The sequence below is a fragment of the Zootoca vivipara genome, chromosome 12 (genome assembly GCF_965207765.1).
Source record: "Zootoca vivipara chromosome 12, rZooViv2.hap1.1, whole genome shotgun sequence".
In the NCBI taxonomy this organism is placed as follows: Eukaryota; Metazoa; Chordata; class Lepidosauria; order Squamata; family Lacertidae; genus Zootoca; species Zootoca vivipara.
In genome coordinates this window covers 45,754,334-45,895,498 of record NC_142595.1, presented here as the reverse complement: position 1 = coordinate 45,895,498, position 141,165 = coordinate 45,754,334, and the positions used below count along the sequence as shown (strand labels likewise).

The 141,165-nt window shown below is 40.8% G+C and overlaps 19 protein-coding genes and 1 pseudogene across 19 annotated transcripts in view; 16 read left to right on the top strand and 4 right to left on the bottom strand.

Moving 5' to 3' along the window:
- Nucleotides 1-4,603, bottom strand: part of LOC118095672 (vomeronasal type-2 receptor 26-like) — an 11,256-nt gene extending 6,653 nt beyond the window's left edge. Inside the window, exons 1-2 of the mRNA XM_088654839.1 lie at nt 3,803-4,603; nt 3,342-3,569 (exon numbers count right to left, since the gene is read on the bottom strand). Of these exons, the coding sequence (XP_088510965.1) occupies nt 3,342-3,569; nt 3,803-4,603 (1,029 nt within the window). The remainder of the gene's footprint in view (nt 1-3,341; nt 3,570-3,802) is intronic.
- Nucleotides 4,604-13,777: 9,174 nt separating this feature from the next.
- On the bottom strand, nt 13,778-15,719 carry LOC148684099 (vomeronasal type-2 receptor 26-like). Its single transcript, XM_088654838.1, has 2 exons — nt 14,919-15,719; nt 13,778-13,840 (listed from the first exon to the last, which is right to left on the bottom strand). The coding sequence occupies exons 1-2, from the start codon at nt 15,717-15,719 to the stop codon at nt 13,778-13,780; spliced, it is 864 nt and encodes a 287-aa protein (XP_088510964.1).
- A 27,077-nt stretch (nt 15,720-42,796) lies between these two features.
- Nucleotides 42,797-45,758, bottom strand: LOC132592999 (vomeronasal type-2 receptor 26-like). The gene is made up of 3 exons (XM_088654837.1): nt 45,582-45,758; nt 43,800-43,926; nt 42,797-43,698 (listed from the first exon to the last, which is right to left on the bottom strand). Exons 1-3 carry the CDS (start codon nt 45,756-45,758, stop codon nt 42,797-42,799), a joined length of 1,206 nt encoding a protein of 401 aa, XP_088510963.1.
- Nucleotides 45,759-45,971: 213 nt separating this feature from the next.
- LOC148684098 (vomeronasal type-2 receptor 26-like) lies at nt 45,972-46,838 on the bottom strand. Its single transcript, XM_088654836.1, has one exon. The coding sequence runs from the start codon at nt 46,836-46,838 to the stop codon at nt 45,972-45,974; it is 867 nt and encodes a 288-aa protein (XP_088510962.1).
- A 9,383-nt stretch (nt 46,839-56,221) lies between these two features.
- LOC148684097 (vomeronasal type-2 receptor 26-like) lies at nt 56,222-57,130 on the top strand (annotated as a pseudogene).
- A 959-nt stretch (nt 57,131-58,089) lies between these two features.
- Nucleotides 58,090-60,338, top strand: LOC132592998 (vomeronasal type-2 receptor 26-like). The gene is made up of 3 exons (XM_088655018.1): nt 58,090-58,409; nt 59,167-59,293; nt 59,437-60,338. Exons 1-3 carry the CDS (start codon nt 58,236-58,238, stop codon nt 60,336-60,338), a joined length of 1,203 nt encoding a protein of 400 aa, XP_088511144.1. The 5' UTR covers nt 58,090-58,235.
- Nucleotides 60,339-64,227: 3,889 nt separating this feature from the next.
- LOC118095330 (vomeronasal type-2 receptor 26-like) lies at nt 64,228-70,082 on the top strand. Its single transcript, XM_088655958.1, has 4 exons — nt 64,228-64,518; nt 66,993-67,220; nt 67,461-67,587; nt 69,181-70,082. Exons 1-4 carry the CDS (start codon nt 64,228-64,230, stop codon nt 70,080-70,082), a joined length of 1,548 nt encoding a protein of 515 aa, XP_088512084.1.
- On the top strand, nt 65,108-65,926 carry LOC148684096 (vomeronasal type-2 receptor 116-like). Its single transcript, XM_088655707.1, has one exon. The coding sequence runs from the start codon at nt 65,108-65,110 to the stop codon at nt 65,924-65,926; it is 819 nt and encodes a 272-aa protein (XP_088511833.1).
- Nucleotides 70,083-79,165: 9,083 nt separating the features above from the next.
- Nucleotides 79,166-79,981, top strand: LOC148684095 (vomeronasal type-2 receptor 26-like). The gene has a single exon (XM_088655654.1). The coding sequence runs from the start codon at nt 79,166-79,168 to the stop codon at nt 79,979-79,981; it is 816 nt and encodes a 271-aa protein (XP_088511780.1).
- A 357-nt stretch (nt 79,982-80,338) lies between these two features.
- On the top strand, nt 80,339-81,872 carry LOC132592997 (vomeronasal type-2 receptor 26-like). Its single transcript, XM_088655573.1, has 3 exons — nt 80,339-80,512; nt 80,750-80,876; nt 80,971-81,872. The coding sequence occupies exons 1-3, from the start codon at nt 80,339-80,341 to the stop codon at nt 81,870-81,872; spliced, it is 1,203 nt and encodes a 400-aa protein (XP_088511699.1).
- Nucleotides 81,873-88,315: 6,443 nt separating this feature from the next.
- LOC148684094 (vomeronasal type-2 receptor 116-like) lies at nt 88,316-89,548 on the top strand. The gene is made up of 2 exons (XM_088654835.1): nt 88,316-89,188; nt 89,297-89,548. Exons 1-2 carry the CDS (start codon nt 88,316-88,318, stop codon nt 89,546-89,548), a joined length of 1,125 nt encoding a protein of 374 aa, XP_088510961.1.
- Nucleotides 89,549-96,005: 6,457 nt separating this feature from the next.
- LOC118095674 (vomeronasal type-2 receptor 26-like) lies at nt 96,006-103,265 on the top strand. The gene is made up of 5 exons (XM_035136913.3): nt 96,006-96,220; nt 97,285-97,576; nt 100,835-101,062; nt 102,127-102,253; nt 102,364-103,265. Exons 1-5 carry the CDS (start codon nt 96,006-96,008, stop codon nt 103,263-103,265), a joined length of 1,764 nt encoding a protein of 587 aa, XP_034992804.3.
- Nucleotides 99,857-100,690, top strand: LOC148684093 (extracellular calcium-sensing receptor-like). Its single transcript, XM_088655706.1, has one exon. It carries the CDS (start codon nt 99,860-99,862, stop codon nt 100,688-100,690), a length of 831 nt encoding a protein of 276 aa, XP_088511832.1. The 5' UTR covers nt 99,857-99,859.
- A 4,393-nt stretch (nt 103,266-107,658) lies between the features above and the next one.
- Nucleotides 107,659-108,489, top strand: LOC148684092 (vomeronasal type-2 receptor 26-like). The gene has a single exon (XM_088654834.1). The coding sequence runs from the start codon at nt 107,659-107,661 to the stop codon at nt 108,487-108,489; it is 831 nt and encodes a 276-aa protein (XP_088510960.1).
- Nucleotides 108,490-109,512: 1,023 nt separating this feature from the next.
- LOC118095676 (vomeronasal type-2 receptor 26-like) lies at nt 109,513-112,167 on the top strand (the record flags this gene model as incomplete). Its single annotated transcript, XM_035136914.2, has 3 exons — nt 109,513-109,683; nt 111,032-111,158; nt 111,266-112,167. Coding segments are annotated over 3 exons (1,200 nt in total), but the record flags the coding sequence as incomplete, so codon positions are not given.
- A 4,416-nt stretch (nt 112,168-116,583) lies between these two features.
- Nucleotides 116,584-119,729, top strand: LOC118095677 (vomeronasal type-2 receptor 26-like). Its single transcript, XM_035136915.2, has 5 exons — nt 116,584-116,707; nt 117,220-117,314; nt 117,480-117,707; nt 118,589-118,715; nt 118,828-119,729. Exons 1-5 carry the CDS (start codon nt 116,584-116,586, stop codon nt 119,727-119,729), a joined length of 1,476 nt encoding a protein of 491 aa, XP_034992806.2.
- Nucleotides 119,730-123,722: 3,993 nt separating this feature from the next.
- Nucleotides 123,723-124,556, top strand: LOC148684091 (vomeronasal type-2 receptor 26-like). The gene has a single exon (XM_088654833.1). The coding sequence runs from the start codon at nt 123,726-123,728 to the stop codon at nt 124,554-124,556; it is 831 nt and encodes a 276-aa protein (XP_088510959.1). The 5' UTR covers nt 123,723-123,725.
- Nucleotides 124,557-124,701: 145 nt separating this feature from the next.
- LOC118095678 (vomeronasal type-2 receptor 26-like) lies at nt 124,702-126,910 on the top strand (the record flags this gene model as incomplete). The annotated part of the gene is made up of 3 exons (XM_035136916.3): nt 124,702-124,926; nt 125,776-125,902; nt 126,009-126,910. Coding segments are annotated over 3 exons (1,254 nt in total), but the record flags the coding sequence as incomplete, so codon positions are not given.
- A 4,461-nt stretch (nt 126,911-131,371) lies between these two features.
- LOC118095679 (vomeronasal type-2 receptor 26-like) lies at nt 131,372-136,878 on the top strand. Its single transcript, XM_035136918.3, has 4 exons — nt 131,372-131,451; nt 134,100-134,391; nt 134,591-135,457; nt 136,636-136,878. Exons 1-4 carry the CDS (start codon nt 131,372-131,374, stop codon nt 136,876-136,878), a joined length of 1,482 nt encoding a protein of 493 aa, XP_034992809.3.
- A 658-nt stretch (nt 136,879-137,536) lies between these two features.
- Nucleotides 137,537-139,617, top strand: LOC148684090 (vomeronasal type-2 receptor 26-like). Its single transcript, XM_088654832.1, has 2 exons — nt 137,537-137,582; nt 138,716-139,617. The coding sequence occupies exon 2, from the start codon at nt 138,718-138,720 to the stop codon at nt 139,615-139,617; it is 900 nt and encodes a 299-aa protein (XP_088510958.1). The 5' UTR covers nt 137,537-137,582; nt 138,716-138,717.
- The last annotated feature ends 1,548 nt before the right edge of the window (nt 139,618-141,165 follow it).

Sequence of the window (141,165 nt, the reverse complement as noted above, 5' to 3'; positions counted from 1 at the left end):
CTTGGGCAAGGTCCAGTTTAGCGAAGACATTGCCATCATCCAGGGAGTGCAGTAGGTGGTGGAAACCGGATAAGCATGCTGCTGAAGTGCCTTGTTGATCATGCACTTGTAGTCTGTGCATATTCTCACCACTTAACAGGCGTGAGGATGGGGGTTTCCCACTTGGCATGGTCAATCGGCTCCAAAACGCCTTGTGCTATCAGCTTGTCAAGTTGTTTGTCCACCTTAGCCTTGAGAGAGAACGGAACCTGGCGTGGCTTTAGCTTGATGGGGGCAATTTGTGGATCAAGGCTAAAGGATATGGGCGTACCTGTATATTGGCCCAAAGTGCCATCGAAAACCTCAGCAATGTCTTTGATTAGCCATCAACCTCCGTGTTGGAGAGGCAGTTGATGCTGGTGACTTCCAGGCGGAAGGCATCAAAACCAGTCTAGCCCTAGGAGATTAGGCTGCAGGCCTTTAACCACCACCAGTTGGAGCAGGCCCAAAAAATTCTTGAAAGCGATCCGCAACCGGCTGATGCCTACCACAGGGATGTTGTTTCCCTGGTAGTCTCTCAAATGTATGTGGTGTGGGTCAAGTTGTCTCTTGGACAGCTTGGGCACAAGTCTTTTTATGGTGCTCCAGGATATGGAGGACATGGCAGACCCTGTGTCGATCTCCATGTCACACAGAACTCCTTTGATAAGCACAGTGATGTGTAGCTTGCGATGCGTAGGCGAGTCAGTTTGGCCAATCGTGAAGCCGGACAAGCAGTGACAGTTGGTGAGGGTGAAACAGCTTCTGTTGGGTGAAGACTTAGACTTGCGAGACGGTGACTTGCAGATTGGCAAACCTTAGCGATGTGGCCCCTTCCGGAGCATCGGCGACAGATGGCGTCTCTGAATCGACACTTGATACGGGAATGATTGCCTCCACACCCAGCACATTCCGATTTGTCCTTGGGCCTCTGTTTAAACCTCCAATGCTCCCGCTTTGCCTGGTGCACGTGATTGTCTTCGCTGGAGGACGCCTCGATACTGCTGGCCTCCTCGTGGTGCAAAGGAATTGGTTTCTTAGGAGGATGTGGGTTGCTGTCCTTGCGAATCTCCTGGGTGGAAAGTTCAGCAGCTTCTGAGGCCGCTGCCTACTCGATGGTCTTCTGCAGTGTGAGGTCTGGCTTGGCGAGGAGACGCCATTGCAGACGGTTGTCCCGAACCCAGCAGACAAGTCGATACATCAGGGCATCATCTAAGTCTTGGAACTCACAGTGCAGTGCGGCCTTTCGGAGGGCGGCAATGTAGCTGTTTATCGACTCCCTCTTTGCCTGGTCCTGGTGGTAAAACGCATGGCGGACAGCAATTTTGGACGGCTTCGGAGCATAGTAACTTTTTAGCTTCTCTTTTAGCATGTCTCACGGCGCTGCCTGGATTGCTAATGGCAGGACCAAAACCCGGCTGTCTCGAACGCCTCAGGCCCGCAGAGGCTGAGGAATAGGCCCCGCTTACGCTCCTCGGACCCTCCCGTCAGCTCATTTGCTTGGAGGTAGCAGTCAAACTGAGCGAGGTATGAGTCCCATGATTCAGAGGCTGGAGCAAATGGCAGTAGAGGCACGAGTGAAGCTATAATTCCGATGCCAACGTGGTGGGTGATGGGGTTGAACACACTGTTCTAGCCAGTACGGTCAGCTCTGAATTGGGTTCTGTTCAGTGATTTTGCTCAGTGTTTCAGCTCAGTGATTCCACTCAGTGAGTTTCCGAATCTGGCTGTGCTCTGATGTCCATCCATCCCATCCTCATTGCCAGAATTAAGTAGTGAGTGTACATATCAGACACAGTCAGACACAGTCCTTTATAAGTGAGCTGGAACTGAACTCAACAGCTCAGCCAGTCTGCTTTATATAGGCAGCCGACTGTCAACATCGTAACAACAACAGCCCAGGGTTTCCCACCTAAATTAACTGACATGTACCTGAGACATAATTCAAATTGATGCTTTTGAATTATGGTGCTGGAGGAGAATCTTGAGAGTCCCATGGACTGCAAGAAGATCAAACCTATCCATTCTTAAGGAAATCAGCCCTGAGGGCTCACTGGAAGGACAGATCGTGAAGCTGAGGCTCCAATACTTTGGCCACCTCATGAGAAGAGACGAATCCTTGGAAAAGACCCTGATGTTGGGAAAGATTGAGGGCACTATGAGAAGGGGACGACAGAGGATGAGATGGTTGGACAGTGTTCTCGAAGCTACGAACATGAGTTTGACCAAACTGCAGGAGCCAGTGCAAGACAGGAGTGCCTGGCGTGCTATGCTATGGTCCATGGGGTCACGAAGAGTCGGACACGACTAAATGACTAAACAACAACACCTGAGTGAAAACTATATACACAATACCCCTGGTGGCCAGAGTGAGAACTTCAATACATAACAGTATGCTGATTATTTTTGTATGATATCTTTGTAAACCACTTTGAGACTACTGTGGAATATAAATTACATTTTTTTAAAAAACAAAACAAAACAGAAATACCGAAGACATTACAGTGTTGTCAGATAGTAACTCAGACCATTGACACAGTAATATTGAAGCTTTGCGCTGGCAGTTCTCTAGAATGTCAGGCAGGGTTTTTCCTCACTCATTCCTGGAGATGCTAAAGATTGAGCATGGAACCCATTGTATGGAAAACATATGCTCTACAATTGAGCTCCAACTCTTTCACATGTAACATGCAAAGACAATGTAATGAGTCATATATTGTTGAATTGGAAAGGACCCTAAGAGGCCGTGTGGGTCATCTAGTACAATCCAATTTCTGCTGAAGTGATATGGTAGTATAGATTTCATTGTTGAGATGCTGCACTGCAAGAGCAAAGAAATGGGACAAAGGAGGCAGACAGGCAATACAGCTCACTAAGATAATGTTGTCAGGAAGACACAATCTTTGTGTAATGGTGTGTGCCAATCCGAACATTTTCTATGGTTGATTTCAGTAGATCATGACATCCGTGAAGTTGGCATAATGTGATGTACAAAAAGAAACCCTTTATTGATACTGGCATTATTCTTAATGTTAAATGGAGCCCAGAAGTCATGACAACACAATACCCACCCACCCAAGAGTGAAGAAGGGGAAAGAGCATCAGCAGGGTCATAGATCCCTCCCAGCACCTTCCCAAGCTGGGGAAGTGCTTAATGGGCACACTCTACCAAAATACTCTCTGGTTTCTGAATGTAAAAAGGAATCAATGGATTCATTCTAGAGCTTCGTGTGCCGTTGCCATATCAAGTTGTGGAAAAAAGATTACACCATACTTCATAATTCAATACAATTTGTTCTCCAAGATAGACCCAGAATAAATACCTCATTAAAATATCTGTGCCACACAATTTTGTCCTCTGTAATGGTGAATACTTTCCCTTCAGGAGCATAAGGAGCAATGTTTCCAACTTTAATTCTCTGAAAGGAATTGTTGGGGAAGGTGACCAGGTTCATGATGTCAAATCCACCACTCATTTCCCAGTGATCATCAAAGGACATGGTTTCTCCAGCTGAATTGTTAAATGAGATGCCTAGAAGAAACTGGTGGAGCTATTTCAAAAATAAAAGGAAAGAAATCAAAAACAGAATAACAACATGCTGAAGATTTCAGAATGGCAATCCGTTAAAGTTTCAGTTTTAGGAAGGAAATGTAAGCACAATTTTTGAAATGAGAAAGATGTTGAATATCTTCATTATTTATCCAAACAGGACAAAAAATAATGTATTCTCAACCTGTAGCAATCGATCACTGAAATAAGAAGAGTTTGTTGAGTAGAAATTACCTGCCAAGGCTGCAGAGACTGAACTTCAACACTGTTACCAACTGCTTTTGATTTATGTTTGGATCTAGCAAAGTCCATGGCATGCAAAGCATGGGCCAAAGCATAAACAGCATTATAGATACTGTAGCTGTGTCCAGACATATGCATTTCAAAAAGACCTGCAGGGAGACTCTCCAACCTCTCCTCTCCAGTACAAGTGTCATCATCCATCACAGGCATACCTGGATCTGGAAATAAACAATCAAATGCTTGCTCCCAGAAATATTGGAGGAAACCATCTCTTTCAGTCCTGGTAGGGTTTATATTCTGAAGAAATTGCCTAAAACCTGGAACCTCTTTTGTGTGAATTGTAAATACAATGGCACCCTGGAACATCTGAAAATCCCATCCTCTTGTAGCACCGATTAATATAAAATCAGTCTGAGTTGTCAGAATCCATACCTTTCCAAGTAATGTGTTTTCCGTATTTCCGAAATCTTGGGAACGCATAAAGGTTTTCAGCCGTAAAATGGTTAAAGAATCCCCATACATTATAATTGTACCAGCTTTATGATCTTGGAAAGATATTTCAATTGCACTGGAATCATAAAACTGGTTTATGTAATCCTCCATGTGAGCTTCTTGTGGGATTCTTTTTGTGAACGCTGAACAGATTCCATGTCTGGAAAACAATGCCTCCAGTATTTTTAGGAATTGCTCTCCACTGTTATCATCCACAACAAAGAGGCCAACCCAGGTCCACCTAAAATGCTGAAGTAACCATATAATTCCCATATACTGAAGTTTTTCATTTGGGACCATGCGGTAAAAGGGAGAAACTTCCATTATTTTGGTCTCATCTATGGCAAATGAGCCATATGTAAGCTGTAATAAAATGTACAGATACCACAGAAATGATGATGATGATGATGATGATGATGATGATGATATTGATATATTTATACCTCACCCATCTGACTGGGTGGCTCTCACCAAATATTAAACAGAATAAAACTTCAAAAATTTAAAACTTCCTAAACAGGGCTGCCTTCAGATGTCTTTTAAAAGTCAAAGAGTTGTTAATTGCCTTGCCATCTGATGAGAGGGCATTCCACAGGGCGGGTGCCACTACTGAGAAGGCCCTCTGCCTGGTTCCCTATATCCTCGCAGTGAGGAAACTGCCAGAAGGCCCTCGGTGCTGGACCTCAGTGTCTGGGCAGTTACCCCATTCAGGACCAGGGAGTCCTCCACACCCACCCGCCTCCTGTCCCCCCAAAACAGTACTTCTGTCTTGTCAGGATTCAACCTCAATCTGTTGTTAGCTGCCATCTATCCTCCAACTGCCTCCAGGCACTCACACAGAACCTTCACTGGTTCTGATTTTAAAGTAGAGCTGCGTATCATCCACATACTGATGAACACCCAGCCCAAACCCTCTGATGATCTCTTCCAGCAGCTTCATGTAGATGTCAAAAAGCATGGGGGAGAGGACAGAACCCTGAGGCACACAACATTTGAGAGCCCAGGGGTCTGAACACTCATCCCCACCACCACTTTCTGAACACGGCCCAGGAGGAAGGAGAACTTAGGAGAAGCCTTTTTATTTTCTTTAGGAGGCTGTTGTTAGGAACTTCTGCATGACAAAATATATTTTTCAAAACATTTTTGAAGTTGGTGAGAGATAGGATCTTTTTCTGGCTGAACTTTCTCAAGTTATGATTTTTAAAATTATATTTGCAAATACAAATAAATTCTATTTCACCAATTCTTTCTTCTGATCCATAACATTATTCCAGAAAAAATATTCAGAAAAATATGATATTGTCCCCAGGACCAATGCACATATCCTGGGAAACCCAGCCACATGGGCGGGGTATAAATAATAATTTTTTATTACCTGTGGTATCTTAAATCGACCTAAGATGTCCATCAAATGAAAAGAGGTGTCAGAGCCCAGTCCTCCAATGACAGCTAGTAGGTTTTTCTCTGTGGCACATTTGTAGTTTGGGAGAAACCTATGCGAGTTGAAGATCAGATCCAGTGTGGTACGAAAGGTCATCCTTGCATCATAATAGGTGTCAGAGATGTGGAAACCAAGTGTCACATTAGGTAGTATTTTGGGATTCTTGTTGATTTCATTTACGGCAAAGACCAGGGCCAGAGCATGCTGGTAAAACTTGGTAATGACTCTGCCAATAGTATTACTTTCATTAATTCAGAAGAAGAGTATAAAATGCATGAATTATTTATGCTACAAACCTAGTCATACCTGTGCCTAACTGAGTTGAGTTTATTTACAGCAAAAAAACCAATGGAAATAGATGTTGCCAGAACTTGGTCGCCACCCTGACAATAGACAACCCCCCCCCCCTAATTCCAATGATATATCTAAAATGCATGAAGCTGTTAAGATATAATCCCACTAATTTATATGAGCACTTGAATCTCACAGGTCTGGGAATATATTTAACATTTGCTCCTGATTCCCCACAGCCAACAATCACCCTTCTTTCCAGCCAAACCTTTACTGTATCTATAATTTGTTATATATAACAGATGGATTAAAAAAATATGTAATGCACAGTGCCTTGGCATCACCTGAGAAAAATATATTGATATCTTTAATCTCTCTTTTCTCTTTTCCTAGCACTCAAGGAAGACACATAGAGGTTACTTCTTTGAATGTTATATAACGCCCCATAAACAAATATTTACAGCACCCATATTTACTCTAAATCTACAAAATTCATCTGAATTTTGTATCTGAATGGTATCTGAAGAAGTGTGCATGCACACGAAAGCTCATACCAAAATAAAAACTTAGTTGGTCTTTAAGGTGATGCTGGAAGGAATTTTTTTATTTTGTTTCGACTACGTCAGACCAACACGGCCCCCTTCCTGTAACTACAAAATTCATGTGATTTAAACAGTTCAGATATGAGGAACCTTACTGTGGAATGTCAAAGAGTTTCTGAGTAGGATGTTCCTTGAACAAAACTTCATGGAAAAAGTAAAAGAACTGAGAAGTAATTCCACCAATGAGGAGACCCCCTGGCTGGTACCATTTATGTGGTATAGGTAGGGGGTCACCTGTGAGACATTTCATGGGACCTACTTTGGGCACAATGGAAGCCAAAAGAAGAAGCAACAATGTTTTTCCTAACATGCTTTTCTCAAAGCTTCTTTCTACATATAAACTGCCCTGCACCTATCTCCTTACATAGAGCTTATAAAAGGCAATATGGGGGAAAATAGGGGAAAAAATGCTTCTTGCATTTAATCCCAACTTCCCATGGCACAGGTATTCATTTATAATCACTTTTATATAATCACTTTTAAACTTGCTTACTGACAGTTTTCTCCTACTCTTTTGAACATCTCTGGAGCTTTGACCACATGAGCAAATGATAGTGTAGTAGATAATTGCATGTCTATGAAGGGAAATTAACATATTATAACCCTTTTAGATGTGTTTTTAAATGTGCTCCTGGCAGGGGGTGGGGGTTATTGGTTTGTGCTCTCTTTTTCTAATTGTTATTATGTATTATGTATTTTTCTTTTTATATTGTATTTATATATTTATATATTTATATGTTGTGAACTGCCCTGAGACCTATGGATGAAGGGTAGTATACAGATTTAATTAACAACAACAGCAATAGGTTCGTGTGCATGCACACTTAAGCTCATACCAATGACAAACTTAGTTGGTCTCTAAGGTGCTACTGGAAGGAATTTTTTATTTTGATACTGAGTGACACTTTTGGTAGGAAACATTTTGCTTCTTTTCTCCCATTTCTGACCAGAAGACTTCCTCTGCTCCGTAAACAGATGGGATATTGGACCTTGGTTCCAGATATCCATGATGAGTAGTCCACGATGGGAATGTGAGGCCTAACGGGCATTTTCTGCGGTTCCTAAGGTGTGAAATTTCCTCTCCACAGTAGTGTGCCTGGATATGAACCAATTTTGCTGGGTTTTTGACACATTGGTGTGTGTTTTCAAGACCAATCATTTTCCTGTGGCTATAGCTTGCTTTATCTGTATTTAATTCTAAATTCTGTTGTAAGCCAATCTGTGCCCTTGCTGAGGCCTGTGCTTTGCAAAGGAACTCTGAACCAGACTAGCAATGCCTCTTGTGCTGCATTTCTCAAGCTTCAGGACTTTAGACAGATGTGTAGGAAAACTCACCTGTCAATCATATGATGTCATAATGAAAGATCTGAAAAATGCTTCTTAAGTAGCAAAAAAAAAATCCTAATTAAAGTAGCACAGTGAAAGGAACCAGATTTCATACAGAGAAAAGTAGAGATTAAAAAAGCAAAACAAATTCTTTTGCATCAAGTGGACCTAAGAAATGAAAGAGTGTAGGGAAAGGAACAGCAACAGTGTGTGTTGAGAGTGTCTCTGGTGTTTAAAGCAAAACACTGAAAGTCCTAAGTTCTGAATACACAACTTTAACATGAGTTCTTATAAATATAACCTTAATTTTTAGGCTTCATTAAAATGTTGCAATTCCATCACATGATGTGACATTGGAAAATATCATTGCCACTATTTTATAGAGTATATTGCCTTTACTGTTGAAAGAAACCCAGAGCCCTAAGTTCAGAATCCAACACACACACCTTAGCTGCCAAGTATCCCGTTTTTCGCGGGAAACCCCCGGATTTTAATCCGTTTTGCCACTGTTCTCTCAAATGGAGAAAAATCCCGGAAATCCCCCAGATTTCCTACCTACCACGGAGCCTCAATTTTGGGTGCTTCTCTGACCATGTGTGGGCACTGGAAATAGGGCAGAGCAGCACCAGAAGTCACTTCTAGGCATGTCCAGCGGCCACCACCAAGATGGCTGCCGGGCATGCGTAGAAGCGACTTCCGATGCCACTCTGCCCTATTTCTGGTGCCCACACATGGTCAGAGCAGCCCCAGAAGTTGCTTCTACGCAACTTCCGGGGCTGTGCCGCTGCTCATCCCGCATTTTTCAGTGGGAGACTTGGAAGGTATGCACTCACACACACACTAAAAAATTTTATTAGTAATGTGCTGATTTGGCCATCTTTGTTCTTCCCAGTTCTCATTTCCCCATCAGAGTGGTGTTTTGGCCAATCGGGCACATCAGGGTGAACCATGGCCAAAGGGGCCATTGTGTGCATGTCATATTCATATACCCAAGCAGCATGCAGTGTAGGTGGAGGAGTTTCCTTCATGTATGATGACAGCATGCAGTTGGCAGCAGGCTTAGGAGATGGGAGAGTTTAAATCCTGCCATCAATCCACCTCACCACCTTGGCCTCATTGGTTTTGGTTTCTATAGTTGCTATATTTTAATAAATACAACCTGTTGCACATCTTTCTTGTCTGGGGTCTTCTTGGGTGTGTTGACAATGTATATTGCTTCCACATTAGACCATGTCCTTACACACTTTCCAGTGTGGTGTAGCTTAAAAGGGGGTTTGGTGATGCCCCGGGAGATCAGGGGTTTGGCCTCTGCTTAGCCATGAACCCCAACAGTGACCTTGATCTAGTCAGTGTCACAGCCTTACCTAGCTCGCAGCTAGGGGAGAGGAGAACTATGTATACCACTTTAAAGAAGAAAAGGTGGGTTATAAATGAAATAAAAGCCACTTTCTCTGATTTTCTTATTCTCTTCCAGTCTCCAAGAGCAGTAGAGAAAGGGACACCAAAGGCATGAGGAAGCCTTAATTGTTTCTATGCCTCCTAGGCAATTACCTTTCTTTTGCATTTAAAGAATCTTTTCTCTCTTTTTTAAGGGAGCAAGGGTTGTCTGACCTTAAATAGATAATTGCAAGAGATGTTCATGGAGAATCAGCACCCTATGTGGTGTAAAAAGTAAACGTTAAAGGACCCTGGGTGGCTAAGTCCAGTTGAATTCAACTATGGGCACACATCTCTACTTTTAGGCCCAGGGTGCTGGCATTTGTCCACAGACAACTTTCTGAGTCATGTGGCCAGATGACTATACACTTCTGGTGCAACGGAACACTGTGATGGAAGCCAGAGTACATGAAAACGGTGTTTACCTTCCTGCCGTAACGGTACCTATTCATCTGCTGTTGCTGGTAATGCTGGGACAAAGCAACAGGAGCTCACCCCATCGCACTGATTCGAACATGAGTATTGCTGTGGTCTAAACCACAGGCCCCCTTGAGTTTACTGATTGTGAGGTCAGCATATTAGTTATACAACATCAAGAAACTGAAAATAATTGTTCCTGCATTAGAAACAACAAAACATCATCTAGCAACAATTGCATATTTGTTGTCTGATTCCAACAAAATGATGAAATAAATAGTTGCAGTATTTTTAGTGGCAGAACAAAAGCTAATGAATTATTATTATTATTTTAATTGAGGCTAATATGGTAAATTCCAATTTTATTTTTAATAGATATCTAAATTTTATTTTTAATAGATATCTAAATAGATATCTAAATTTAATTTAATTTATTTTAATTTTAATTTAATTTAGATAGATATCTAAATTTAATAGATATCTAAATTTTATCTTTAATAGATATGTGGATGCTTTAACATGTATTCGTTTTCTTACCCCCTTTTATTTTAATATATATTTTGTTTCATTCTTTTCAACCTTTTTATATTAAGTATATTAGTAGTAGTATTTTGGTATATTTCAACATAAATACGTATTTTGGTCAAAACTGTTCTTCAATATTATACCATTTTTTTTATCACTATCATTGATCTTACCATGGTGGCCAAAAAACAGCAAACAACAACAAACATATATTGACATAGGTGTCTATCCTTAATTTCAGGCTATATTAATATGTTAGTCATTATATTTCATGTGAAAACAGAAATGCCATTATCACCTTTTTCTAGAGAATATTGCCTTTAGTGTTCTATAGCCTAAATAATCTAAATTCATTATCATTTTTGCATGGATTTCAGCTAATAAGCACATCTTGTATACAATATCCACTATTGTTCACAATTTGCAAGCAATATTTCTTTCTTAATGTAAAAGGATTCTGTTTGGAGAACTGCAACAAAAATCTATAAAATTTTCAGATAATGGCTGCATTTTATTTCTCGGTGTTTAGTAGAGCTTTAATTAGCTGGGTTCACCTAAATGCAAAAACAAAAACCTTATCTCTCCATCCCTAGCTCCTATAGACAATTTGATATAATTTCAGTGATTCCTCTTAGGTCATGACCAATTTTTCTTACTATTGTTTGGTTGTTAATCCTGTTCTTTTCCATTAATCTTATTTTATCCCTTGCTCACATTGGCTTATTTACAAATGATATTTTTCTGAGATAGGTGAAGGAGTAATTAAACTCCCCCCCCCCTTGTCTATTTAAGCATTCTTGATAGACTTAAAGATAATCAGAAGTAAAAATCAACATTGGCATTTGTGGGTGGGAGAGATATGGCTTGGCAGGATTAAAGTCTCATGCAGCAGGTGATGTGTGGGGAGTTCAATCCTGCTATCTGGAGAGTGTGGGAATAAAATCCAGTTTCTAGCACAATTGGCTACTACACCCAGATAAAAAAAAGTCAGTGTAACAGCTGATATCTAGGGATTCAATTATGCTTCTTGCATGGTTGTGGCCCTACTGGAGATCCATAGCATAGTTGGTGTAAGTAGCAGTGAGCTCCCCAAAAATCAGCTGTTGTGCAATAACTTAAATCCTGCTGTCTGCAGTCAGGTCTCAACCTGCCGCTACCTTGACTTCATATATAAAGAAAGGTGAATGGCTGACAAGAGTAGTTTAGGGGAAACAGCACCACAAGTCACATGGGGAGACCAAGGTTTGTGGCCCCTGTTCTTCTAACTGATTTCTACCTGATATACATGCTCATCACAAAACCAGTATAATTTGAGAACAGAGGGCAAATTCCTCAATGTTGTTTCCTCCTCATTATCTGCTCCCTGCTGTTCAGTTCAGGCCTCAGCAAAATGATGTAGCACTTAGGGAAAAAGATGCATCCCAGAAGCACAGCACTGGACGTCAAGATGGAGAAGATCTCCACAGCCACCATGCCTTTCCCTCTGGTGCTCAGGTAAGTTGGAACAAAGGACAACCAAACACTGCAAAATGCTAACATGCTGAATGTAATGAATTTTGCTTCATTAAAACTGTCAGGTAACTTGCGGGCAAGGAATGCCACAATGAAGCTGCTGATGGCCAGGAGACCCATGTAGCCCAAGACACAATAAAACATGGTGACAGACCCTTCATTACACTGTACAATGATTTCTTCATTCACTGAATGCATGTCTAAATCAGGGAATGGGGGAAAGGTTGAGAGCCACACCGTGCAAAAACCCATTTGAACAAGTGAACAGCAAACAGCAATTGAATATGACACTTTCTTCCCCATCCATTTCTTCACTCTTGATCCTGGTTTTGTGGCCATGAATGCTAGAGAAACAATGGTGGTCTTGGCCAACATGCAAGAAACAGCCACTGAAAAAATGATTCCAAACGCTGGTTGTCGGAGAAGGCAGGTCACTTTCCCAGGTTGGCCAAGGAATAACAATGAAGAGAGGAAGCAGAGCAGGAGGGAGACCAGGAGAATGTAGGTGAGGTCCCGGTTGTTGGCTTTGACAATGGGGGTATCTCTATGCTTAATGAAGGTAGCAAACACCAAGGTTGTGATGAAAGAAAAAGAAGCCGTAGCTGAAGCTAAGCCTTTCCCTAAAGGTTCTTCATAAGACAAAAAATGTTTGATTTTCGGGTGGCATTGACTTCTATTCTTGCTTGGATACCGATCTTCTGGGCATTTGAAACAGTCTTCCATATCTGAAATATGGGGTGGGGTTGGGGAGATTCAACTTACTGACCATTCATTGAATACAGCAAATCATTTTTTACCCTTTGTTATGGCAAGATGACATGACCTACCAGTCTGGTTTGAAATCTTCCCATCTGGACATGGAGCACAATCATAGCAGCAAAACTTCTCACCCTCCTTCCTTTTCTTCTGATGACCAGGGTGGCAAAATGCATTACACACAGAAAGGGGAACCACCTGTCCATATAAATGTTGTTTATTTTATTTTAAAGAATTAGTTATATTTAAAAATATATATTTCTCACTTACTGATGAAGTATCATAACAATGGAGACACCTTTACAGCACATTCCAATGAAACAAAATCATCTATATATAGGTGCAGGATGTTTGTGCCAGTGTAACTTGTTTGATTTACGGTAATAAGTATTCTTTACCCCCTCTTCCAATGATTTATATGAAATTCCAATTATCATGGCAGATCTCATAGAGGTGTCTCTAGGTAAGCTTCCTGAAAATGTTCAGAAGAATACATGCAGGAATGATAAAATGAATATGAACGGAATACCGATTGAAGCTTTTGTTCTTATCATGATTGTCATCAGGGCGACCATAAATGTCAGAGGGTGTTACTATGCTCTGGCAGAACTTGAATAGCCAATAATTCCCTAGAAATCACCCCTCATTCATTCCTGGTCCTGCTTTATTCCATTCTGGCATGACTGAGTGTGCCTTTACTACTAGTAGAATTGCCATCATGTTCCCAATTAAGTTCCAAAACAATGTTGTTCTTGCTTGGTTCTATTGGGCTTGTTAATGTAGTTTGTTTTCATTGTATAAACTGATATTATTATTATTATTTTTATTATATCCTTGTAAACCACTTTGAGACTATTGCAGTTAAGAGGAATATGAATTGTTTTTTAAAGAGCAGAAACACAGAAGACTTTACACGGTTATCAGATAGTAATTCAGACCATTAACACAGTAATGTTGAAACTTAGCGCCGGCAGCTCTCTAGATTTTCAGGCAGGGTTTTTCCTAACTCATTCCTGGAGATGCGAAAGACTGAACATTGTACCCTTTGCATGGAAAACATATGCTCTACAATTGAGCTCCAAGTCTTTCACATGTAACATGCAAAGACAATGTAATGAGTCATATATTGTTGAACTGGAAAGGACCCTAAGAGACCATATGGGTCATCTAGTACATTCCAATTTCTGCTGAAGTGATATATGTATTGGTGTAGATTTCATAGTTGAGATACTGCATTACAAGAGCAAAGAAATGGGACAAAGGAGGAAGACAGGCAAGACAGGTCACTAAGATAATGTTGTCAGGAGGACACAATCTTTGTGTAATGGTGTGTGCCAATCCGAACATTTTCTATGTTTTATTTTAGTAGATCATGATATCCATGAAGTTGGCATAATGTGATGTACAAATAGACACCCTTTATGAAATGTATTGATTCTGGCATTTGTCTTAATGTCAAATGGAGCCCAGAAGACATGACAGCATAATACCCACCCACCAAAGAGTGAAGGAGGGGAAAGAGCATCAACAGGCTCATAGATCCCTCTCAGCTCCTTCCCAAACTGGACAAGTGCTAACTAGGGTTTGAGGAGGACGTTGAAGATTCTATGTCCCTTCCATAATTGGGTAAGTGCTTACTGGGAGCCCTCTCTGCTTTTTGCCCAGTGTGGGAAGAACTGTTTGTGGTTTCTTAAAACCACCTCTGGTTTCTGAATGCGAAAGGAAAAATAGAATTCACTCTAGAGTTTCAGTTGCCATTGCAATATCAAGTAATGGAGAAAATATACTCCTTATTTCATAGTTCAATAATACAAGGGGCTCTCCAAGATAGCACCAGAATAAATACCTCATTAAAATATCCGTGCCACACAATTTTATCCTCACTAATGGTAATTACTTTCCTACCAGGAACATGTGGAGCAACACTTCCGACTTTAATTCTCTGAAAGGAATTGTTGGGGAAGCTGATCAAGTTCATTATGTCAAATCCACCACTCATTTCACATTGATCATTAAAGGACATGGTTTCTCCAGCTGAATTGTTAAATGAGATGCCTTGAAGAAACTGGTGGAGCTATTTTTTTTTAAAAAAAAAGGACGGAAATCAAAACAGAATAACAGCATGCTGAAGATTTCAGAATGGCATTCCTTTCAAGTTTATTCATAGAAAGGAAATGTAAACCTCATTTTTTAAATGAGAATATTTATACAATTGTCATTATTTATCCAAACAAGACAAAAATTAATCTATTCTCACCCTGTCCAAACTGTTCATTGAAATACAAAGCATTTGTTGGGGAAACATTACCTGCCAAGGCTGCAGAGACTGAGGGTTGACACTGTTACCAACTGTCTTTGATTTATGTTTGGATCTAGCCAACTCAATGGCATGCAAAGCATGGGCCAAAGCATAAACAGCATTATAGATACTGTAACTGTGTCCAGTCATGTGCATTTCAAAAAGACCTGCAGGGAGACTCTCCAGCCTCTCCTCTCCAGTGCAAATGTCATCGTCCATCACAAGCACACCTGGATCTGGAAATGAACAATCAAATGCTTGCTCCCAGAAAATTTTAAGGAAACCATCTCTTTCCATCCTGGAAGGGATTATATTATGAAGAAATTCCCTGAAACCTGGAACGTTATTTGTGTGGATAGCAAATGAAATAGCACCTTGGAACATCTGGAAATCCCATCCCCTTGCAGCACCTGTTAATATATAATCTGTTTGGGTTGTCACAATCCACACCTTTCCAAATAATGGGTTTTTCATACTTCCTGAATCTTGTGAATATATAAAAACTCTCAGATGCAAAATTATTAAAGAGCCTCCATACATGACAATTGTATCAGCTTTACGATCTTGGAAAGACAAATTAATTGCACTGGAATCATAAAACTGATGAATGAAATCTTCCATATGAGCTTCTTGTGGAATTCTTTTGGTGAAAGCTGAACAGATTCCATTTCTGGAAAACAATGGCTCCAGTATTTTTAGGAATTGCTCCCCACTATTATCATCCACAACAAAGAGCCCAACCCAGGTCCACCTAAAATGCTGAAGTAACCATATAATTCCCATATACTCAATGTTTCCGTTTGGGACCATGCGGTAAAAGGGAGGAACTTCCATTATTTTGGTATCATCTATGGTAAATGAGCCATATGCAAGCTATAAGGAAACATACAGATACTGCATAAATAAGTTAGGAGTAGTCTATTTTTTCCATTAGGTTTTCTTCTGGTCTTTGAAATTCAAGCAAATTTGATATCACTAGCTCTTTCGTCAGAACCATAACATAATTCCAAGTTGTAAATACAGAAATATATAATATTACCACCAGCATCCAAGCACATATCCTACCTGTGGTATCTTATATAGAGCTAAGACATCCATCAAATGGAAAGAAGTGTCAGAGCCCAGTCCTCCAATGACGGCTAGGAGGTTTTTCTCTGTGGCACATTTGTAGTTTGGGAGAAACCTATGTGACTTGAAGATCAGATCCAGTATGGTGCGATAGGTCATCTTTGCATCATGATAGGTGTCACAGATGTGGAAACCAAGTGTCACATTAGGTAGTATTTTGGGATTCTTGTTGATATCATTTATGGCAAACACCAGAGCCAGAACATGCTGGTAAAATTTGGTAATGACTCTGTCAATAGAATTTCATTAATTCAGAATATGAGTATACAATGCAGGAATAGAATAATTCCTGTATCTAAGTGAATTAAGTTTATTTACAGCAATAGCCAAGGGAAATCCATCCTGCTGGAACTTGGTCACCACACTGAGAATGGAATTATTTTTCTAATTCAGAAGATGTGCCTACAATGTTTGAAGCTGTTGCTCTATAATCCCACTAGTCTACATGAGCAATTGAATCTTACAAGAGTGGAAATATATTTTCCAATTGCTCCTGATCCCCTGCATTGTTATGATTTCCCCAGCCAACCTTTATTTATATTGTGTTTCATATAACATATGGCTTTGCCATCAATCATGCCTAGTTCCTTTAGAAACTCAATATATTATTGGTAATAATATAACAATATACTTCACCTCTATCCCAATGCAGAATGAATATACATAAAGATGTATGTCCCCATTCACAAATCATTACAGCATTATACCCTAGATTGCTTCTGCATTTACAAAACTCATGCAATTTAGCAGATTTGGCTAAAACAATCCTTACTGTGGAATGTCAAAGAGATTCTGAGAAGGCTGTTCCTCGAACAGAATTTCATGGAAGAAGTATATCATCTGAGAAGTAATCCCACCAATGAGGAGACCCCCTGGCTGGTACCATTCATGTGGTATAGGTAGGGGATCACCTGTGTGACATTTCATGGGATCTACTTTGGTCACAGTAGAAGGCAGAAGAAGAAGAAGAAATATTGTTTTTCCTAACATGCTTTCCTCAAAGTTTCTCTCTAAATATAAGCCCTCCTGCACCTATTTCCTTCTAACAAGCTTTGAGAAGGCAATATGAGAAAATTGTCAAAGTTCTCCTTGCTCGCCTCTTGCATTTAATCCCAACTTCCTATGGCACTGGTGTTGATTTATAATCGCTTTCAGACTTACTTACTGACTGTTTCCCCCCCGACCCTTTTGAAAGTCTCTGGAGCTTTGACCACCTGAGCAAATGACAGTGCTGTGGATAACTTTGTGTGTGAGAGGGGAAATTACTTTCTCAGTGTTTTGATACCGAGTGACTCCTATGGTAGGAAACATGTTGGTTCTTGTCTTCCATTTGTGAGCAGAAGTCTTCTCTGGTCCCCAAGCAGATGAGATATGGGACTTTGACTCCAGATTTGCATGATCAAAAATATCATGCCGGACTGAACACATAGTTTTTCATATTAATCGAATAGTGTAATTTATACCTCATGTATGCTTAATTATTACATTTAATGATTTCTACATTCATGCTATTTCTGGATACTGTACTGAAATAAGCAAATATTTGTGTTTTAACTGTTAGTGGATTGATGTTTAATAGTCAATATACAATAAAGTAGTATTTTTTAAAAATAAAAAATGTAATAGGATGCCACGTGATGAATTTATATCTGCAGCACTGATGGGGGAAATTTATTTTTATGTTATATACTGCTAGAGGTTACATTGTATGATTTTACATAAAAATTCATTTTATTCCCTGTTGTCTGTTGTAAAGGCCTTTGGTCTATATACAATAAAAATGATTGATTCATTAAAATGGTGAATGTTGGGGTGGGAGTTAAGTTAATATCCAAGGGAATAAAACTTTGGTTGTAGACATATATGCACAAAATGGAGAGAAATCTATATTTTATGAAGGACTTATGGACAGGTTGCTGGGCTTTTCATATGAAAATGGCTGCCTTATGGGAGACTGGAATGGAGTGGTCTCTCCAATACAGGACAGAGCTTTAGGGGAAAATATTAAAGTTTTCCAGGGTAAACTACCTACAGTAAGGTTTTCCTTGAAATTATGGATAAGGTGGAAATTGTTGACATATAGAGATATAAAAATGGAGCTGCAAAGCGATTTACATATCTCACTGAGAGTCCCAGCTCTTCCTCTCTCTCTCTCTCGTTCTGTGAAATCATTTTTATTTGGTTTTACAAATACAGAGTTATAAAAAATATATATCCATATACAAAGATTTCTCTGAATCACGTGACTTCCCCCCACTTTCTTCATGGGGTCCCATTTGGAACATTTACAACAGCACATTCTTCCATACTCTAACTTTTATATCAATCCCTTTTTTCCATGGTATTTGTTACACTACAAGTGAAATCAAAATCCTGCCATTCTTTCCATCTGATTACAATAGTCTCCTAAATAACTTATAAATTTTCCCCATTCTTTAATAATTTTTTTGTCCTCTTGGTTTTTGAGTTTTCCAGTCCATTTTGCCTTTTCAGCATAGTCCATCAGCTTAGTTTGCCATTCCTCTCTGTTAGGGAACTTCTCTTCTTTCTATTCCTGGGCTAGTAATATCCAGGCAGCTGTTATTCCATACATAAAATGTATTTCCTGCTGCTTTGGAATGTCAGTACCAGTAATTCCAAATAAAAAGGCTTCTGGGTTTTTCTTAACTGAGGTTATTTTAAACTTTTTTTCCATTTCATTACATATCATCTCCCAAGAAGCTTTGATTACCTTACAAGTCCAACACATATCATAAAAGTTACCTTCTTTTTCTGTACATTTCCAGGATATATTTGTATTTGTCCTATACATTTTTGCCTGCTCTTTCTCAATAAGAGATAAGACCTGGTTGACTAAGATGCTAGCTACTGAGATGCATAAAGTAGACAACTTACCAAATCTTTTCTCAGATCACAATTCATAATAATAATAATAATAATTATTATTATTTATACCCCGCCCATCTGGCTGGGCTTCCCCTGCCACTCTGGGTGGCTTCCAACAAACATTAAAATACCTCAAATATCACAGATTAAAAACTTCCCTAAACAGGGCTGCCTTTAGGTATTTTCTAAATGTCAGGTAGTTGTTTATCTCTCTGACCTCTGATGGGAGGGTGTTCCACAGGGCGGGTGCCACTACCGAGAAGGCCCTCTGCCTGGTTCCCCGTAGCTTTGCTTCTCGCAGTGAGGGAACTGCCAGAAGGCCCTCGGCACTGGAACTCATTGTCCGGGCTGAGCAACGCAGGTGGAGACGCTCCTTCAGGTATACTGTGCCGAGGCCATTTAGGGCTTTAAAGGTAAGCACCAACACTTTGAATTGTGCTCAGAAACGTACTGGGAGCCAGTGTAGGTCTTTCAAGACCAGTGTTATGTGGTTCAGTCATTATGACATTCATGAGTTTTATTAGACGGAGGTTTCATGAATTGTTGTTACAACAAGAGAAGGTTGAACAGGAATGCAAACAAAGGTTAAAATAATTCTTTGAAAATAAGTTTAAAAAAGACATAGGGATACACACAGTTTGGGGTGCATGTAAAGCTTACATAAGAAGTTATTCCATAAAAATGAAAGAAAGAGAAAAGAGAAACTACAAAAAGTTTGGTGTGCAATTAGATGAAAAGAAAAAGAACTGGAACAATCTCCAACTAAGAGAAATATAAATTAGCGAATAAATATGTTGCAGAGACAGCTATCTATGCTAACAATGCAGGGGAGAGAAATAAAATTGAATATGCCCCTGTACTTCTAACTGATATGTACGTGAAATACTTGTCCATCGTGCAAATCAGCATAACTGTGGAAATGAAGACAATTTCCTCAATGTTCTTTCCTCCTCATAATCTGCTCCCTGCTGTTCAGTTCAGGCCTCAGCAAAATGATGTAGCACTTAGGGAAAAAGATACATCCCAGAAGCACAGCACTGGATGTCAAGATGGAGAAGATCTCCACAGCCACCATGCTTTTCCCTCTGGTGCTCAGGTAAGTTGGAACAAAGGACAACCAAACACTGCAAAATGCTAACATGCTGAATGTAATGAATTTTGCTTCATTAAAACTGTCTGGTAATTTGCGCGCAAGGAATGCCACAATGAAGCTGCTGATGGCCAGGAGACCCATGTAGCCCAAGACACAATAAAACATGGTGACAGACCCTTCATTACACTGTACAATGATTTCTTCATTCACTGAATGCATGTCTAAATCAGGGAATGGGGGAAAGGTTGAGAGCCACACCGTGCAAAAACCCATTTGAACAAGTGAACAGCAAACAGCAATTGAATATGACACTTTCTTCCCCATCCATTTCTTCACTCCTGATCCTGGTTTTGTGGCCATGAATGCTAGAGAAACAATGGTGGTCTTGGCCAACATGCAAGAAACAGCCACTGAAAAAATGAATCCAAATGCTGGTTGTCGGAGAAGGCAGGTCACTTTCCCAGGTTGGCCAAGGAATAACAATGAAGAGAGGAAGCAGAGCAGGAGGGAGACCAGGAGAATGTAGGTGAGGTCCCGGTTGTTGGCTTTGACAATGGGGGTATCTCTATGCTTAATGAAGGTAGCAAACACCAAGGTTGTGATGAAAGAAAAAGAAGCCGTAGCTGAAGCTAAGCCTTTCCCTAAAGGTTCTTCATAAGACAAAAAACGTATGATTTTGGGGTGGCATTGACTTCTATTCTTGCTTGGATACTCTTTTTCTGGGCATTTGAAACAGTCTTCCATATCTGAAATATGGGGTGGGGTGGGGGAGATTCAACTTACTGACTATTCATTGAATACAGCAAATTATTGTTACCCTTTGTTATGGCAAGATGATATGACCTACCAGTTTGGTTGGAAATTTTCCCATCTGGACATGGAGCACAATCATAGCAGCAAAACTTCTCACCCTCCTTCCTTTTCTTCTGATAACCAGGGTGGCAACATTCATTACACAGAGAAAGGGGAACCACCTGTTCATATACATTTTTGTTTTTTGTTTGTTTAAAGAATTCATTTATTGAAGAAATATATTTCTCACTTACTGATGAAGTACCATAACAATGGAGACAGCCGTACAGCACATTCAAATGAAAAAAAATTATCTATGGTTTGTGCAGGATGTTTCTGCCAGTGTAACTTATTTGAGGTACAGCAATATGTATTCTGTTTCTCTTCTCCCATTGGTTTATGTGAAATTGTAATTCTCATGGCAGATCTCATAGACGTGCCTGTAGGTATGTTGCCTAAAAATAGTCAGAAGAATACATGCAGCAATGACAAAATCATGTTGAACGTAATGCAGATTCAAGCTTTTGTTCTTATCATGATTGTCTTCAAGGTGACCTTAAATGTCAGAGGATGTTACTATGATCTGGCAGAACTTGAATAGACAATATTTCATTTCCCGCTCCCCCCCCCATTTGTTCCTGATTCTACTTTATTCCATCCTGCCATGACTGTTTTTTTTTTACATGTAGCAGAATTCCCATAATGCCCCTTTTGAACTTCCAACACATAAAGTTGTTCTTGTTTGATTCCAGTGGTCTTGCTAATGTGATTTGATTTCATAGTATGCACTGATTATTCTTGTATGATATCTTGGTAAACCACTTAGAAACTATTGCAGTTAAGTGGAATATGAATTGTTTTTTAAAGAGAAGAAACACAGATGACATTACAGTGTTGTCAGATAGTATCTCAGACCATTGACACAATAATGTTGAAACTTAGAGTTCTCAAGAATTTCAGGCAGGGTTTGCCCTCAGTCATTCCTGGAGATGCTAAAGACTGAGCATGGAACCCGTTGCATGGAAAGCAGATTGCGTTCAAATTCAGACACAATGTCCCATGCAAATATCTGAGGGATCTTATAAAGTGTGCTAAGAAAGATGCATTGCCTATGCCAGGTAAGACCCCCAAAACCCCGTGTTTCAGTACACAAAATTCAGACGATAGTGCATGCTGAGAAAAAGAAGCCACAAGAGATTGCAAAAGAGCGCCCCCTAGCAGTGGCTACACGGTTACTGCACCTCTAAAACCTTCCCTCTAAACACCTCAGCTCCCACTTACATACTAGGCTGAAGCCTTTACAGACTAGGCCAAATGGAGGTACAGGGAGAGGGGAATCACAGGGATAAGCCAGGGGTGGGGGTAGGAGGGGGGAATTACAGGGATAAGCCGGGGATGGGGTGGAGGGGGCGGTAAACGTCATGGATTGACACAGGGTGGGGAAAATCACAGGGATAACCCAGGGTAGGGGGAGGAGGGGGCATAATAGGTCATAGGTTGGGACAGATTTGGGGGATTCACAGGGATGAGCCCGGGGGAGGGGGGGTAGAGAACAAAATAGGTCATGGATCAGGATAGTCAGGGGTGAATCACAGGGATAAGCTGGGGATTGGGGGGAGGAGAGGGGGGAAATCACAGGGATAAGCTGGGGGTGGGGGCAGGATACATCATGGATCGGCACAGGGTGGGAGAAATCACACGGATAAGCCATAGCAACGCGTGGCAGGGCCAGCTAGCAGATTATAGAACTGTTGAATTGAAAGGACCCTAAGAGACAATATGGGTCATCTAGTACAAACCAATTTCTGCTGAAGTGATATGGTTGTGTAGATTTCATTGCTGAGATACTGCATTACAAGAGCAAAGAAATGGGACAAAGGAGGAAGACAGGCAAGACAGCTCACTAAGATAATGTTGTCAGGAAGACTCAATCTTTGTGTAATGGTGTGTGCCAATCCGAACATTTTCTATGGTTTATTTTGGTATATCATGACATCCATGAAGTTGACATAATGCAATGTAAAAAAGAAAAGAAAAGAACCTATATAAAATGTATTGATACAGAGTGAAGGAGGGGAAAGAGCATCAACAGGCTCATAGATCCCTTCCCTAGCTGAGCAAGTGCTAACTAGGGTTTGGGGAGGACATTGGAGATTTTGTGACCCTTCCAGAATCTTCCCAGCACCTTCCCATAGCTGGGCAAGTGCTAACTGGGAGCCCTCTGTGCTTTGTGCCCAGTGTGGGAGTAATAATTTTCGCTGTCCTAAAACCATATCTGATTTCTGAATGTGAAAGGAAAAATAGAATTCACTCTAGAGCTTCATGTGCCATTGCCATATCAGGTTGTGGAGAAAAGATTACACCATACTTCATAATTCAATACAATGGGTTCTCCAGGATAGAGCCAGAATAAATACCTCATTAAAATATCCGTGCCACACAATTTTGTCCTCTCTAATGGTGAATACTTTCCCTTCAGGAGCATAAGGAGAAATGTTTCCAACTTTAATTCTCTGAAAGGAATTGTTGGGGAAGGTGACCAGGTTCATGATGTCAAATCCACCACTCATTTCCCAATGATCATTAAAGGACATGGTTTCTCCAGCTGAATTGTTAAATGAGATGGCTTGAAGAAACTGGTGGAGCTATTTGAAAAAAAGGAAGGAAATCAAAACAGAATAAAAGCATGCTGAAGATTTCAGAATGGCCTTCCTTTCAATTTTCATTCATAGAAAGGAAATGTAAACCCCATTTTTAAATTGAGAATATATATACAAGTGTCATTATTGATGCAAACAGGACAAAAATTAATCTATTTTCACCCTGTCCAAACTGTTCATTGAAATACAAAGTATTTGTTGAGGAGACATTACCTGACAAGGCTCCAGAGACTGAAATTTGACACTGTTACCAACTGTCTTTGATTTAGGTTTGGATCTAGCAATGTCCAAAGCGTGGGCCAAAGCATAAACAGCATTATAGATACCGTAACTGTGTCCAGACATGTGCATTTCAAAAAGACCTGCAGGGAGACTCTCCAGCCTCTCCTCTCCAGTACAAATGTCATCGTCCATCACAGGCATACCTGGTTCTGGAAAGGAACAATCAAATGCTTGCTCCCAGAAAATTTTAATGAAACCATCTCTTTCTGACTTGGTAGGGTTTATATTCTGAAGAAATTCCCTGAAACCTGGAACCTCGTTTGTGTGAATAGAAAATAAAATAGCACCTTGGAACATCTGGAAATCCCATATTCTTGTGGCACCTGTTAGTATAAAATCTGTCCGGGTTGTCAAAATCCACACCTTTCCAAATAATGGGTTTTTCATATTTCCTGAATCTTGTGAATAAATAAGAGCTATCAACCGCAAAATTATTAATGATTCTCCATACATTATAATTGCCCCAGTTTTACAATCTTGGAAAGAAAAGTTAATTGCACTGGAATCATAAAACTGGTTTATGTAATCCTCCATACGAATTTTATGTGGGATTCTTTTGGTGATGGCTGAACAGATTCCATTTCTGGAAAACAATGGCTCCAGTATTTTTAGGAATTGCTCTCCACTGTTATCATCTGCAACAAAGAGGCCAACCCAGGTCCACCTAAAATGCTGAAGTAACCATATAATTCCCATATACTGAAGGTTTTCGTGTGGGACCATGCGGTAAAAGGGAGGAACTTCCATTATTTTGGTCTCATCTATGGCAAATGAGTCATATGTAAGCTTTAAGAAAACATAAAGATACTGTGTTATCTTCGAAATGTCTTTTTTTCCCCCCTTTTGGGTCTTTATCTGGTCTTTTATGTTTGCAAAAAGAAGCAAATTCATTGTCACTAGTTCTTTCTTCTGAACATTATTCCAAGTTATAAATACAGAAAGATATGATATTACCACCAGCACCCAAGCACATATCCTACCTGTGGTATCTTATATAGGGCTAAGATATCCATCAAATGGAATGAAGTGTCAGAGCCCAGTCCTCCAATGACGGCTAGGAGGTTTTTCTCTGTGGCACATTTGTAGTTTGGGAGAAACCTATGTGACTTGAAGATCAGATCCAGTGTGGTGCGATAGGTCATCCTCAAATCAAGATAGGTGTCATAGATGTGGAAACCAAATGTCGCATTAGGTAGTAATTTGGGGTTCTTGTTGATGTCATTTATGGCAAACACCAGAGCCAGAACATGCTGGTAAAACTTGATAATGACTCTGCCAATAGTATTACTTTCATTAATTCAGAACATGAGTCTACAATGCAGGAATAGTTTATGCTACAAACCACGTAATTCCTGTATCTAACTCAATTAAGTTTATTTACAGCAAAAGCCAAGGGAAATCCATCCTGCTGGAACTTGGTCACCACACTGAGAATGGAATTATTTTTCTAATTCAGAAGATGTGCCTACAATGTATGAAGCTGTTGCTCTATAATCCCACTAGTCTACATGAGCAATTGAATCTTACAGGAGTGGAAATATCTTCTCCGATTGCTCTTGATTCCCTACAGACAACTGTTCCAAATCTCACCAAACTTTATTCATATTTTGTTACATATAACATATGTGTTTTTTCTATAATGCCTAGTGCCTTTAGAAACACTCTGCTATCTTGAAAATAATATAACAATATGCTTCACCTCTACCTAGTGCATGAAGATGATTTCTTTTACTGTTTTTACATTTCCCCGTTCACAAATCTTTACAGCATTGATACTACCCCATATTTCCTCTACATTTACAAAATATAAGCAACTTAACAGATTTGGCAAAGACGATACTTACTGTGGAATGTCAAAGTGATTCTGGGAAGGCTGTTCCTTGAACAGAATTTCAAGGGAAATGTATATCATCTGAGAAGTAATCCCACCAATGAGGAGACCCCCTGGCTGGTACCATTCATGTGGTATAGGTAGGGGATCACCTGTGTGACATTTCATGGGATCTACTTTGGACAGAGTAGAAGGCAGAAGAAGAAGAAAGATTGTTTTTCCTAACATGCTTTCCTCGAAGCTTCTCTCTAAATATAAGCTGTCTTGCACCTATTTCCTTCTAACTAGCTTTGACAAGGCAAAAGGAGAAAATTGTCAGATATATCCTTGCTTGCCTCTTGCATTTAATCTCAACTTCCCATGGCACAGGTGTTCATTTATCATCACTTTCAGACTTACTGACTGACTGTTTTTTCCAATCCTTTTGAAAGTCTCTGGAGCTTTGACCACCTGAGCAAATGATGGTGCTGTGGATAACTTTGTGTGTGAGAGGGGAAATTACTTTCTCAGTGTTTTGATACTAAGTAAGGTAGGAAACATGTTGGTTCTTGTCTTCCATTTGTGAGCAGAAGTCTTCTCTGGTCACCAAGCAGATGAGATATGGGACCTTGAATCCAGATTTGCATGATCAAAAACATCATACCTGACTGAACACGTAGTTTTTAATATTAATCTAAAAGTGTAATTTCTACCTCATGTATGGTTAATTATTACATTTAATGATTTCTGTATGTGTGCTATTTCTTCATACTGTACTGAAATAAGCATATATTTGTGTTTTAACTGTAAGTGGATTGATGTTCTTTAGGCAATATACAGCAAGAGAGTATTTTCTTAAGATTTTAATTTTTATGGGTTGCCACGTGAGGAATTTATCTCTGCAGGACTGATTGGAGAGGGGGGAGGATTGAGTTTTTTCTTTTTATGCATTCCAACTTTTACTCCAATCTAAGGTAGATATGTAGCTGTGTGAATATACTCCAATCTTAAGTTTTAACTTTGTAAATTTCTTTTTATGTTGTAAACTGCTACAGGATACATTGTATGATTTTACATTATTCCCTGTTGTCTGTTGTAAAGGCCTTTGGTCTATATACAATAAAATTTATTCATTGATTAAAATGGAGAATGTTGGGGTGGGAGTTAATATCCAAGGGAATAAAACTTTGGTTGTAGACATATATGAACCAAATGAAGAGAAATCTATATTTTATGAAGGACTTATGGGCAGGTTGCTGGGCTTTTCATCTAAAAATGGCTACCTTATGGGAGACTGGAATGGAGTGGTCTCTCCAATACAGGACAGAGCTTTAGGGGAAAATATTAAAGTTTTCCAAGGTAAACTACCTACAGTAAGGTTTTCGTTGAAATTATGGATAAGGTGGAAATTGTTGACATATAGAGATATAAAAATGGAGCTGCAAAGCGATTTACATATCTCACTGAGAGTCCCAGCTCTTCCTCTCTCTCTCTCTCTCTTTCTGTGAAATCATTTTTATTTGGTTTCACAAATACAGAGTTATAAAAATCCAAATATATATCCATAAACAGAGATTTCTCTGAATCTCATGTCTTCCCCCCACCTCCTCCATGGGGTCCCATGATGAATATTTACAACTGCACATTCTTCCATACTCTAACTTTTATATCAATCCATATTGTCCATGGTATTTGTTACACTACAAGTGAAATCAAAATCCTGCCATTCTTTCATCTGATTACAATTGTCTCCTAAATAACTTATACTTTCCCCCCATTCTTTAATAATTTTTTTTGTCCTCTTGGTTTTTGAGTTTTCCAGTCCATTTTGCCATTTCAGAATTGTCCATCAGCATGGTTTGCCATTCCTCTCTGGTAGGGAACTTCTCTTCTTTCCATCCCTGGGCTAGTAACATCTGGGCAGCTGCTATTCCATACATAAAAAGTATTTCCTGCTCCTTTGGAATGTCAGTACCAGTAAATCCAAATAAAAAAGCTTCTCTGTTTTTCTTAACTGAGGTTATTTTAAGCAATTTTTTTTCCATTTCATTATATATCGTTTCCCAAGAAGCTTTGATTGCCTTAAAAGTCCAACACATATCATAAAAGTTACCTTCTTTTTCTGTACATTTCCAGGATATATTTTTACTTGTCCTATACATTTTTGCCTGCTCTTTCTCAATAAGAGATATGATCTGGTTGACTAAGATGCTAGCTACTGAGATGCATAAAGGAGACAACTTACCAAATCTTGTCTCAGATCTCAATTCATAATAATAATAATAATATTTATTATTTATACCCTGCCCATCTGGCTGGGCTTCCTCTGCCACTCTGGGTGGCTTCCAACAAACATTAAAATACATCAAACATCACAGATTAAAAACTTCCCTAAACAGGGCTGCCTTTAGGTATTTTCTAAATATCAGGTAGTTGTTTATCTCTCTGACCTCTGATGGGAGGGTGTTCCACAGGGCGGGTGCCACTACCGAGAAGGCCCTCTGCCTGGTTCCCCGTAGCTTTGCTTCTCGCAGTGAGGGAACCGCCAGAAGGCCCTCAGCGCTGGACCTCAGTGTCCGGGCAGAACGATGGGGGTGGAGACGCTCCTTCAGGTATACTGGGCCAAGGCCATTTAGGGCTTTAAAGGTCAGCACCAACACTTTGAATTGTGCTCAGAAATGTACTGGGAGCCAGTGTAGGTCTTTCAAGACCGGTGTTATGTGGTTCAGTCATTTTGACACTCATAAGTTTTATTAGACGGAGGTTTCATGAATTGTTGTTACAACAAGAGAAGGTTCAACAAGAATGCAAACAAAGGTTAAAATAATTCTTTGAAAATAAGTTTAATAAAGACATAGGGATACAGACAGTTTGGGATGCATGTAAAGCTTACATAAGAAGTTATTCCATAAAAAGGAAAGAAAGGGACCAGCGAAAGTACAAAAAGTTTGGTGTGCGATTAGGTGTAAAGTAAAAGAACTGGAACAATCTTCAACTGAGAGAAATATAAATTAGCGAATAAAGATGTTGCAAAAACAGCTATCTATGCTAACAATGCAGGGGAGAGACATAAAATTGAATATGCCCCTGTTATTCTAACTGATATGTACGTGAAATACTTGTCCATCGTGCAAATCAGCATAAATGTGGAAATGAAAACATATTCCTCAATGCTGTCTCCTCATTATCTGCTCCCTGCTGTTCAGTTCAGGCCTCAGCAAAATGATGTAGCACTTAGGGAAAAAGATGCATCCCAGAAGCACAGCACTGGATGTCAAGATGGAGAAGATCTCCACAGCCACCATGCCTTTCCCTCTGGTGCTCAGGTAAGTTGGAACAAAGGACAGCCAAACACTGCAAAATGCTAACATGCTGAATGTAATTAATTTTGCTTCATTAAAACTGTCTGGTAACTTGCGCGCAAGGAATGCCACAATGAAGCTGCTGATGGCCAGGAGACCCATGTAACCCAAGACACAATAAAACATGGTGACAGACCCTTCATTACACTGTACAATGATTTCTTCATTCACTGAATGCAGGTCTAAATCAGGGAATGGGGGAAAGGTTGAGAGCCACACCGTGCAAAAACCCATTTGAAAAAGTGAACAGCAAACAGCAATTGAATATGACACTTTCTTCCCCATCCATTTCTTCACTCCTGATCCTGGTTTTGTGGCCATGAATGCTAGAGAAACAATGGTGGTCTTGGCCAACATGCAAGAAACAGCCACTGAGAAAATGATTCCAAACGTTGGTTGTCGGAGAAGGCAGGTCACTTTCCCAGGTTGGCCAAGGAATAACAATGAAGAGAGGAAGCAGAGCAGGAGGGAGACCAGGAGAATGTAGGTGAGGTCCCGGTTGTTGGCTTTGACAATGGGGGTATCTCTATGCTTAATGAAGGTAGCAAACACCAAGGTTGTGATGAAAGAAAAAGAAGCCGTAGCTGAAGCTAAGCCTTTGCCTAAAGGTTCTTCATAAGACAAAAAATGTATGATTTTGGGGTGGCACTGACTTCTATTCTTGCTTGGATACTCTTTTTCTGGGCATTTGAAACAGTCTTCCATATCTGAAATATGGGTGGGGTGGGGTGGGGTGGGGTGGGGTGGGGGAGATTCAACTTACTGACCATTCATTGAATACAGCAAATTATTGTTAACCTTTGCAAGATGATATCACCTACCAGTTTGGTTGGAAATTTTCCCATCTGGACATGGAGCACAATCATAGCAGCAAAACTTCTCACCCTCCTTCCTTTTCTTCTGATGACCAGGGTGGCAATATTCATTACACAGAGAAAGGGGAACCACCTGTTCATATACATTTTTGGTTTTGGTTTTTGTTTAAAGAATTCATTTATTGGAAAAAAAAAAATTCTCACTTACTGATGAAGTACCATAACAATGGAGACAGCCGTACAGCACATTCAAATGAAAAAAAATTATCTATGGTATGTGCAGGATGTTTCTGCCAGTGTAACTTGATTGAGGTACAGTAAAATGTATTCTCTTTCTCCTCTCCTGTTGGCTCATGTGAAATTGTCATTATCATGGCAGATCTCATAGATGTGCCTGTAGGTATGTTGCCTGAAATTGTACAGGAGAATACATGCAGGAATGACAAAATCATGTTGAACGTAATACAGATTCAAGCTTTTGTTCTTATCATGATTGTCATCAGGGTGACCTTGAATGTCAGAGGATGGTACTATGATCTGGCAGAACTTGAATAGCCAATATTTTATTTCCCGCTCCCCCCCCACATTTATTCCTGATTCTACTTTATTCCATCCTGCCATGACCGAGTGTGTTTTTTACTAGTAGCAGAATTCCCATAATGCCCCTTTTGAACTTCCAACACATAGAGTTGTTCTTGTTTGATTCCAGTGGTCTTGCTAATGTGGTTGATTTTATAGTATGCACTGATTCTTTTTGTATGATATCTTGGTAAACCACTTATAAACTAAATAAAAAAATTCCTTCAGTAGCACCTTAAAGACCAACTAAGTTTTTATTTTGGTATGAGCTTTCGTGTGCATGCACACTTCTTCAGATACACTGGAAACGGAAGTGTCAGACCCTTACATATATACACAGAGGGTGGTGGGGGTGGGTGGGAATGGGTGATGGGCTGATGGGAGTGGTAAACCTGTAGATGGCTGTTAACGACTGCTGGTTACTGCAATTAGTTCTGGGGGGGGAGCAAGGGCTGAGGCGCTAAAGAAAGCTTGATCATGCATAATGAGATAAGAATCCGATGTCTTTATTCATCCCAGGTGCTTCCATGGTTTTAAGCTTGGTAATGATTTCCAATTCAGCAACTTCTCTTTCCAGTCTGTTCCTGAAATTTCTCTGTAAACAGCTGCTTTGAGATCTTGTATAGAATGTTCTGGGAGATTGAAGTGTTCTCCTACTGGTTTCTCTGTCTTATGGTTCCTGATGTCAGATTTATGTTCATTTATCCTTTGGCGTAGGGTCTGGCCTGTTTGTCCAATATTGAGAGCTGAAGGGCACTGTTGGCATTTGATGGCATACACAATGTTGGAAGATGAGCAATTAAATAGTCCTGAGATGGTATGTTGGATGTTGTTGGGGCCAGTAATGATGTTGTCCGGGTGTATGTGGCAGCAAAGTTGGCATCTGGGTTTATTGCAGGCTCTGGTACCAGTGTCCATGTTAAGTCTGGTGGTTGTATTATTGTGGGTGAGGAGTTGTTTAAGATTGGGTGGCTGTCTGCCATCACCCATTCCCACCCACCCCCACCACCCTCTGTATAAGGGTCTGACACTTCTGTTTCAAGTGTATCTGAAGAAGTGTGCATGCACACGAAAGCTCATACCAAAATAAAAACTTAGTTGGTCTTTCGGGTGCTACTGAATGATTTTTTTTTTATTTTGCTTCGACTCAGACCAACACGGCTACCTACCTGACACTTAGAAACTATTACAGTTAAGTGGAATATGATTTGTTATTTAAAGAGCAGAAACACAGATGACATTACAGCGTTGTCAGATAGTATCTCAGACCATTGACACAATAATGTTGAAACTTTGCACCGGCAGTTCTCTAGAATTTCAGGCAGGGTTTTCCCTCAGTCATTCCTGGAGATGCTAAAGACTGAACATGGGACCCTTTGCATGGAAAACATATATTCTACAATTGAGCTCCAACTCTTTCACATCTAAAATGCAAATACACTGTAATGAGTAATATATATATATATATATATATATATATATATATATATATATATATATATATATATGTAAAATGGCATGTGGGTGGGTCTCCACTTTTCTCCAAAACCGCTTGACCGATTGCGTTCAAATTCGGACACAATGTTCCTAGTGAATGTCCCAAGGATCTTATAAAGTTTGCTAAGACAGATGCATCGCCTACGCCAGGTTTGACCCCCAAACCCTGTGTTTCAGAACACACAACTCAGACGAAAGTGCATGCTGGGAAAAGGAAGCCACAAGAGATTGCAAAAGAGGTACACAGGTACTGCACCTATAAAACCTTCCCACTCAACACCTCAGCTCCCACTTACATACTAGGCTGAAGCCTTTACAAACTAGGCCGAATGAAGGTACAGGGAGGGGGGAAGTACAGGGATAAGCGGGGGGGTGGGTGGGGAGGAGGGGGCAGTAAACGTCATGGATTGACACAGGGTGGGGAAAATCACAAGGATAACCCGGGGTAGGGGGAGGAGGGGGCATAATAGTTCATAGGTCGGGAGAGATTTGGGGGAGTCACAGGGATGATCCAGGGGGGAGGTAACAGAATAGGTCATGGATCGGGACAGGGAGGGGAGAATCATAGGCCTAAGCGGGGGGAGGCAGGAGGAGGGGGCACGGCACATTGTGGATCAGCAGAGGGTGGGAGAAATCACACGGATAAGCTACAGCAACGCGTGGCAGGGCCAGCTAGCAGATTATAGAACTGTTGAATTGCAAGGACCCTGTGTGTGTGTGTGTGTGTGTGTGTGTGTGTGTGTGTGTGTGTGTGTAAAAAGAGCATGTGGGTGGGTCTACACTTTTCTCCGAAACTGCTTGACCGATTTCGTTCAAATTCAGACACAATGTCCCAAGCAAATATCTGAGGGATCTTATAAAGTGTGCTAAGACAGATGCATTGCCTATGCCAGGTAAGACCCACGAAACCCCATGTTTCAGTACATACACTCAACACCTCAGCTCCCACTTACATACTAGGCTGAAGCCTTTACAGACTAGGCCAAATGGAGGTACAGGAAGGGGGGAATTACAGCCAGGGGTGGGAGGAGTAGGGGGGAATCACAGGGATAAGCCGGGGGTGGGGAGGAGGGGGCGGTAAACGTCATGGATTGACACAGGGTGGGGAAAATCACAGTGATAACCCGGGGTAGGGGGAGGAGGGGGCATAATAGGTCATAAGTTGGGACAGATTTGGGGGATTCACAGGGATGAGCGGGGGGGGGGGGGTAGAGAACAAAATAGGTCATGGATCAGGACAGGGAGGGGTGAATCACAGGGATAAGAAGAACCTATATAAAATGTATTGATACTGGCATTAGCCATAATGTCAAATGGAGCCCAGAAGACATGACAGCATAATACCCACACACCCAAGAGTGAAGGAGGGGAAAGAGCATCAACAGGCTAAGGAGGGGAAAGAGCATCAACCTTCCCATAGCTGAGCAAGTGCTTACTGGGAGCCCTCTCTGCTTTGTGCCCGGCGTGGGAGTAATAATTTTCGCTGTCCTAAAACCATATCTGATTTCTGAATGTGAAAGGAAAAATAGAATTCACTCTAGAGCTTCATGTGCCGTTGCCATATCAGGTTGTGGAGAAAAGATTACACCATACTTCATAATTCAATACAATGGGTTCTCCAGGATAGAGCCAGAAAAAATACCTCATTAAAATATCTGTGCCACACAATTTTGTCCTCTCTAATGGTGAATACTTTCCCTTCAGGAGCATAAGGAGAAATGTTTCCAACTTTAATTCTCTGAAAGGAATTGTTGGGGAAGGTGACCAGGTTCATGATGTCAAATCCACCACTCATTTCCCATTGATCATTAAAGGACATGGTTTCTCCAGCTGAATTGTTATATGAGATGGCTTGAAGAAACTGGTGGAGCTATTTGGAAGGAAAAAAGGAAGGAAATCAAAACAGAATAACAGCATGCTGAAGATTTCAGAATGGCCTTCCTTTAAATTTTCATTCATAGAAAGGAAATGTAAACCCCATTTTTTAATTGAGAATATATATACAAGTGTCATTATTTATCCAAACAGGACAAAAATTAATCTATTTTCACCCTGTCCAAACTGTTCATTGAAATACAAAGTATTTCTTGAGGAGACATTACCTGCCAAGGCTCCAGAGACTGAAGATTGACACTGTTACCAACTGCCTTTGATTTTGGTTTGGATCTAGCAATGTCCAAAGCATGGGCCAAAGCATAAACAGCATTATAGATACTGTAACTGTGTCCAGTCATGTGCATTTCAAAAAGACCTGCAGGGAGACTCTCCAGCCTCTCCTCTCCAGTGCAAATGTCATCGTCCATCACAGGCATACCTGGTTCTGGAAAGGTACAATCAAATGCTTGCTCCCAGAAAATTTTAATGAAACCATCTCTTTCTGACTTGGTAGGGTTTATATTCTGAAGAAATTCCCTGAAACCTGGAACCTCTTTTGTGTGAATAGAAAATAAAATAGCACCTTGGAACATCTGGAAATCCCATATTCTTGTGGCACCTGTTAGTATAAAATCTGTCCGGGTTGTCAAAATCCACACCTTTTCAAATAATGGGTTTTTCATATTTTCTGAATCTTGTGAAAGTATAAGAGCTATCATCCGCAAAATTAGTAATGATTCTCCATACATTATAATTGTCCCAGTTTTACAATCTTGGAAAGACAAGTTAATTGTACTGGAATCATAAAACTGGTTTATGTAATCCTGCATACGAATTTTTTGTGGGATTCTTTTGATGATGGCTGAACAGATTCCATTTCTGGAAAACAATGGTTCCAGTATTTTTAGGAATTGCTCTCCACTGTTATCATCTACAACAAAGAGCCCAACCCAGGTCCACCTGAAATGCTGAAGTAACCATATAATTCCCATATACTGAAGGTTTTCGTGTGGGACCATGCGGTAAAAGGGAGGAACTTCCATTATTTTGGTCTCATCTATGGCAAATGAGTCGTATGTAAGCTTTAAGAAAACATAAAGATACTGTGTTATCTTTGAAATGTCTTTTTTTGGGGGGGTCTTCATGTGGTCTTTTATGTTTGCAAAAAGAAACAAATTCAATGTCACTAGTTATTTCTTCTGAACAATATTCCAAGTTATAAATACAGAAAGATATGATATTACCACCAGCACCCAAGCACATATCCTACCTGTGGTATCTTATATAGGGCTAAGACATCCATCAAATGGAATGAAGTCTCAGAGCCCAGTCCTCCAATGACGGCTAGGAGGTTTTTCTCTGTGGCACATTTGTAGTTTGGGAGAAAGCTATGTGACTTGAAGATCAGATCCAGTGTGGTGCGATAGTTCATCCTTGCATCATTATAGGTGTCATAGATGTGGAAACCAAGTGTCACATTAGGTAGTAATTTGGGATTCTTGTTGATGTCATTTATGGCAAACACCAGGGCCAGAACATGCTGGTAAAACTTGATAATGACTCTGCCAATAGTATTACTTTCATTAATTCAGAAATGAGTCTACAATGCAGGAATAGTTTATGCTACAAACCACGTAATTCCTGTATCTAACTGAATTAAGTTTATTTACAGCAAAAGCCAAGGGAAATCCATCCTGCTAAAACTTGGTCACCACACTGAGAATGGAATAATATTTCTAATTCATCTTTGCATCATGATATGTGTCACAGATGTGGAAACCAAGTGTCACATTAGGTAGTAATTTGGGATTCTTGTTGATGTCATTTATGGCAAACACCAGAGCCAGAACATGCTGGTAAAACTTGGTAATGACTCTGTCAATAGAATTTCATTAATTCAGAATATGAGTATACAATGCAGGAATAGAATAATTCCTGTATCTAAGTGAATTAAGTTTATTTACAGCAATAGCCAAGGGAAATCCATCCTGCTGGAACTTGGTCACCACACTGAGAATGGAATTATTTTTCTAATTCAGAAGATGTGCCTACAATGTATGAAGCTGTTGCTCTATAATCCCATGAGTCTACATGAGCAATTGAATCTTACAGTAGTGGAAGTTTTTCCCCAATTGCTCCTGATCCCCTGCATTGTCATGATTTCCCCAGCCAACCTTTATTTATATTGTGTTTCATATAACATATGGGGTTGTCATCGATCATGCCTAGTACCTTTAGAAACTCAATATATTATTGAGAATAATATAACCATAATCTTCAGCTCTATCCTAATGCACGGTGAATATACATAAATCATTCACAAATCATTACAGCATTATACCCCATATTTCTTCTACATTAAGTTTATTTACAGCAAAAGCCAAGAGAAATGTATCCTGCTGGAACTCAGTCACCACACTGAGAATAGAATCATTTTTTTTTCTAATTCAGAAGATGTGCCTACAATGTATGAAGCTGTTGCTCTATAATCCCACTAGTCTACATGAGCAATTGAATCTTACAGGAGTGGAAATATCTTCTCTTATTGCTCTTGATTCCCTACCAACAACTGTTCCAATTCTCACCAAACCTTATTTATATTTTGTTACATATAACATATGTTTTTTCATCTATAATGCCTAGTGCCTTTAGAAACACTGTGATATCTTGAAAATAATATAATAATATGCTTCACCTCTACCTAGTGCAGAAGGTATATACATAAAGATTATTTCTTTTACTGTTTTTACATTTCCCCTTTCACATATCTTTACAGTATTGGATACTACCCCATATTTCCTCTACATTTACAAAATATAAGCAACTTAACAGATTTGGCAAAGACGATCCTTACTGTGGAATGTCAAAGTGATTCTGGGAAGGCTGTTCCTTGAACAGAATTTCATGGGAAAAGTACACGATCTGAGAAGTAATCCCACCAATGAGGAGACCCCCTGGCTGGTACCATTCATGTGGTATAGGTAGGGGATCACCTGTGTGACATGTCATGGGATCTACTTTGGACACAGTAGAAGGCAGAAGAAGAAGAAACATTGTTTTTCCTAACATGCTTTCCTCAAAGTTTCTGTCTAAATATAAGCTGTCCTGCACCTATTTCCTTCTAACTAGCTTTGACAAGGCAATAGGAGAAAATTGTCAGAGATGTCCCTGCTTGCCTCTTGCATTTAATCCCAACTTCCCATGGCACTGGTGTTAATTTATCATCACTTTCAGACTTACTTACTTACTGATTGTTTTTTCCTACCCTTTTGTAAGTCTCTGGAGCTTTGACCACCTGAGCAAATGATGGTGCTGTGGATAACTTTGTGTGTGAGAGGGGAAATTAATTTCTCAGTGTTTTGATACCAAGTGACTCTTATGGTAGGAAACATGTTGGTTCTTGTCTTCCATTTGTGAGCAGAAGTCTTCTCTGGTCCCCAAGCAGATGAGATATGGGACCTTGACTCCAGATTTGCACGATCAAAAATATCATGCCTGACTGAACAAGTAGTTTTTCATATTAATCAAAAAGTGTAATTTATACCTCATGTATGGCTAATTATTACATTCAATGATTTCTGTATGTGTGCCATTTCTTCATCCTATACTGAAATAAGCATATATTTGTTTTTTAACTGTAAGTGGATTGATGTTCTTTAGGCAATATACAGCAACAGATTATTTTTTAAGATTTTAATTTTTATGGGTTGCCATGTGAGGAATTTATCTCTGCAGGACTGATTGGAGAGGGGGGAGGATGGAGTTTTTCTATTTATGCATTCCAACTTTTACTCCAAACTAAGGTAGATATGTAGCTGTGTGAATATACTCCAATCTTAAGTTTTAACCTTGTAAATTTCTTTTTATGTTGTAAACTGCTACAGGTTACATTGTATGATTTTACATTATAAAAAAACAACACCTCATTTTATTCCCTTTTGTCTGTTATAAAGGCTTTTGGTCTATATACAATAAAATTGATTGATTCATTAAAATGGTGAATGTTGGGGTGGGAGTTAATATCCCAGGGAATAAAACTTTGGTTGTAGACATATATGCACCACATGGAGAGAAATCTATATTTTATGAAGGACTTATGGTCAGGTTGCTGGGCTTTTCATATGAAAATTGCTGCCTTACGGGAGACTGGAATGGAGTGGTCTCTCCAATACAGGACAGAGCTCTAGGGGAAAATATTAAAGTTTTCCAAGGTAAACTACCTACAGTAAGGTTTTTGTTGAAATTATGGATAATGTGGAAATTGTTGACATATCTTATTTATATAAAAATGTAAAAATCTTGAAATTGTTGGCCGCTATGTTCTCCGTAACCGCTTGACCGATCGTCCTGAAATTTTGACACAACGATCCAGGCCACTCCCCGAGGGTTGCAGGGGACAAGAAAGACCTCAAATCACACACCTCGGCAGGTTTAGACCTGCTTTTCCACCAAGTCAAACAGCGCCCTCAAGTGGAATTCCTCCCACAGTACACCCCCTCGCTTCCTGTGAAATCTAAGCCACACCCACAAACCAAATGACATCATCATCAACCAAGCAACTGAAACACCAAGGTGGGCATTATCAGACCAACCACTAGGCTTTTGTTTTATGTAGGCCCCTGACAGGCCTGGGGGGGAACCCACAGCAACACACTTGGGGGCACGGCAAGGGGTTTTTACTTTACCTTTTAGCACCACTACCCCCACCAAAAAACCCCCACCAAAAAACCAACATTTCCAAGTGGAGGTAGGGGCCTGCCTGGGGGGGTGGTGGTGGTGGTGGCACATAATGCAGCACGGCCTTTGATTTATGTAGGCCCCTGAATGACAAGGGGTTTTTACTTCACCATTTAGCAACACTACCCCCCCCCCAAATCCACAAGATAACAAAAATAAATACCATCCTTCAAAACGTCATGAGATACGCCGGTCATGGAGGGGGGGGGAGGACAAACTGAATAGATCTTGGATCGGGACACGTGGGGGCAGTCACAGGGATTAGGCACAACAACGCGCCACACCCACAAACCATAGCTGCCAAGTTTTCCCTTTTCTCGCGAGGAAGCCTATTCAGCATAAGGGAAAATCCCTTAAAAAAAGGGATAACTTGGCAGCTATGCCACAAACCCCGCCTCTGCCACGAGATCCTGTAAAACAGGAGGCCAAGGCTCCATTTTACAGACTAGGCCTCAGGTCTACAGCCCTTTAAATACTATCCCAAATGGAGCCCTGGGTGGGAGGTGGGGGGAGGAGGAGCCCAAATAGGTCATGGGCTGACGTAGCTTATTTTCAGGGGATGTCTTATTTTTCATTACGCGTCCAGCCTTACCTCTTCCTTGGGGCCCTCCAGAACTGCGCCTATCGCTATGTCTTATTTTCTCCCCCCAGTTTAAGTCCTCAGATATTTGCAGTGGCCACCCCCCCCCCCATTTTCAATCCCCTACCTTCCCCTTGCCACTTCCTGGGTTTTTTATGGAACTGAACAACTTGGGTACTTCAGAACGTGCCTTCTGTTGCCAGGCCCTTACAGGGCCCGGGCCAGGTAGATAATGTGGCCCTGTTTTTAACCCTTTTGTCACTTTTATCATTTTACTGATTGTGAATATGCTGACCGAGGCCCCCTTTAGATTCGGAGGCCAGCGCCAAGTGGCCCATATGACCCCCCTCCTTCTGTCTGGGCCTGTCTGTTGCTACGGGGCTATGGGACTTTGCTATTTGACCCCCCTTCCCGGGTTGGGATTCTTTAAGTAGTTCTCTGGGTCCCAGGGCGCATCATCACTCCCGATCCTTAATCGCAATATATAGAAATGTTCACAATGCGTGCGCAGGGGCCAATGTAGGGAGACACAGGGGGGAGGGGACAACAGAGGGCTCAGACAAAAGTAAATACTGGGAAATGGAACCCAGAACCTAACAGTTCCTTTTCGAAGGGTAGGGGCCAAGGTATGGAGATACAGGGGGGAGGGGCCAACACTCCCCAGGGACAACAGAGGGAAGGGTATCCTACCGAAACACAGGGATGAGCCGGGGTGGAGGGAGGAGGGGCAGGATACGTCATGGATCATGACAGGGTGGGGGGGAGAATCACAGGAAAGAACCACAGCAACGTGTGGCCGGGTCAGCTAGTAGAGATATAGAAATGGAACTGCAAAGCGATTCACATATCTCACTGAGAGACCCAGCTCTCTCTATCTCTCTGTCTCTTTCTGTGAAATCATTTTTATTTGGTTTTACAAATACAGAGTTATAAAAATCCAAATATATATCCATATACAAAGATTTCTCTGAATCACGTGACTTCCCCCCCACCTCCTCCATGGGGTCCCATTTTGAACATTTACAACTGCATATTCTTCCATTCTCTAACTTTTATCTCAATCCATATTGTCCATGGTATTTGTTACACTACAAGTGAAATCAAAATCCTGCCATTCTTTCCATCTGATTACAATGGTCTCCTAAATAACTTATAAATTTTCCCCATTCTTTAATAAAGTTTTTTGTCCTCTTGGTTTTGGAGTTTTCCAGTCAGTTTTGCCATTTCAAAATAGTCCATTAGCTTGGTTTGCCATTCCTCTCGGATAGGGAACTTCTCTTCTTTCCATCCCTGGGATATTAACATCCGGGCAGCTGTTATTCCATACATAAAAAGTATTTCCTGCTCCTTTGGAATGTCAGTACCAGTAATTCCAAATCAAAAAGCTTCTGGGTTTTTCTTAACTGAGGTTATTTTAAACATTTTTTCCCATTTCATTACATATCATCTCCCAAGAAGCTTTGATTACCTTACAAGTCCAACACATATCATAATAGTTACCTTCTTTTTCTGTACATTTCCAGGATATATTTGAATTTGTCCTATACATTTTTGCCTGCTCTTTCTCAATAGGAGATAAGATCTGGTTAACTAAGATGCTAGCTACTGAGATGCATAAAGGAGACAACTTACCAAACCTTTTCTCAGATCACAATAGTAGTAGTAGTAGTAGTAGTAGTAGTAATCATTATTTATACCCCGCCCATCTGGCTGGGCTTCCCCTGCCACTCTGGGTGGCTTACAACAAACATTAAAATACATCAGATATCACAGAGCTGCCTTTAGGTATTTTCTAAATGTCAGGTAGTTGTTTATCTCTCTGACCTCTGATAGGACGGTGTTCCACAGGGCGGGTGCCACTACTGACATAAAGATATAACCATAAAGATACTGGGTTATCTTTGAAATGTCTATTTTTTTTTCTTTTGGTTCTTCATCTGGTCTTTTATGTTTGCAAAAAGAAACAAATTCACTAGTTCTTTCTTCTGAACAATATTCCAAGTTAAAAATACAGAAAGATATGATATTACCACCAGCACCCATGCACATATCCTACCTGTGGTATCTTATATAGGGCTAAGACATCCATCAAATGAAATGAAGTCTCAGAGCCCAGTCCTCCAATGACGGCTAGGAGGTTTTTCTCTGTGGCACATTTGTAGTTTGGGAGAAAGCTATGTGACTTGAAGATCAGATCCAGTGTGGTGCGATAGTTCATCCTTGCATCATTATAGGTGTCACAGATGTGGAAACCAAGTGTCACATTAGGTAGTAATTTGGGATTCTTGTTGAGGATTTCCGCTTGATCGCGGAGCTGGTCGGACGGGAGTTTCCCAGCTGCGGGAACCTCCGGCACTCTGGGGGCAAGGAAACCGCGGCAACGGCGATGCGGGTTTCCATACAAGCCTCATATTGAGCGTTATGAGGACAGGATTCCTTCCTTAGAGGAGTGGAAATATCTTCTCCGATTGCTCTTGATTCCCTACAGACAACTGTCCCAATTCTCACCAAACTTTATTCATATTTTGTTACATATAACATATGTGTTTTTCATCTATAATGCCTAGTGCCTTTAGAAACACCAGTAATTCCAAATAAAAAGGCTTCTGGGTTTTTCTTAACTGATTTTAATTTAAACATTTTTTTCCCATTTCATTATGTATCGTCTCCCAAGAAGGTTTGATTACCTTACAAGTCCAACACATATCATAATAGTTACCTTCTTTTTCTGTACATTTCCAGGATATATTTGAATTTGTCCTATACATTTTTGCCTGCTCTTTCTCAATAGGAGATAAGATCTGGTTGACTAAGATGCTAGCTACTGAGATGCATAAAGGAGACAACTTACCAAACCTTTTCTCAGATCACAATTTATTATTATTATTATTATTATTATTATTATTATTATTATTATTATTAATACCCCACCCATCTGGCTGGGCTTCCCCTGCCACTCTGGGTGGCTTCCAACAAACATTAAAATAGATCAGATATCACAGATTAAAAACTTCCCTAAACAGGGCTGCCTTTAGGTATTTTCTAAATGTCAGGTAGTTGTTTATCTCTCTGACCTCTGATGGGAGGGTGTTCCACAGGGCGGGTGCCACTACCGAGAAGGCCCTCTGCCTGGTTCCCCGTAGCTTTGCTTCTCGCAGTGAGGGAACTGCCAGAAGGCCCTTGGCGCTGGACCTCAGTGTCCGGGCAGAACGATGGGGGTGGAGACGCTCCTTCAGGTATACTGGGCCGAGGCCATTTAGGGCTTTAAAGGTCAGCACCAACACTTTGAATTGTGCTCAGAAACGTACTGGGAGCCAGTGTAGGTCTTTCAAGACCGGTGTTATGTGGTTTAGTCATTATGACACTCATAAGTTTTATTAGACGGAGGTTTCATGAATTGTTGTTACAACAAGAGAAGGTTGAACAGGAATGCAAACAAAGGTTAAAATAATTCTTTGAAAATAAGTTTAATAAAGACATAGGGATACAGACAGTTTGGGATGCAAGTCAAGCTTACATAAGAAGTTATTCCATAAAAAGGAAAGAAAGAGACCAGAGAAACTACAAAAAGTTTGGTGTGTGATTAGGTGAAAAGAAAAAGAACTGGAGCAATCTCCAACTAAGAGAAATATAAATTAGCAAATAAAGATGTTGCAGAGACAGCTATCTATGCTAACAATGCAGGGGAGAGACATAAAATTGAATATGCCCCTGTTTTTCTAACTGATATGTAAGCAAAATACTTGTCCATTGTGCAAATCAGCATAACTGTGGAAATGAAGACAATTTCCTCAATGCTGTCTCCTCATTATCTGCTCCCTGCTGTTCAGTTCAGGCCTCAGCAAAATGATGTAGCACTTAGGGAAAAAGATGCATCCCAGAAGCACAGCACTGGATGTCAAGATGGAGAAGATCTCCACAGCCACCATGCCTTTCCCTCTGGTGCTCAGGTAAGTTGGAACAAAGGACAACCAAACACTGCAAAATGCCAACATGCTGAATGTAATGAATTTTGCTTCATTAAAACTGTCAGGTAACTTGCGGGCAAGGAATGCCACAATGAAGCTGCTGATGGCCAGGAGACCCATGTAGCCCACGACACAATAAAACATGGTGACAGACCCTTCATTACACTGTACAATGATTTCTTCATTCACTGAATGCATGTCTAAATCAGGGAATGGGGGAAAGGTTGAGAGCCACACCATGCAAAAGCCCAATTGAACAAGTGAACAGCAAACAGCAATTGAGTAAGACACTTTCTTCCCCATCCATTTCTTCACTCTTGATCCTGGTTTTGTGGCCATGAATGCTAGAGAAACAATGATGGTTTTGGCCAACACGCAAGAAACAGCCACTGAGAAAATGATTCCAAACGTTGGTTGTCGGAGAAGGCAGGTCACTTTCCCAGGTTGGCCAAGGAATAACAAAGAGGAGAAGAAGCAGAGTAGTAGGGAGACCAAGAGAATGTAGGTGAGGTCCCGATTGTTGGCTTTGACAATGGGGGTATCTTTATGTTTAATGAAGGTAGCAAACACCAAGGTTGTGATGAAAGAAAAAGAAGCCGTAGCTGAAGCTAAGCCTTTCCCTAAAGGTTCTTCATAAGACAAAAAATGTATGATTTTGGGGTGGCATTGACTTCTATTCTTGCTTGGATACTGATCATCTGGGCATTTGAAACAGTCTTCCATATCTGAAAAAAGTGGTGGAGTGGGGGAGATTCAATTTATTGACCATTCATTGGAATACAGCAAATTATTTTACCATTTGTTATGGCAAGATGACATGACCTACCAGTTTGGTTTGAAATTTTCCCATCTGGACATGGAGCACAATAATAGCAGCAAAATTTTTCACCCTCCTTCGTTTCCTTCTGATGACCAGGGTGGCAACATTCATTACACAGAGAAAGGGGAACCACCTGTCCATATACATTTTTTTGTTTTGTTTTTTTAAAGAATTAATTATATTGAAAAAAATATTTCCCACTAATTGATGTAGTATCATAACAATGGAGACAGCCGTGCAGCACATTCAAATGAAATTAAATTATCTATGGTATAGAGGTGCAGGATGTTTCTACTAGTTTAACATGTTTGAGTTACAGCAATAAGTAGTATGTTTCTCCTCTCCCATTGGTTTATGTGAAATTATAATTATCATGGCAGATCTCATAGACGTGCCTGTAGGTAACTTGCCTGAAAATGTTCAGAAGAATACATGCAGGAATGATAAAATCATGATGAACGGAATACAGATTGAAGCTTTTGTTCGTATCATGATTGTCTTCAAGGTGACCTTAAATGCCAGAGGATGTTACTATGATCTGGCAGAACTTGAATAGACAATATTTCCCTAGAAATTACCCCCATTTATTCCTGATTCTACTTTATTCCATCCTAACATGACTGAGTGTGTCTTTACTACTAGTAGAATTGCCATCATGCTCCGAATTAACTCCCAACACATAACATTGTTCTTCTTTGGTCCCATTGGGCTTGTTAACGTGGTTTGTTTTCATAGTAAAAACTGATTATTTTTGTATGATATCCTTGTAAACCACTTAGAGACTATTGCATTTAAGTGGAATATGAATTGTTTTTTAAAGAGCAGAAACACTGAAGACCTTACACTGTTATCAGATAGTAACTCAGACCTTTGACACAGTAATGTTGAAACTTAGCACTGGCAGTTCTCTAGAATTTCAGGCAGCGTTTTTCTCAGTCATTCCTGGAGATGCTAAAGATTGAGCATGGAACCCATTGCATGGAAAACATATGCTCTACAATTGAGCTCCAACTCTTTCACATGTAACATGCAAAGACACTGTAATGAGTCATATATTGTTGAACTGGAAAAGACCCTAAGAGACCATATGGGTCATCTAGTACATTCCAATTTCTGCTGAAGTGATATGGTACTGTAGATTTCATTGTTGAGATACTGCACTGCAAAAACAAAGAAAAGGGACAAAGGAGGAAGACGGGCAAGACAGGTCACTAAGACAATGTTGTCAGAAAGACACAATATTTGTGTAATGGTGTGTGCTAATCCGAACATTTTCTATGGTTTATTTTGGTACATCATGACATCCATGTTGGCATAATATGATGTACAAAGAGACCCCGTGTATGAAATGTATTGATACTGGCATTAGTCTTAATGTCAACTGGAGCCCAGAAAACATGATGACATAATACCCACCCACCCAAGAGTGAAGTAGGGGAAAGAGCATCAACAGGCTCATAGATCGCTCCCAGCTCCTTCCCAAGTTGGACAAGTGATAACTAGGGTTTGGGGAGGACGTTGAAGATTCTATGACCCTTCCAGAGCCCTTACACCTACTACCCATAGCTGGGCAAGGGCTTACTGGGAGCCCTCTCTGCTTTGTGTCCAGTGTGGGAGTAATAATTTGCGCTGTCCTAAAACCATATTTGGTTTCTGAATGTGAAAGGAATCAATGATTTCACTCAAGAGCTTCATGTGCAGTTGCCATATCAGTTTGTGGAGAAAAGATTACACCATACTTCATAATTCAATACAATGGGCTCTCCAAGATAGACCCAGAATAAATACCTCATTAAAATATCTGTGCCACACAATTTTATCTTCACTAATGGTAATTACTTTACTATCAGCAACATGTGGAGCAACACTTCCGACTTTAATTTTCTGAAAGGAATTGTTGGGGAAGGTGACCAGGTTCCTGATGTCAAACCCACCACTCATTTCCCATTGATCATTAAAGGACATAGTTTCTCCAGCTGAATTGTTAAATGAGATGGCTTGAAGAAACTGGTGGAGCTATTTGAAAAGAGGGGAAGAAATAAAACCAGAATAACAGCATATTGAAGATTTCAGAATGGCCTTCCTTTCAAGTTTATTCATAGAAAGGAAATGTAAACCCCATTTTTTAAAATGAGAATATGTATACAACTGTTATTATTTATCCAAACAGGACAAAAATTAATCTATTCTCACCCTGTCCAAACTGTGCATTGAAATATGAAATATTTGTTGACGAGACATTACCTGCCAAGGATGCAGAGACTGAAGTTTGAAACTGTTACCAACTGCCCTTGATTTAGGTTTGGATATAGCCAACTCCATGGCATGCAAAGCATGGGCCAAAGCATAAACAGCATTATAGATACTGTAACTGTGTCCAGTCATGTGCATTTCAAAAAGACCTGCAGGGAGACTCTCCAGCCTCTCCTCTCCAGTGCAAATGTCATCGTCCATCACAGGCATACCTGGATCTGGAAAGGAACAATCAAATGCTTGCTCCCAGAAAATTTTAAAGAAACCATCTCTTTCAGTCCTCATCGGGTTTATATCCTGAAGAAATTCCCTGAAACCGGGAACCTCTTTTGTGTGAATAGAAAATAAAATAGCACCCTGGAACAACTGGAAATCCCATCCTCTTGTGGCACCTGTTGATATAAAATCTGTCTGGGTTGTCACAATCCACACCTTTCCAAGGAATGGATTTTTCATATTTCCTGAATCTTGTGAATGTATAAAAATCGTCAGCCGCAAAATTATTAAAGATTCTCCATACATGACAATTGTCCCAACTTTACGATCTTGGAAAAACAAATTAATTGCACTGGTATCATAAAATATATTCATGAAATCCTCCATATGATTTTCTTGTGGGATTCTTTTGGTGAAAGCTGAACAGATTCCATTTCTGGAAAACAATGGCTCCAGTATTTTTAGGAATTGCTCTCCACTGTTATCATCTATAACAAAGAGCCCAACCCAGGTCCACCTGAAATGCTGAAGTAACCGTATAATTCCCATATACTGAAGGTTTTCGTGTGGGACCATGCGGTAAAAGGGAGGAACTTCCATTATTTTGGTCTCATCTATGGCAAATGAGCCATATGTAAGCTGTAAGAAAACATAAATATTGTGTTATCATTGAAATAGTCTATTCTTTTCTTTTGGGTCTTTATCTGGTCTTTTATTATGTTTGCAAAAGAAGCAAATTCAATGTCACTAGTTCTTTCTTCTGAACATTATTCCAAGTTATAAATACAGAAAGATATGATATTACCACCAGCGCCCATGCACATATCCTACCTGTGGTATCTTATACAGAGCTAAGATATCCATCAAATGGAAAGAAGTCACAGAGCCCAGTCCTCCAATGACGGCTAGGAGTTTCTTCTCTGTGGCACATTTGTAGTTTGGGAGCAACCTATGTAACTTGAAGATCAGATCCAGTGTGGTGCGATAGTTCATCCTTGCATCATAATCGGTGTGAGAGATGTGGAAACCAAGTGTCACATTAGGCAGTATTTTGGGATTCTTGTTGATGTCATTTATGGCAAACACCAGGGCCAGGACATGCTGGTAAAACTTGATAATGACTCTGCCGATAGTATTACTTTCATTAATACAGAAATGAGTCTACAATGCAGGAATTATTGATGCTACAAACCTCATAGTTTCTTTGATCTAACAGAATTAAGTTTATTTACAGCAAAAGCCAAGAGAAATGTATCCTGCTGGAACTTGGTCACCACACTGAGAATAGAATCATTTTTCTAATTCGGAAGATCTACCTACAATGTATGATACTATTACTCTATAATCCCACTAGTCTACATGAGCAATTGAATCTTACAGCAGTGGAAATATCTTCTCCGATTGCTCTTGATTCCCTACAGACAACCAACCAACCAACCAACCAATCAATCAGATTTTATTCGACCGTCATTCAGAAATAAACATTTATCCGTACAAAAATTAAAACATCTAAACATCTAAAGAAAACTTTGAACCGACATTAAGAAGTAGGCTATACATTTATACCCATGTCAATACTGTCAATTTTGACTTTACAACGCTTAAGGGCCAGGAAAAGAAATTTGGCCACCAAGGAGGCCGTTGTTCCAGAAACTTGTTCAGCAGAAACAAAACCTGTCTTTCTCTGCTGACAGTGTTAAGTGGAGCTATGATTTTTTGTCTAAGATCTGCATAGTATGGGCAGATCAAAAGAATATGTTCAGTTGACTCAACCACTCTCAGGGCACAATGACAAAATGGGACATATGGGACTCCCCTGTACCTTCCCAACAATACCTCCGATTCCAGGACATTTAACCTAGCAGCAGTGAGGAGTCTACAGTATTCTACATAGTGGATTTCCGCAAGATAAGGGGCTGGTGTAGTCTGAAATATCCCTACAGACAACTGTTGCAATTCTCACCTAACTTTATTTATATTTTATTACATATAACATATATGTTTTTCATCTATAATGCCTAGTGTTTTTAGAAACACTGTGATATCTTGAAAATAATATAATAATATGCTTCACCTCTATCTCAGTGCAGAAGGTATGTACATAAAGATGATATCTTTTACGGTTTTTACATTTCCCCATTCACAAATCCTTACAGCATTGGATACTACCCCATATTTCCTCTACATTTACAAAATATAAGCAACTTAACAGATTTGGCAAAGACGATCCTTACTGTGGAATGTCAAAGAGATTCTGGGAAGGATGTTCCTTGAACAGAATTTCATGGGAAAGGTAAATGATCTGAGAAGTAATCCCACCAATGAGGAGACCCCCTGGCTGGTACCATTCATGTGGTATAGGTAGGGGATCACCTGTGTGACATTTCATGGGACCTACTTTGGACACAGTAGAAGGCAGAAGAAGAAGAAACATTGTTTTTCCTAACATGCTTTCCTCAAAATTTCTCTCTAAATATAAGTTGTCCTGCACCTATTTCGATCTAACTTGCTTTGACAAGGCAATAGGAGAAAATTGTCAGAGATGTCCTTGCTTGCCTCTTGCATTTAATCCCAACTTCCCATGGCACTGGTGTTAATTTATCATCACTTTCAGACTTACTTACTGATTGTTTTTTCCCCTACCCTTTTGAAAGTCTCTGGAGCTTTGACCACATGAGCAAATGACAGTGCTGTGAATAACTCTCTCTCTGTGTGTGAGAGAGGGGAAATTACTTTCTCGGTGTTTTGATGCTAAGTGACCCTTATGGTAGAAAACATGTTAGTTCTAATCTTCCATTTGTGAGCAGAAGTCTTCTCTGGTCCCCAAGTAGATGAGATATGGGACCTTGACTCCAGATTTGCATGATCAAAAATATCATGCCTCATTGCCAAAAATGTTATTCTTGTTTCAAACATTGCCAATTGAAGACAAGGTGGGATGCTTTAAAGAGTGTCAAAATGCACTTTCAAAGTTTATATGGCAAGGGAAAAAACCCAGAATTAAATATAAATTGCTGACAGATAGTAAGGATAGAGGGGGTTTTCCCCTGCCAGATCTTAGCATTTACTATGAAGCAGCTGCCTTTTGCTGGTTGAAAGAATGGTGTTTATTAAAAAATACAGATGTCTTAGACTTGGAAGGATATAATAATGTATTTGGATGGCATGCCTATCTATGGTATGACAAGGTTAAAAGCTACAAAGGTTTCAAAAATCATATAATTAGGAAATCGCTGATAAACATTTGGAATAAGTATAAAGAGATATTAGAGAGAAGGACACCTCTTTGGATTTCACCGCTAGCTAAGGCTAGAAAAAAGCTAAACATGGAGACCAGATGGCCTATAGAGATATTCTGGTGGAGGAAGGAGACCAGTTAAAGTTAAAGACTTACGAGCAGTTAAGAAGCAATTTAGATGACTGGCTCCAATACCACCAGATAAATGAGTTGTATAAAATTGATAAGAAAAATGGTTTTCTATTAGAAAAATCCAAGCTGGAGACAGAATTGTTATATCCAAAGACAAAGAATCTTTCCAGAATGTATAGTTTATTGTTGCAGTGGCACACGAAAGACGAACAGACAAAAAAAGGTTATGATAGATTGGGCAAAAGATGTGGGAAAAGAACATGAAATTTACTGCATGCACTGTTTTAAGAGAAAATATGATGAAAATGATGTATAGATGGTATTTGACGCCAATGAAACTTGCTAAGATATACCATAACCAGGATAATAAATGTTGGAAATGTAAAAAGGTGGAAGGAACATTCTATCATACGTGGTGGACATGCCCATTAGTCAAGGATTTCTGGGAAAATATTTATAATGAAATGAAAAGAGTGTTGAAGAACACCTTTCTTAAGAAACCAGAATCCTTCCTATTGGGCATAGTAGGAAAAGAATTGCCTAGTATAGATGTGAATTTGTTTTTGTATGCCACAACTGCGGCGAGAGTATTATTAGCAAAGTACTGGAAGACACTGAAGATACCTACAGGCAGATGAAGATGTTGGACTATATGGAACTTGCTGACCTGACCGGAAGGCTACGCGACCGGGGAGAGGAGAAGATGGAAGAGGAGTGGAAGAAGTTTAGAATTTACTCTAAAAATATTGTAGAATTGATATTTGAAGAGGATTATAAGCAACTGTGTAGGTTGTAGGTTAGGAATTAAGGGTGTAAAATTATATAGGTTAGAAATGTAAGTTGGACAGTGGAATTTAAGGAAAAAATGTAATTATTAAAAAAAATAAGAAGAGGAAACTTTGATTAGAACCTGCTAAGTTAGAGATGTAAGGAACCGTTAAAAAGGAATTCTCGTGGAGGTCTATTATGGAATTATGAAATTAGGATATTGGAATGCTGATTTTTATTCTTATTTTCATTGTTAATTATTCTTTTTTTTCTTTTTTTCTTTTTTTCTTAAAGTTGGATGGTTGAAGATGATATATGTTATAGGAGAATATTGTTGCTTTCCCCCCTTTTTTCTTGTTCATATGAAGTATGAAGTATGAATTTTGAAATACGGTTACCTTGGTTCATGTATTGTTTCAGGAAGATTGAATTAGGTGTGTTCTCCTTTAAATCCCAATGAAATTGGCCCTGCGCCACCCCTTCTTGTCGTAGGGGCGGCCCTGCTTCTGCTACAATATGAAACTTTCACAGTTGTGGACTTGGGACCCTGTGCAAGGCCACGTTTTGGCATGCCCCCCCCCATAGCTGCCAAGTTATCCCTTTTTTACAGGGATTTTCCCTTATGCTGAATAGGCTTCCTCGCGAGAAAAGGGGAAACTTGGCAGCTATGCCCCCCCCCCGCCCTCATGCTGCCTTCCCAAAGGTGGGTAATGAGATATCCAGCTTTGGGAAGAAGGAGCATGGGCTCTGGCAGCATACAAGACCCCTCCCATTTTCTTCTTAGAGCCAAGAAAGCAATAAAACTCTTTCTCCAAATCTATTTTCCTTTTGTGCTATGTCATTTTAGATCAGGCATCCCCAAACTTGGCCCTCCTGATGTTTTGGGACTACAACTCCCATTATCCCTAGATAACAGGACCAGTGGTCAGGGATGATGGTAACTGTAGTCCCAAAACATCTGGAGGGCCAAGTTTGGGGATGTCTGTTTTAGATTGTAGACCTGAAGGCGAGTACATTTTGTTTGTTTATAAAGTAAAAGGCTTCTTCACACAGCACAAAGTTGAACTATGGTATCTGAAGAAGTGTGCATGCACACGAAAGCTCATACCAAAATAAAAACTTAGTTGGTCTTTAAGGTGCTACTGAAGGAATTTATCCCGTGAGAGATAGTGATGCTCAGCAACTCTAATGCCTTTAAAAGGTGGTTAGGCAAATGCATAGGGGTTAAGGTGGAGAACACTTGGCTACTGTGGGTGAGGATATGGTTGAACATTGTGAGTTCTGAGTTCTGGGCTACATGAGCCTGATGTTCTGATATTCTTGACCTGGCTCAACAAAACAGCTCACACCAGACTCCAGGAACATTTTTAGTTTACAGCAAGTATCACTGGTCCTCTTGTTGATCCCATGTCAATACTTTCTAGGTTACAATTTTATTGCAAAACTGGAGTTGGACAGTGGGTTTCATTTTAGGATTTAGCACTCATTTGTTTCCTTAGGTAAGATTATGGCTCTGTGTCAGGTTCTGATTTTCTTTTGTTGAAATAATTTTTTATTGATTTTGCATAATAGAAAAAAAACACCATATACATACATAACATATTATCTCCCTTCTTCCAACCCCCCTCCATGAGCCCCTTCCTGCCACGAGAGAATCCCCTGAAGAGTAGGCAGTCGAAGGCAATTCATTTTATAATTGGGTTTGTCCCCACCCCTCCCTCCCTCCCTCCCCCCGGAGCCTCCCCCTGCCACCAAAAGGCTCTAGGATGACAAGGAGAGATGCAGGCGAGTGTCCACCCAACTATCTATCCAAACTTACATTACAAATACAATACACTACAAAAACAGAAAAAGACAAAAAGAAAAAAGAAAAAAAACCAAAAAAATAATAATTCATATCACTATTCATTTTTTCATAAACATTATTTTATAGGCTTCCCCTTTCTGATTTTCATTTTAGAATATCATTTAGCAATTTTCTCATCATTTTCCCCAATCTATTTCCAAACTTTCCAATCTTATGTTGACATACTATCCATATTTTTTATTAATCTCTCTTTTATTATCAATTCGCACCCCCTCCCTCCCCCATCCCCCAGGACTCCCCCTGCCACGAAGAGTCCTTAGAGGAAAAAGGGAGGGAGGAAATGGTTCTTATTCCAATTGAATCCTTCCCCACTCCCCGTCTTCCCCGCCCCAGAAGCCCACCCCCACGGCCACCAAGAGCTCCCAGCACAGAGGCAACCGACAGGAGAGGGGGAACACCCAACCGTCCCACAAATTATTCATCTTACAAAAATTATCTTTCTAGTATTCTCATTTAAATTCTGCATCTTACTTCTAGCATAATTAACATTCCTTTTCTTCCCTTGCCACAATTTCCTTCCTAGAATATCCATATATTTTAAATCCTTTTTACTTTCCCAATTTTTAAATTTCTCTTTTATCTTCAATTTTGCCTCCTCCTCCCCTGATCACGGCTATTCCCTTCCATTCCAGCAAGCTCCAGAGTCAGCAATCCGATTTTCAATCCTTTTTATGCATCCCAATAAACAAAATATCCATTCCTCCTTCATCCCACTCCCTTCCTGGCATGTTTTACAATCCAAACGCCTCTGTCCCCGCCCCCCAAATGTTCCCTTCTTCTTTGCACACTGTTTTTCTTGTGGGTTTTCTGTCCCTCAAACGACTCTTGCTCCCCCCCCCAAAGGGGGGGTATTCCAAATCCAGGGTTGATCTTTTTCCTCTTGCAATTCCTGAAAGACTTTTTCATGTTCTTCAATGATATTAAAGTTCAGTTCATATATCTTGTTGTCTTCTGCCACTATGCCTTTACTTATGTCCTCTTTTTGTGAATCTTGATATATTTCTTCCATTTGCTGCTCAGTCTTATATATTTTGATTTTAATTTCCAACAAGAGTCTCATGACTTTCTCCTGGAACCCAGGTGCAGGTTCAGACTTTCCAAGCGCAGAGTAAAGCTTGAGAAACAGGAAGTGGTTACAAATTGCAACTGTTCCAATTACTGCAAACTGGATGCAATATATCCATTCCAGATCTTGTTACATTAGTTTTTATAGCTATTTCAAACAGGCTGCAACAGTTCTTCATTTTAAACTATCCCATTTTTTAGATTTTCCTCAGCTCAGTCTCTTAAAAAGTCTCTAAAAGTTAATTCCTTTCCTTCCTTTGTGACATCACAATCAGCTCACTGTTCTGTCTGGGTTGCCGATTTCAGGATAGGCAGAGGCTCTTCCGTCTTCAATTAACTCAAATTGCAGGTATTTTTCCAATCTTAAAACAGTTCTCCCCCTCTTCCCTGCCTCTGAGGGGAGAATATTTCATCAATCCTTGGAAGTATTCCAGAAATAAACTTCCTTTCCCCGGCATCGGGCATATTTTCCTTTGATTGCTTCCTACTTCAATCAAAGAGGAGAGATCGGCTTCCGTTCTTTAAATCTCACCCCCGTTCCAAATTTAAAATCCAATGAAAATTTTAAGTCCTTTTACTCACGGTCACCACCTTTTCCAAATCTTTCTTGGGAAGTATCCAGCGCTCTCCACCTCCGGTACGGAGCTTCCCTTCACGAGGGTAACAATGGCGCTCAAAGATGGCCCCCACGACTACAACCCTTCCCGCTCCGGAGCTCTTATTAGAGCCTGCCGAAGGGTCGGGGAGTCAAAAATGGGGCACTGCCGAGCTTTCTTCATCCCCAGAATGCTCAATCTGGGGCTCTTTGGGGCGCAGCGTTGCTCTCGCTGCTCTTCCCCCCCCCTCGCAAAGTCGGGTTGCCTCAGAGCTCGAGACAAACCCCGCCGGATGGCGCTGGCGCTGAACCGGAAGCCAGGTCCTGATTTTCTTGCAGGGCTTTGATCTTCAGGGAAATCAGAAGTTTTCTCTCCTACAAAAACAAGGCAACTTATTTTCAGTTACTTCAGAATCTAAAGTCTGAAGGAGTAATTATCTCCGTCTGCAATTATCCAATTCAAAATAATTGGTTCAGTCACCCAAATATCAAAAGGCTTTCACAAAGACACTAGAAAACAGTATATAAACAGCTTGGAAAAAGTATTAGGGAAATGAAGTTGGGGTGGGGTGAGAAGGCAGTCTGTGATAATGATTACACACAACTCCACTTTTTCACATTGATAACAAGCATTAAACAAAAAAGGAGGATTGTCTATTTTAAAAATATATTCAAACTATGCTTATGCTAAAAGCAAAGGTGATAAGTTTCACCTTATGAAGTGAATTGTGAGAGTGAGGCAACATTTAACATAGTCAAAGTCAGGCAGTTGGTGTATATGAACACCAAGGAATCTGCACCCTAGGAGAAGATTTATTGAAACTATGCAGAGGCTTTTGCTACTGCTTCTGCTACCCATTGTGTGCAAAGACAATACAATGCAGTGCCCTGGAGGTGATCCAATCCCTGTTCCACATGAATGGTACCAGCCAGGTGACCTCCTGATTGGTGGGATTGCTTCTCATATATTTTACCATTCCTCAGAAATTCTATTTAAGGAAGATCCTGCTCATGAGCTACTTGAGGTTCCACAGTAAGTACTTATATTCCCCACTTTTTAATGAAAGATAACTTGTCTTTTACAAGGCTGTATGTTTGTGTGAAGCAGGAGTGGCTAGTGATACCCATCCAGCAGCAACTTCACTCCCACATACCTGTTGCTGTTGTTGTTAATTAAATCTGTATACTACCTTTCATTCAAAGATTACAGGGGAGTTCACGACATAAACATAAAAAAATGAGAAGACAAAATATATTGATGATAGAATTGCATTAGAGGAAATTAAATTGGATCAGGAGAAATTTTCACTATGATGCAGGATTTCAAAAATGAAAACAGCAAGAAATATAAGCCTACTCTAACAAAAATGAATGGGATTGAGGAAAGGTGGTATCAAATGCTTAAGTGTGAATCAAAGTATTAATGTATCGACTCCATTGGCAGTATAGTGACAAAGTTCTATCAGCACATCCTGGCCTTGGTGTTTGCCATTAAGAAGATCAACGATGATCAAAAGATCTTGCCCAATGCTACACTTGGGTTCCGCATCTATGACAGCTATTATGATGCAAGGATGACCTATCGTACCACTTTGGACCTGCTCTTCAAATCACACAGATTTGTCCCCAACTACATATGTGATATCCAGGAAAACCTCATAGCCGTCATTGGGGGACTTACATCTGGCATATCTATCAATATGGCAGAGGTCTTAACCCTCTACAAGGTCCCACAGGTAGGATCTGTGTTTTGGAAAATGAGGGAGAATGCAAATTAAAAGAATCCTTATTTTTTTTAAAAGGGCAGAGTTGGGTGAGCAATCCTGTGGCAAGATCTTCCGGGATGAGTGATTTATGATGCAGAGGAACTCCGGCCTCAGACAGGTTCAGAGAGTGTTAAGTCCCCAATCCTGGATCAGCTGAAGATATGCTACTATAATTTGCTCATCTCATCTCAGCTATGGTTTAGCTACTGAGGCAGGGGCTTTGGCTGGATCCTAAACCTGTTCAGTTTGCTCACATGACCTGAGAACTCAACATGGAACATCTTTATTAATTCTGCCAGGCTTAGGTAAAGCAGAAAAAAAATATGTTGGAAAACGCTTATATTTCTCAAAAATTAAATTAATTGTCATTCTTTTGGAACCCACAAAGTTCTTAAATAAATATTGTGTTATGAAGTCACATACACCTAGCAAAATGGGCACAGAAATAATTATCTTATCTTATTGCTGCAATAAACCTATGTTCTCTTTTAGCTCACCTATGGTTCATTTGCTGCAGAAGAGATTCAAGCATTGCAGAGCTTTTCCTTTTTCTGCATGGTCCCAAATGAAAGCCATCAATATATTGGCATTATCCGTTTACTTCAGTATTTCAGATGGACATGGGTTGGGCTGTTTGTTGTGGATGATAACACGGGGGAACATTTCTTGAAGACCCTGGAGCCACTGTTTTCCAAGCATGGAATCTGTTCAGCCTTCACAAAAAGAATCCCAGAGCAAGTTTCTATGGAAAATGTAGATGAAATACTGGATAAAATTGAAAGAATTTATGTATCTCTCACAGATAACAAGGCCAGAACCCTTATCTGCTATGGAGAATCTTTGACAATTGCCTGGCTGAGAATTGTTAATCTTTTTCATGATCATGGGCATAAGGAAAGTGGTTCATTTGGAAAGGTATGGGTTATGACATCCCAGATAGATTTCACATCTACTGGCCCTCAGAGAAACTGGGATTTCCAGCTTTTCCAAGGTGCACTTTCCTTCACAATTCAGTCAAGAGAGCTTCCAGACTTTTCAGAATTTCTCCAGAGTATCAAGCCTTCCAGGACCCAAGCAGATGGTTTTTTCAAGGGCTTCTGGGAGCAAGCATTTGACTGTTTATTTCCAGATCCAGGGATGTCTATTATGGATGGAGACATGTGTACTGGAGAGGAGAGGCTAGAAAGTCTTCCTGCGGGTATTTTTGAAATGCACGTGACAGGCCATAGCTAGAGTGTATATAATGCTGTCTATGTTTTGGCTCATGCTCTGCATACCTTCTACTCATCCCGATCCAAGCAAAGACCAAGGGCATATGGTAGAAGTATTGAAATTCATTCTCTGCAGCCTTGGCAGGTAATGTCTTCACAACAAAATAATCTCATTGCAAAGTACAGCAATGCTGTTTATCCTTCAGCTTATGCTTTGCATGTGTGACGATGGGTCCCACTCTCTACTACAAAAATGGGGTACAGGAATTCAGAGGGGGAAACACCCACCCTCTTCTCCTGCCACCTCAAAAATAAACCCCTTTTACTTGTGGGTTTCTTAGTAAGGAGAGCCTTCCAGCTTACGTGGCCCGGTACCTTAAGAAACTCTAGGCTGTCCGACGGAATAACCTCTTGCCTACAGTAAAGGGTCTCCCTCAGTTTGATTCCCCACTGTAAAAGTTTGCCCTTTTCACTCTGGCAACTTCTTGGCACCTCAGGTTACCCTACTAAGCCTCCTCCATGTAACTCCAGGACACAAACTGCCACCTCCCTGCCTGAGGTGAGTTTTGCCCTCTCTTGAGCCCCCACGGCTGTGAGTCCTGATACCTCGCTGGAATAATAAAGACGAACCTTTTTTGGCAAAACAGAGATGAAGTTTTATTGTCTTAAAAGCATAAGTGTTTCTTTAACGTTTCATGTGTTTATCCGCTTTGTTTCAGTTGTACAATAAAAAAACTCAGTCAAACATTTAACTTCAAGTTTTCCTAAATCTTAACTAAATTCACAGTCTCCTGACCTCTCCACTTTCTTCCTATATCACACCACACCCTCCTCCCTCTCCCTAACTGACCAAACCGACTCTCCCTTCTTTTTGAACTAGGAACAGTCCCACCCCCATCAGAATTCTATGTCAGTCAGGCTGGAGGTGGATTAACTCTTTGCCAGCCAGGTAGGAATAAACATTTCAAAACTGCGTCAATTCGTCACATAATGCCATTTACACATCTAGATCCATACAAAGAGCAATATTGTTGAGTAATGTTGATGACCTTCAGTCACTGCATCCATGGCAGTTAATGTCTTTACATAAAAAACAACCATTTCAATTCACATTTTATTATTATTTTAAATTATCATATGTGAGAAACAGCTGAAACAGGTGACTATTCTAATGAATCTTATACATTCAAAGAGCTTCATGGGGCTTACAGGACATTTCATTATGCCATTGGAAGACATACTTAAGTTCAGTCTGAAAACTTTTCTCTCTCTCTTTATACTAGGTTGGCTTATTTCTGCAAGCTGTTGCATTTAACAACTCTGCTGGGGTGATGGTGTCCTTCAATGATAAAGGGGAATTGAGTGGTGGATATGACATTACGAACCTGGTCACATTCCACAACAACTCTTTCCAGAGAGTGAAAGTTGGGAGAGTGGATCCCAGTGAAGAAGAAGTCTTCACCATTAATGAAGATCTAATTGTCTGGCATAAAACATTTAATCAGGTAGAGATAGTGGGGATTTCTTGGGCAAATAGGCAATGAGGATGTGCGAAGGTACTACCGTAGTTCTACCTAATGTAACCCTGTAAATAACCCCACAAATACGACTAGGCTGCAGAACGAAAGACTATAGAACTACATTCATATTCAGGGCCAGCCCTAAGGTAAGGCTGGGTGGCGCAATGCGGCAGGGCTCTGGGCCATCAGGGGGCGCAGCCGTGTGGTGGAGACCGGACGTGGCACCTCCCCGCATCAGCTTGCTGCCCTCGCCCGCCTCCGCCATACCGAGCGGCGCCCGGAGCCTCTGTCCCATCAGAGTGCTGCCTGCCCGGAGCGGCCCTCAGGGCATGGCGGCAGGAGCTGCTGAAGCGCCAAGGCCCACCACAATGTACACACGCTTCGCCAAACCCTTGCAACGCGGGAGGGCTGCCAGGAGGCAGCCGGCCGCTGAGGGTGAGCCCCGGAGACTCCGCCTCTTTCCCCACTATAAAAAGGTGACATGGGGTGTGTGTGTCTCTGTGTTTGTGTGCCGGAGGGGTCTTTGAATGTGGGGGGCGGGGCACCGGAGGGATTTTTGAACCACGGTGCCAGGGCGCCAGATATCCTTGAGACGGCCCTGTTCATATTCATATTTTATCTCCATAGATGATAAAACTATGAACTCAAGCATAGCTAATCATGTGGCTTTGGAATGATTCATATAAAAGTTATCTACAATCTCCCACCCCAAATCTCAAAGCCCTCCCATGTTTGTGCGTAGGTGCTTCCACTTTCTTTGTGTAATGAACACTGCCACACTGGTCATCATCATAAGAAGAAGGAAGAGAAAAAGTTCTGCTGCTATGATTGTGCTCCATGTCCAGAAGGGAAGATTTCAGACCAGAAAGGTAGGTTCCTAAAATTATGTCAGCGTGCATGATGTGGCAAATGAATTGCCACTATAATGTCTCTTTTGCAATCAAACACAATCTATTCAGTTTGATGTCTCAGGTGAATTGCCACTAAAATGTCTCTTCTATTTGTATTTCAGATACAGAAGACTGTTTCCAGTGCCCGGCAGACCAATATTCAAACAAAAACAGAGATGCTTGCATCACCAAAATTAGAAACTTTCTCTCTTATAAAGAACCTCTGGGGATCAGTTTAGCTTCAGTTGCTGTTTTTTTGTCCATCATCACAGTTGTGGTGCTAGGGATATTTATTAAGCACAAGGACACACCCATAGTCAAAGCAAACAATCGGGACCTCACCTACACTCTTCTCCTCTGCCTCTTGTTCTGCTTCCTCTCTTCTTTGTTATTCCTTGGCCAACCTTGTATTGTGACCTGCTTTCTCCGACAACCAATTTTCGTCCTAATTTTCTCATTGGCTGTTTCTTGCATCCTGGCCAAAACCATCACTGTGATTACAGCTTTCATGGCCACCAGACCAGGCTCCAGCGTGAGGAAGTGGGTGGGGAAAAGACTATCCCTCTTCATTGTTTTCACTTGCTCCCTTATTCAAGCAAGCATTTGTACTATGTGGCTGGCAACCTCGGCTCCCTTCCCCGATTTGGACTTTCATTCAGTAAGTGGAGAAATTATCGTGCAATGTAATGAAGGGTCAGTCACCATGTTCTACAGTGTTTTGGGCTACATGGGCCTCTTGGCCATCACCAGCTTCGTTGTAGCATTCTTAGCCCGCAAGTTACCTGACAGCTTCAATGAAGCCAAGTTCATTACATTCAGCATGTTAGCATTTTGTAGTGTTTGGGCCTCTTTTGTTCCTACTTACCTGAGCACCAGAGGAAAAGACATGGTGGCCGTGGAAGTCTTCTCTATCTTGGCCTCCAGTGCTGGGCTACTGGGCTGCATCTTTTGCCCCAAATGCTACATCATTGTGTTGAGACCTGAGCTGAACAGCAGGGAGCAGCTAATAAGAAGAAAACATTAAAGGATTTGTCCCTTCTTTTACACTGACATGTGTGTTTGGCAAGCATTTTAGGTACAGATCAGTCCCCCCCCTCCATTATTTCATTAATTTATTTCATAAAAATGTAGGAAATCTCAAATTGGTCATATTACCAACATTCTAGTCATCATCCTACTCACTAAGTGGCCAACCAAATGTCTATGGGATGTCCAGATATTTGGGAGGAGATACATTTATATACCGGTAACATTATTTATAGATATTTACTTAAATATGACTTTTATAGGAAGGACAGGAAAGGATGTACTGGAGGAGGATGCCACTCTGTATGTCAATGTGAACACTGAGTCCAGCAAACTAGAAATCCAAAAAGGGGAAACATTATGAGCAGTGATTCAGGACCCCTAATGTAATTTAGTATTTGTGCTATTGTGCACCTTATAACAATGCTCAGGAAAATCTTGAGAGGCAGAAATCAAAGAAGCATTCAAAAGTGAAATTCTTGTTGTGGTGGGTGATTTCAACTCCGCAATAAAAGAGAAGAATAGTAAAAAGGAAGTTGGTAAGCAAAGTCAATGAAATAAAGTCCCTCCAAAATGCTTAGGAGTTGTCTAAAAATACGTTATTAAACTATATACTTCTGCTCTGCAAAGGTGGTACCAGGGGTCAAGGGGGTATTCATGTGGTTACGGATTATAGTCAGATAAGATATTAGAGGCAAGAAGCTTTCTTCAAAATCCATTTGTTGCTACAAAGGAAGATATTGGGTGTTCTAGAAGCTACGAACATGAGTCTGACCATAGCTGCCAAGTTATCCCTTTTTTAAAGGGATTTTCCCTTATGCTGAATAGGCTTCCTCGCGAGAAAAGGGAAAACTTGGCAGCTATGAGTCTGACCAAACTGCAGGAGGCAGTGGAAGACAGGAGTGCCTGGCGTGCTCTGGTCCATGGGGTCACGAAGAGTCAGACACGACTAAACGACTAAACAACAACTATTATAAGAGATGAAGTTCTATACTCAAGAAACAAAAAATAAACTGATACGTTGATAAATCCTGGTGGACATGATCTTGCATCCAAGGCTTGAGGGACTGCTAATAGTGACTTCCCTGAAGACCTCAAGGTATCAGGGCGGGGATATAAGGAATTTGGGCTGGGCAATATCTGCTTTTCAACATCATAATATATCACCAGCTTAACAATGTGAAATACCAATATACCATAATGTCTGAAATAAGGATGGAGCTCTGTAGAGGCAAACAGGTTAATGTCTTGGCAACAGAGGCTCAAGAGCAATTCTCTGCAGGATTAAACCCCACTGTGTTCTACTAAATTAATTTCTCCTTTCCTCAGGGGAAAGCAATATTGAATTTAATAGGGCTTGCTTGTGAGTAGACAGACAAAAGCCCCCCCTCCCCCAAGTACCCATTCCACCAGTCTCTCCCTTTGTATCAATATATCAAAGAGATAACCTCCTTTTAACAACAATAACAACAACCACCTTCCTTTTTAATATAGAGGGAAGCTATTCAGGGGGAACCAACAATTTAACCATCACCAGAAAATAATAAAAAACATTTCCCCTTTTTCTTTTTTTGCTGGTGTTGGTGGGTGAGAGGGAAGAAAAATGAAAAATGAAGAAGTAGAGGGTATACTCCCAGTGGAGTATAGGGTCAGGTTTAAGGTGCTGGTTTTGACCTTTAAAGCCCTATGCAGCCTAGGACCCTCCTACTTAAGGGACCGCCTCTCCTGGTATGTCCCGCAGAGGACCCTAAGGTCCATGAATGATAATAGCTTAAAGGTCACGGTTCCTAAGGAAGCCAGACTATCCTCCGCCAGGGCCAGGGCTATTTCAGTGACGGCTCAGACCTGGTGGAATGCTCTGTCCATGAGACTAGAGCTCTGCAGGACTTGATCTCCTTCCGCAGGGCCTGTAAGACAGAGCTATTCCACTTGGCCTTCAATTTGAATTAGCCTGGTCCTCTATTCCCTTTTCCCTTTCCTCTTCTATGAATAAACCCTTTCTGGGACCCCACATTTAAATCCTCCCCTGGTCTCCTTGCTGGCCTTAGTAGGACCAACTTGGCCAGTTAGCCCTGGTGATCATTTTATGTCTATTGACTGGGTTTTTTTTTTATCCCCGACCCCTGAATTTTTGAATTTTAAAGTCACATTTTAATCAATGTTTTATATTTGCTGTTAGTCGCCCTGAGCCCGGTTTTTATACTGGGAAAGGTGGGGTATAAATAAATATTATTATTATTATTATTATTATTATTATTATTATTATTAGAAAAGCAAATAAGGAATTACAGGATTAGGGAATAAATACGTGAGAAAGCCTAACCCCATATAAAGATGGCTGATATATCAATACATCATACAAAACTGGTTTGAAGCCCACCTTGTCAGTATATCATGAATCACAATGTATGTGTGTGCTGTGCAAAAGATCATGAAGTGGGAAAAGCCGTGAAGCCAGTCACTGCTCCTCTCAAAGCAATACCACCATTGTGGTAATTCAGAAAGAGCTGTAGCTCAGTGGTATAACATCTGCTTTGCATGCAGACAGTCCTAAGTTGAATTCCTGGCATCTCCAGATAGGCCTGAAAATGCCCCCTGTCTGAAACTCAGGAGAACCTGAGTAGAAGTTAGACACACCAGCTACTAATGGTGCCACCCAGGACTAGAACTCAGAGCAGGTGATTATATCTCCCTATAATTATCCATATCATAATAATCAGTTTAGTGGACTGTTTCCCAGAAGGCACCAGAAATAGCACCAGTAACCAATTCAGAAAGTGTCTATAAAACCTTCCTGTTGTGACATTTAGAGCCGGAATGAGGGACAAGAGATTGGCAGGGCTTTGACACATTGAATTGTGAAAGTTCCTCCACTTTCCATGATACGAGACTTCTGGCTTCAAATCCATGTATGCTTCCTGTCTTCAGTGCTTCTCTTTGCAGTGTATAGTGACAGATTCCTTTGCTATCAATTGTTAGTTCCTTTTAAAGCTGAGATAGGTGCCAGTGGCGAGGCTTTAGGTGGACACAGGAGATTCTGCTCAAGGGAACAACATTTATGCAGAGATGGTGAAGTGCCTGTTGTTGTTGCTGTTGCTGTTGCTGCCTCTGACGGGGTGCAAAATACATTCCGTGAAGTGCCCTGGAATGGACTCCCTCCCCGTTCCCCATGAGTGGTACGAGCCCGGGAACCTCCTCATTGGTGGGATTGCTTCTCAGATCCTTTATATTTCCCCCAAATTTTCCTTCCAGGTATATCCTTCTCAGGAGCTGGGCATTGATCTTCCAATGTAAGAAATTCTTCCACTTCCACATCTGATAACATTTGAATTGGGAAGCAGAGGGATTATAAGATATAAGACATGGTATTTCTTTTTTAAAAATACATATGAGATGCATTTACTGCAGCATTAGAAGAATTCCCCCTCCCTAATGAAAAAAAATGATTAAAAACCCCTCCCAGTTTAAGAGGTCAATTATCAACCAGCCTTAAAAGAATTGCCACTGCTTTATAATAAAGCACTGGCTTTGCATGGATAAGACCTTAGCTTCAGGGGCAGAGAACTAGTAAAAGACTTAATAGACAAACTGTTTTGAAGGGACAAATATACCACATATTTTGCTATCTGTTTGTGGTCCTCCCTCTCTATCTCTGATCAGCTTTGAAATTAGTTCTTTTTCACTGCCATTGTGATTGTCTCCCTTCCCCCGCTCCATCTATTCAAAAACGCAGAAAGACTATTATACTATATTTAAATAGGAGCATTTCAAAATTGAGATACGGTTTATGCAAAGTTATGGAAGTCCTAGCATTCCTGAGTTCTGAAAACTCCATTGTACACACACTGAAGAACTCGTTTTTGAAAGGACGTGTAACTCCTTGCAGCATGGTGACAAAGTTCTACCAGCACATCCTGGCTTTGGCATTTGCCATCAGTGAAATCAACGAGAATCCCAAGATTTTGCCCAATGTCACACTTGGGTTCCACATCTATGACAGCTACTACCAGGAGAAGATGTTCTATCGTACTATGCTAGACTTGCTCTTCAAATCACAGCGGTTTGTTCCCAACTATACATGTGGCACCCAGAAGAACCTAGTAGCCATTATTGGTGCACTTGGCTCTGATATCTCTTTCCACATGGCAGACATCTTAGTCCTCTACAAGATCCCACAGGTAATAGGGGTGGACTGGTGGGCTAATCTTACATGTAATTCATGTTTTCTAATTCTGGGGTGATGCTGGAGCTATGAAAGCCACAAAGGAAAGGCTGTCTGTAAATAATAATAATAATAATAATAATAATAATAATAATAATAATAATAAATTGTCCAATATTTAAAGAACTGGGGAATGGCTTCTCAAAACTGGTAAACTGGGGAATTGCTTCTCAAAACTGGGAAACTGGGGAATGGCTTCTCAAAACTGGTAAAAAAGAGGGGACAGAGTAAGGGGAGTCTAGCACACACACACCCTTTATCATGAGACTGTGTATAGATTAAATTATGTTACCACGTTTCTTCCAAATGCAATATCCCAATGAACCATTGAAGATAACACTGTTTAAGCAAAGGTAGAAATTAAAAGAAGAATTTTACCTCCACATATGCGGTATAAAAGGCAATCACATAAGAATGCACTCAGGTTTTCTTAATATCCAAGCTCTATACAAGCAATCTTTATTTTTATTTTGGTCTTTCAGCTTGCGTATGGATCCTTTGCCCTGGAAGAGGGTCATACAAAACATGCCTCTTCCTTTTACCGCATGGTGCCCAGTGAATCCCAGCAGTATTTGGGGATTATCAATTTGCTTCAGCATTTCGGATGGACATGGATTGGGATCTTTGCTGTGGATGATGACAGTGGAGACCATTTTTTGCAGGCTTTAGAGCCCCTGCTTTCCCAGAATAGAATCTGTCCAGCTTTCATACAAAGAATCCCAAACCAAGGCAATTTCCTTTCTTTTGATGAATTGATTGATATGGGGTGGAGTATTAACACCCCTTTCATGGAGAGCAAAGCCACAGCTTTTGTCACTTATGGTGAAACTATGACCATCATGTGGTTGACCACCATAGTAGCTATATTCTTCCATGAATATAATGAAGTCACTTCTGTTGGGAAAGTATGGATTATGACAGCTCAGATAGATTTTTCTGTAACATCCATGATAAGGACATGGAATTTTCAACTATTCCATGGAGCCATATCTTTCGCAATTCACTCAAATGAACCTAATGGGTTCCAAACATATATCCAGAACAAAAAACCCAACTCTGCAGATGAAGATGGATTTTTCAAAGTTTTCTGGGAGCAGGCATTTGAATGTTCTTTTTCAAATTCCATGTTGTCGGAGATACTGAATGCAACATGTACTGGAGATGAGAAACCGGAGAGCCTTCCCAGGTCTGTGTTTGAAATGGGCATGACTGGCCACAGTTACAGTGTCTATAATGCCGTCTATGCTATAGCACATGCTTTGCATGCCACGTACTCCTCTTGGGTCAAGTACAGAGCAGTGATGGTGTTTGAAAGTCTTGACCTTCACAGTGTTCAACCTTGGCAGGTAATGTCTCCCAAATGAAATGGTTTTATTCTGGTAAAGTAGAAAGTGAAAGAGCACCTATCACTCACACCCATGTAAAATGATTTATTTGTTATGATCATTGTCATTTGCTGCCCAAGCTACCTGATAATGATGTTCTTCAAACTTGGGTCCTCAGATATTGTGGGTGATGGAAGTTCTCGGACAGTTCTTGACTCAGAAAAGATTCAGCTTATTCACTCTTATCCTTTCCTGAACTAACACCAATTTCAAACACCTTGTAATCAGATGATGAGTTCTGAAATTGGTTTAAATCACAATACTGATGATTTTCCCTAGAATTGTCAGGTAGATGACAGACACTTGATGGTTCCTCATCTGTCCATTTCAGTATGCCTCTGAATACCAGGCACTGGGAATCATTAATGGGGAGAACGTCTTTGCATTCAAGGCTTGATTGTGAACTTCTCAAAGGTACTGTGTTGGCCAATGTGATACTGGGATATAGGCCATTATTATGTTTTCACAACATTGATTGTGTGGGAAAGCAGTCTCCCAGCATCACCTTCTGAGATCACCCCTCCTGAAGCAACTAAAGCTACTGAGAAATAATGCTGATCTTTCCTATGCTGACTAGATGCCATGCAGAAAGAGAATCCAGTGTCTTCTAATTTGGGGAGGTGTTGGGGGAGGGAGCATTCCGATTTCATAAAAGCCTTAACAATGTTTAAAAATTGCATTTATATTCCACGGTAGCCTACATAGTTCTCCTCAATTCAGTCCCACAACAACCCTATGAGGCAGATGAAACTGAGAGGCAGTGACTGGCCCAAGGTCATTAAGTGAGCTTCATAGCCAAGTTGTGATTTGAACCTTGGTCTCCCAGATCCAGGTTCAACCACTGCACAATAATAAAACTATTTGGAAATATTGTAGCGAATGACATCTAGCTATATCTGTACTTGATTGTATTTGATTCATTTGCTATGGCTTGTGGATGACACAAATAAGATTTTATCTTATCCAGGTCATACCCATGTTCATACAACTTCACAAAACAACTTCGTCATGCTTCTCCTTTTCCTTTTCCTTTTGTTCCTGCCAGCTTCACTCCTTTCTTCAAAGAATTTCTTTTAACAACTCAGCTGGAGAAAAAATGTTTTTTGATGACCATGGGGAATTGATAGCCAGATTTGATATCATGAACATGGACCTGTTCCCAAACAATTCCTTTATTAAAATGAAAGTTGGAATGATGGATCCGAGTGCTGGGGAAGGGAAACAATTCACCATTAATGACAATATCATTGTGTGGCACAGCAGCTTTAAGCAGGTGTGGATTCTTAGATACTCTGGGCAACAGCTCCATTATCAGGATAGGTGATTCAGGGTATGTGATTGGAGGTCTAAATGATCCAGAAGTATACCCTACAAGCTATGAACAGCTCTGTCCAGGGGGAGAGCAACATGCCATGTTCTGTATTTAGGCACATCTATAGTTATCATTTTTCTTTGTGTGACAGTAAATCAACACTCCACCCCACAATTTATCTCCCTTCATTGCGCTGGATAGGTGACACCTATTTCTGTATGTGGAGATTCTTGCCGCACTGGTTATCAGAAGAAAAAGAAGGAAGGTGAGAAGTTTTGCTGCTATGATTGTGCTCCATGCCCAGAAGGGAAGATCTCTGACCAAATGGGTAAGTAATGCACTTCATCAATTGTTATACTCCAGTGGCTTAAATAGAACATGGGGTGGGGTGGCTCAAATTTTGCCAAAATTTTGTAAGCACTTCTGCAAATATTCAGGAAGGAAGGGTCACATAAACATCGGCCAGGATTGGCCTCTGCCTGCTCAAGCAAAATGAGGTCTTGTGTCTCTGTTAAGCTGAATGAGAAATGACAGCCCCTTAAAGTAGCTGATGGGAGACAGAATGCAACCCACAGGGAACACTTGGGGATTGAGAATATGTTCAGTGGTGGGTTGACTTTTGTCCTCTCCCAGCCATTTTTTGGCAGGCGCAGACAGGGATGCCAACAAGATGTTATGGGTTCAGGGGACTGGAGGTATATTTGGCCATGGCTCATTCATAAAAGAGCTCATGGATCTGCAAGTTGCATAAGATTTGTGTAAGTATACTATACAATGAATTCTTAAGTAGGGCCTAGACTTTAGCTCCTGCATCCTAGGAGACAGGCTAAGCATTTCTTCTTTTTCTAATGTTGCTTTTGCTGTGTGAGGGCAGAGGATTTCTTAATATACACAGTAGCTATTTTATAGCTGTATTTGAAAAAAGAAAAGAAAAGATTTATACTGAGTAACCTGAGTTCAGACAAATTCACCAAAGGAAATATGCATCCTTGTTCCTAGGAAGAAGAGAAGGGCAAACTACTGAGATTCCAAGCTCTAGAAAATGAGACAGAAACTGAAAAAGTGCACCAAAGGGGATGGAATACAGTAGTATTGTTTTTGGAGAGGCCAACATGGACTTCTGTTGCTTAGGTGTTGTTTCTTTTTCAAGTCACTTGCCAATCACAGCTCTGATTCGTTGGCTAAAGAATAACCAACCACTCAAAATATATTTACAGAAACAAGTGGAAAAGATGAGACTCATAGCGGAATTATGAGGGGCACAAATAAGACCAAGGAAATTAAAGAAAGAACCAAGCCAGATATGTGTATGCAGACCATCAGAGAAATTTAAATCAGAATATAGGAGAGGCTGGAAGTCACGATAGGATGGAGGGGGGTGAAGGGGGTGGGATAACAGATTTTAGTACTGCGTAATTTGAAATGTCCTTTCAAATCTTTTTAGACATGATCCTATGTTTTTTTCCCCTTTATTATAAATTTATCAACTAAATATGGATTCAGATACGGAATGTTTGATATGTCATATCATGATAAGTTATGTTATGTTACGTTATGTTATATTAGGTTATGTTATGTTACATTATTAGGTTATGTTACATTAAGATTATGTTACATTAAGATTTGAGTTTAATTCTTTTTACTATTGTTTAGTTTGTAGGTCTGTTCGTTTAGTCTTCTATTTATTTTATTTATTTATTCTTTTCCCATTATATATGTATGCTTTCCCCCCCTTTCTTTTCTATTATCGCTGTTATATATGTCTTGTTTTAAAATCTCAATAAAGATAATTAAAAGAAAAAAAGATATCACATGATAACCTAAAAAAAAAAGAATAACCAACCACTATACAGTCCTAAGACTCAGATACAATTTGCGTATAAATTGGCACAGTGATGATGAATCTCCTTTCCTTTTTCAGACATGGATGAATGCTTTAAATGCCCAGATGATCAATATCCTAAACAGAGTAGAGATAGATGCATCTCCAAGCTTATGACATTCATTTCTTTTGAAGAATCTTTGGGGATCAGCCTTAGTTCGGTTTCTGTTTCTCTTTCACTCATCACCACTTTCGTGCTAAGACTTTTCATCAAGCACAGAGATACCCCCATCGTCAAAGCCAACAATCGGGACATCAGCTACATTCTCCTTGTCTCCCTCCTCCTCTGCTTCCTCTGTTCTTTGCTGTTTCTTGGAAGACCTACGAAGGTGACCTGCATTCTCCGTCAAACTACTTTTGGCATCATCTTCTCTATGGCTGTTTCTTGTGTGTTGGCTAAAACCATCACTGTTGTGATTGCTTTTATGGCCACCAAACCAGGATCTAGCATGAGGAAGTGGGTGGGCAAAAGACTGGCCAACTCCATTGTGCTTTCAGGCTCTCTTTTTCAAGCAGGCATTTGTGTGGTTTGGCTGGCAATCTCTCCCCCATTCCCAGATTTGGACATGCACTCCCAGGCTACAGAGATTATAGTTGAATGCAACGAAGGTTCCGTCCTCATGTTTTATCTTGTCCTGGGATACATGGGCCTTCTGGCCATCATCAGCTTCAATGTGGCTTTCCTGGCCAGGAAGTTGCCGGACACTTTCAACGAGGCCAAATTTATCACCTTCAGCATGTTGATGTTTTCTAGTGTTTGGATGTCCTTTGTCCCTACCTACCTGAGCACCAAGGGGAAATATATGGTAGCTGTAGAGATCTTCTCCATACTAGCCTCTGGTGCTGGGTTATTGGGTTGTATCTTTGTCCCTAAATGCTACATTATTCTGCTGAAGCCCAAGCTGAACATCAGAGAGCAACTAGCAAAGAGATATAATTAAGGAATCCAATAATATATTTACATTCTACTCAGTGTTAGAAACTGAGATATGAATGCTAAGAACTGAACGACACCATAAACCTAGGTTATAGGTTCAAAAATGGAATGTCTAGGCACATTTCTTATAACAAGACTACAAAGCTGAAAATGAATGAACTGCAGCTAAAATATTATGTTTATTTTTCACATTGTCTAATTTTTCCCCTGCCCACCTCCCTAATATTCTTAAGATGGTCTCTTCTCCAGTGGGGAGGCAGTAAAAAGTCATCCTTTCCTTCCACTCTGCAATTTTTTATCTAAAATCTTAGGCACAGTACTGTGCCCAGAGCTCACAAACTGTTTGTGCTAATGAAATTCCCTGTCATAAAATGCAACTAGAACAATGGGCGTTTCGAACACTGATACTACTGTAATGCTAATCTGATATTACATTTGCATTTCGTCTGAGGTGTTTGTGGCAATGGAAGCTGTGGACCTACCCTATCAGTTAGTTCAGGATACCATATCAGTTGATTCATTTCATTTTTCTCACATATCTGAACAAATTTAAGAAATAAAAATATGATTCATCAATTAAGGCTATGACCTGTTTCTGTTCATTTTTTTGGTACTGCAATCAGATTTAAAAACAAAGGACACGGGGATATAAACAATATAAACATATTACAATATAATAATAATAATAATAATAATAATAATAATAATAATAATTTATACCCCGCCCATCTGGCTGGGTTTCCCCAGCCACTCTGGGCGGCTTACAACAGAAAAATGAAATAAAACAATTAAACATTAAACACCTCCCTAAACAGGGCTGCCTTCAGATGTCTTCTAAAAATCTGGTAGCTGTTTTTCTCTTTGACATCTGATGGGAGGGCGTTCCACAGGACAGGCGCCACCACCAAGAAATGTAAAACGTGATATTAACGACAGTTTGAACACTTACAAATTAAAAAAGTGCATATATTAAACACAATGGCTGTATTTTACCACTGTCACGTGCTTCTCAGTATCAAGTGCTGGGAATCATAAGAAGAGACTGATGCATTAGGTTAATGACCCATCTAATTCAGCATCCCACTCTTACTGTGGCCAACCAGATGCTTTTGGGAATCCAGCAAGCAAGATTTGTCTACAAGAGATCTCTCTGCTCCTCTGGTTTCCAGCAGCTGGTACTCAGAAGCATTGCTGTCCATAGTCACCATGGCTAGTTGTCATCAATAGTCTTTTCCTAATCACAAGTGGGACGCGGGTGGTGCTGTGGGTTAAACCACAGAGCCTAGGGCTTGCCGATCAGAAGGTCGGCAGTTTGAATCCCTGCAACGGGATGAGCTCCCGTTGCTCGGTCCCAGCTCCTGCCAACCTAGCAGTTCAAAAGCACATCAAAGTGCAAGTAGATAAATAGGTACTGCTCCAGTGGGAAGGTAAATGGCATTTCCGTGTGCTGTGCTGGTTCCCAATCAATCCAGCCTAAAATCATACAATTAGCCTTTTTAACCCGCTCCCACCCTTTCCGAAAACTTCCACCAATATTTTTTAAACCAACTCTGCTGTTTTCCCACTTCTCTTGCTGCTTCCCAGCACCCTCCTTCTTTCTTCCCATTTTCCCAGAGATTTCCTTGCACTCCCTCTCTCACTGGGAGTGCAATAGTCCCCCCGGTTCTCCCTTGAGGAGTTCTTTATTCAGATCCAAATTCTGTTCCACATCTCTCACTTGTGGGACATTCCAGCCGTCTTCCTCCTCTCCTTTACAACTTTTAAATTCCAAGTCTATTGTTTGTGATTTTTCCTCCAATTCCTCCGAACAAGTCTCTTCTCTTTCCACCTCATTTTCCTTGCTGCACCATGCATCACTTAATTGTTTATTAATTTGTTGCAATTCCTTAGTATTCTTGACCAGTTCATCTTTAATGTCCAAAAGTTCCAAATAGAGCTTTTGCCAATATAAGTCTTGTGATGGTGTTGAGTCTGCCATAGGTCTTGCCTTTTCAGATCCCATGGGAAAACAGGAGATAACCAATCCGGAAGGGGCAGGAATCAAATTTCCAAATAGACACCATTTTAAGTCCAGTTCTGCCTATTCCACTCCATTTTAATTCTTTTGTTATAGCTCCAAGTCCTAATTCACAGTCTTAAGCACCTCTTCAATATCTCTTTGTAAATTAATCCAATCCAATTCACTATAAAATATTCCAATCTTGACAGCAACAAAATTATAAATCCATTCACTGGTCTCTCCAGGGACCCAGATCCAGCTTCCTGGGGGGGGGGGATTTTTAACTTCCTTAAAAGTCTTGCAGGCAATTTACCTCAGTTCAAACCTCTCCCCCCCCAAGCTTGCTTCAGGGGAGCATTTTAGCAGTCCAATTCCCAGTAAATTGATTGCTTCCTTTCACCTTTCCTGCTAGGGGTCAGGTTACTGCTTCAAAGCTGTTATGTACTGAGCTGAATCCTAGAACAATAGGATTCAGAATCAGCGGGAGCTACCCAATCCAACTCCAGGTGGAAGTGAATCCGCAACCTGATTGGCCTGCTGGAGCAGCCAATCAGGCGGCTGGCAGAAGTGAATCTGCTACCTGATTGGCCTGTAGGAGCAGCCAATCAGGCTGCAGGCAGAAGTCAATCCACAATATAATTGGCCCACAGGTGTAGCCCTGAAGTAGCCAATCACGCAAGGCCCATTGTGTAAATAATGTATATAAGCAGATGGTTTTGGGAAAAGAGCCATTCGTCTTCTCTTCTCCTCCTTGATGACTATGAGCTGAATAAAGAGCATGAAATTCACTCTCGACTCCGAGTATATTTCAAAAGCAAATCAATGTGGGAGTCTCCCACCGTGACCAATTCATTAAAATTATTTAGCCAATCAAGGTTTTTACTCACAATGTCCAAAATCAGCAGAATTTTCTTTTTGTTTAGGAACAATCTCCGCTGTCAGCTCAGAGCTTCACTCCGAGAGGGTAACAATGGCGCTCGATGGCATGCAGCACCCCACTCGCTCCGGAGCTCCTAACAGGGCTTGCCGGGGAGTAAAGGGGTCGCTTTTTGGGCTCTGCCGAGTAACTTCGTCTCCAGAAAGCCCAATCTGGAGCTCTTTTGGGACCGCGTTGCTCTCTCGGCTCTTCCTTCCTCCTCTTGGAGCCCGTTCCCTCGGAGCTCGAGGGGAGCGTTGCTGCGCAGCATTGGCGGTAGACCAGAAGTCTCGCCAGAAGCAGCTTTGTCATGCTGGCCACATGACCTGGAAGCTTTATGCCGGCTCCCTCGGTCAATAACACGAGATGAACGCCACAACCCCAGAGTCGGTCACAACTGGACATAATAGTCAGGGGTCCCTTTACCTTTAATCACAAGTGGAGAGAATGCAAGCTTCCACTGGGAGAATCAAAATGCTAAACCAGATGGGACTTGGGCCTGATTCATCAAGGGTCTTCAATGTCTTCATTGAAGTGAAATGCTTTCATTGCAGAGTGCCACGTGAACTTGAGAATTTGTATGTGGAGTGGTGGTGGTGGTGGTTAAGTATGACACCAATTGTGTCATTTTCTGTATGAGTCCAAAGATGCTTTCTATTTGTTTTGCATCTCCCGGGGGGTGGGAGGGGAGGAATGTCACCTCTCCTGCCAATTGTCTCATTAAGAACCAGATCTCTGCAAGTGTATTTCTCTCTCTTCTTTATTTAAAAAGATTGTTGTAATTAAAGCGGCAGACTACAGCTCCAACAGGATTCCAGGAGACATGAGGCAAACAAGGTTTTAAATTCAGGTAGGTAGCCGTGTTGGTCTGACGCAGTCAAATTAAATTATTATTATTTTTTTAAAAAAATGTCCATTAGCACCTTAGAGACCAACAAAGTTTGTTCTGGTTTTAAAAACCTCCCTCTTATGCTTTTTGGAGCTGGGATTCAGGGAAACAGGTGGTTTGCTTTGTGGTGGTCCTTACATTGTGTATTTCTGCCTTCAAAAACAGTGTGTGTTTGTTGTCATTCAAGTTTGGGGTGGGCACATCAATATGTGTCAATCTTGTATTTCTTTAGAACAGTTTTCTGTTCATCTGTGGAAAAGAATCCTAAACTTTTGACAGTCTCAATATGAACATTTCTAAGTACATTTTATAAATTTAAGGCATGTTGGTGCTGTTGTTCAAGCCGTAAGCTGTTACTACAAAATTCAGAAATGTGCAAAATCCAAGGTATAATTCTATATTCCAATCTTATCTGTGTATCAGTTGAGGAGATATGAAATACATTGCTTCACTTTAAAAAGCAAACTCACTGAAACTCTCCTTCATTCCTGGATTCAAGGCATGGTTCATTTCTGAGAGAGATTGCTGCCATTGCCTTCTTCTACCAAATACATGTCTCCTGCTTGCAAGCAGCTAAAGGCCAGACACCTACTAATAATTCACTATATAGTTAATTTACAGCACATCTATTCAGATGTAAGTCTCAGCTTTTAACCGAGTTTAGTCTCAAGTAAATGAGTAGAGGATGGCAGCCTTGGCTTTGGTGTAGAACGGTGTTTCCCAAACTTGGGTCTCCAGCTGTGTTTGGACTACAACTCCCATCATCCCTAACTAGCAGGACCAGTGGTCAAGGATGATGGGAATTGTAATCTGAGAACAGCTGGAGGATATTTTACCTAGAACGGCCATTTTACAATGTGCCCATAGCACTAGCTAAAAATTTGAAATATGTCTAGTAATCCAAAAATGTTGTTGACCAACATCTGGACAGATTTGTGAATTGGGCTGCCTTTGAAGGCTGCTCAAAAACTTCATCTCTGAAACAATAAATCTACAATAAATCTACCTGCTTTGCAGTTGAGATTGGGAGATTGGCACTTATTTCATTGATATTACACAAGTTGCACTGGGATGCTACTGGGACTTTACATTTTGTTGCACATTGTGGAGAAGCTCTCTCAAGAAATAAGGTATAAATTTGTTAAATAAAAATAGATTGATAAGTGTTGTTGTTGTTTAGTCATTTAGTCGTGTCCGACTCTTCGTGACCCCATGGACCAGAGCACGCCAGGCACTCCTGTCTTGCACTGCCTCCCGCAGTTTGGTCAAACTCATGTTCGTAGCTTCGAGAACACTGTCCAACCATCTCGTCCTCTGTCGTCCCCTTCTCCTAGTGCCCTCAATCTTTCCCAACATCAGGGTCTTTTCCAAGGATTCTTCTCTTCTCATGAGGTGGCCAAAGTATTGGAGCCTCAGCTTCACGATCTGTTAAGTATGCGATTGATAAGTATGCTTCCATTTTCTGAACATTAGACATCATTTGTTGGAAGCTGCCTAGAGTGGATGGGGGAACCCAGCCAGATGGGCAGGGTATAAATTATTATTATTATTATTATTATTATTATTATTATTATTATTATTATTATTATTTTCAGAATTTACTGATTACGTCTCCAGGCAATAAGACAGTTCCACTGTACAGTAGATGCATTTTCCAGATGGGATCTGCTCACCATGGAAATCTGAAACAAATATTCCATTTCTAATTTCTTTAGGGAACAGAAGAGATGTGTGGTCAAATCTCAAAAGAAAGGTCTTCATATCTCTTACCAAAAATGTGGGGGGGGGGAAAGCTTGAAAATAGTTATAAACAATCCCATCTGTCAGGTATAGTTGGGAGTGCGGGTATAAAGTGGTTGGCAGGACTCTGTTACTATTAGTAACAACAAGTCTCCAATTTTTCAACTTATTAGCTAGTACTCACATTGAAGTGTTGGCAACCTACGGTAAGTAAGGATTCAATAAAAGTAAGTGTGATGCATCTCTCTGAAAGAGGTGTATTGTCACCTTCCCCAATAAGGGCTATATGCCAGGGCTGTCCCCCTTTGTGGAGAACAGTTGGCTACTAAGTATAATGGCTACGTTCCACCTCCACCGTCGGTATTGCTTCTCAATGCCAGTTGGTGGGAATCACGTGTGGGGAGAATGCTTTTGCTTTCAGAACCTGTGGGTGAGCATTTGGTTAATCATTGTGATGTCTCAGTTCTGGGCTACATGAGCCTGATATTCTGATATTCTTGACCTGGCTCAACAAAACAGCTCACACCAGACTACAGGATCAGTTTTAGCTTAAATCAAGTATTACTGGTCCTCTTGTTGATCCCATGTCAATACGTTCTAGGTTACAATTTTATTGCAAAACTGGAGTTGGACAGTGGATTTCGTTTTAGGATTTAGCACTTATTTGTTTCCTTAGGTAAGATTATGGCTCTGTGTCAGGTCCTGATTTTCTTGCAGGGCTTTGATCTTCAGGGAAATCTGAAGTTTTCTCTCCTACAAAAACAAGGCAACTTATTTGCAGTTACTTCAGAATCTAAAGTCTGAATGAGTAATTATCTACCTCTGCAATTATCCAATTCAAAATAATTGGTTCAGTCACCCAAATATCGAAAGGCTTTAATAGAGACACTAAAAAATAGTCAATAAACAGCTTGGAAAAGTATTAAGGAAACCCAGTGCTCACTGACAGTTGGGAGTGGGGGACAGTGGGCGGTATTTGATAATGATTACACACAGCACCACTTTTTCATATTGAACACCCAGCATAAAGAGAGAAAGAAGGATCAGCTATTTAAATTAGTATTTAAACTATGCTCATGCTAAAAGCATGGGTGATATGTTTCACCTTAGGAAGTGAATTCTGAGAGTGAGGCAACATTTAACGTAGTCAAAGTCAGGCAGTTGGTGTATAGGAACACCAAGGAATCTGCACCCTAGGAGGAGATTTATTGCAACTATGCAGAGGCTTTTGCTACTGCTTCTGCTACCCATTGTGTGCAAAGTCAATACAATGCAGTGCCCTGGAGGTGATCCGATCCCTGTTCCACATGAATGGTACCAGCCAAGTGACCTCCTGATTGGTGGGATTGCTTCTCATATATTTTACCATTCCTCAGAAATTCAATTTAAGGAAGATCCTGCTCATGAGCTACTTGAGGTTCCACAGTAAGTACTTATATTCCCCACTTTTTAATGAAATATAACTTGTCTTTTAGAAGGCTGCATGTTTGTGTGAAGCAGGAGTGACTAGCGATACCCATCCAGCAGCAACTTCACTCCCACATACCTGTTGCTGTTGTTGTTAATTAATGATGATGATGATGATGATGATGATGATGATGATGATGATGATTTATTATTTATACCCCGCCCATCTGGCTGGGTTTCCCCAGCCACTCTGGGTGGCTTCCAACAGAAAAATAAAACACAGTAATCTATTAAACATTAAAAGCCTCCCTAAACAGGGCTGCCTTCAGATGTCTTCTAAAAGTCTGGTAGTTGTTTTCCTCTTTGACATCTGATGGGAGGGCGTTCCACAGGGCGGGTGCCCTCTGCCTAGTTCCCTGCAATTTGGCTTCTTGCAATGAGGGAACCAGAAGGCCCTCGGTGCTGGACCTCAGTGTCCGGGCAGAATGATGGAGGTAGAGATGCTCCTTCAGGTATACTGGACCGAGGCCATTTAGGGCTTTAAATTTCAGCACCAACACTTTGAATTGTGCTCGAAAATGTACTGGGAGCCAATGTAGATCTTTTAAAACCGGTGGTATGTGGTCTCGGCGGCTGCTCCCAGTCACCAGTCTAGCTGCCGCATTCTGGATTAGTTGTAGTTTCTGTACACTACCATTTATACATTAAATCTGTATACTACCCTTCATTCAAAGATTGCAGGGGAGTTCACAACATAAAAATAAAAAAATGAGAAGACAAAATATATTGATGATAGAATTGCATTAGAGGAAATTGCTTGAAAAGGATCAGGAGAAATATGCACTATGATGCAGAATTTCAAAAATGAAAACAGCAAGAAATAAAAGACTATTCTAACAAAAATGAATGGGATTGAGGAAAGGTGGTATCAAATGCTTAAGTGTGAATTAAAGTATTAATGTATCAACTCCATTGGCAGTATAGTGACAAAGTTCTATCAGCACATCCTGGCCTTGGTGTTTGCCATCAAGGAGATCAACGATGATCAAAAGATCTTGCCCAATGCTACACTTGGGTTCCGCATCTATGACAGCTATTATGATTCAAGGATGACCTATCGTACCACTTTGGACCTGCTCTTCAAATCACACAGATTTGTCCCCAACTACATATGTGATATCCAGGAAAACCTCATAGCCGTCATTGGGGGACTTACAGCTGGCATATCTATCAATATGGCAGAGATCTTAACCCTCTACAAGGTTCCACAGGTAGGATCTGTGTTTTGGAAAATGAGGGAGAATGCAAATTAAAAGAGAATGCTTATTTTTTTAAAGGGTAGAGTTGGGTGAGCAATCCTGTGGCAAAATCTTCCGGGATGAGTGACACAGAGGAACTCCGGCCTCAGACAGGTTCAGAGAGTGTTAAGTCCCCAATCCTGGATCAGCTGAAGATATGCTACTAAAATATGCTCATCCCATCTCAGCTATGGTTTAGCCACTACTGGTGTAAGTCCTGCACTCAAAAGGCCTCCCAGGGTGGGACGGAGGCAGGGCTTAGGCTGGATCCTAAAATTGTTCAGTTTGCTTACATGAACTGGCAACTCAACAGGTAACACTAATTAGTGTCTTTATTCCTTCTGCCAGGCTTAGGTAAAGCAGAAGAAATATACAATCATACCTTGGTTTAAAACCATAATCCGGAGGTCCATTTGTAAACCAAAATAGCTTGTAACCCAAGGTGTGCTTTTGCCAATGGGGCCTCCCCCCCAAAATTGTTCATAATCCAATTTTTGTAATCTCAAAAAATGTTGCAAACTGGGACACGCACTTCCAGGTTTGACGTGTTCGTAATCCAAAATGTATGCAAACCAAGACATATGCAAAACAAGGTACTACTGTACTGGAAAATGCATATTTTTCTCAAAAAATTGATTAATTGTCATTTTTTTGGAACCCACAAAGTTCTTAAATGAATATTTTGTTATAAAGTCACATTCTCATAGCAAAATGGGCACACATATAAATATCTTAACTTATCGCTGCAATAAAGCTACGGTATGTTTTCTTTTAGCTCACCTATGGTTCATTTGCCACAGAAGAGAGTCAAGCATTGCAGAGCTTTCCCCTTTACTGCATGGTCCCAAATGAAAGCCATCAATATATTGGCATTATCCGTTTACTTCAGTATTTCGGATGGACATGGGTTGGGCTGTTTGTTGCAGATGATAACACAGGAGAACATTTCTTGAAGACCCTGGAGCCACTGTTTTCCAAGCATGGAATCTGTTCAGCCTTCACAAAAAGAATCCCAGAGCAAGTTTCCATGGAAAATCTAGGTGAAATAACTAATTTAATGGAAAGAATTTTTGTATCTCTCACAGATAACAAGGCCAGAACCCTTATCTGCTATGGAGAATCTTTGACAACTGCCTGGCTGAGAATGGTTAATATTTTTAATGATCTTGGACATAAAGAAAGTGCTTCATTTGGAAAGGTATGGATTATGACATCCCAGATAGATTTCACATCTACTGGCCCTCAGAGAAACTGGGATTTCCAGCTTTTCCAAGGTGCACTTTCCTTCACAATTCAGTCAAGAGAACTTCCGGACTTTTCAGAATTTCTCCAGAGTATCAAGCCTTCCAGGACCCAAGCAGATGGTTTTTTCAAGGGCTTCTGGGAGCAAGCATTTGACTGTTTATTTCCAGATCCAGTGATGCCTATGATGGATGATGACACATGTACTGGAGAGGAGAGGCTGGAAAGTCTCCCTGCTGGTCTTTTTGAAATGCACATGACAGGCCATAGCTACAGTGTCTATAATGCTGTCTATGCTTTGGCTCATACCCTGCATACCTTCTACTCATCCCGATCTAAGCAAAGACCAAGGGCATATGGTAGAAGTATTGAAATTCATTCTCTGCAGCCTTGGCAGGTAATGTCTTCATAAAGAAATCATTCTTTTATTCGCATAAGTAGACCTTATGGTTGCAAAATACAACGTTTTTAAAATCCCTTAGCTTATGGTTTACATGACATGTACACATCTAGATACAAACAAAGAACATTTTTATTGGAGAAACTTGGTGACCTTCAGTCTCTGCATCCAATGAGATTACACTCAGCATCTTGGAAAAAACAGATGAAAAAGTGTTATAAATTGTAATCACTGAAACAGATTCATGGGTTTACATCTCATTCTGTACTGGGACCATATAATGAAGTTCATTCTGAAAACTTTTTTCTCTCTTTAAACTAGGTTGACTTATTTCTGCAAGATGTTGCATTTAACAACTCTGCTGGGGTGATGGTGTCCTTCAATGATAAAGGGGAATTGAGTGGTGGATATGACATTACGAACCTGGTCACATTCCACAACAACTCTTTCCAGAGAGTGAAAGTTGGGAGAGTGGATCCCAGTGAAGAAGAAGACTTCACCATTAATGAAGATCTCATTGTCTGGCATAAAACATTTAATCAGGTAGAGATAGTGGGGATTTCTTAGCAGACTGTCTGTTGGGCAAATAGGCACTGAGGATGTCCAAAAGTACTAGTCCTACCTAATGTAGTCTTGCAGAGGAATAAATAACTATATTTATGCACGTCTAATACTTGTGGAACCTTGCTTAAATATCATGTGGCTCTGGAGATGACCTGCATAAATTTCTCCACCGATCTCCCACCCCAAATCACAAAGCCCTCCTATGTTTGCGCCTAGGTGCTTCCACTTTCTGTGTGTAATAAACACTGCCACCGTGGTCATCATAAGAAGAAGAAGGAAGAGAAAAAATTCTGTTGCTATGATTGTGCTCCATGTCCAGAAGGGAAGATTTCAGACCAGAAAGGTAGGTTCGCGAAATTTTGTTAACATACATGAGTAACTCAATATGATGTGGCGAATGAATTGCCGCTAAAATGTCTCTTCTATTTGTATTTCAGATACAGAAGACTGTTTCCAGTGCCCGGCAGACCAATATTCAAACAAAAACAGAGATTCTTGCACTTCAAAAATTAGAAACTTTCTCTCTTATAAAGAACCTCTGGGGATCAGTTTAGCTTCAGTTGCTGTTTTTTTGTCCATCATCACAGTTGTGGTGCTAGGGATATTTATTAAGCACAAGGACACACCCATAGTCAAAGCAAACAATCGGGACCTCACCTACACTCTTCTCCTCTGCCTCTTGTTCTGCTTCCTCTCTTCTTTGTTATTCCTTGGCCAACCTTGTATTGTGACCTGCTTTCTCCGACAACCAATTTTCATCATAATTTTCTCATTGGCTGTTTCTTGCATCCTGGCCAAAACCATCACTGTGGTTACAGCTTTCATGGCCACCAGACCAGGCTCCAGCGTGAGGAAGTGGGTGGGGAAAAGACTGGCCATCTTCATTGTTTTAACCTGCTCCGTTATTCAAGCAAGCATTTGTACTATGTGGCTGGCAACCTCGGCTCCCTTCCCCGATTTGGACTTTCATTCAGTAAGTGGAGAAATTATTGTGCAATGTAACGAAGGGTCAGTCACCATGTTCTACAGTGTTTTAGGCTACATGGGCCTCTTGGCCATCACCAGCTTCGTTGTAGCATTCTTAGCCCGCAAGTTACCTGACAGCTTCAATGAAGCCAAGTTCATTACATTCAGCATGTTAGCATTTTGTAGTGTTTGGGCCTCTTTTGTTCCTACTTACCTGAGCACCAGAGGAAAAGACATGGTGGCCGTGGAAGTCTTCTCTATCTTGGCCTCCAGTGCTGGGCTACTGGGCTGCATCTTTTGCCCCAAATGCTACATCATTGTGTTGAGACCTGAGCTGAACAGCAGGGAGCAGCTAATAAGAAGAAAACATTAAAGGATTTGTCACTTCTGTTACACTGACATGTATGTTTGGCAAGCATTTTAGGTACAGATCAATCGTCGTCCCCCCCCCCATTATTTCATTAATTTATTTCATAAAAATGTAGGAAATCTCAAATTGGTCATATTACCAACATTCTAGTCATCATCCTACTCACAGTGGCCAACCAAAAGTCTATGGGGTGTCTAGATATTTGGGGGAGAGATACATTTATACAACACTATTTATAGATATTTACTTATTATGTCATATTATGACTTCTAAAGGAAGGACAGGAAAGGATGTACTGGAGGAGGATGCCACTTTGTGTGTCAATGTGAACACTGAGTCCAGCAAACTAGAAATCCAAAAAGGGGAAACATTATGAGCGGTGATTCAGGATCCCTAATGTAATTTAGTACTGAGGATGTGCTATTGTGCACCTTATAACAATGCTCAGGAAAATCTTGAGAGGCAGAAATCAAAGAAGCATTCAAACGTGAAAATCCTGTTCTTATACTGACATGTGTGTTAGGCAAGCATTTTAGGTGCAGGTCAATTTGGTTTTCATTATTTTAGTAATTTATTTCATAAAATGTATACAACACTTGATTGTGGGAAATTTCAAAGTGCTGTACACAATGTGCGACAAATGCTACATCAATGTTTTGAGACCTGAACTGAACAGCAGGGAGTAACTAATAAGGAGAAAACATTAAGCATTCTACCTGTTGGTCACCACACCATAAGATTTAGCCATCATTGATATTTCCAAGTCATAGAAGAAGTCCCGCATGTTATGAACTATTGCAGGGTTCCCTAAACTTGGGTCTCCAGCTGTTTTTGCACTGCAACTCCCATCATCCCTAGCTAGCAGGACCAGTGGTCAGGGGTGATGGAAACTGTCATCCAAAAACAGCTGAAGACCCAAGTTTCGGAAACCTGAAAGAAGCATTCTATCTTTCAGCCACTACATTATAACATCTAGTCATAATCCTTCTTGCACACAGTGGTCAAATAGAACACTATCGGAAGTCCAAGTATTTGTGGGGAGATACCTTATGTCCCACCTTATGTGGGACAAGAAGCTACAGTTAGAACTGGATATGGAACAACTGAGTGGTTCAAAATTGGGAAAGGAGTACGACAAGGTTGTATATTGTCTCCCTGCTTATTTAACTTATATGCAGAATTCATCATGCGAAAGGCTGGACTAGATGAATCCCAAGCCAGAATTAAGATTTCCGGAAGAAATATCAACAACCTCAGATATGCAGATGACACAACCTTGATGGCAGAAAGTGAGGAGGAATTAAAGAACCTTTTAATGAGGGTGAAAGAGGAGAACGCAAAATATGGTCTGAAGCTCAACATCAAAAAAACCAAGATCATGGCCACTGGTCCCATCACCTCCTGGCAAATAGAAGGGGAAGAAATGGAGGCAGTGAGAGATTTCACCTTCTTGGGCTCCTTGATCACTGCAGATGGTGACAGCAGTCACAAAATTAAAAGACGCCTGCTTCTTGGGAGAAAAGCAATGACAAACCTAGACAGCATCTTAAAAAGCAGAGACATCACCTTGCCTACAAAGGTCCGTATAGTTAAAGCTATGGTTTTCCCAGTAGTGATGTATGGAAGTGAGAGCTGGACCATGAAGAAGGCTGATCGCTGAAGAATTGATGCTTTTGAATTATGGTGCTGGAGGAGACTCTTGAGAGTCCCATGGACTGCAAGAAGATAAAACCTATCCATTCTTAAGGAAATCAGCCCTGAGTGCTCCCTGGAAGGACAAATCGTGAAGCTGAGGCTCCAATACTTTGGCCACCTCATGAGAAGAGAAGAATCCTTGGAAAAGACCCTGATGTTGGGAAAGATTGAGGGCACTAGGAGAAGGGGACGACAGAGGACAAGATGGTTGGACAGTGTTCTCGAAGCTACGAACATGAGTTTGACCAAACTGCGGGAGGCAGTGGAAGACAGGAGTGCCTGGTGTGCTATGGTCCATGGGGTCACGAAGAGTCGGACACAACTAAACGACTAAACAACAACAACAACCTTAGTATAACATTATTAAAATTGCTTAGGAAGGACAGGTATGAATGTACTGAAGGAGAATGTAACTTTGTATGTCAAAATGGTCATTGGTTCCAGCAAGCTATAAATCCAAAAAGGGGCAAACTCCTCCCCGGAAGTCATTATGAGTGGTGACACAAAAGCCCAAGAGTAATTTAGTACTTGGGTTGTACTATTTTGCCTCTAATAACAATGCTTGGTGAGAACATGAGATGAAGAAATAAAAATAATAAAAACCATTCCGAACAGGAACTGTTGTAGTAATGGGTAATTTCAACTCTCCTTAAAGAGACTATACCCTAGAACAGTTGGTCACAGAATGGATTAGGAAGAAAATGACCTTGGACTTTATCTTAAGTGGCAATCAGAACTTGTTGAAAGATGTCATGTTGTTTAGCCAGTTGGAAGCAGTGACCATAGTGCTACTAAAATAAATATAAATGGCAAATTGCCAAGAAAAGCCATTACAGTCAAATTCTACTTCCAAAGAGGAACAGAGGGGATTGTTGTTGGCTTTTTTTAAAAAAAAAAAAAGGTGGGAATTTGCGATGTGATGTAAATGAAATCAAATTACTCCAAAATGCTTGGGAGTTGTCAAAAAACCAGTATTGGAGAATCACCTGTAGTATACAGTATACTGCAGATCTGTGGAGGTGTTATCAGGATGAAGGAGGTGCTGATGTGGTTACCAAGTATAGTTGGAAGATGTTAGAGGCAATAAAGATTTCTTCATAAATCCATTTGTCTACACAGAGAAGCAGATGTCTGCACTTAAATTAAGAAACGAACAACAAAGAAACTCACTAAGATACAAAATAAAATCTGATGGTCATGGGCTTTGTACCTGAGGCTTGAGGGACCACCAATAGTGACTCCCTCAAAGACCTCAGAGGCATAAGAGAAGAGACTTAAATGTATGGGATATCCTATTCAACATTGTGCTAAGTCCCAAACTGAACAGCAGGGAATAACTAATAAGGAGAACACATTAAGCATTCTATCTTTCAACTACCATTGGTAAGGGGTATCCTGCACCCAAATTGTAAATTTATGAAAGAACCTTGAACTTAGCCTAATAAAACATTAACAGCTAGTGCAAACTTTTTAGCATTGAACATATGTCTTGGTGATAGCCTTTCCCTCATCAACAGTCTAACCACAGCTTTTGTCACATGTTGAAGCCTTCAGACAAGGTCCAAAGGGAGCCTCACATAGAGTGCATTGTGATAATTGAATCTTGGTATTACTCATGCATGGGTCACTGTGGTCAGACTATGACTGGTGTTCCAGCCATAGCTTGCAAAATGCATGTTGAGTTTATAGAAGAAAAATCCCTGCTTAAGCAGAGTCAATGTTGATTGCAGTGCTTTTTTTAAAAAATGTACTCTCATTTTGACTTAAGAAAATCACCATTTTATACTTCAAATCAGGGAAAAAAATACAAATACAACAAAACTGACCAATCACTGTGCTAGATTCCAAATCCTACTTCACACATTAAACACTCACTTCTGTCCGAGACTCAGGAAACACCGTGACAGGAAATGAGGCCGCCATCCGGGGCAGCAACGGAACTGACGAATCACTGTGCTAGAGACGAAACAAAAAATGTTAAACAAATTTAGTTTCTTTTCCCATTAGATACACAAAATTTTTAGGGGTATGCATACCCCTACGTACCCCGAGGGGGAAAAAGCACTGCTTGATTGCTTGATTGACTGATTGATTGCATTTAACCCCACATTTTCTCCAAGGAACTCAAGGTGGGTTACACATTCTCCTCCTCATTTTATCCTCCCAGACATCTATGGTTAGGCTAAAGGAGAATGACTGGCTCAAGGTCACCCAGTGAACTTCATGGATGAGTTTGGATTTGAACCCTTGAGCAAACTTCCAAGTCCAAAAGAAGCAATCACTTTTAAGATAAGATGATGTGAGATAAACAGAAACAGGCTAGCAGGGAAAATAAGAATTAGAAACTGGGGGGCGGGGATAGGAAATCATGCCATACAGCGGTGGAGCTTCATGCTCCGCCACCAGGGGCGGAGAGCAGGCGCGTTGCCCCCAGTGACATGGCGCACATTTTGGGGCGGGGTGTGATGCGCGTTTTGGGGGCGTGCACAATGACGTGGTGTGCATTTTGGGGCGGGGCGCGCCGTGCGCAGGGGCAGGGCACACATTTGGGGGTCGGGGCGGGCAGCGGCCATGGCGTCCCTAGGATTGCGTCACTCTCTTCTGGTGAATGCTGGAGATGCCCCTATCTTCCTACGCCCCTGATGTCATAAGCAGCAACAGAAAAAAAATGGTGTACTTGGTTGTCCCTCCTACTTGCCTACAGAGAAGAACAAGGGAACTTTCCTGACATAACCCTTGTTTCATTTCCCAGTTTGTTTCCCATTTGTTGTGCTTCTCTCTAGCAACAGTATGTTGGGGCATCTCCAGCATTCACCAGAAGCTGCTGGGCGAAGATGCCAGGCATACTACTGTGCAGAGGGAATGCCACAGTTCAAGTGCCACAGAGAATGGTCGAAACGCCTCACTGTCCTGTTGGAGACTGCTCCTCATGGAAATCTGGAACCAAGGTCCCATATCCCATCTGTTCAGCAAGCAGAGAAGACTTCTGATCACAAATGGAAGAAATAAACAATGTTTTTCCTACCAGAAGGGTCACTCAGTATCAAAACACACTGAGAAAGCAATTACTGTCCCCCTGCAATTATCCAATTATCCATTTGCTCATGCAGTCAAAGCTTCAGAGACTTTCAAAAAGGCAGGAGGAAACAATCTGTAAGCAAGCCTCTATGTGGTTATAAATGAATGAATACCTGTGCCATGGGAAGCTGGGATTAAGTGCAAGAGGCAGGCAGGGCCATCTTTGACACTTTTATCCCTTTGCTTTTTATAAGCTCGATATAATGAAATAGGTGCAAGGCAGCTCATATTTAGAAGTAAGATTTGAGGAAAGCATGTTAGGAAAAACATTGCTACTGCTTCTTCTGCCTTCCATTGTGTCCAAAGTAGGTCCCATGAAATGTCTCACAGGTGATCCCTTGCCTATACCACATGAATGGTACCAGCCAGGCAGTTTCCTCATCGGTGAGATTACTTCTCAGATCATTTACTTTTTCCATGAAGTTTTGTTCAAGGAACATCCTGCTCAGAACCTCTTCGACATTCCACAGTAAGGATCCCCCCCCTTGAATCTTTAATATTGCAGGAATTTTGTAAATATAAAATAAATATGGAGTAGTATCCAATGCTCTAAAGATTTATGCATGAGGAGTAATAAAACATTCATAGAAGTCATCTCTATGAGTATTTCTTGTGCATTGGAAAGAGAGATTAAATATATTGATATATTTTGCTCAAGAGATCACAAAGCGGCTATGCATTACAGATGACAAATCAAATTGTTTCCTGTAACAAAGTATAAATAAAGGTTTGGCTGGCGAGAATGGTGATACTTAGCTGTAGGGAATCATAAACAAATGGAAAAGATATTGAATTAGAAAGAGTTTCAATTGCTCATATAGATCAATGGGGTTATAGCATAACAGCTTCATGCATTGTAAATACATCATCAGAATTGGTGGGGGGTGTCTACTGTCAGGGTGGTGACCAAGTTCTGGCAGCATGTATTTATTCTGGCTTTTGCTGTAAGTGAACTCAACTCAGTTACGAACAGGAACTACGAGGTTTGTAGCATAATGAATTCATGCATGACAGACTCATCTTCTGAATTAATGAGAGTAATACTATTGGCAGAGTCGTTACCAAGTTTTACCAGCATGTTCTGGCTTTGGTCTTTGCTGTAAATGAAATCAACAAGGATCCAAAATTACTACCTAATGTGACACTTGGTTTCCACATCTCTGACACCTATTATGATGCAAGGATGACCTATCGCACCACCCTGGATTTGATTTTCAAGTCACATACATTTCTCCCCAACTACAAGTGTGGCACGCAGAAAAACCTCCTAGCCATCATTGGAGGACTGGGCTCTGACACTTCTTTCCACCTGATGAACATCTTAGGTCTGCACAAGATACCACAGGTAGGATAAGTGCATGGGTGCAGATGGTAATATTATATTTTTCTGTTATCTTTCAGAATAAAAAAATTAGTGACTTAGAATTTGACTGTATTTGCAAATAAGATAAGATCTCAATAACTTAAGAAAATTCAGCCAGAAAAAGACCCTATCTCTCACCAACTTCAAAAATTATTTTGGGAAAAATATATTTTATTATGCAGAAGCCTCCTGAAAAAAGTAGACTACTCTGAACATATCTCTGCAGTATCTTTATGTTTTCTTACAGCTTACATATGGCTCATTTGCCATAGATGAGACCAAAACAATGGAAGTTCCTCCCTTTTACCGCATGGTCCCAAACGAAAACCTTCAGTATATGGGGATTATATGGTTACTTCAGCATTTTAGGTGGACATGGGTGGGGCTTGTTGTTGTGGATGATAACAGTGGAGAGCAATTCCTAAAAATACTGGAGCCATTGTTTTCCAGGCATGGAATTTGTTCAGCGTTCACAAAAAGAATCCCACAAGAAGTTCGTATGGAGGAATTCATAAATCATTTTTATAGTTCAAGTCCAATTGATTTATCTCGGGAAGATCATAAAGCCAGTGCGATGATCATGTATGGAGAATCTTTAACAATCTTGCGGCTGAAAACCTTTGTGCCTTCACCAGAATCAGGAAATGCAGAAAACCCATTATTTGGAAAGGTGTGGATTGTGACAACACAGACAGATTTTATATTAACAGGTGCTGCAAGAGGATGGGATTTCCAGATGTTCCAGGGTGCCATTTTATTTGCTATTCACACAAAAGAGGTTTCAGGTTTCAGGGAATTCCTTCAGAATATAAACCCTACCAGGACTGAAAGAGATGGTTTTCTCAAAAATTTCTGGGAGCAAGCATATGATTGTTTATTTCCAGATCCAGGTATGCCTGCGATGGACGATGACGCTTGTACCGGAGAGGAGAGGCTGGAGAGTCTCCCTGCAGGTCTTTTTGAAATGCACATGACAGGTCACAGCTACAGTATCTATAATGCAGTTTATGCTTTGGGTCATGCTTTGCATGCAATTGACTTCTCTAAATCCAAACGCAGATCAAAGAAAGTTGGTAGCAATATCCAACTTCAATTTTTGCAGCCTTGGCAGGTAATTTCTTCTCAACAAACTCTGCTGATTTCAATCACCCAGATTTTACACCGTTTTTCTTTTAAAACCTGGGTTTACATTTCCTTTCTATTTCTGAAACTTGCAATGAATAGCATTCTGAAATCTTCAGCATGCTGTTTTTTGTGATTGATTTCATTCCTTTTTTTTTTTTTGAAATAGCTCCACCAGTTTCTTCAAGGCATCTCCTTTAACAACTCAGCTGGAGAAACTATGTCCTTTAATGATCAATGGGAAATGAGTGGTGGATTTGACATCATGAACCTGGTCACCTTCCCCAACAATTCCTTTCAGAGAATTAAAGTTGGAAGTGTTGATCCCTATGCTGCTGATAGGAAAATTTTCACCATTAGTGAGGATAACATTGTGTGGCATAGGTATTTTAATGAGGTATTGATTCTCGTTCTGTCTTAGTAAAGCCATTGTGTTCAACTCATAGCTGCCAAGTTATCCCTTTTTTTAAGGGATTTTCCCTTATGCTGAATAGGCTTCCTCGCGAGAAAAGGGAAAACTTGGCAACTATGGTTCAACTATGAACTAAGATTATAAAGCTGTTGAATGATTTCAATTACAGTGGACGCTCGGGTGGTGAACATGATCCGTGCAGGATGCACGTTTGCAACCCACAGCATTCACAGCCTGCGTCTGTGCTTCTGCGCACATGTGGGTTGTGTTTTGGTGCTTCTGTGCATGTGCAAAGCCTGATTTAGCACTTCTGCGCATGTACACAGCGCAATTTAGCGCTTCTGCACATGTGCACGTGCCGAACCCGGAAGTAACCCGTTCCAGAGTATCCGGGTTCGGCACAGAGCGCAACCCGAAAGGACATAACCCACAGCAGACGTAACATGAGGTATGACTGTATTCCTTTCACATTCAGAAACAATTACATGCATTTAAATTCCATATACTACTATTCCTGTTTTTAATATTATTTTACCTTTTCCAAACATATTTAATGAACATTGAGATTTAATCAACTTTTTGCTCTAGGTAAAGTAAGGTGAAAGACACCTAGACAGCTAAGTCCCATCAAAAAAATTATGGGATGTGGTGCTCATCTCATTTCAGAACAAGTCCTCTGCAGAACTGCCCCCAAATCCTTATCTTGTACCCACCTGTGTTCTATGTAACTGCCCTGAGTGTCATGCCAGGACGGAATAAAATAGAACCAGAAATAATTGTGAGAGTGATTTTTGTGTGTGAAATAATTGCCTACTCAAGTCCTTTGTATGTTCTGCAATGATAGTTTGAATATCACATAAAACAATGGGGGGGGGACAACAAAACCCACACTGACAAAAACACTGTGCACCTATGTTTATTAAATGTGATCGATTTCATTTGGTCTGAACATGCTTCACGGCTGTCTCCATCGTTGTGATATGGGGTTTGGGGAAACAACAGCAAGTAATAAGTGTATTTTTTGAATATCAGTAATCTAAAAACAAACAATATGTATATGAACAGGTGGTACCGCTTTCTGTGTGCAATGAATATTGCCACCCTGGTCATCAGAGGAAAAGGAAGGAGAGTGAAAAATTTTGCTGCTATGATTGTGTTCCATGTCCAGAGGGGAAGATTTCAAACCAAACGGGTAGGTAATGTCATTTTTCCGTAATACAGGCTGAAAATAATTTGCCGTATTCAATGAATTGTCACTGAGTTCAAATTTCCCCAACCTAAATTTCAGATATGGGAGACTGTTTCAAATGCCCAGAAGATCGGTATCCAAGCAAGAATAGAAATCAATGCAACCCCAAACTTATACATTTTCTGTCTTATGAAGAACCTTTAGGCAAAGGTTTAGTTTCAGCTGCAGCTTCTTTTTCTTTCATCACAATATTGGTGTTTGCTTCTTTCGTTAAACATAAAGATACCCCCATAGTCAAAGCCAACAACCGGGATCTCACCTACATTCTCCTCGTCTCCCTCTTGCTCTGCTTCCTCTCCTCTTTGTTATTCCTTGGCCAACCTGGGAAACTGGCCTGCCTTCTCCGACAACCAGCTTTCAGCATCATCTTCTCAGTGGCTGTTTCTTGTGTGTTGGCCAAAACCACCATTGTTTCTCTAGCATTCATGGCCACAAAACCAGGATCAAGAGTGAAGAAATGGATGGGGAAGAAAGTGTCATATTCAATTGCTGTTTGCTGTTCACTTGTTCAAATGGGTTTTTGCACCATGTGGCTCTCAACCTTTCCCCCATTCCCTGATTTAGACATGCATTCAGTAAATGAAGAAATCATTGTACAATGTAATGAAGGGTCCGTCACCATGTTTTATTGTGTCCTGGGCTACATGGGTCTCCTGGCCATCACCAGCTTCATTGTGGCATTCCTTGCCCGCAAGCTACCTGACAGTTTTAATGAAGCAAAGTTCATTACATTCAGCATGCTGGCGTTTTGCAGTGTTTGGTTGTCCTTTATTCCGACTTACTTGAGCACAAGAGGGAAAGGCATGGTGGCTGTGGAGATCTTCTCCATCTTGGCCTCCACTGCTGGGTTACTGGGTTGTATCTTTTTCCCTAAGTGCTACATCATTGTGCTGAGGCCTGAACTGAACAGCAGAGATCAGATAATGAAGAGAAAGAATTAAAAAAATTCTCCTCTTTTCTCCAATGTACTGCTTTCCATGATGGGCAAGTATTTCAGGTACAGATCAGCTACAAGGACAGTGGTGTAAAATAATACAGAAACTGTGAGCAGACTAACCATGGGCAGACAAATGAAGCTACGTATGTATACATTGTCAGCAACTAAGAGTTTAAGAACCGCAAAGCTTTTCAAAATGCCAAGATGGGTTCCTACTGCATTAGAGGAATAATTTTGTCTAATACTAATGATCTATTTATTCTTAATTTTAAGAACAGTTCCTTAAGGGAGCCAGAGAGGCCAAAAGGCAATCAGTTATGATGGGGGCTAGAGCTTAGCCAACTGATCAGAGGACATAGCATTAACAAAGTCACTGTGTTTTGATAAGAGATTCCAACCGTTTCTGAAGGTGCATTGGACCTCCTTTTCACCCTCCATTCACTTAACCCCTTCTCTCTCTCTCTCTCTCTCTCTCTCTCTCTCTCTCTCTCTCTCTCTCTCTCGTTTGTTCCCTTTGATCTTAAATATCATGTGATCATGTAATTTGAATGGAAAATTATGCTCTTTTATATGTTGAACTCGATAAGTGTACAACTATTTTATACAAGGAGTTCCACAACACCAGTGCTTTTCTTTTTTGGGTGTTTGTGTGTACCCCAGTAATCTCTATGAAGTTGCTACTGTAAATGCCACACTTTTAACATTTGGGGAGGAAAGAAGAAGCAGGTGCTGAGTACCCTTGAGTACCCCCTGAGAAAAAACACTGCACAACTCACATAACTCCTAAGCACTATTATTAAATCCAGCACTACCCCTCCTCTTATCACTTTTAACTGTTGTGCTGTTGAGACTGGCAGTGTCCTCACCCCATTTATGACACATCTGGCAGAGGATTTCAGAGCTTTAGGGGAAGGGGCATAGAGATATTGATCCATGGCAATGGCTATTATTGATTTCTTTTTTTCTTCTTCTTAATGGTGCTCTGCATTAATACAATGAATGTCTTTGTGTCTATCTGTCTGTTGATTGATAATTTGATATGGACATGATATTTATATTTTAATTGCACCAATGTCTGAGAAAGGGCTCTCCAGACAGACTATGGGGATGGAGAAGGGGGCAGAGAGCCAGAGAATGCCAGAAAAAGGACTCCCCAGAGAGGGTTAGAGCAGGCATCCCCAAACTTCGGCTCTCCAGATGTTTTGGACTACAATTCCCATCATCCCTGATCACTGGTCCAGCTAGCTAGGGATCATGGGAGTTGTAGTCCAAAACATCTGGAGGGCCGCAGTTTGGGGATGTCTGGGTTAGAGAATTAGAAGTGGAGGAAGGAGCAGTTCTTCTTCCTTCCCAGCCATTTGAAGACAGCTCCCCCAACACATGCCCTTCTCATCTGCTGGAGAAGAGGAGATAAATTCTCAGAGAAGTGAGAGAGGTCTGGAGCGGTCTCTAGCAACAACAGAAAGGGGGAGTGTGATTTGTCAGACGAAGGGGTAGGATGCCAACCAGAATCCCCGCGCTCGTAGGTTAACAAGGGTCAAGGAAAGACGTCAATCAAAGAATTGAAAGGGGATTTCCTGGAGGGTATCCTGTTGGCGTGGCAAGAATACACAGAGGAATTATACCAGAAAGATATGGAGGTCTCGTACACCCCAGGTAGTGTGGATGCTGACCTTGAGCCAGACATCTTGGAGAGTGAAGTCAAATGGGCCTTAGAAAGCACTGCTAATAACAAGGCCAGTGGAAGTGATGATATTCCAGCTGAACTATTTAAAATTTTAAAAGATGATGCTGTTAAGGTGCTACACCCAATATGCCAGCAAGTTTGGAAAACTCAGCAATAGCCAGAGGATTGGAGAAGATCAGTCTACATCCCAATTCCAAAGAAGGGCAGTGCCAAAGAATGCTGCAACTACCGCACAATTGCGCTCATTTCACACGCTAGCAAGGTTATGCTTAAAATTCTACAAGGCAGGCTTAGGCAGTATGTGGACCAAGAACTCCCAGAAGTGCAAGCTGGATTTCGAAAGGGCAGAGGAACCAGAGACCAAATAGCAAACATGCGCTGGATTATGGAGAAAGCTAGAGAGTTCCAGAAAAATGTCTACTTCTGCTTCATTGACTATGCAAAAGCCTTTGACTGTGTCGACCACAGCAAACTATGGCAAGTTCTTAAAGAAATGGGAGTGCCTGATCACCTCATCTGTCTCCTGAGAAATCTCTATGTGGGACAAGAAGCTACAGTTAGAACTGGATATGGAACAACTGATTGGTTCAAAATTGGGAAAGGAGTACGACAAGGTTGTATATTGTCTCCCTGCTTATTTAACTTATATGAAGAATTCATCATGCGAAAGGCTGGACTAGATGAATCCCAAGCCGGAATTAAGATTGCCGGAAGAAATATCAACAACCTCAGATATGCAGATGACACAACCTTGATGGCAGAAAGCGAGGAGGAATTAAAGAAACTTTTAATGAGGGTGAAAGAGGAGAGCGCAAAATATGGTCTGAAGCTCAACATCAAAAAAACCAAGATCATGGCCACTGGTCCCATCACCTCCTGGCAAATAGAAGGGGAAGAAATGGAGGCAGTGAGAGATTTTACTTTCTTGGGCTCCTTGATCACTGCAGATGGTGACAGCAGTCACGAAATTAAAAGACGCCTGCTTCTTGGGAGAAAAGCAATGACAAACCTAGACAGCATCTTAAAAAGCAGAGACATCACCTTGCCAACAAAGGTTCGTATAGTTAAAGCTATGGTTTTTCCAGTAGTGATGTATGGAAGTGAGAGCTGGACCATAAAGAAGGCTGATCGCCGAAGAATTGATGCGTTTGAATTATGGTGCTGGAGGAGACTCTTGAGAGTCCCATGGACTGCTTTAAGATCAAACCTATCCATTCTTAAGGAAATCAGCCCTGAGTGCTCCCTGGAAGGACAGATCGTGAAGCTGAGGCTCCAATACTTTGGCCACCTCATGAGAAGAGAAGAATCCTTGGAAAAGACCCTGATGTTGGGAAAGATGGAGGGCACTAGGAGAAGGGGACGACAGAGGACAAGATGGTTGGACAGTGTTCTCGAAGCTACGAACATGAGTTTGACCAAACTGCGGGAGGCAGTGCAAGACAGGAGTGCCTGGGGTGCTATGGTCCGTGGGGTCACGAAGAGTCAGACACGACTAAACAACTAAACAACAACAAAATCCTGTTGGCGGCCAAATGGGAGCCCAGATGCTTGAATCTCTTGAAAGGTAGCTGTGTGAATGGCTCTGAGTGTAATTACTGTATATAATAAAACTGATTGAAAGTTGACAGAGTCTGCTTGCTGCCTAATTAAGCCGAGGAGCCAACTAGATCATGACAACCAACTCGCTATTGGAGTGGAAAGTGAAACAATAACTGCACAAATCTAAACATATCAGTACTATCCAAAGTGCATATAACCCACCCGAAGTCTGCGTTTATCTGCAGTCCTTACTCACACAAGCAAAGAAAGCGTGGATGGCAAGCACTACCCAACAGCCAATCATTGGCCTTTCCAAAGCCCTATTCCTTTACTCCTCTGGTTTGCTAGTAAGACATGCTAGCAAAAAAGCCTGATGGCAAGTAATTGGCAGGTGGGAAAGATGAAACTCTAATTCTAAGACACAGCCATCTTCATTCCAGGACTATCATTGCTTGGTTTATTCTGTCAGGTTACTGGCTTTACCAGAGAGTGTCACTCTCCTGATTTAATTTGTTTTTCAGAGAGATCAGGAACCAAACTTTTCTTTCTCATTGCTTCCTGGCAGAGAAGGGATATTTGTGGACATTTACATGTCATTGAATCTTTGATCTTGCAGGCAGGAATTGATGTAAGTTCTTGCCCAATAACAAAGCGCCAAATTATTAATGCATCTGCTTTAGGGAATAGAGAAGACTTGTGGACTGTTCCATAAAGATGAACCAAATTTTTCCTACCCAAATTGTCACTCAGTATCAAAGCTTTGAAGAGGCATTTATTTTCCCCTGCAATTATCCAAATAACTATAATTTGCTCACCTTTCTGAAGCTTCTGAAGCTTTCTAGAAGGCAGGAGAAAACAGTCTGTAAGGGAGCCTGGAAAGTAGTTATAAATTAACCCTGGTGGCATTAGGCTATAATTAAGTGCAAGAGGCAGGCAGGTCCGTCTGTGACATGTTCCCCTTTCTGAACCTTGGACATCTAGGATTGGCAATCTCACATAGGATGCCAGTTACAATTTAGGGAACTTATAGAGTCAGAATCTCTTTTCTGCCAACATGTTAGAAATAGCAGCATTGATGCTCCTGCTGTTTCCTGTTGTGACCCAAGAAGAAACTATGAAATGTCACACAGGTGATCCCCTCTCTGTTCCACATGAATGGTACCAGCTAGGCTGCCTCCTCATTGGTGGAATTGCTTCTCAGATCTCTTATATAGTCAACCCGGTTACTTTTGAGGAACACCCTTCTCAATACCAGTTTGACTTTCCACGGTAAGGATCCCTCACTCCATCCGCATTTTCAAACCTGTAAACCTTATAATTATCAGGAGTATATGTGGATACTCTCCTTCCAGATATGAAAGCCTTCTTTGTTTGGGAAAGCAGGGTGTTGGTACAGGAAAGCCATCAGGAAGGACAAGCAGAGAGTATTGAAAAATCAAGGAAAAGTTTGGATCATGAATACTGCAAGGTTTCAGAATACACATGGAAAATATACATATGAAAACCAGCAAACTGTTTTGTGTGCACTCACACAATGAGCACACACAAAAAAATAAATCTCAAAAAGGGGAAATATAAAAGCCCTGACTAATGTCATTTGGGATGGGATATTGGTCAGCTAATGGGAACTTTAGTCTTTTTCAGCTCCAGTACAATTGCTTCTTTGGGAAAACTAAAGTTATATTTCTTCTTCTTGGTGACCTTTTCAGTACCCTAGATCAAACTCTTTCTCGAGTCACCACATACATTTCATTAAAGAGTAGAGGTCATGGATGTGGGTATTTGCCGGTGCATTTGACAGAGAAAATAAAAATGTATTGCTTTGCTCTGCTGATGAGCTCTCAAAGCCTGTCACAACAAGCCCATTCAATAGGACATATATGATCTGATGCAGCATAGATTGCAAAAAATTATTTTAACTGAAGAAGATTTATTACTATGGGAATATCAGAAATGAACAGGAAGAATGTAAAAAATAATGATCTGGTTTTAGAGGTGCAAACACATGGACACAAAATCACTTAATGAGAAAGGGATGCAAATATTTGATTCAACAGGTGCTTACATGGTATAATGGACAATAAATGGACAATCAAAGTGCAATCTATGATACAACATAGTACTAAACTTTGCACTCCTCATAGCTTGGTCTGTGTAAAAATTTCTGAAGAAGATACTATTCAAAAATTGTGGCACATCAGAAACAAAAAAGAAATGATATTGCAAACTCTGACGCAGTTGCACCTAGAAATTTCTGGGTTTGTAGCATAACGAATTTGTGCATTATGAACACATCTTCTGAGATATTAAAATACTGTAAACTCTCTTGGCAGTGTCATAACCAAGTTCTACCAGCACAGCCTGGCTTTGGCATTTGCTGTAAACGAGATCAACAAGAATGCCCATATCCTGCCCAATGTCACCCTCGGTTTCCACATCTCTGACAGCTATGACAGTGCAAGGATGACCTATCAGACGACACTGGACCTGATTTCAAAGTCACATACATTTCTCCCCAACTACAAATGTGGCAAACAGAAAACCCTTCTTGCCATTATTGGAGGACTTGGCTCTGACACTTCTGCCCTTATGATGGACATCATTGGCCTCTACAAAATTCCACAGGTAATATCTGTACATATGGATGTTGGAAAATTATTTGTTACTCAGCTTTGAAGATCCAAAGAAAGGAGAAATATTGATGAGAAGAAGAAAAATCTTGGGAACCTTATAATATCCCTATAACTCAAAATATCTCCTCAAGTATAGAAAAAACAGGACTGTACTTGATTAAATACTTATATAAGGATACTGTGCTGAAAGTGCGCTGCTCCACAAATGGGCAACTTACAGGATCTGTACCAGCCACAAAGGGAGTCAAGGAAGGGTGTATCCTATCCCCAGCACTATTCAACTTATATATAAATGATATTGTCCAATGTCTATCATCTCCAGATTTTCATGCCCCTAAACTGGCCACAAAACCCATCTCAATGCTATTATATGCAAATGATGTGGTTCTTCCATCCTAAACAAATGTAGCCCTAAAAAGAATGATGAGGTGTTTTCAGGATATTGCCAGAGAGAACAGCTGGCCATGAATTACAAGAAAACCAAAGCCATGGTTTTCTCAAGAAACTGTAGGGCCCATAGATGGCGCATGGACAACCAGCCAATTGAACAGGTCAAAGTCTTTAAATATATTGGCTTTATTTTCAGTCTACAGGGTCATGGGGAGCACACCAGAAATGTGCAAAATAAAAAGCACCCCAAAGTGTCAAAATTCTGACAGGCCTTTTCTACACAAAAGGTGGTAAACATATACCATCAGTCCTGGAAGTGTTCCAAGCTAAACCCCAACACAGTTATTATATGGGGATTAGTTTGGACAGGCACACACCTTGGATCTATGGTAGCTCTCCAAAGTTCATGAGGCAAATTTTCTCCGTACCAGCCTGTGTCCCAAAAGCATCAGTGCACCTAGAGGCTAATCTTCCCTCAGTAGAATTACAGATTTGGCATAGGACACATAACTATGGGCTTTGCCTAAACTTAAAGACCCTCCGGTCTAATATCCCTAGTGCTGCAAGATTGTCACAAGAGTGCCTGGACTAAAATTGTCTATCAGAAGCTTCACTCTTGTGATTTATCACCACAACAGCTACTTGCTTTGGGTTTTAGTAAAGCAAACAATCTAATTTGTCAGTGCTTAAATGATATTTAACATCAGAACAACTTGGCCACAATAAGGAAATTTTACCATGGTATGACTATTTTCCACCTACCCATTTTGACTCTCTTGCACCCGATATGCATAACATAGCAATTCAAAAATATAGGCATTCTGTTACGCTCACAAGATTGAAAGTATTGCCCTTGGCTGTACTTGAAGGACAATTCCAACAGATTCAACACGGAAAACGCTTATGTCCCTGTGGAGATGGCAGTAGAAAATTGGTGGCACATGTCCTTCTCGCCTGCACTCTTTATAAAGACTTGAGGAATGAGATTATCACCCTCTTTTATTTTCCATTCTGGGTTGCCCAGCCAGTGCGACAGTGTCCTTTCATTTGGCAGATCAAGATGAGCTCAGGTGACAGCAAAGATTACAATGTTTTTGGCTGATGCAATTAGAAAAAGATCTACTATTTGACTATTGATTAAAAACCCTAATATGTATTTTGTAGAAGAAGAAGAAGAAGAGGAGGAGGAGGAGGAAGAAGAAGAAGAAGAAGAAGAAGAAGAAGAAGAAGAAGAAGAAGAAGAAGAAGAAGAAGAAGAAGAGTTTGGATTTGATATCCCACTTTAACACTACCCTAAGGAGTCTCAAAGCGACTAACATTCTCCTTTCCCTTCCTCCCCTACAACAAACACTCTGTGAGGTGAGTGGGGCTGAGAAACTTCATAGAAGTGTGACTAGCCCAAGGTCACCCAGCAGCTGCATATGGAGGAGAAGAGGCACGAACCCGGTTCCCCAGATTACAAGTCTACCACTCTTAACCACTACACCACACTGGCACTTGAGTTTTTATTTTTTATTCTTTGTATATCGTATTGTTGTTTTATTGCTATGGCCGATGGCTGACACAAATAAAGATTCATTCATTCATTCTGTGGATGTGGATGTTGGAAACTTATTTATTACACAGCTTTGAAGTTCCAAAGAAAGGGGTAATATTGATGACAAGAAGTAAAATTGTGGGAACATTATAATATCCCTTTAACTGATAGATTTAGAAATACTTCAAAAATATTCATTGCATAAACCCACTCCCAGCCACAGACTTCTGGAATAAATAGATGGGTATTAATGAATCTCTGTGGTCTCTGTGCATTTTCTTACAGCTTATATATGGTTCATTTGCACCAGATGAGATCCAAACAATGGGTGCTCCTCCCTTTTACCGCATGGTTCCAAATGAAAACCTTCAGTATATGGGGATTATATGGTTACTTCAGCATTTTAGATGGACCTGGGTTGGGCTCTTTGTTGTGGATGATAACAGTGGAGAGCAATTCCTAAGAAAACTGGAGCCATTGTTTTCCAGAAATGGAATCTGTTCAGCCTTCACTAAAAGAATCCCACAAGATGCTCGTATGGAGGAATTCATCAATAATTTTAATGATGCAAGTCCAATTGATTTATCCTTCCAAAAACATAAAGCTGGTACAATTATCACATATGGAGAACCGTTAACAATTTTGTGGCTGAGAACTTTTATATGTTCACAAGATTCAGGAAATGAGGAAAACCCATTATTTGGAAAGGTGTGGATTATGACAATGCAGATGGATTTTATCTTAACGGGTGCTGCAAGAGGATGGGGTTTTCAGATGTTCCAGGGTGCCATTTCCTTCACAATTCACACAAAAGAGGTACCAGGTTTCAGAGAATTTCTTCAAATCATTAAGCCAAATTGGACTCAAGGAAATGGGTTTCTAAAAGATTTCTGGGAGCAAGCCTTTGACTGTTTCTTGCCAGATCCAGCAGGGGTGCCTCTAATGGATGATGACACTTGTACTGGAGAGGAGAGGCTGGAAAGTCTCCCTGCTGGACTTTTTGAAATGCACATGAGTGGCCACAGCTACAGCATTTATATTGCTGTCTATGCTTTGGCTCATGCTTTGCATGCCATGTACTCATCTACATCCAAGCATAGGACAATGTTGGTTGCTAACAATATTGAACTTCAGAACCTAAAGGCTTGGCAGGTAATGTCTTACCAGAAAATATTTTAATATACAGTGTAGTGTAATGTGAAGCTACACTCCTTAAGTCATTAAGGCAAATATTGGGTTCGTATTTCTTTCTATAACTGAAGCTTGCTATTTGCAAAGTGTTGTTATCCGTGATTCCCCCCCCCCCTCATCTTTTTCAATTAGCTCCACTTGTTTCTTCGAGGCATTTCATTTAACAACTCAGCTGGAGAAACTGTGTCCTTAAATGATAAACGGGAAATGAGAGGTGGATTCGACATCATGAATCTGGTCATCTTGCCAAATAACTCATTCCAGAAAGTGAAAGTTGGGAGGGTTGATCCCAGTGCGCATGAAGGAAAACAATTCACCATCGATGAAGATAGAATTGTGTGGCCTAGCGGTTTTCATGAGGCATGGATTCTGTTTAATCTTAAATTGAAAACTTTGTCAAATTTTCTATGCATTGTTTATTAACTCTGAGGTTTACATCACACTGATTCTTCATTTATGTCTTCCTGAAGTAATAGGATAAGTCTGCAAGTCTGATTTCAAAGAGTCTGCTGCGGGCAGTGGTTCACAGATGTTTTTACAATTATCAGTGCTGGAGATAGATAAGGTGGTGATTTCTAGGAAACTGCTGGTAGCTGAATTCCTTGTGCCTCTGACATATCCCTCCAGCAATACCCACATTCTGAGAGTTTGTCATTGGATGCTGGGCAGAATGAAAGCTTCAAAGTTTATTTCATTCATTCTGATTTACTTACTCTCGCCTCCATTTTTGGAATATCTTACAATATCTTACAATTAACACCAATTAAGGCACTAGGAGAAGGGGACGACAGAGGACGAGATGGTTGGACAGTGTTCTCGAAGCTACGAACATGAGTTTGATCAAACTGTGGGAGGCAGTGCAAGACAGGAGTGCCTGGCGTGCTATGGTCCGTGGGGTCATGAAGAGTCGGACACGACTAAATGACTAAACAACAACAAAAGGATGATTATGAGATTTTATTTAATTGAGATATCATAACCAATTCTTTTTCCTGGGGGACACAGGGATATGCATACCCCTAAACCTTTTATGAATCTAAGTTTGTCCTCATGGAGGGGCAGTATTTCAATATGAGTTGGAAAATGAGAGTACCCCTAAACATTTTTTTAGGAAAACAACACTGATTATAGCCATTTGATAAAGTCTGCTTTAAGACGCAACAGGAAGCAAATTTCATCCCTAGGAGTCTGAGAAGAACACATCCACTGTTAGAATTTTGTGAGAAGGTCTCAAATAAAACCATTTATTCTGAAAACACATAAACTTACAATTGTAACTTTTGATATCACAAATTTAAGAATAACTTTCTTTGAATATACCTGATTTATTTATTTAGACAGTTTATTTACTATTTAAGTAAATAAGATAAATTAAAGGTAAACAAAAGTATATTCTTACTAATTTCACTCCTGTTTTTGTCTAGGTGCTTCCTCTTTCGGTGTGTAATGAACAGTGCCATCCTGGTTATCAGAAGAAAATGAAGGAAGGGGAAAAGTTTTGTTGCTATGATTGTGTCCCATGCTTAGATGGGAAGATATCAAACCAGACTGGTGGGTGATGTTTTTGCAATCACAGAGTTGTTGTTGTTTTTGTTTGTTTGTTTGTTTTCCCCTGTGTCACATTAATTGACAATGAATTTACATCTTTCTCTATTTTCCAGATATGGATGACTGTTTCAAATGCCCAGAAGACCAGTATGCAAACAAAAATAAAAATGGTTGCATCCCTAAAGTTATAACCTTTTTATCATATGCAGAACCTCTAGGGGTCACTTTGGCCTCAGCTGCAGTTTCTTTTTCACTGACCACAGCCCTGGTGCTAGGATTGTTTATTAAGCACAGAGATACCCCAATAGTCAAAGCCAACAACAGAGACCTCTCCTACACTCTCCTTGTCTCCCTCCTGCTCTGTTTTCTCTCCTCTTTATTATTCCTTGGCCATCCTGGGAAAGTGATCTGCCTCCTTCAACAAGCAGCTTTTGGCATCATCTTCTCAGTGGCTGTTTCTTGCGTGCTGGCCAAAACCACCATAGTTTCTCTAGCATTCATGGCTACAAAGCCAGGATCAAGACTGAAGAAATGGGTGGGGAGGAAAGTGTCCTATTCAATTGTAATTTGTTGTTCACTTGTTCAGATAGCTATTTGTACTGTGTGGCTGGCAACCGCTTCCCCATTCCCTGATTTAGACATGCATTCAGTGAATGAAGAAATCATTCTACAGTGTAATGAAGGATCAGTCATCATGTTCTACTGTGTCTTAGGCTACATGGGTCTTCTGGCCATCACCAGCTTCATTGTGGCATTCCTTGCTCGCAAGTTACCTGACAGTTTTAATGAAGCAAAATTCATCACCTTCAGCATGTTGGCATTTTGCAGTGTTTGGTTGTCCTTTATTCCGACTTATCTGAGCACAAGAGGGAAAGGCATGGTGGCTGTGGAGATCTTCTCCATCTTGGCCTCCACTGCTGGGTTAATGGGTTGTATCTTTTGCCCGAAATGTTACATCATTGTGTTGCGGCCAGAACTGAATAGCAGGGAGAAACTAATAAGGAGACATTATTAAGGAGTCTTATATTTTCATTCTATCCATCCAGTTATTTGTTGTTGTTTAGTCGTGTCCGACTAGTCGTGACCCCATGGACCAGAGCATGCCAGGCACTCCTGTCTTCCACAGCCTCCCACAGTTTGGTCAGACTCATGTTCGTAGCTTCGAGAACTGTCCAACCATCTCATCCTCTGTCGTCCCCTTCTCCTAGTGCCCTCAGTCTTTCACAACATCAGGGTCTTTTCCAAGGAGTCTTCTCTTCTCATGAGGTGGCCAAAGTATTGGAGCCTCAGCTTCAGGATCTGTCCTTCCAGTGAGCACTCAGGGCTGATTTCCTTCAAAATGGATAGGTTTGATCTTCTTGCAGTCCATGGGACTCTCAAGAGTCTCCTCCAGCACTATAATTCAAAAGCATCAATTCTACGGCGATCAGCCTTCTTTATGGTCCAGCTCTCACTTGGAGAAGAGCTTTAGGAGCATGTCAGAATATTGCTAGATATTCACTTCCAATTATATTGATGTCACTTTGAAAAATTTCTGATGATGCTCAGATTTTGCAGAAGTACACATTGGTTAATGGTGTGTTTTGTTTTTGTTTTTTCATTTATCTCATTCAAGGAAATTTTTTAATAAAGAGTAGTTTGAGCAGAGTTCTGGTGATCACTGTCATGTGCATCAGGTTCACTAAAATGGAAAATATTTGAGAATGGGCCACAGTGGCCAAAAGGCAATCAGTTATGATGGGGACTAGAGCTTAGCCAACCAATCAGCGGACAAAGCTTCAGCTGAACTCTTCCAGAATATTAGTGTGATCTCAAAAAAAGTCACTGTGTTTTGCTAAGAGATTCAACAGTTGCTGAAGGTGCATTGGACCTCCTTTTCACCCTCCATTCACTTAACCTCTTCTCTCTCTCTCTCTCTCTCTCTCTCTCTCTGATCCCTTTGAACTTAAATATTATATGATCACATCATTTGAATGGATAATTATACTCTTGTTATATGTTGAACGTTGAACTGGATAAGTGTATACAAGTAGTTCAACAATACCAGTGTTTTTGTTTTTAAGGAGAAAAAGGGGCCAGCAATCTCTATGATGCTGTTACAGTAAATGCCACACTTTTAACATTTGGGGGAAAAAGAAGAAGCTGGTACTGAGTACCCTTGGGTACCCCAGAGAAAAAAGCACTGCACAGCACGCAGAACTCCTAAACACTATTGAAGATTAAATAAAGCACTACCTCCCTCTTCTTAATTCCAAGCTTTCTGCTGTTGTGATCGACAGTGTCCTCATCCCATTTATGAGAATTTAAGTGGGGGATTTCAGAGCTTATGGGGAAGGGGCATATAGATATTGAGCCATGGCAGTGGCTATTATTGACTTCTTTTCTTCTTAATGGTGCTTTCCATTAACACAATAAATATCTTTTTGTCAATCTGTCTGTTGATTGATCATTTGATATGGACATGATCTTTATATTCTTATTGCACCAACTAGCTATTAGAGTGGAAAGCAAAGCAATAATTGTCAGTACTATCCAAAGTGTATATAACCCACTCACGGTCTGTGTTAATTTGTAGTCCTTACTCACGCAAACAAAGAAAGCAGGGATGGCAGACACCATCCAGAAACCAATCATTAGCATTTCTAAAGCCCTATTCTTTCACCCCTATGGTTTGTTAGTAAGACATGGTAGCAAAATCACCTGCTGGCAAGTGATTGGCAGATGGGAAAGATGAAACTCTAATTCTAAGACACAGCCACCTTCATTCCAGGACTGTCATTGCTGGGTTACTCAGACAAATTACTGGCTTTACCAGAGAGTGTCACTCTCTGGAATTAATTTGTTTTTTCAGAGAGATCAGGATTACTTTCTCATGGCTTCATGTAAGAGAAGGGATATTTGTGCACATTTACATGTCATTGAATCTTTGGTTATGCTGGGAGAAATTGATGGAAGTTCTTGTCCAACAACAACGTGCCAAATTATTATTATTATTTTTATTATTATTATTATTTAAGTTTTAAAAAACAAGTTTATTGATCAATTTAAAACTTTACATAAAACAAAAGCACATAAAGCAATGGTACAACTCAAATACTTCAAATCTAACAAGTCATACCCATTTCCTATATCTATGTAGATAAAAGCCCCCTCCCCCCTCCCCCCTCCCTGCTCCCACCCCTCTCCACCCTTCTTTCCTACCATTTTCCCTACCATCTTCTCTCCCTCCCTCCTGTCACCCTCGTTCCTTTTTTCATATTATACATTATATATGTCAATTATATATAACAACTCTAAAGCCTGGAGAGAGAATTCAATAAAAGTCATTAAAACTAAAGATGTTGAAAGAAAAACAAAGGGTTTGTGTGTGTGTGTGTGTGTGTGTGTGTGTGTTTTTCCTTTTCCTTTCGTATTTTCCTTACTGCCAATCTCTAATGTATTTTTAAACTTATGCGAACGTACTACACCTAGTATATTTCTCTATTATACACATCTGATACGTCCATTTATCTTCATGCATCAGCTAAGGGCCAAATTATTAATGCACCTGCTCTTGGGAATAGAGAAGACTTGTGGACTGTTCCATAAAGATGAACCAACTTTTTTCCTACCCAGTTTCAAAGCTTTGTCAGTCAGTATCAACACTTTGAAGGGGCAATTATTTCCCTCTGCAATTATCCAAATAATTATAATTTGATCACCTTCCTGAAGCTTCTGCCGCTTTCTAGAAGGCAGGAGAAAACAATCAGTAAGGGTGCCTGGAAGTAGTTATAAATCAACCCTGGTGGCATTAGGCTATAATTAAGTACAAGAGGCAGCAGGTCCATCTATGACATTTTCTCCTTTCTGAATCTTGGACTTCTAGGATTGGCAATCTCACATCAGATGCAAGTTACAAATTAGGGAACTTATAGAGTCAGAAACTCTTTCCTGCCAACATGTTAGAAATAGCAATGTTGATGCTCCTCCTGTCTCCTGTTGTGTCCCAAGAGGAAACTATGAAATGTCACACAGGTGATCCCCTCTCTGTTCCACATGAATGGTACCAGCTAGGTTGCCTCCTCATTGGTGGAATTGCTTCTCAGATCTCTTATATAGTTAACCCGGTTACTTTTGAGGAACACCCTTCTCAGAACCTGTTTGATGTTCCACAGTAAGGATCCCCACTCCATCTGTATTTTCTAATCTGTATACCTTATAATTATCAAGAGCATATGTGGATATCCTCCTTCCAAAATGAAAGCTTTTAGATTGGGAAATCAGGGTATTGGTATAGGAAAGTCATCAGGAAGGACAAGTAGGGAGCATTAAAAATAATAAGGAGAAGGTTTGATCTTGATCTTGAATACTGCAAGGCTTCAAGATACACATGGGAAATGTACATATCAAATCCAGCACAACATTTTGTGTGCACTCACACAATGAGCACACGCACAAAAATAAATCTCCAAAAGTGGAGATATAAAAGAACTGACTAATGTAACTTGGGATGGCATGGTGGTTATAATGGGAACTATAGTCTTTTTCAATCCAGTACTTTTTCTTCTTTGTGAAAACAAATGTAATTGCCACAACACATATTTTAATAAAGATTATTTAAATTAGAGGTTAAATACACAGTGTATTTGACAGAGAAAAGAAAAGGGTATTGCTTCATTTTGCTGATGAGCTCTCAAAGAGTAAATTGTGGTGCATCGGAAAGAAATAGAAAGGGTATTGCAAAATTCTAACTCACTTGCACGTAGATATTTCTGGGTTTGTAGCATAACACATTTGTGCATTATGGACACATCTTCTGAGATAATAAAATAAACTCTCTTGGCAGTGTTCTACCAACACAGCCTGGCTTTGGCATTCACTGTAAACGAGATCAACAAGAATGCCAATATCCTGCCCAATGTCACCCTCACTTTCCACATCTCTGACAGTTATGACAGTGCAAGGATGACCTATCGGACGACACTGGACCTGATTTCGAAGTCACATACATCTCTCCCCAACTACAAATGTGGCAAACAGAAAACCCTTCTTGGCATTATTGGAGGACTTGGCTCTGACACCTCTGTCCTTATGAGGGACATCATTGGCCTCTACAAAATTCCACAGGTAATATCTGTGGATGTTGGAAAATCATTTATTAATCAACTTTGAAGTTCCAAAGAAGGAAGTAATATTGATGACAAGTAGTAAAATCTTGGGAACATAATAATATACCTATAATTCAAGATAGATTTAGAAATGTTTAAAAAAATATTCATTGCACAAACCCACTCCCAGCCACAGACTTCTGGAATAAATAGATGGGTATTAATGAATCTCTGTGGTCTCTGCACATTTTCTTACAGCTTATATATGGTTCATTTGCACCAGGTGAGATCCAAACAATGGGTGCTCCTCCCTTTTATTGCATGGTTCCAAATGAAAACCTTCAGTATATGGGGATTATATGGCTTCTTCAGCATTTTAGGTGGACCTGGGTTGGCCTCTTTGTTGTGGATGATAACAGTGGAGAGCAATTCCTAAGAAAACTGGAGCCATTGTTTTTCAGAAATGGAATCTGTTCAGCCTTCACCAAAAGAATCCCACAAGAAGTTCATATGGAGGAATTCGTAAATCAGTTTAATGATGCAAGTCCAGTTGATATATCTTTCCAAGATCATAAAGCTGGTACCATTATCACGTATGGTGAATCGTTAATAATTTTGTGGCTGAGAACGTATATATGTTCACAAGATTCAGGAAATAAGGAAAACCCATTATCTGGAAAGGTGTGGCTCACGACAATGCAGATGGATTTTATATTAACGGGTGCTGCAAGAGGATGGGGTTTTCAGATGTTCCAGGGTGCCATTTCCTTCACAATTCACACAAAAGAGGTACCAGGTTTCAGAGAATTTCTTCAAATCATTAAGCCAAATTGGACTCAAGGAAATTGGTTTCTAAAAGATTTCTGGGAGCAAGCCTTTGACTGTTTCTTGCCAGATCCAGCAGGGGTGCCTCTAATGGATGATGACACTTGTACTGGAGAGGAGAGGCTGGAAAGTCTCCCTGCTGGACTTTTTGAAATGCACATGAGTGGCCACAGCTACAGCATTTATATTGCTGTCTATGCTTTGGCTCATGCTTTGCATGCCATGTACTCATCTACATCCAAGCATAGGACAATGTTGGTTGGTGACAATACTGAACTTCAGAACCTGCAACCTTGGCAGGTAATGTCTTACCAGAAAGTATTTTAATATACAGTGTAGTATAATGTGAAGCTACATTCAGGTTTCTCTTTATGTCATTAATGCAAATATTGGGTTCATATTTCTTTCTATAGCTGAAGCTTGCGTTTTGCAAAGTGTTGTTATCCGTGATCCCCCCCCCCAAACATCTTTTTTCAATTAGCTCCACTCGTTTCTTCGAGGCATTTCATTTAACAACTCAGCTGGAGAAACTGTGTGGAGGACTCTCTGGTCCTGAATGGGGTAACTGTGCCCCTGAAAGACCAGGTGCGCAGCCTGGGAGTCATTTTAGACTCACAGCTGTCCATGGAGGCACAGGTCAACTCCGTGTCCAGGGCAGCTATTTATCAGCTCCATCTGGTACGCAGGCTGAGTCCCTACCTGCCCACTGACTGTCTCTCCAGAGTGGTGCATGCTCTAGTTATCTCTTGCTTGGACTACTGCAATGTGCTCTACGTGGGGCTACCTTTGAAGGTGACCCGGAAACTACAACTAATCCAGAATGCGGCAGCTAGACTGGTGACTGGGAGTGGCCGCCGAGATCACATAACACCGGTCCTAAAAGACCTACATTGGCTCCCAGTACGTTTCCGAGCACAATTCAAAGTGTTGGAGTTGACCTTTAAAGCCCTAAACGGCCTCGGTCCGGTATACCTGAAGGAGCGTCTCCACCCCCATCGTTCTGCCCAGACACTGAGGTCCAGCTCCGAGGGCCTTCTGGCGGTTCCCTCATTACGAGAAGCCAAGTTACAGGGAACCAGGCAGAGGGCCTTCTCGGTAGTGGCACCCACCCTGTGGAATGCCCTCCCACTAGAGGTCAAAGAGAACATTTACCAGACCTTTAGAAGGCATCTCAAGGCAGCCCTGTTTAGGGAAGCTTTTAATGTTTGATGGATTTCTGTATTTTAGAATTTCTGTTTTTTTGGAAGCCGCCCAGAGTGGCTGGGGGAACCCGGCCAGATGGGCGGGGTATAAATAAATTATTATTATTATTATTATTATTATTATTATTATTATTATTATTATTATTACTTTAACGAAAAACAGGAAATGAGAGGTGGATTTGACATCATGAATCTGGTCATCTTGCCAAATAACTCATTCCAGAAAGTGAAAGTTGGGAGGGTTGATCCCAGTGCCCATGAAGGAAACCGATTCACCGTCGATGAAGATAGAATTGTGTGGCCTAGAGCTTTTAATGAGGCATGGATTCTGTTTATTCTTAAATTGAAAACTCTGTCAAATGTTCTATACATTGTTTATCAACTCTGAGGTTTGCTTCTTCACATTTGCTTTCCTGAAGTAATACGTTATCACTAGCACTCTGATTTCAAAGAGTCTGCTGCTGGCAGTGGTTCATAGATCTTTTTACAGTTTTCAGTGCTGGAGATAGATAAGGTGGTGTTGGTGCTGACCTTTAAAGTCCTAAACGTCCTCGGCCCTGTATACCTGAAGGAGCATCTCCATCCCCATCATTCTGCTCAACACTGAGGTCCATCGGCGAGGGCCTTCTGGCGGTTCCCTCACTGTGAGAAGCAAAGCTACAGGGAACCAGGCAGAGGGCCTTCTCGGTAGTGGCACCCACCCTGTGGAACGCCCTCCCATCAGTAGTCAAAGAGATAGATAACTACCTGACATTTAGAAGACATCTGAAGGCAGCCCTGTTCAGGGAAGTTTTTAATGTGTGACATTGTAATGTATTTTAAATTTTTGTTGGAAGCTCCCCAGAGTGGCTGGGGAAACCCAGCCAGATTGGCGGAGTACAAATAATAAATTATTATTATTATTATTATTATTATTATTATTATTATTATTACCACTACTACTACTACTAGGAAACTGCTCTTTGCTGAATTCCTTTTGCCTCTGACATATCCCTCCAGCAATACCATCTTTCTGAGAGATTGCCATTGGGTGCTGAGCAAAATAATTGCTTCAAATTTTATTTCATTCATTCTGATTTACTTACTCACCCTGCCATTTTTGGAATATTTTACAACCAACACCCTGTAAGGACATCATAGGAATTTTTTTATCTAATTCAGATATTATAGCCTCTGCTATTTTCCTGGGGGACGTGGGAGTATGCATGCCACTAGATATTTAGTGAATCCAGGTTTGGCCTCATTTAGGGGTCATATTTCAATATGAGTAGGGAAATGAGAGTATCCCTAAGCAACTTTTTAAAGAAAAAAGCACTGATTTTAGCCATTTGATGATTTCCTATAAAATATAATGTGGAGAAGCTATATTCGGCTTTAAGACACAAGGGGAAGCAAATTTCATCCCTGGCAATCTGAGATGAACACGTCCACTGTTACAATTGTCCAAGAAGGTTTAAAAATAAAATAATTTATTCTGCAAATACATAAACATTCATATTGTAACTTTTGATATTAGGCTATATGAACAACTGAAGAATAACTTGTTTTGAATATTCCCTATTGTTTATTTATTTATTTCAACAGTTTATATACTAATTAAGTAAATAGGATGAGTTAAAGATATCCAAAAGTATGTTCATACTAATTTGCCCCTGTTTTATGGCTAGGTGCTTCCTCTTTCGGTGTGTAATGAACAGTGCCATCCTGGTTATGAGAAGAAAATGAAGGAAGGGGAAAAGTTTTGTTGCTATGATTGTGTCCCATGCTTAGATGGGAAGATATCAAACCAGACTGGTGGGTGATGTTTTTGCAATCACAGAGTTGTTGTTTTTGTTCATTTGTTTGTTTTCCCCTGTGTCACATTAATTGACAATGAATTTAAATCTTTCTCTATTTTCCAGATATGGATGACTGTTTCAAATGCCCAGAAGACCAGTATGCAAACAAAAATAAAAATGGTTGCATCCCCAAACTTATAACCTTTTTATCATATGCAGAACCTCTAGGGGTCACTTTGGCCTCAGCTGCAGTTTCTTTTTCACTGACCACAGCCCTGGTGCTAGGATTGTTTATTAAGCACAGAGATACCCCAATAGTCAAAGCCAACAACAGGGACCTCTCCTACACTCTCCTCATCTCCCTCCTGCTCTGTTTTCTCTCTTCTTTGTTATTCCTTGGCCATCCTGGGAAAGTGATCTGCCTCCTTCAACAAGCAGCTTTTGGCATCATCTTCTCAGTGGCTGTTTCTTGTGTGCTGGCCAAAACCACCATAGTTTCTCTAGCATTCATGGCTACGAAACCAGGATCAAGAATGAAGAAATGGGTGGGGAGGAAAGTGTCCTATTCAATTGTAATTTGCTGTTCGCTTGTTCAGATAGCTATTTGTACTGTGTGGTTGGCAACCTATCCTCCATTCCCTGATTTAGACATGCATTCAGTGAATGAAGAAATCATTGTACAGTGTAATGAAGGGTCAGTCGTCATGTTCTACTGTGTCTTAGGCTACATGGGTCTTCTGGCCATCACCAGCTTCATGGTGGCATTCCTTGCCCGCAAGCTACCTGACAGTTTTAATGAAGCAAAATTCATCACCTTCAGCATGTTGGCATTTTGCAGTGTTTGGTTGTCCTTTATTCCAACTTACCTGAGCACAAGAGGGAAAGGCATGGTGGCTGTGGAGATCTTCTCCATCTTGGCCTCCACTGCTGGGTTACTGGGTTGTATCTTTTGCCCAAAATGTTACATCATTGTGTTGCGACCAGAACTGAATAGCAGGGAGAAACTAATAAGGAGAAAGTATTAAGGAATCTTATATTTTCATTCTATCATACAGTTATGCATGTTGGAAAAGAGTTTCAGGAGTAATTTAGAATATTGGTAGATATTCACTTCCAATTATATCGATGTCTCTTCGCAAAGTTTCTGCTGATGCTCGGATTTTGGCTAAGGAAATCTTGTGAAATGCTTATTTCAACTATCTCATTCAAGGAACATTATCATAAGAATTAGTTTGGCCAGAGTTTTTGTGCTCGTTGGCTTTTGCATCAGGTTCACTAAAATGGAACATAGTGCACAATGGGACAGAATTATAAAGTAAGGAAGGAGAAGAAAACAAGCTTACAAAAAATGGGTCAATATCAAATATCAACAGTTGGAAGATTTGGATATGCTTAACACGGAGATTAAGGGGAGACGTGATATATACCAGTATTATTATTACAAGGGGCAAAGGGGTGGGAATCACAAAAACAGCACAAAATGTTTTTCAACTCCAGCTCCCATTACCTACAGTCAAGGATGAGCGATGATGGGAGTTGTAGTCCAGCAGCATCTGTAGGAAACTACATGGCTGTTTAGCTCTATACATATCCTGGCTTTTTTTAAAAAAACGTATCCTCATATTGCCCAAACATTGCTGCATTAAACACTTGGTAGGACTAGATGACAAGTTGCTTTGCATGCTATTGACTTTTCTGAAAAGAAAGGCAGATCAAATATTGTTGGTAGGAATATCAAATTTCGATCTCTGCAGCCTTGGCATGAAATTTCTTCTTAACAAACTTTGCTTATTCCAATCACCCAGATTGCTACAGGGTGAAAATACTTTACTTTTTGTTCTATATTCTATGTTCTATATTTTGTTCTATATTTTGTTTCATATTCTGAAATCTTCAGCATTCAGATATTCTGTATTGATTTCTTTCCTTTTATTTTGGAAATAGCTCCCCCAGTTTCTTCAAGGCTTCTCCTTTACCGAATCAGCTGCAGAAACTCTGTCCTTTAATGGTCAATTCAGATAAGATAAGATATCTTTATTGTCATTGTCCCCTTGCGGGAACAACGAAATTACTCGGTTGCTACATCCACTCAGATAAAGCATTCCGCATAATCCAAAATTACAAAAACCTAATTAAAAACAGTAAATATAATACAAAATAACAAGTAAAATAAGATGACTTCAAAGTCCAGGCTTTCCATTTAAGGCCAAAATTGCTCTAGAGAAGAAACTGTTCCTGAGACGGCTTGTTCTTGCCTGCATTGTTCTATATCTCCGTCCCGATGGCAGGAGCTGAAAGAAATGGTGACCAGGGTGCGTTGGATCTCTTGATATATCTAGTGCTTTTCTATGGCACCTGGTGGTGTAAAGTTGTTCTAAGGTGGTGAGTGAGCAGCCAATAATGCTCTCTGCTGTTTTAATAATTCTACACAGCCCTGCTTTGTCCTGGGAAGTACAGCTTCCGTACTACACACATAAACCGTACGTGAGCACGCTCTGTATGGCACAGTGATAGAAGGCAAGCAGCAGCTTTTGTGGAAGATGGTTTTTCCTTAAAATTCTCAAAAAATACAGTCTCTGCTGCGCCTTCTTCACAAGCCCCCTCGTATTAACACTCCAGGACAGATCCTCCTGTAACTCAATGCCTAGAAATCTAAACGTTGTTACCCTCTCCACACAAATTCCGTCAATCAAAAGTGGCTGGACCTCGTTCTTCTGTCTCCTAAAGTCCACCACAAGCTCCTTAGTTTTCTTTGTATTTATGAGCAAGTTGTTGACTCTGCACCACTCTGTCAGCCGCTCCACCTCATCTCTATACTCAGTTTCACCCTCCTTATCAGAGATGAGCCCGATCACGGTTGTGTCATCTGCAAATTTGACAACCCTGTTTCTAGGGTGGGCAGCGACACAATCATACGTATAAAGAGTATAAAGGAGCGGACTAAGCACGCATCCTTGTGGTGTTCCTGTGTTAGTCCTAAGCATGTTAGACATATAAGGGCCCAACCGGACCCTCTGGGAGCGATCTGAGAGAAAGTCCAGTATCCACCCACAGAGTGATAGCGGGAGCCCCAGATTTCCCAATTTAGTTATCAAACATCGCGGTAGAATGGTATTGAATGCCGAGCTGAAATCTACAAAAAGCAGTCTGGCGTAGCTCCCCCGCTGCTCCAAATGTGCAAGAACAGCTTGGAGGGCAATTTCCACGGCATCCTCTGTTGATCTTTTCGTTTTGTAGGCAAATTGGAATGTGTCCAATCCCTCTGGTAGGCAGGCAATGACATAATTTCGTACCAGCTTTTCAAAGCACTTCATAATTATGGGTGTAAGTGCTACTGGACGAAAGTCATTCGGATTCTCCGGATTGGATTTTTTTGGTACTGGAACAATAATAGAGGACTTCAGGCAAGATGGGACAGTAGCCTGGGCTAGGGATCGATTTAAGATCCCAGCGAAGACTCCTGCTAGTTGGTCTGCGCAGTCTCTTAAGACTCTTCCAGCTACTCCACCTGGCCCTGTAGCCTTCCTTGAGTTGATTCCCTTCAGCACCTTCCTCATTTCTCCTTCCTCCACTTCGAATACCACATTCCTTTGCCCCGATGATGGTGACGGTGGTGATGGTGGCCTAGCCTCCGCAGGTGTTGCTGCAGATGTTGCTTCAAAGTGGGCAAAAAAGACATTCAACTCCTCTGCGAGGGATGCCCCTCCCTCGTCCACCAAGGAATCTTTGGATTTTTGCCCCGTCAGTTCCTGTACACCTTGCCACACCTGCCTGGTGTTATTACTCTGTAGGTGATCCCCCAGCCGCTGTCTGTACACCTCTTTGGCCACCCGGATACCTCTCTTTAAATCTGCTCTGGCTGAGCTGTACAGCATCCTGTTTCCACTTCTAAAAGCAGTATTTCTTGCCTTTAGCAGCCCCTGTACCTCCCTTGTCATCCAGGGCTTCCTATTTGGATAGATCTTTATCCGGCGCCTCTGTGTTACATTGTCAGTGCAGAACCTGATGTAATCCAGCACTTCCTCAGTAAAAGTCTCTATGTCCTGTTGGTTGAACACCGCCCAGTCTGTGTCATTAAAACAGTCCTGTAGCTGTTGAGATGCTTCAGCCGGCCATATTGTAATACTCCTCTTTGTTGTTGGAATCCGTTTCCTCAGTGGAATGTATACAGGAGTCAGGAGCAGGGACACGTGATCAGATTGACCTAGGTGTGCCAGCGGTTCAGCTTTATAGGCTTGCTTGACATTTGTGTACAGTCTGTCCAGAGTCCTTTCGCCCCTGGTTGCACACTTTATATGTTGATAAAATTTAGGTAGGACCACTTTCAAATCTGCTTGGTTGAAATCCCCGCATACAATAGATGCAGCCTCAGGATACTTGCATTGTTGTCTATTAACAGCATCGTGCAGGAGACCCAATGCCTCATTGATGTTCGCATCAGGTGCAATATATACTATAGTTATCAGTACTACTGTAAATTCTCAGGGGATGTAAATAGGTCTGCATTTAAGCGTCATAAATTCCACAGTTGGGGAACAATGACTAGCTATCACGGTGTGGTTTGTGCACCAGCAGTTGTTTACATATGCACACAAACCTCCCCCCCTTCTTTTACCAGAGTCCTCTGTTCTATCATGACGGAACACTGTATAGCCTGCTAGTTCTATGGCTGAGTCAGGTATAAGTGGTGTCAGCCAAGTTTCTGTAATCAGCAGAAGACAGCATTCACTCACAGTTCTCTCAGTTGCCACCCACAGCTTCCACTCCTCCAGCTTGTTCACCAAGGATCTCACATTCGCATAGAAAATGCTGGGAAGTGGTAAGTTATAGTGCTGTGTCTTCAGCCTTAATTGCTTTAGTCACCTTCCTCCCCTGCAACCTCTCTTTTGTTTACGGTCTCTCCTGTGCCTCTTTCCTCCCCGGTTCTTTGAAGTCAAAAAATCTTCCTTGCAGACGCGGAGACACTCACAATTTATGCAGTGCTCGCTCCGTAGCCAAATAGATAACATATCCTGTCGACTATAAACAAGTCTATTTTGGCAGGACAAGAAAGCCAAATTCTGAGTTAGGGAGCAACCAGCCGCTGCGTCTCCACGCGCCGCCATTTTAGAAACCTTTTTTTTCCTCGAAATGAGTGGTGGATTTGACACCATGAACCTGGTCACCTTCCCCAACCATTCCTTTCAAAGAATAAATGTTTTGAATATTATTTTACTTTTTTCCTAGATTTTTAATAAACATTGACATTTATTCAACTTTTTGCTCTAGGCAAAGTAAGCTAAAGGACCCCTGGATAGTTCAGTCCAGTCAAAGGCAACTATGGGGTGTGGCGCTCATCTCGTTTCAGAACAAGCCCTCTGCAGAATAGAATCAGAAATGATTGTGGGGGTGATTTTTTGCCTACTCAAGTCCTTTATATTCTCTGCAATAATAGTTTGAATATGGCACAAAACAATGGGAAAGAGGAAACAGAATACATCATCATCATCATCATCATCATCATCATTTATTTTTATCTGACCCTTTCCAGCCAAAACCAGGCTCAGAGTGGCCAACATCATACAAGTAAGACAATGCATAAAAACAAGTGATCAATAAATTAAGATACATCCCACAATTAACTCAAACAAATTAAAATTAAAACTGGACAAGTGGCAATATTCAGGTTAAAATTGAAGGCGGTTTCCACTGATATTATAAGCACCTGTTAGCGGGCTGGGAACTCCCTTTGTGCTTGTTCTTATACAAGGAGAAAATGAGTCAGACTTCACCCTGCCCAAAGGCCTGGAGGAAAAGCTCCATCTAGCAGGCCCTGCGTAAAGATGTCAAAGCCCGCAGGGCCATAGTCTCTTGTGAGAGAGCGTTCCACCAGGCCGGGGTCGTGGCCGAAAAGGCCCTGGCTCTGATCGAGGCCAGTCTGATCTCTCTGGGGCCCGGAATATTTAGGATGTTGTTATTTTCAAACCATAAGGTCCTCCGTGGGGCATACCAGGAGAGGCATCCCCATAGGTACGAGGGTCCTAGGCTGTATAGGGCTTTAATACCAGCACCTTAAACCTGATCCTGTATTCCACCAGGAGCCAGTGCAGCTGATATAGCTGAATGTGATCCCAAGCACAGACCAATGTTGGTTGGTGGCAATATTGAACTTGAGAACCTAAAGCCTTGGCAGGTAATGTCTTATCAGAAAGTATTTTAATATACAGTGTAGTGTAATGTGAAGCTACACTCCTTAAGTCATTAAGGCAAATATTGGGTTCATATTTCTTTCTATATCTAAAGTGTGTGATTTGCAGTGTTGTTATTCATGAATCCCGCCCCCATCTTTTTCAATTAGCTCCATTCGTTTCTTCGAGGCATTTCTTTTAACAACTCAGCTGGAGAAACTGTGTCCTTTAATGATAAACGGGAAATGAGAAGTGGATTCGACATCATGAATCTGGTCATCTTGCCAAATAACTCATTCCAGAAAGTGAAAGTTGGGAGGGTTGATCCCAGTGACCATGAAGGAAAACAATTCACCGTCGATGAAGATAGAATTGTGTGGCCTAAAGGTTTTTGTGAGGCATGGATTCTGTTTAATCTTAAATTGAAAACTTTGTCAAATTTTCTATGCATTGTTTATTAACTCTGAGGTTTCCAACACATTGATTCTTCATTTATATGTTCCTGAAGTAATAGGATAAGTCTGCAACTCTGATTTCAAAGAGTCTGCTGCTAGCAGTGGTTCACAGAAGTTTTTACAATCATCAGTGCTGGAGATAAATAAGGTGGTGATTTCTAGGAAACTGCTGGTAGCTGAATTCATTGTGCCTCTGACATATCCCTCCAGCAATACCCACTTTCTGAGAGTTTGACATTGAGTTTATTTCATTCATTCTGATTTACTTACTCCTGCCTCCATTTTTGGAATATCTTACAACCAACACCCTTTAAGCACAACAAAGGAGATTTTATCTAATTCAGATATTCTAGCCAGTGCTTTTTTTCTTAGGGGACACAGGGGTATGCACACCCCTAAACATTTTGTGAATCTAGGTTTGTCCTCATGAAGGGGCAGTATTTCAATATGAGTTGGAAAATGAGAGTACCCCTAAACATTTTTTTAAGGGAAAAAAAGCACTGATTATAGACATTTGATGATTTCCTATGAAATATAATGTGGAGAAGCTATATTCTGCTTTAAGACACAAGGGGAAGCAAATTTCATCCCTAGCAGTCTACGATTGTGACAAGGTTTCAAATCAATTCATTTATTCTGCAAAGACATTAACTTACCTATTGTAACTTTTGATATTAGACTATATCAGCAACTGAAGAATAACTTGATTTGAATATTCCTTATTTATTTATTTCAACAGTTATATACCGCTTAAGTAAATAAGATGAATTAAAATTAACCAAAAGTATATTCACATTAATTTCCCCCCCTTGTTTTATGGCTAGGTGCTTCTTCTTTCGGTGTGTAATGAACAATGTCTTCCTGGTCATCAGAAGAAAATGAAGGAAGGGGAAAAGTTTTGTTGCTATGATTGTGTCCCATGCTTAGATGGGAAGATATCAAACCAGATTGGTGCGTGATATTTTTCCAATCACATAGTTTAGTTTAGTTTAGTTTATTGGTTGTTGTTTTTTGCTGTGTCACACTAATTGACATTGAATTTACACCTTATTCTAATTTTCAGATATGGATGACTGTTTCAAATGCCCAGAAGACCAGTATGCAAACAAAAATAAAAATGGTTGCATCCCCAAAATTATGACCTTTTTATCATATGAAGAACCTCTAGGGGTCACTTTGGCCTCAGCTGCAGTTTCTTTTTCACTGACCACAGCCCTGGTGCTAGGAATGTTTATTAAGCACAGAGATACCCCAATAGTCAAAGCCAACAACAGGGACCTCTCCTACACTCTCCTCGTCTCCCTCCTGCTCTGTTTTCTCTCTTCTTTGTTATTCCTTGGCCATCCTGGGAAAGTGATCTGCCTCCTCCAACAAGCAGCTTTTGGCATCATCTTCTCAGTGGCTGTTTCTTGCGTGCTGGCCAAAACCACCATAGTTTCTCTAGCATTCATGGCTACAAAGCCAGGATCAAGAATGAAGAAATGGGTGGGGAGGAAAGTGTCCTATTCAATTGTAATTTGTTGTTCGCTTGTTCAGATAGCTATTTGTACTGTGTGGCTGGCAAGCTATCCTCCATTCCCTGATTTAGACATGCATTCAGTGAATGAAGAAATCATTGTACAGTGTAATGAAGGGTCAGTCGTCATGTTCTACTGCGTCTTGGGCTATATTGGTCTTCTTGCCATAACCAGCTTCATTGTGGCATTCCTTGCCCGCAAGTTACCTGACAGTTTTAATGAAGCAACATTCATCACTTTCAGCATGTTGGCCTTTTGCAGTGTTTGGTTGTCCTTTATTCCGACTTACCTGAGCACAAGAGGGAAAGGCATGGTGGCTGTGGAGATCTTCTCCATCTTGGCCTCCACTGCTGGGTTACTGGGTTGTATCTTTTGCCCAAAATGTTACATCATTGTGTTGCGACCAGAACTGAATAGCAGGGAGAAACTAATAAGGAGAAAGTATTAAGGGATCTTATATTTTCATTCTATCATACAGTTATACATTTTGGAAAAGAGGTTTAGGAGCATGTCAGAATATTGGTAGATATTCGCTTCCACTTATATTGATGTCTCTTTGCAATGTTTCTGTTGATGCTCAGATTTTGCAAAAGTACATATCACGAAATGCCCCGCCCCATCTATCTTATTCAAGGATCATTTTTAATAAGGAGTAGTTTGGACAGAGTTATGGTGATCATTGCCATGTGCATCAGTTCCACTAAAATGGAAAATATTCGAGAATGGGCCACAGTGGCCAAAAGTCAATCAGTTATGATGGGGACTAGAGCTTAGCCAACTGATCAGCGGACAAAGCTTCAGCTGAACTCTTCCAGAATGTTAGTGTGATCTCAAAAAAGACACTCTGTTTTGCGGAGAGATTCAATAGTAGTTGAAGGTGCATTGGACCTCCTTTTCACCCTCCATTCACTTAACCTCTTCTCTCTCTCTCTCTCTCTCTCTCTGATCCCTTTGAACTTAAATATGATATGATCACATCATTTGAATGGGTAATTATACTCTTGTTATATGCTGAGTGCTGAACTGGATAAGTGTATAACTATTCTGTACAAGTAGTTCGACAATACCAGTGTTTTTGTTTTTAAGGAGAAAAAGTGGCCAGTAATCTCTATGATGTTATTACAGTAAATGCCACACTTTTAACATTTGGGGGGGAAAGAAGAAGCTGGTACTGAGTACCCTTGGGTACCCCCAGAGAAAAAAGCACTGCACAGCACACAGAACTCCTAAACACTATTGAAGATTAAATAAAGCACTACCTCCCTCTTCTTAATTCCAAGCTTTCTGCTGTTGTGATTGACAGTGTCCTCATCCCATTTATGAGAATTGAAGTGGGGGATTTCAGAGTTTATGGGGAAGGGGCATATAGATATTGAGCCATGGCAATGGCTATTATTGACTTCTTTTCTTCTTAATGGTGCTTTCCATTAACACAATAAATATCTTTCTGTCAATCTGTCTGTTGATTGATCATTTGATATGGACATGATCTTTATATTCTTATTGCACCAACTAGCTATTAGAGTGGAAAGCAAAGCAATAATTGTCAGTACTATCCAAAGTGTATATAACCCACTCACGGTCTGTGTTAATCTGTAGTCCTTACTCACACAAGCAAAGAAAGTAGGGATGGCAGACACCATCTAACATCCAATCATTGGCCTTTCCAAAGCCCTATTCCTTCACCCCTATGGATTGTTAGTAAGACATGGTAGCAAAATCACCTGATGGCAAGTGATTGGCAGGTGGGAAAGATGAAACTCTAATTCTAAGACACAGCCACCTTCATTCCAGGACTACCATTGCTTGGTTTATTCAGTCAAGTTACTGGCTTTACCAGAGAGTGTCACTCTCCGGAATTAATTTGTTTTTCAGAGAGATCAGGAAACAACATTACTTTCTCATGGCTTCATGGCACAGACGGGATATTTGTGGACATTTACATGTTATTGAATCTTTGATCTTGCAGGCAGGAATTGATTCAAGTTCTTGTCCTACAGCTGAGGGCCAAATTATTAATGCACCTGCTCTTGGGAATAGAGAAAACTTGTGGACTGTTCCATAAAGATCAACCAACTTTTTCCCTACCCAAAGTGTCACTCAGTATTAAAGCTTTAAAGAGGCAATGATTTCCCTCTGCAATTATCCAAATAACTATAATTTACTCATCATTCTGAAGCTTCTGAAGCTTTCTAGAAGGCAGGAGAAAACAGTCAGTAAGGGAGCCTGAAAGTATTTATAAATCAACCCTGGTGGCATTAGGCTATAATTAAACGCAAGAGTCAGGCAGGTCCATCTATGACATTTTCTCCTTTGTGAATCTTGGACTTCTAGGATTGGCAGTCTCACATAGGATGCAAGTTACAAATTAGGGAATTTATAGAGTCAGAAACTCTTTTCTGCCAACATGTTAGAAATAGCAGGGTTGATGCTCCTGCTGTTTCCTGTTGTGTCGCAAGAAGAAACTATGAAATGTCACACAGGTGATCCCCTCTCTGTTCCACATGAATGGTACCAGCTAGGTTGCCTCCACATTGGTGGAATTGCTTCTCAGATCTCTTATATAGTCAACCCGGTTACTTTTGAGGAACACCCTTCTCAGAACCAGATTGACTTTCCACAGTAAGGATCCCTCAATCCACCTGCTTTTTCTAAGCTGTATACCTTATAATTAACAATAGTATATGTGGATATTCTCCTTCCAAAAGTGAAAGCCTTTTTGTTTGAGAAAGCAGGGTGTTGGTACAGGAAAGCCACCAGGAAGGACAGGTAAGGAGCATTGAAAATAATAAGGAGAAGGTTTGATCTTGAATACTGCAAAGCTTAAAAATAGACACGGGAAATGTACATATAAAATCCAGCACAACCTTTTGTGTGCACTCACACAATGACCACAAAAAATCTCTCAAAAAGGTAAGATATAAAAGCACTGACTAATGTCACATGGGATGGGATAGTGGTCAGCTAATGGAAACTATAGTCTTTTTCAGAACACTGTCCAACCACCTCGTCCTCTGTCATCCCCTTCTCCTTGTGCCCTCCATCTTTCCCAACATCAGGGTCTTTTCCAGGGAGTCTTCTCTTCTCATGAGGTGGCCAAAGTATTGGAGCCTCAGCTTCACGATCTGTCCTCCCAGTAGGCACTCAGGGCTGATTTCCTTCAGAATGGATAGACTTGATCTTCTTGCAGTCCATGGGACTCTCAATAGTCTCCTCCAGCACCATAATTCAAAAGCATCAATTCTTCGGTGATCAACCTTCTTTATGGTCCAGCTCTCACTTCCATACATCACTACTGGGAAAACCATAGCTTTAAGTATACGGATGTTTGTCGGCAAGGTTATGTCTCTGCTTTTTAAGATGCTGTCTAGGTTTGTCATTGCTTTTCTCCCAAGAAGCAGGCATCTTTTAATTTCGTGACTGCTGTCCCCATCTGCAGTGATCATGGAGCCCAAGAAAGTAAAATCTCTCACTGCCTCCATTTCTTCCCCTTCTATTTGTCAGGAGGTGATGGGACCAGTGGCCATGATCTTGGTTTTTTTGATGTTGAGCTTCAGACCATATTTTGCGCTCTCCTCTTTCACCCTCATTAAAAGGTTCTTTAATTCCTCCTCACTTTCTGCCATCAAGGTTGTGTCATCAGCATATCTGAGGATGTTGATATTTCTTCCGGCAATCTTAATTCTGGTTTGGGATTCATCTAGTCCAGCCTTTCACATGATGAATTCTGCATATAAGTTAAATAAGCAGGGAGACAATATACAGGGTACTGTATTGCAAAATGAATTTTTGTGTTATGGACATATTTTCTGAAATATTAAAATAAACTCTCTTGGCAGTGTCATAACCAAGTTCTACCAGCACAGCCTGGCTTTGGCATTTGCTGTAAACGAGATCAACAAGAATGCCAATATCCTGCCCAATGTCACCCTCGGTTTTCACATCTCTGACAGTTATGACAGTGCAAGGATGACCTATCGGACAACACTGGACCTGATTTCAAAGTCACATATATTTCTCCCCAACTACAAATGTGGCAAACAGACAACCCTTCTTGCCATTATTGGAGGACTTGACTCTGACACCTCTTTCCTTATGATGGACATCATTGGCCTCTACAAAATTCCACAGGTAATTATTATTATTATTACATCTGAAGGCTTTTAATGTTTAATAGATTAGCTGTGAAGTTCCAAAGAAGGAAGTAATACTGATGACAAGTAGTAAAAACTTGGGAACATAATAATATCCCTATGATTCAAAATAGATTTAGAAATACTTCAAAAATGTTTGTTGTAAAAATCCACTCCCAGCCATAGACATCTGGAATAAATAGATGGGTATTAATGAATCTCTGTGGTCTCCTCATATTTTCTTACAGCTGATATATGGCTCATTTGCACCAGATGAGATGCAAACAATGGGTGCTCCTCCATTTTATCGCATGGTTCCAAATGAACACCTTCAGTATATGGGGATTATATGGTTACTTCAGCATTTTAGATGGACCTGGGTTGGGCTCTTTGTGGTAGATGATAACAGTGGAGAACAGTTTCTAAAAATATTGGAGCCAATGTTTTCCAGGCATGGAATCTGTTCAGCCTTCATAAGAAGAATCCCACAAGATGCTCGTATGGAGGAATACATCAATAATTTTAATGATGCAAGTCCAATTGATTTATCCCTCCAAAAATGTAAAGCTGGTACAATTATCACATATGGAGAATCTTTAACAATTTTGTGGCTGACAACATTTATATGTTCACAAGATTCAGGAAATAAGGAAAACCCATCATTTGGAAAGGTGTGGATCATGACAATGCAGATGGATTTTATCTTAACGGGTGCTGCAAGAGGATGGGGTTTTCAGATGTTCCAGGGTGCCATTTCCTTCACAATTCACACAAAAGAGGTACCAGGTTTCAGAGAATTTCTTCAAATCATTAAGCCAAATTGGACTCAAGGAGATGGGTTTCTAAAAGATTTCTGGGAGCAAGCCTTTGACTGTTTCTTGCCAGATCAAGCAGGGGTGCCTCTAATGGATGATGACACCTGTACTGGAGAGGAGAGGCTGGAAAGTCTCCCTGCTGGACTTTTTGAAATGCACATGAGTGGCCACAGCTACAGCATTTATATTGCTGTCTATGCTTTGGCTCATGCTTTGCATGCCATGTACTCATCTACATCCAAGCATAGGACAATGTTGGTTGGTAACAATATTGAACTTCAGGACCTAAAGCCTTGGCAGGTAATGTCTTACCAGAAATTATTTTAATATACAGTGTAGTGTAATGTGAAGCTACACTCCTTAAGTCATTAAGGCAAATATTGGGTTCCTATTTCTTTCTATAACTGAAGCTTGTGATTTGCAAAGTGTTGTTATCCGTGAATCCCCACTCCCTATCTTTTTCAATTAGCTCCATTCGTTTCTTCGAGGCATTTCATTTAACAACTCAGCTGGAGAAACTGTGTCCTTTAACGAAAAACGGGAAATGAGAGGTGGATTCGACATCATGAATCTGGTCATCTTGCCAAATAACTCATTCCAGAAAGTGAAAGTTGGGAGGATTGATCCCAGTGCCCATGAAGGAAAACGATTCACTGTCGATGAGTATAGAATTGAATGGCCTAGTCATTTTAATGAGGCATGGATTCTGTTTATTCTTAAATTGAAAACTGTGTCAAATGTTCTAGGCATTGTTTATTAACTCTGAGGTTTACATCACTTTGCTTCTTCATGTACATTTTACTGAAGGAATCGGTTAACTCTGCCACACTGATTGCAAAGAGTCTGCTAATCATAGTGGTTCACAGAATTGCTGAATTCCTTGTGCCTCAGATATATACTTCCAGGAATACCCACTTTCTCAGATTTTGACATGAATGCTGGACAGAATGAAAGCTTCAAACTTTATTTCATTAATTCTGATTTACTTACTCTCGCCTCCATTTTTGGAATATCTTACAACCAACACCCTTTAAGCACAACATAGGAGATTTTATCTAATTCAGTTATTATAGTCAGTGCTTTTTTTCTTGGGGGACACAGTTGTATGCACACCCCTAATCATTTTGTGAATCTAAGTTGGGCCTCTTTGAGGGGCAGTATTTCAAAATGAGTTGTAAAATGAGAGTACCCCTAAACATTTTTTTTAAAGAAAAAAAGCACTTATTATAGACATTTGGTGATTTCCTATGAAATACAATGTGGAGAAGCTATATTCTGCTTTAAGACACAGGGGGGAGGAAATTTCATCCCTATCAGTTTGAGATGAACACGTCCACTGTTATAATTGTCCAAGAAGGTTTCAGATCCAATCATGTATTCTGCAAGCACACAAACTTACCTTTTGATATTAGGCTATATCAGCAATTAAAGAATAACTTGTTTTGAATATTATTTATTTAAATAGTTTATATAGCTCTTAAGCAAGCAATGTCAGTTAAATTTAACCAAAACTGTGCTCGTACTAATTTTCCCCGTTTATGGATAGGTGCTTCCTCTTTCGGTGTGTAATGAACAATGTCTTCCTGGTCATCAGAAGAAAAAGAAGGAAGGGGAAAAGTTTTGTTGCTATGATTGTGTCCCATGCTTAGATGGAAAGATATCAAACCAGATTGGTGCGTGATGTAATTTCCCCATCACGGAGGGTTTTGCTTTTGTTTGATTGTTTCCCCCTGTGTCACATTAATTAACACTGAATTTACATCTTTTTCTATTTTCCAGATATGGATGACTGTTTCAAATGCCCAGAAGACCAGTATGCAAACAAAAATAGAAATGGTTGCATCCCTAAAGTTATAACCTTTTTATCATATGCAGAACCTCTAGGGGTCACTTTGGCCTCAGCTGCAGTTTCTTTTTCACTGACCACAGCCTTGGTGCTAGGAATGTTTATTAAGCACAGAGATACCGCAATAGTCAAAGCCAACAACAGAGACCTCTCCTACACTCTCCTCATCTCCCTCCTGCTCTGTTTTCTCTCTTCTTTGTTATTCCTTGGCCATCCTGGGAAAGTGATCTGCCTCCTTCAACAAGCAGCTTTTGGCATCATCTTCTCAGTGGCTGTTTCTTGCGTGCTGGCCAAAACCACCATAGTTTCTCTAGCATTCATGGCTACAAAGCCAGGATCAAGAATGAAGAAATGGGTGGGGAGGAAAGTGTCCTATTCAATTGTAATTTGTTGTTCGCTTGTTCAGATAGCCATTTGTACTGTGTGGCTGGCAAGCTATCCTCCATTCCCTGATTTAGACATGCATTCAGTGAATGAAGAAATCATTGTACAGTGTAATGAAGGGTCAGTCGTCATGTTCTACTGTGTCTTAGGCTACATGGGTCTTCTGGCCATCACCAGCTTCATGGTGGCATTCCTTGCCCGCAAGCTACCTGACAGTTTTAATGAAGCAAAATTCATCACTTTCAGCATGCTGGCCTTTTGCAGTGTTTGGTTGTCCTTTATTCCGACTTACTTGAGCACAAGAGGGAAAGGCATGGTGGCAGTGGAGATCTTCTCCATCTTGGCCTCCACTGCTGGGTTACTGGGTTGTATTTTTTGCCCGAAATGCTACATCATTGTGTTGCGACCAGAACTGAATAGCAGGGAGAAACTAATAAGGAGAAAATGTTAAGGAATCTTATATTTTCATTCTATCATACAGTTATATATGTTGGAGAAGAGCTTCTAGAGTAGGTCAGAATATTGGTAGATATTCTATTATATCGATGTCTCTTGCAAAGTTTCTGTTCATGCTCAAAATTTGCCTTAGTACATTTTTCAAAATGCTTCATTCAAGGAACATTTTCATAAGGTGTAGTTCGGGCAGGGTTCATGTTTTTTTTGTGATTCTGTCAATTTTCAGTAATATTGCTTGTCAGTCGTGATGAAGCTAAGTACTCCAAATATTTTGAACCAATCAGTTGTTCCATATCCAGTTCTAACTGTAGCTTCTTGTCCCACATAGAGATTTCTCAGGAGACCTCATCTGTCTCCTGAGAAATCTCTATGTGGGAGAAGAAGCTACAGTTAGAACTGGATATGGAACAACTGATTGGTTCAAAATTGGGAAAGGAGTACGACAAGGTTGTATATTGTCTCCCTGCTTATTTAACTTATATGCAGAATTTATCATGCGAAAGGCTGGACTAGATGAATCCCAAGCAGGAATTAAGATTGCCGGAAGAAATATCAACAACCTCAGACATGCAGATGACACAACCTTGATGGCAGAAAGTGAGGAGGAATTAAAGAACCTTTTAATGAGGGTGAAAGAGGAGAGCGCAAAATATGGTCTGAAGCTCAACATCAAAAAAACCAAGATCATGGCCACTGGTCCCATCACCTCCTGGCAAATAGAAGGGGAAGAAATGGAGGCAGTGAGAGATTTTACTTTCTTGGGCTCCTTGATCACTGCAGATGGTGACAGCAGTCACGAAATTAAAAGACGCCTGCTTCTTGGGAGAAAAACAATGACAAACCTAGACAGCATCTTAAAAAGCAGAGACATCACCTTGCCAACAAAGGCCCGTATAGTTAAAGCTATGGTTTTCCCAGTAGTGATGTATGGAAGTAAGAGCTGGACCATAAAGAAGGCTGATCGCCGAAGAATTGATGCTTTTGAATTATGGTGCTGGAGGAGACTCTTGAGAGTCCCATGGACTGCAAGAAGATAAAACCTATCAATTCTTAAGGAAATCAGCCCTGAGTGCTCCCTGGAAGGACAGATCGTGAAGCTGAGGCTCCAATACTTTGGCCACCTCATGAGAAGAGAAGAATCCTTGGAAAAGACCCTGATGTTGGGAAAGATTGAGGGCACTAGGAGAAGGGGACGACAGAGGACAAGATGGTTGGACAGTGTTCTCGAAGCTACGAACATGAGTTTGACCAAGCTGCGGGAGGCAGTGCAAGACAGGAGTGCCTGGCGTGCTATGGTCCATGGGGTCACGAAGAGTCGGACACGACTAAACGACTAAACAACAACACTCCAAATATTATTCAATTCCAGCTGAGGGATGATGGGAGTTTCATTCCATCAGCATCTCTATGAAACCACATGGGTGAATGTTGTTTAGCTCTATATATACCTTGGCTGGGTGGGGGGGGGGAGTATCCTCATATGGCCCCCACCCATGTTGTAAGAAACACTTTGTAGGACTAGAAGATATCCTATATATTTTCCAAATGTATAAGGAAAGTGGGCAAAGTGATGTTTTGTTCAGGTCCTGTGTGTGGACTTCACACGTGGATCTGTTAGACTGATGTGGGAAAAGGACTCTGAACAAGATGGGCCATTGGTCTGATTCTGTGAGGCTCTTCTCATGTTTTCATGGCATGCTTCTAATAAATGGAATGGAATGGAATTTAACATATGACTACAACATGAATGGGGAGACAACTACACAGTAGGGTTCTGCAAGAGTCCCCAACTCAAACTTCTGGGTCTGATTTGTAGATCCACATTGGAAGAGTGATGCAAGGACTCCAGCTGTGGATGTTTTTTGCCTTAGTTGTCAAAATGACTTTGTTTTCTTCTTCTTCTTCTTTCTTTTTAATATTTATTTATTAAAACTAAATTTGAATTACAAATCAATCCAATACAAATCAATACAAATCATAAATTTCCAAACTGAAGGATATATCCAAACAATGTTATATGGCATTGTTAATCCCACCACCTTCCCTCCACCCTTTACACCACCCTTCCCTCCACCCCTGCTAGATTTCCTTATATTTAACTGAACATATTTCATTCCTTGCATTCCGTATTCTCAGTTCTTACTCTTAAATTTGAATTTCATTTTTAACCTTCTATTTTGTAATCAACCTCACGCTCCACATTTTAATCTAGACACATTAGCATGTTTGTTTGTTTTCTGAGCAATGTTTTACCATATAAGCATCAAAACATTTCCATTCGTTTTTCAATTTTTGGTTAGATTGGTTTCTTATTATTGTGGTTAATTTTGCCAATAATAAGTATTCATTTACTTTACAGATCCACTCCTCTTTTGTTGGTATTTTTTCTTGTTTCCATTTTGCCTCTATCACCATTCTCGCAGCTGTGCTCGCATATAGAAAGATTTCCCTTTTTTCTTGTGGTATTTCCTTATCTAACAATCCCAAAAGATATGCTTCTGGGTGTTTGTTTAATGAACTTTTCCATATATTCTTTAATTCTTCATGTATCACATTCCAGAACTTTTTGACCTTCTCACATCTCCACCACATAACAACAACAACAACAACAACAACAACAACAACAATAATTTATTTATACCCCGCCCTCCCCAGTCAAAACTGGGCTCAGGGCGGCTAACACCAATAAAATTACAATAAAACATAAAAAGCAATTAATTAAAATACAGATTAAAATACAATATTAAAATTTAAAATGTAGCCTCATTTTAAGAAGTCCATAAATCCAAACCATGAGGGAGGGAAAACACAGGGGTCAGACTAAGTCCAGCCCAAAGGCCAGGCGGAACAGCTCTGTCTTGCAGGCCCTGCGGAAAGATGACAATTCCCACAGGGCCCTGGTTGCCTGCGAAAGAGGATGTGGATCAGTGTTCCTATTTCCTGGTTACTTTGGTTGTTTTACACATTTATTGAAATTGGATACATAAATTGCTTTCCAATATGCATCATTTACATTTTCATTTATGTATAATTCCCACTGAGAACAAACAATGGAATGCCTCACTCACTATTGTTCTTTTCACATTGGCTACCTATGGCCTTTAACTGTGCTCCTCTGTTAAAGTTGGAGCCTCTTGGCCAAAGTGGGCAGAATCATCTGGATTTGAGTTTTTCGTTATTCACCACTCATCCATTCCCTTAAATCTTTGTTTGAGAAGTAAAATTCAATTTAAAATTTCTTTTCTCCACCTCGATCAACTTTCCCTCTCTGATGTCTGAGTGAGGGAAATGCTATAAGATGACAAGAAGTCAATGGTGTGATATAAGTTGCAATTCCAATCACACTTACGTGGTAATGAGCCCCAATGAATTCATGAGATTTATATCTGAGTAGATATGCTTATGTTTGTAGTCCTAGATGCCTTTGTGATGGACCACTAGCCATGTTGTTAACCTTAAATACAAGGTACCTCAAGATACTCTGCTGATTTTCCTGCTGAAGAGTAACGGGGTACCCCCCTTGGGAATTCATTAATTTTGAAAAGGAAAATACAAAGGAGGTGATTTATTTATTTGTAAATAAGGCATATGTTGAGGGATATGATTTGTGTGTCTGTTGTGATATGCATCAGTGGAATATAAAAAGGAAGAGAGAATTTTACAAAATACACCAACTGTGTAGAAAAACAAAATAACAAATGAATGTCAGAACAGATTGACCTGCATCTCCTTGGTATAGGATAGTTGAGTGTAGTTTGACCAAAATTGTATTCCTGGTCAATTGGGGAAACCTTGCCTCTAACATTACTTTTTCTTGGAGTTTGCTCACCACAAAAATCTGCAATAAGGCCTTAGTTTCTCAACCCTTTAGGGATAGCTTGCATTGAGGTGGGGGAATCAACATGTTTCCCGCCAAAAGTACCACTCATAATTTAAACTGTGAAGAAGTAATTATCTCCCCCTGCAATTATCCAAATCACTATCATTTGTTCACCTTGCCGAAGTTTCTAAGGCTTTGCAGAAGACAAGACGAAAACAGCGAATAAACAAGCCTGGAAGTGGTTACAAATAGACTGCAGAGTTGGGTTTAGGTGCAAGAGATTGGAGCCCAACTCTGACACATTGCTCTCATTTTCATATTGTCTCAGACACTGCTGAAGCCATTTGTAATCCTGTTGATGCTAAAAGTAAGCCTGGTAAATTTCTCATTGATTAGTGTATGGGGAGAGTCTGGCACCACCCAATGAAATTTGATTATGTCAGCCATTGCCTAGATATGGGACAGGACTATTTGCATCTAGAGATATACTTTGGTCCCCAAATGTTGGGCAGAGCTGTGTGGCTGCTTCTGTTGCTTCTCATGGTGTGCAAAGTGGACACCATAAAATACCCCAAAGATGGACCCCTCCCTGTTCCACATGAGTGGTACCAGCCAGGCAGCCTTGTCATTGGTGGGATGGCTTCTCAGATGTTTTATGTTATCCATGAAGTTTCCTTCAAGGAAAATCCTTCTTTGAACCTTTTTGATGTGCCTAAGTAAGTATTGTTTTCCCCATGTGCATTCTCTGAGATTCATGCATTTCACTCAATTTAGGGTAGATATGGGTCTTTTTTTCCTCCACCACCCCCCTTTCCTGGTGATAAGAAAATGACATGAGTCAGACCAAAATAAAATAAGTGGGAAAGATTTATTTAAGTCAATGCAAACATTTGATGAAAATATACAAAATCAGAAGTTAGTGAGCTACCAATCTGAACAGAGATGAAACTATCTGGCTTCTGTAGACTCAGGTGGAAAACTGAGGGAGATGAATTCAGGGTCTAGCTTTAAAGCTCAAGAACGGTTTAAATGGGAAAATAAGGAGATATTGGGGAGGGGAGGAGAAATCCCTACCGTGTTTCTCATATTATAAGACACGTCTTATATTTATTTTTTCCTCAAAAAAACACACCATGGCTTATTTTCAAGGGATGTCTTATTTTTTAATTAAGTATGGTAAACCATGCATAAATATTGTACTTTTGCACCAAGCAAAAGCACACTGAGGGGGAGCAATTGCATGCAATTAAAGCTTGCATTAAACATGCACAAAGTGAAAGTTTTCTGAGATCAAAAGCAGCAGAACAGAGCCCAAACAAGCACGATAAAAGCATGCTTTTCACAAACTTTTCCTGCATCACAGAATAGCATTGCATGCATACCGTGCAAGCTCAATGTTTTCAGCCCAACAAGCCTTGAACTTCGCGCACCACGGCTCCTGCCAGCAGGGCCGTCTTAAGCCTTTCTGGCGCCTTGGTTCAAGGATCCCTCCAGCGCCCCCCCCCGCCAGCTTGGGACTTCCATTTTCACTCTCGGACCCTGCACCGAGTGCCTGCATCTTCATCTGCTGCAATTGCAGGCAGCAGCTTGTCAGGTGCAGCTCCCCCCTTTTCCCTTTGGTAAACAGCCTTCTCGTAAGGCGCAGCGGGCAAGATCCCGCACACACCCAAAAAGGGAGGCAAAACCAGAAAACAGAAACCCTGAATGCTCAGCACGGCCGCCTTGCCTTGGCTGGGATCCGCCTCAAACCACCTTTTCCGCTCACCCTCAAAATCGCCTTGGTTTCGGGAAGGGAGGGGGGAAAACAAACTAGGGCCACCAGGGAGACCTTCTCAGCGACCCACTCTGATCAGGGGAAAAGACAGAGATGGGAAAGCGCGCAGGCGAAAGGAAGAGATCGCCCAGCAGGGGAGAAGACACACACACACACACACACACAGAGAGAGAGAGAAGCAGACTTGGTCTGTGGTGTTAAGTCTCTTATTACTGTATGTTGTTGTTGCTGCTACTGCTATCGCTTCCGCCACTGGCCCCAATCCAAGCTGCCTGGGGAATGTCTCTCCCCCACCATCACCACAAAAAACCGCGCGCACACACCTCCCCACTTTCTTCTTGGGTTGTTGGAAAACAGTTGCGATCTCCCCCCCCCCGTGATTTCCATTTCACTCCCACTCCCACCACCAGCCTCCCTGCTCCTCTCCAGTGAAAACAGATAACCCCGGCACAACCTCGTGTCTCTTTTCTTTTCTCGCAGCCCCACCACTCCTCCTCCTCCTCCTCCTCCTCCTCCTCCTCCTCCTCCTCCTCCTCCTCCTCCTCCTCCTCCTCCTCTATAATCACCTCCATTTCCTTGGGCTCTTTCTCTCTCCCCCCTCCTCCTCCCATGGCTCCATGTGTCCCCAAGGAGCCCCGAGTCAAGCTAGCAGGAGGCAGAGAGCTCCCGGGGATGGAGCTCTCCTCCTCTTCTTGCAGAACCAGCAAGACGCCTGCCTAGAGTGGCACCACGCGCCTGCTGCCACTCTAGGCAATAGTCTCACTGGTTCTGCAAGAAGAGGAGGAGAGGAAGCTTTTGCCGCCTTGCATGGAGCTCCTGGCTGCCGCGCTCAGCTGGACAGCAGCCATTATGTGCCCCTTTGGCGCCCTTTTGGTGCAGCTGCCTGCCAGCTGCCGGGGCTTTTCGAGGCTTGAGCTGTGGGTCCAGCCGGGTGTGCTGCAGCTCTTGCCGGCTCCCACTCGGACGGAGCTGCACGTGGCAGCAGCATCCGGTTCTGAGGAGACATCTTCCTTTTCCTCCCACCACAAGCCGGTACGGCTTATTTTCAAGGTATGCCTTATATTTCACCAACCCTTGGAAATCCTGCCATGCCTTATTTTGTAGGGATGCCTTAAAATATGAGAAACACGGTATGTAAAATCACATTTCTGAAACAGATTATAAGGCAAATGTGCTGGTCTCCCAATGCAACAACCAATAGCAAATTTAAGAGCTAAATAAAAGTAAGAATTAGCACTGCTTTGCAGCCTCTTCTCAAATCCCTCTGTATATCTATATTTCCCTATCTTCTGTTTCACTCTTTTCTCTTGCCCCACTTTTCCCTCACTAAATTTAGTCCTGTTTTGTAACAGTGACAACAGTGGCAAACACCTGTAATACAGGTGATTTGCTTGTTTGTTTTACTTTATCCTGCACTAAGTATTTGGAGGAGGGTGATATTACTCAGCCTAATCTGTTTACAAAGAGTCTGTTTACAACGTCACCCAGAGCTACTCCTCTTCATCTCGATGCATACACTGGAGCTGACTAAAGACTTCTCAGCCTTTCTGATCTCATAGTCAAGAAATAACAGATCAATTATATTGACAGTGTGGTGACAAAGTTCTATCAGCATGCCCTTGCCTTAGCATTTGCTGTGAAGGAGATCAATGAGAATCCCATGATTTTGCCCAATGTTACACTTGGGTTCCACATTTACGACAGCTACTATGATGCAAGGATGACCTACCGCACCACTCTGGACCTTCTCTTCAAGTCAGATAGATTTGTCCCCAACTACAAATGTGACAGCCAGAAAAAACTCATAGCTATCATCGGAGGACTTGGTTTTCATATCTCCCACTATATGGCAAACATCTTAGGTCTTTACAAGATTCCTCAGGTAGGATTTGCTTGAGGGCTCTGGGGTCATTCATATTTTATTCTTCTCACTGCTGCCTAAACAAGTGTGTGTGTGCGTGTGTGTTTGGTGTGTGTGTGTGTTTCTGTACTATTGTATTAATAAATATATAAAATGGACATGCACATAAAACTGCTCTTAAGTTTTTTTCTATGCTTTAATCTATACATTTTTCTTTTAGTTCACATATGGCTCATTTCCCCCAGTGAAAGAAACTGATAATAGACACTCCCTTTCCTTTTACCACATGGCTCCAAATGAGTCCCATCAGCACAGGGGGATCATCTGGCTACTTCAGAAGTTTAGGTGGACATGGGTTGGGCTCTATGTTGCAGCTGGGAACAGCGGAGAACCATTTTTGGAGGCACTAGAATCATTATTTTTCCAGAATGGAATCTGTTCGGCATTTGTCAAAAGGATTCCACAGCAAGCCCATTTTGAGAATTTTGGGGACATACTCAACACAGCTTCCAATTTGCATTTACCACTGAGAAATAAAACACCCAGTGTGTTTATCATGTACGGAGAATCAATGATACTTTCAACTTTCAGAACTTTTCTATTAGTCCAAGATGCATTAAATGATGAAAACACATTATATGGAAAAGTGTGGATTATGACAACCCAGAGTGATTTCATTTTATCAGGCCTTCAAAGGAGTTTGGATCTCCAGTTGTTCCAAGGTGCCATTTCCTTCACAATTCACACAAATGAGCTTCCAGGATTCATAGAATTTCTTCAGATCACAAAACTTGATAGGAAACAAGGAAATGGTTTTCTCAAAGACTTCTGGGAGCAAGCATTTGACTGTTCATTTCCAGATCCAGGGATGCCTATCATGGTTGATGGCACATGTACCGGGGAGGAGAGGCTGGAAAGTCTCCCTGCGAGTCTTTTCGAAATGCAGATGATTGGTGACAGCTACAGCATCTATAATGCTGTCTGGGCTTTTGCTCATGCACTGCATACTATGCTCACAACCGGACCCGAGCACAACACAATTCTGGGGAGTAATAGTATTGAATTTCTATCTCTCCAGCCTTGGCAGGTAATGTCTCCACTATGAAATATTCTAGGATTTCATTTTGATTTGGGTGCTCATTGAGATTGGTCATATTCCAGCCTCTGGGGCATTGCACCCACTATCTTAACAACCCTCCACCTTGAATTGAAGAGCATTTTTCTGAAGCAGGAAATCTCCTCTCCTTGAATGTTCACCATGCAAAATTAGGGTTCCAAACCAAAGGCGAGGGAGCCTACCAATGAGCATAAGACTCCTTTTGGATCAGAACAAAGACCCACCTTTCACCCAAAGTCTCTTCTCACAGTATCCCACAAGATACATTTTACTTGAGGAGAGAAGATTTACCTGTTCAGCAGCAGTTCCTTCAGCTCTCAGAAAGTTTTTTGAAATGAGGAGTGTGCTGTTCTGGAGTCATGAGGCTTTCCAAAATACGTGGGGAAAATTCATGTTTGCTGCTGATAATAATAATAATGATGATGATGATGATGATGATGATGAAGTTTCATTTGGCCATGAAACTCACCAGATGAAACTGAGTCAGTCTTGGAAGAATGCTGAAATATAACTGATATATAATTAAATTATAAGATAACTTGAAATGTATAATTGACTCGCAATATGTTAGAAAATGTGCAAAATAGGCCTCACTAGCATTTAAAATGGCCAGATGTACACTGCATAGATCCTAACTCTACACTGGATCCACCCTACTTAGAGGTTATGGGTACTATTCAATGTTAGCTGAATATTCAGAGTATACCAGCTGAACTCACTGCACAAGCAACTTAATGCCACTGATAGGAATGATTCGAGTAAGTGACTTAGTTGCATCTCACCTTAAGGTTGCAGTCATCTACACACTTACCTTTGAACATAAGAGTAGGACCAGCCTAGGCTGCTGCCTCTCCTCCTCTCCATTGCTTCCTACTCACCAAATCATTGCTAATTGGATCATCCTGGAAAAAAATGTGATTAAAAACTAGGTCTAGAAAAGTCACACCATGCCCTTCCTAGAGCCAAGAGACTCAACAAACTGAATGCCCAGCTGTGTTGAAAGGTGCTTCTATACCATAGGCTAGAAGACCATATTCACTGGCAATGTTTTATCTATTTTCATATCCTCTCACAATTGGAATCTGAAAATATTTTGAACACTCCAGAATTTTGTTACCCTTCTGTTACTTTCTCTTCCTTTCAACCAGCTCCACCCATTTCTTCAAGGCATTTCATTTAACAACTCAGCTAATGAAGAAGTGTCCTTTAATTACAAGAGGGAAATGAGAGGTGGGTTTGATATTATGAATATGGTCACATTTCCCAACAAGTCTTTCCAGAAAGTAAAAGTTGGAAGTCTGGATGCCAGTGGTGTGCAAGAAAAGAAATTCACCATAAATGAGGATTTAATTTTTTGGCACAGACATTTTAATCAGGTATGGACGCTGTGATTCTCCTGGGGTGTCCTCTTCAAACTAGTTGGGAAATCAGTGTATCAGGACTGAAGGGTCACCCACACTTCTACTTTTCTTGTGATTTCTAGATACAGATGTGAGAGAGTTTATAATTTCCCCCCACTGCTTTACCTGGTCAAAACCTGCTATTTACTGCTAAATTGGAGAGCATGTTTTCCCAGGGAAAGAGGTGGGACAAGAGAAAAATCTCTCTTAGATTTTTAGAAATCTAAGGACCTTAGAAATCACAGGACTTAATGTGACTTTCAAATGGATCGTCAAGCTCTAGAAGGCTGCTACTACCTAGGACTTCAAAGCTATATGCAGGGTTTCAATGCCAAATATATCCATTCTTATGAAAACTGACATTTAGTAGGCTGTTTGAATTTGTTATATTGATTCTGTATGTAATGTGCTCTGGGACCATGTGATAAAGAAAGGGTCAAAAGTACTGATAATAAAGGAATGCTAGTTATTCCTGGAATATCAAGTAAGGTGATGGACAAGACCAGCAACAGAACCGCAAAATTGCTTGAATATCACCCAGTTTAAACATTTTAATGTCCATGGATAGGCACTTCCTCTTTCTATGTGCAATGACCATTGCTGGCCTGGTGATCAGAAGAAAAAGAAGGAAGGGGTAAAGTTTTGCTGCTATGATTGTGCTCCGTGCCCTGAAGGGAAGATTTCAAAGCAGACTGGTAGGTATTGTCCTCAAATATCTAAATTTGCACTTGTATATGACTAAAACACTTAACCGTCAGATGAACAGGTGGAGGGCTGGGTGGTGGTGAGGAATTCGAGGGTACCGTTTTCTAGTTATTTTGTGTAAATTCATGATTAATTTGATTTATTTGTAAATTCATGAGTAATTTGATTTATTAGTTTGATTAATTTGTAAATTCATGATTAATTTGATTTATTGTAACAGTGCATTACAACGTTGACTATGGTTAATTTTTGTGTAAATTTTTGTGAAATATCAATAAAAATGTTGGTGGAAAAAAACTGTCAGATGAACATAGCTGCCAAGTCTCCTGCCGAAAAATGTGGGATCAGCAGCGGCGCGGCACCGGAAGTCGCTTCTATGCATGTCTGGACATGCGTAAAGGCAACTTCCGGTGCCAGCGCCACCCGATTTCCGGTGCCCAGACATGGGTAGTGCGGCACCAGAGGTCACTTCTATGTGTAGAAGCAACTTCCAGTGCCGCTGTGCCCAATTTCCGGTGCCCAGGAATGGGCGGAGCGGCAGTGGAAGTGTCTTCTACTCATGTCCGGATATGCGTAGAAGCGACTTCCGGTGCAGCGCTACCCATGTCTGGGCACCGGAAATCCGGCGGCGCCAGCACCCAAAATCCGGGAGATTCCGGGATTTTTTTCCATTCGGGAGAACAGTGGGAAACGGATTAAAATCCGGGGGTTTGCCGTGAAAAACGGGAGACTTGGCAGCTATGCAGATGAATTAAGATCAAAACTTTTTATTTGTCAGATATGGATGGATGTTTGAAGTGATCTGATTATCAGTTCCAAAGTAAGAATAAAAATTGACATATTATAAAGATCAGTTAAAATTAGCCATGATTATCTCCCATATTAATCTTCTTTCCTGTTTATAGATAGGTTATTCCCCTTTCTTTGTGTTATGATTACGGCCACCCTGCATATGAGAAGAAAAAGAAGGAAGGGGTAAATATTTGCTTCTATGATTGTGCTCTTTAACAAGTAGGAAAGATATGACACAAAACCTGTAGGTCATGTAATTTTGCCATCACACAGGGTTTATTTATTTTGCTGTGTCACATTAATTAACACCACATTTGGACCTTTTTTTCAGATATGGACAACTGTTTCACATGTCCAGAAGATCAATATTCAAACAAGAATAAAAATGGGTGCATCCACAAAACTATACATTTTCTATCTTATAAAGAAAGGTTAGGGGTTACATTAGCCACTGTTGCTATTTCATTTTCCCTCATTACAGCCTTGATGCTAGGAATATTTATTAAGCACAGAGTCACCCCCATAGTGAAAGCCAACAACAGGGGACTCACCTATACTCTCCTCATCTCCCTCCTGCTCTGCTTCCTCTCATCTTTGCTCTTCCTTGGCCAACCTGGGAAAGTGACCTGCCTTCTCCGACAATCTGCTTTTGGCATCATCTTCTCCATGGCGGTTTCTTGTGTATTGGCCAAAACCGCCATAGTTTCTCTTGCATTTATGGCCACAAAGCCTAGATCTAGGATGCAGAAATGGGTGGGGAAAAGACTAGTCTATACCATTGTCCTTTCCTGTACCTTCATTCAAGCGAGTATTTGCACCTTGTGGCTAGCAACCTCTCCCCCATTCCCTGATTTAGACATGCAATCATTAACTGAAGAAATCATTGTGCAATGTAATGAAGGGTCTGTTACCATGTTTTATTGTGTCCTTGGTTACTTAGGCCTTTTGGCCATTGCCAGTTTCCTTGTGGCCTTCCTTGCCCGCAAGTTACCGGACAGTTTTAATGAAGCCAAGTTCATCACCTTCAGCATGCTAGCATTTTGCAGTGTATGGCTCTCCTTTCTTCCAACCTACCTGAGCACAAGAGGAAAATACATGGTGGCTGTAGAGATCTTCTCAATATTGGCTTCCAGTTCTGGGTTGCTGGGTTTCATCTTTTCCCCTAAATGCTACATCATTGTGATGAGGCCTGAACTAAACAGCAGGGAACAACTCATAAGAAGAAAGTGTTAAAATACCTATATGTTTTGTATCTATCATATTATTAGGTGGGTTGCACATAGGCTTGAGGAGCATACGGCTTACTAGAACATTACTGATAGATATTCACTGAAAGTTGTGATGAAGCCTGAACTGAACAGTAGGGAACAACTAATAAGAAGAAAGAATTAAATAATCTTTATGATTTGAATCAAAATATTAGGTGGGTTGGACATATAGTAGGCTTTAGGAGCATATGGCTTACTAGATCATTATTGATGATCATTATTGATGATCTAGTAACACTTCTGTGGATGATAGATGATCATAGATAGATAGATGATAGATTTCTAAAGCTTCTTTGCCTTCATCATACCTTCTGATGCTCTTCATGACAGGCAAATTGATGATACAATACTTTTCTCCTAGATGTTGTATAATTGTGAAGTGGTTTTTTAATAGTAGGCAGTCAAAATTGGTATCCCCCACATCATGAAGTGTTTGCATCCTTTCTGCCACTTCATAATTCTACAATGTCATTCTGTTACATTCATAGACAGAGACTGAGCTGCTAATAAGAAACTTGCATGGAGTATGAGATGTTGATAGCATTAGAGGTGGAACCAATCCATTTCACATTTTTTATATGCAGGAGAGGAAATTGTGGTTTTCCATTTGTCTCCTTGTCACTCTTCTCTGTATCAGGGGTGACAAACCTGTGGTCTTCAATATGACTTTGTCTAATTATTTTTTTCAGATTTACATACTGCTCAATCATCCATATAATCTTCTCAGTTTACATAAAATATAAAATGTCTATTAAAATAGTCTAGCACAAATGCACAAATTAACTGTTAAAATGCTCAGAATCTAAGTGAAATCACCTTTTTAAAAAGTGAACATAATCATGCAAAAGAGGAAGTGCCTATCCATGTAATTCAGCCCGTTGAGTGAATGGGCGCTAGAACATCCTGGGGTTCGGAGAAGCGCTTGCGTAGCGCTTCTCCGAAACCCGGGACCTGTCCTTGTTGTCGGTGGCAGGGGGACAGGAACGAAGGAAGAGAAAGCAGCTCTTTCTCCTCCTCCCTTCCTTCCTCTCCCCCAGCCACCGATAGGAAGGAGACATCCCGGGGTTTGGAGAAGCACTTGCGCAGCGCTTCTCCGAACCCCGGGACCTGTCCTTGCTGGACGCACACGCGCACTCTCCCCCCCCCCCGCCACCAATGCTCAGTCCAGCTGGGAGCAGCGGTTGGCGGCTGCAGGGAAACGGTAGGTGGGGAGGTGGGGAGAGTGCACGTGTGTGTGCGTGCAGTCTCTGCATCCAATCCCTGTGTCCGTGGGGCACATGCGCAGTAGCGCGGACACAGGGAATCTGGACGCAGAGACACTTGCACTTTATTATATAGGATTACATAAAATAAGGAGGCATGATATGATCTCGACTCCTACTTGCATCAGCCCTAACCAGGATGGTAATAAGAGGTGCAGTCCAAAAGGGGGTTTGACCAGATGATCCTCATGATACCTTCCAACTCTACAAATCTATTGTTATTTAGTATCTGGTGAGTCAAAGGTTAGCCA

Excerpts from the sequence above, each read along its gene's own strand:
- LOC148684099 (XM_088654838.1), bottom strand. The coding sequence starts at position 15,719 with ATGGTCCCAAACGGAAACATTGAGTATATGGGAATTATATGGTTACTT. Across the intron at positions 13,841-14,918 it reads AGTCTCTGCAGCCTTGGCAG|TATCTCAACTATGAAATCTA; the intron begins GTAATGTTTCCC and ends CTTGTAATGCAG.
- LOC132592999 (XM_088654837.1), bottom strand. The coding sequence starts at position 45,758 with ATGTCCTTTAATGATCAATGGGAAATGAGTGGTGGGTTTGACATCAGG. Across the intron at positions 43,927-45,581 it reads GGCACAGATATTTTAATGAG|GTGGTTCCCCTTTCTCTGTG; the intron begins GTATTTATTCTG and ends GTATATGGACAG. Across the intron at positions 43,699-43,799 it reads GAAAATTTCAAACCAAACTG|ATATGGAAGACTGTTTCAAA; the intron begins GTAGGTCATGTC and ends CACTTTTTTCAG.
- LOC148684098 (XM_088654836.1), bottom strand. The coding sequence starts at position 46,838 with ATGGTCCCACACGAAAACCTTCAGTATATGGGAATTATACGGTTACTT.
- LOC132592998 (XM_088655018.1), top strand. The coding sequence starts at position 58,236 with ATGGTGTCCTTCAATGATAAAGGGGAATTGAGTGGTGGATATGACATT. Across the intron at positions 58,410-59,166 it reads GGCATAAAACATTTAATCAG|GTGCTTCCACTTTCTTTGTG; the intron begins GTAGAGATAGTG and ends GTTTGTGCGTAG. Across the intron at positions 59,294-59,436 it reads GAAGATTTCAGACCAGAAAG|ATACAGAAGACTGTTTCCAG; the intron begins GTAGGTTCCTAA and ends TTTGTATTTCAG.
- LOC118095330 (XM_088655958.1), top strand. The coding sequence starts at position 64,228 with ATGGTGACAAAGTTCTACCAGCACATCCTGGCTTTGGCATTTGCCATC. Across the intron at positions 64,519-66,992 it reads TCCTCTACAAGATCCCACAG|CTTCACTCCTTTCTTCAAAG; the intron begins GTAATAGGGGTG and ends TGTTCCTGCCAG. Across the intron at positions 67,588-69,180 it reads GAAGATCTCTGACCAAATGG|ACATGGATGAATGCTTTAAA; the intron begins GTAAGTAATGCA and ends TTCCTTTTTCAG.
- LOC148684096 (XM_088655707.1), top strand. The coding sequence starts at position 65,108 with ATGGTGCCCAGTGAATCCCAGCAGTATTTGGGGATTATCAATTTGCTT.
- LOC148684095 (XM_088655654.1), top strand. The coding sequence starts at position 79,166 with ATGGTCCCAAATGAAAGCCATCAATATATTGGCATTATCCGTTTACTT.
- LOC132592997 (XM_088655573.1), top strand. The coding sequence starts at position 80,339 with ATGGTGTCCTTCAATGATAAAGGGGAATTGAGTGGTGGATATGACATT. Across the intron at positions 80,513-80,749 it reads GGCATAAAACATTTAATCAG|GTGCTTCCACTTTCTGTGTG; the intron begins GTAGAGATAGTG and ends GTTTGCGCCTAG. Across the intron at positions 80,877-80,970 it reads GAAGATTTCAGACCAGAAAG|ATACAGAAGACTGTTTCCAG; the intron begins GTAGGTTCGCGA and ends TTTGTATTTCAG.
- LOC148684094 (XM_088654835.1), top strand. The coding sequence starts at position 88,316 with ATGGTCCCAAACGAAAACCTTCAGTATATGGGGATTATATGGTTACTT. Across the intron at positions 89,189-89,296 it reads GTTTTTCTTTTAAAACCTGG|CTCCACCAGTTTCTTCAAGG; the intron begins GTTTACATTTCC and ends TTTTTGAAATAG.
- LOC118095674 (XM_035136913.3), top strand. The coding sequence starts at position 96,006 with ATGTTAGAAATAGCAGCATTGATGCTCCTGCTGTTTCCTGTTGTGACC. Across the intron at positions 96,221-97,284 it reads TACCAGTTTGACTTTCCACG|TGTCATAACCAAGTTCTACC; the intron begins GTAAGGATCCCT and ends CTCTCTTGGCAG. Across the intron at positions 102,254-102,363 it reads GAAGATATCAAACCAGACTG|ATATGGATGACTGTTTCAAA; the intron begins GTGGGTGATGTT and ends TCTATTTTCCAG.
- LOC148684093 (XM_088655706.1), top strand. The coding sequence starts at position 99,860 with ATGGTTCCAAATGAAAACCTTCAGTATATGGGGATTATATGGTTACTT.
- LOC148684092 (XM_088654834.1), top strand. The coding sequence starts at position 107,659 with ATGGTTCCAAATGAAAACCTTCAGTATATGGGGATTATATGGCTTCTT.
- LOC118095677 (XM_035136915.2), top strand. The coding sequence starts at position 116,584 with ATGGCACAAAACAATGGGAAAGAGGAAACAGAATACATCATCATCATC. Across the intron at positions 117,708-118,588 it reads GGCCTAAAGGTTTTTGTGAG|GTGCTTCTTCTTTCGGTGTG; the intron begins GCATGGATTCTG and ends TTTTATGGCTAG. Across the intron at positions 118,716-118,827 it reads GAAGATATCAAACCAGATTG|ATATGGATGACTGTTTCAAA; the intron begins GTGCGTGATATT and ends TCTAATTTTCAG.
- LOC148684091 (XM_088654833.1), top strand. The coding sequence starts at position 123,726 with ATGGTTCCAAATGAACACCTTCAGTATATGGGGATTATATGGTTACTT.
- LOC118095679 (XM_035136918.3), top strand. The coding sequence starts at position 131,372 with ATGGCTTCTCAGATGTTTTATGTTATCCATGAAGTTTCCTTCAAGGAA. Across the intron at positions 131,452-134,099 it reads AACCTTTTTGATGTGCCTAA|TGTGGTGACAAAGTTCTATC; the intron begins GTAAGTATTGTT and ends TTATATTGACAG. Across the intron at positions 134,392-134,590 it reads GTCTTTACAAGATTCCTCAG|TTCACATATGGCTCATTTCC; the intron begins GTAGGATTTGCT and ends TTTTTCTTTTAG.
- LOC148684090 (XM_088654832.1), top strand. The coding sequence starts at position 138,718 with ATGGACAACTGTTTCACATGTCCAGAAGATCAATATTCAAACAAGAAT.